The sequence below is a fragment of the Orussus abietinus genome, unplaced genomic scaffold, assembly GCF_000612105.2.
Source record: "Orussus abietinus isolate OABI.00-Male unplaced genomic scaffold, Oabi_2.0 scaffold3, whole genome shotgun sequence".
NCBI classification, from domain to species: Eukaryota; Metazoa; Arthropoda; class Insecta; order Hymenoptera; family Orussidae; genus Orussus; species Orussus abietinus.
Window position 1 is genome coordinate 2920149 of NW_019395984.1, and position 144179 is coordinate 3064327.

The 144179-nt window shown below is 51.9% G+C and overlaps 1 protein-coding gene across 1 annotated transcript; it reads left to right on the top strand.

Annotated features, from left to right (window-relative positions):
* Nucleotides 1-20947: 20947 nt before the first annotated feature.
* On the top strand, nucleotides 20948-99844 carry LOC105699176 (discoidin domain-containing receptor 2). The gene is made up of 10 exons (XM_012423976.1): nucleotides 20948-21258; nucleotides 50884-50977; nucleotides 74668-74780; nucleotides 82212-82317; nucleotides 85313-85544; nucleotides 91114-91566; nucleotides 93525-93732; nucleotides 94331-94885; nucleotides 95087-95184; nucleotides 95319-99844. Exons 3-10 carry the CDS (start codon nucleotides 74687-74689, stop codon nucleotides 95484-95486), a joined length of 1914 nt encoding a protein of 637 aa, XP_012279399.1. The 5' UTR covers nucleotides 20948-21258; nucleotides 50884-50977; nucleotides 74668-74686; the 3' UTR covers nucleotides 95487-99844.
* The last annotated feature ends 44335 nt before the right edge of the window (nucleotides 99845-144179 follow it).

Sequence of the window (144179 nt, forward strand, 5' to 3'; positions counted from 1 at the left end):
CGAGAGGAGACAGAGTGCCAACCAGCGGCGGCGCTGAACCGCCGGAAATTACATTTCACCGTGGTATAGTAATAACGCCGCGTCGAGATAGTGGCTGTCGGTTTTCCACGGGGTGGCGAACCCGTCGACGAAGGGAAGAGCGAGGTCCGGGTGACGAAGGGCGGCCCAGAGGCGAAAGAACGAATTTCGGATGACACCGAGCTGGACCACTTCATCATCCGTTGGACCCTGCGCGATATCGATACGCTCCCTGTGGATCGCATCGTTCGGATCCCACGGGACCATTCATAACCCGATCCACGGTTTACACCCCGCGATATGAATGGACTTAGTATCCGAAGAGCGGTCCACAGGTGAGCACGTGATAAATTTCGGTTATTAATTATGGCTACCATTTGTTGCGTGGGTGCATCGGACGAGCTGTCGGTCTTGTCCGAAATTTCGGAGACGAAGAGGAAGAGCTATCTTGGATTTTTATCCGGAACTGTGGTTTTTTTTTTTATGGGGAATTTCTTGCAAGGAAAAATTCACGGCGACCGCCGTCGAGCTTCCTGCCGAGCGAAGTTTAGGGTTAAGTGAAACCGTATCGCCACCGAAAGAGGAACGTTTCGAAGGGCGTTAGGAGCCACCCTCGGCGGTTGTTTCGAGCGAGGGTGGTTTAAAATTTAATGGCGGTCGTGTTATCGATTCCAGGGAACACGGTACTGGTCTTAAGGAAATTTCAAGTGTTGCCGCGGAATTTTAGGGCTTTCAAGGGAGGTTTCGCACTTTGTAGGGCACTTGGTACTTTTTACAGCCCCGGGCCGAGTAGCCGTATATTTTCCCAAGGAATATACATCTCGGTTACGGCCTCGATAAGTTTATACCCCCTGTCGGCGGTCAAGCTTTAAACGGATCATTGGATCGGGGCTGGATTCGCGCTTTGGAGTTCAACCCCTAACAGGGTTCTCGAAGTTATCCAGTCTGGACCCCAAGATCCATCGATGGCTCCGACGTTGGGTCTAAATTTATCATCGGGATCCGTCTGGCCGTGTACAAGTTCCCCTATCAATTCCTAAGTTACCGTCTAAGGTGGACTCGAGTTTGCAAACGTTGATGCATCCTTAACTCCGCTCTCGACCGAATCCCACCGAGGGGTCCTTCGTTAGGCGCGAAGGATCGACCAAGAAACCAGAAAATGGGGGAATAACAGCGAATCGAGGGCCGAATTAGAGAGGAACAGCGATATTACATCTCGGATATGAATCACTGTCAAATCCAGGGTAATCGAGGGCCACCCTGGCAGCTGGCGATATTAATTCCTCCGCGAGGCGGGCCAAGACGTGCCGCGAAAAGAGCTTCGCGCGTTTCTGACTTTTAACCTCCGCCTGCTCCTTTTTATTTCCCTCTTTCCTTTTCTTTTTGACTCCCGGCTGGACCACCTCGGCCTCCAGGCAATTTCTCTCCCTCCTTCTCGCTCCTCTTCCTGGGACATCCCTCTTTCGTTCTCGCTCGAGCCCTCTCACTTTCTTCCTCCCTGGCTTTAAGTGCAAGGGGTCCCCGACTCGCGATGGGAAATTCTTGCCACGAGCCACGGCTTCCCCTCCCCCCTCACCCTTTCCGCCGGGACGTCAATCAAAAATAAAAAGTTCATTTCATATTGCCAACTTTCCCCCGGAGTCCTCGAGCCCCTTAGAGTCGACCCTCTGATCGGTTTACGACTCGCCGCTCTCATTTCCATCCGGCCTGCGAAAAGTTACGCGCGCCTGAAAAATCCCATTTTACCTGGAAATAACAATTCCATATTAACGCAAATGGCAATCCGACGTTCCCTGAAGTTACTTTTCCTTTGATAATTTGATGTACCAACTCAACGTATACAATTTCCTGAACCACCGAAATTAACGTTCGCGATCCCCGCGGCATCTCGCGATGAGGTGAGATTCTCAGAATGAATCACGAAATCATTTCTCACGGAAATTTTGTACCGATGTAAAAGACCACGCGTGCAGTTTTTTTCGAAATCCTCGAAATTAGAATCTGCAATTTCCAAGATCCACATCCACAGCGTCTCGCGTCAGGGTCAGGACGCGCGGAGCCGCCGAGGGTCGTTGGGTCGGATTTTATGGAAATATTTTTCCCTCGACGAGACAGCGAACACCGAGATATCCTGCGCGAGCATAAAGGATGGTCCCGGAACGGTTGGAACTTGTCCAAGTTGAACAGGGTCGGCGTTGTACGCCAGTAGCGTCGGGCAATGGGCCGTGCTAATCGCTCTACTCGGAGCCCTTTTGTCCCCGCTCCTCCTCGGCGAGTCTTGTCTACAACGAGCGTGCTGCCCTCCGCGTTGCCACCGTGGTAGAATCCCGTCCCACTACCCTCGCCCTCTGAAATTGAGCTCGTTCTCGGGCCCGTTCAACTTCCCTCGCCTTCCCGGCACTCATATTAGAAGTCGCTCGCGTTGAAATTCAAGCCGGACCTCCGGCGAGCCGCTTTTAAAGCGACTGCACTCCGCGCGAAATCGAATTGAAATTCCGCGTACACCCGTGCCAAGTGCCCGACGATTCGATATTGTCTCCGGACCGGGAAGCCGAAAAATCTCACCATATCCGGTGCGCCTCGAAAATATTCTCGCGGGGAGGGAACCGAAAAAAATCGAAGACTTATAAATAAATAAGATACTAATGGCGAAAAGAGAACCAGCTTAGGACTTCCGACTTCATGGGGCGATCCTGCGTTATTCCGGACTACTTAACCCAAAACGATGAGATAAACCTCGTGTTTTTCGCATTTCCGGAGAGGATCACCGAGAGAGAACCGCGGCCGAATCTGCCATCGGGTCCAGGATTGCGAGATCAAGTGGACCCAGGCGTATCGATGCCGATAAAACTGGCCTTTAATGGAGTAAATTGAATGGAGAGAGGGCCGGTATCGATTCCCGCGGAGTCTTTGATCTCGAAGAGGTTCGGGGGGTCAAACTCCAGAGCCCATTATCCGCAAGCCCGGATTCGCGCCAAGGAGGCTGGATGAGCAGGGAGCCAGGAGTCGGGAGCCGGGTCCTGGAAGTCTGGACCCAGCATCTGGGATGCCGGGAAGCCGACTCTTAGTCAAAGGGAATATCTTCGGCACGCGGATCTTAAAGCGTCTCCTATCTCTTGTATTTCGGCGCTGATGGGGACGAGGAGGGTACAGGGGTGCTCGACGAGGCGGTTCCTAGCTGGTTCCTAGTTCGCAGACGAGAAGCCGGCTCCAGCTTCGAGTTTCCAGCTCCCAGCGCCAAGCTCGACGCTCGATCCTCCCTCCGTCTCGACGCCTCGTTCCGTCTCGACGTCTCCCGATGAGCTTTCGAGTGCGAAGCTTCGGTCGGTCCAAAGATTAGTGCCGTTTAGCTCGAGTGGAGACGACGACGTCCTCCTACCAAACGACGCCATTGTGCTGCCGGCAAGACGGGGGGCCTTTGATTTCGACATTGTGCCGAGGCGCGACTCGCGACTTTAACGCCGATCCGGGGAAGGGCTGCGCGAAATAACGCATGCGCCTAATGTCAAAGTCGGAACTACCACTCGGAGGGGTAATTACAGGCTCGATGGGAGAGAAACCATCCCTAGGGATCTGGGAGCTGCAAACGTGCGCGCAGCTTCCCCGATCTTCCGCTGGTTTCCCATCTAGGGAAGAAAAAGCACCAAGCGTTGCTCAAAGGCACTCGGATTCATCTCGTGAATACCGTACTTTGCATTAAATCACACGTGCGTTTAAGTTCAATTTAAGTATGACTTTTTTTTTATGCAGAGTCGAAGCGAATGCTTCGGGTTTGAGTACTGAAAATCCTGGAAAATTGTTTCCCGGGGGATATAAGGAGTCAGAATTTGGATCGATCGAGGATCTGGGGATTCTGGGGAATTATTACCACACCGGTGGTCGGCGAGTTTAAGTGGAAATACCTTCGACCTGAAATACCTTCGCCCTCGGAGCTCCCCCGCGCAATTAGTGGTTCATCGCCCAGGCGAAGAGGCGGTTCGTAATTATATCCTTTAAAATATCGCAGTTAAATTGAAAAGTCCTTTCCTTCGTTATTTTGGATGCCGAGACGCGTGAGCGGGGGCAGGGACTTGATTTATAAAAGGTCGCCCTCCTCTGGGTACCGATTTGCTAACCACTAATTACCTACCCCGCGAAGACGTCGTAAAGTCCGCGTAAAAGTTCATTCTAAATCATATACCTGTGGGAGGGGAAATACTTAATTTGATCGATGGTCCTTCGATCCTTCTAATTGATTTCCGGGATGTGTCGACTCCGCCCCCGTTGCTTGCGACCCTCGCATTAAACCCGAAGAGTCTCTTTAATAGCCTCGAATGTATCCACCCGACGAGTTGGATTCAACAAAAATATTGAAAATAATTCGTATAAAAATGCACGTCTTCGAGAATGAACGAACAAATGAAATTTCCTAGAAAATTCGGCAAAATCCATGGCCGAAACCCCGAAATTATCTTTTAGCAATTAAATCCCCCCGGGATATATTTACGTGATTAATATCCACTTGATTGATGATCTCTCGTTCCTTCTAATCGATCCTCAAGATGCTGCGTCCAGGACCTCCGCGTCCGGCAGATTAATTACCGCACGGTTCATGAAGGATCCTGAACGGATTAATGGATTCGAGAATTTCGGAGGGGTGCTCGGAGACTTTGTAAAATTCCGGTATGACTCGGGGGAGGGGGGAAACTTATTAATTGCGAGTTATCGTGTGCCGATTGTACCGTAAAACCGGCGGATCGGGGAAAAGTTCCTCCTGGGAGATAACCACGTAGCCCGAGTTAGCCGGGAAGTTTTTAATCTCGTTAAAAGTACGTTTCCGGGTACCTTTCATCGATTCCGAAGGCATCCCGGCTGCGAAAGTTGGCCTGGAATGAAATATAGAGCGCCTCGTTAAGGGCGTCAAAGAAATTAATAGATCCTGGCCGGGTGGAAATTTTCGAAAATTTTAAGGACCCCTCGGGTCCTGCGAGAATTCCAGAGGCTGGATCAAGGGCTCGTTAAGGTTTAAAGATCTCCCACCAATCCGTTGCCGATCGGGGGTCAGAGAAGATCAATTATGCCTGGCTAACGATTACCCCCGAGTGGCGGCTCGCAACGATGGCGTTAATTCTCATCTGTTTGTCCTAACCGAAGTAGTTACCGAAGTTTGACGAGATGCCCGAACTTCGGGAATCCTAACGAGATTCCGCCCGGTTAAGGACCTCACTGAAAAGTTCGAGTAGTTCCAGGCCCTGAAACTACTCGTTGTTTTACGACCTCGAAGAAAATCGTCCGGGAGCAACCGATGACGTCCGAAGATCCATGCGATAGTCCTCAGCGTCCTGGCTGTCAACTCTTTAATTAGGACTCCGAACTTATTTCCCAACCTAATATTATCTAAAACAGAACATTGAAGAAACACCAAGAAGTCGCCAGATTCTCTGAAGTGGCCCACCTAAGGCTGAAAGGCCCGCCGGGTCCGTTTTGTTCCCTTCGGAGGCACCTCTACCTGTTGGCCTTCTCCTAAATGGCGACGATACGTCACCGAAAATTCGCTCCGTATCTTCGGCCACCATCGCGGCGACATGACACCTGCTACCCGTTGCCATAACTTCGTCTGAAGTCGCGCCGACAGATCCCTCGGATGTAATCTCACGCGACCGTAGTTAACGCGGGTAGAAGAACGACCTGAAAGGTACAAAATTGCTGGGAAATCGTTCCCTTCGGAGCTGATGGAGGAACTCTGGATAGGTATAGAGCTCCGAATTTCCCGACCCTAAATCACTGCCTCGATCGGTTCTTTCTAAATTAATTCCCCAGTCTCTAAAATAGGAGTCTAAACGTCAGCCATTTTAAAATCCATCCCTTTTAAAAATGTACCTTGGGTAATATTGAAAAATTCAACGGGGTAATTTCTTTCCAACCGACTGGATGCATTATTCGACATGTCATTCCAATTACGTTGAAAGTCTCGGAGCATGACAACGGCGACACCCCCAAGCCTCAGGGCTCGTCCCTCGTCGGACATTCCCGGTCTATCGATTAAATAATAACTGCATTATTAACTCGGCACAAAAGTTGCGGACTGTAGCATAATGTGCGTCGGCATGCGAGGCGATGTTATCGCGCACGCACAAACCTAATCACAGTTGTGGAAATAGGTTCGCGGGGGGTGAAGGCCCCAAAAACCGAGTAGCCTAAACGCAGGGGAATGCGTGTCTCAGGGTACATCGATTACACGGGACGCTTATCAGCCGGCCCGATAAAGACCTCCCCATTTCCCAATTCCCTGAAAAGGAAAACCCCAGCAACGCCGAGCAGTAATTTAAATTCGGAATTAATTCGAATTTCTCGCAGGTAAAATGACGGATCAGGCGCGGATTTCCCCTCGACCTGAGGGGAACGTTTCATTATTTTCTTTGTACTTCCGCACGTTATACCGCGTTTGCGATTGCGTGCCGCATTATTCTTTATTCCAAGCCCGGTACCTAGGCTCCCGTATATTTTTGACGGCTCGGCGGTCGATTTTCCAGACGTAGCGTGGGTGGCAGATCGTTATATCGGCGGTCCTGGAAAGAAACGAGCTTACCGGGTCCGTGAAAGCGAGGGGGCTGGGGAAAAGGGAAATTTCGACGGCGACCACCTGAGTCCCCTCGCCGACCATGCTAATTCCCACAGACGGCTCTTTAAGCCCCTCCACCGCGAACGCGCCACCGGTTAGTCCGGAATATCCTTTGACGAGGCCCTGTTGGACCGGATGGAACAATTACCGTTTAATTGACTTTCCAATCACTATTTACATTTTCACTCCTCGGGGAAAACTGCATAAATTAAAAGGGAGGGTGGAGAAAAATCGCCCCCGAGGCGCTGCACCCTGGCAGGGGTGCATGCCTCGACTGTCGATAATTTGGTGAACTCTAATTAGAACGCAGCCCCGAACCCCGAGGAATTCCTCCGGCTTGCCTTATTATTTAAGACTTGTCTCTCGAAACTGCTCGTCTCGGGCTTAACTATGCAGAGGGGCTAATAGAGCCGACTTCCACATTAAATCCTCAGCACGAGGAAAGCGCAAGCTATGCATAAAGCTCGGCCCAGCTCGGCGAAGATCGAGATGCAATTACTGGGGGGTGGAGAACAACCCTGCAACTTGGGAGCGGCCTGACACTTGTCGAGATCACACGCCGGATTAAAGCTGTACCTTTGCATGCATTAATTCTGCATATTCAACGACTGGATGCAGTTTCGATTTTTAGGGGTGTGATATTCCCTTGAAATTTATATAGTAGATTTATGATACACCTTTAGGGGTGCTTCGGGGACGTGGTGCCAGTTTTCTCGGACATTTAATTCTGGTTCAAGGGTGGCGGTCGAGATTCGCGCTCGAGGTTGGTGCATCGCGATGCATCGGCGCGATGCACTCGAGCCTCGCACCGATAAGGCTCGTCCTCCGGTCCGGGGACCATAACTCGGGCTCTGAACTCGAAGATAGATTCTTCGCGCATAACTCGGGCCTCCCTCAAAGGTGCCGATGCGCCGGTAAGGCCGGGATCGTTTTTCCCGGCGCGGCCGATAAAATGATCGGCGCCTCCGCGAGCGGCGCGCGAGGCCCTCGAGAGGGGCATCAAAGCGCCTATAATTGGACGTCAGGTTGCGAGGGTCTATATTTAGGGCGACGCCTTTCTACGAGGACCTTAGGGGGAGGCCGGACCTCTTAACGTCACGAGACCCGCGAATTATTGCGCCATTCCGGTCACTTAGGGGGCGACCGGCCCTTATTAAGCACACCTAAGGCCGACCTCTTCGAGGTGCACCGATAGGTGCCGAAACCCGGGAGTAACCTCGAAGAACGATCGCGACCTCCATCGATCGTACCACCACCCTCGACAGCGTCCTTGTCCTCTTTCTCGTCCCTTCTTCTCCTCTACCTACCCCTAGGGTCCTCGATGCGTAAGGAATCCCCTAAAAGGCGGGAAAAATTGGGGGAGGAAAAATGGTCCCCAGCTCGCGGGGTCGCGGCTCGTCCAATTAGCGCGACTCGTTCAGACGGCGGGAGTTCGCGGTTTCTCGCGATTGCATTTTTTTCCCGCCCCCCCGCAAATTGGCCGAGCTGAATAAGCCCCGCGGAATCCCGGGAAACCGCCGGCTCGAGCCCTCGGGAGCCCCATTGAAACGGGAACGCTTCGGGATAATGCCGATTTGAAGGGGGTGGATTAAACAAATTAGGAGATTGTACGTTTAGATATCTGGAAAAAGAGAAATTATTTTCGCGACTTTTACGCGCAGGAACGGGGGGTCCGAATTCTCGGGAAAGGGTTAAGGGTTGAAAAAGAAGTCAGACCTCGTAGAAAGGACGTTTCCCGCCATGGAAGCACGTTTTCCGAGGGATGAATGGATTTCGGGAGTCCTGGCCGGGATCCAGGGCCTGTGTGTCGGGGAGCTTGAAAGGAGGAGACCCACCCCTTTGGTCGTGAGATTTTGGGGCTGTCACTCCGTGGACCATGGGAGATGGGGTTGCAAGGGGTAGATGGAGGCCCAGGATTACGGGAGTCACAACGCCGGCATAAACACAGCTTGCCGGCTCTCATTCGTCGCTGACGAGGGGCGAGACGGGCCCATTGGCCGAGATTAGGCCGATGGCAGATTTCGAAAAAGCAACCCTTGACAGCTTAATGCCGAGATCGGAATCTAAACCAGCCATTTAGGACGCATCGTCGAGCCCGAATACCCGCCGAGCCGATTTTCCTTCCATCGCTTTTCTTCGCCATTCGGGGATTTTCCCCCGGCCCTGCTCCCCTTTGGCCATTGTGCACCGATGCACTTTCCTCCGGTAACCCCGTTGCGATTTTCAACCCCTCCGGGGGCCCTCGCCTCTCTCAGATTTTATGAGAACCCCGAAACCAGAATGCGCTTCGCAAATCTGACTCGATTAACTCGAGAGTTCGAATCCAGATTTTCCATTTTGAAAAATCCGCCGGATCAACTGGAAAAATTCGGATCTCGTGTGGTTCGTCTAGAAGGATTTGCGGAGACTTTAGAGGGGCATTCGTTCCCTCTGGGTATTACTTTGTTCCTTTTATTTCTAGTTATTTTATTTAGATCGACTCCCTGGAGGTTTCGCCACCTCCCTGGGAGGAAAATCGAGGGATATCTGCTTTCCATTTTTCTTCTTTCTCTCTTTTTACGTGGCGGAGCATGTATTTGCATATTCGCCTTAATGTCCCCCGGATCCTCTTAGGAAACTCGCCGACGTCCTGGTCTTCTGCAAATGGAGGGCATCCGAGCGAAGTGTTCGGCCGGTCTCCGGGGACCTGACGGAGGCGAAATGTTCGGGGGTGGATCCGCCCAGGGACACGGGGGTGGGTTTGTATACCCCAGAACGGGATATAGGAAATACAAGACCGTCGATCTCCCAGCGGGGGCAAATCCTTCGGGCTTACCGGTGTAAGCTCCTCCTGCCGACTTCGGGCTGTCCCTTTTGCGCTGCCATCTTCTCCCGAACAGGGAAATATAGAACCTCGCAAAAAGGGACCGAACTGCGAAAAGACCTGGAAGAGGTCCTGCAGACCTTGCAAAAAGGGAAAAATGTCACGCAAATTACTGCGACGTTTAAAAAATGGATTAATCGATTGTTTGTTACGTCTAGGGGAAGTTCTTCGGCTCGAGCGTCGGCCTGGACTCGGTGGCGCCTTTCTTTATCTTTTTTTTTTTCCTGGCGACGTCAAAGGATCGGCTTCTTCGGGACATCAAAGACAGGCCGTGGCCTTCGGTCTCGTCGCCGGGAAGAATTTCGGCTCCGGCCCACAATAGCGACACGAAAAGTCGCGTGTTCCGTCCCGATAACTTCGAATGGTCTGACTCACGACTCGACCACCGCGCTCGAAGGCGTTTCACAATGTTTCGGGCTTGCCCACCGAGCTTTTCCTGCGATAAGATGGCCTAATATTGACACGCCGTCAGTATTTACTGGAAACGTGGGTAGATTAGGCGAGGCGGGTACATATTTGTACGGACTTGAAATGGGTGATCGCTCTGCCCCGGGGACGATGTGCTCCGAGAATTGTGCTCCTCGCCGATGGACTCGATTCGCCGTGATAGCGCTATCATCCCTAAAAAAAATAGTTTTGGAGTAGAGATTACATGAAGCGGCAAGATATAGGCTTTGCAAATTTTTTCGCAAATTTTTCTTAAGAGCGAGGTGGCGGCGCGACGACGGCCATCAAACACCGGCGACAGGCCGATCGTTCACCCCGAAGAAGCAGAAAAATGGCGGCCCTGAGTCGGGTTTTAACAAAAACGCGGCTTTTAATGAGAATTAAGTCTAACGAACTAGAGTCGCGGATAAATTTTTCAAAGCCACCCCCGGGCGGGGTTAACGCCCAACGGGGTGGAGAGTCGCATGGTCCTCGAGCCTCGTCACCGGAAGCGTTCGCCATTAGCGGGCACGCAATTAGCGCCCGTTATACGCGTTTCCGTGACTCGACGTCGCCGTCGACGTCGTAATCCGACGTCCGTGAAACCACGTTACCGTGGGCACCTCCTAAACGGCAAAGACCGAGTCCAAGGGGAGCGCCTTTCTCCGAAAAACGGCGATTACGGCGTCGCGACGCCCAGCGGTGCCGGCCGAAAGAACACCCCCGTGGAGGGACAAAGTGGCTACAATCAACCCCGGAATGAAAACAAGGCGGCGTATTTTTTATCCCTCGAAAGGACCTTTGAAGTCTGAAATCCCGAAGTCCTGGAATCTCGGCAGTGCCAGCGGACGCCGGGGTTATTATTTTCCGTGGGGGTGGAGCGAAGTGAAAAGGGTGGTTTTTCAATACCCTCGTAGGGTTTCCTTTTTTACGGAGGTGGGAGGTGAGTGCCGGGGAAATATCGCGCAACTTCAAGGGCCAAGGTGTCGATAATCGGAATCAGTTCCAGAGAGCCTGACGGCCGCGGGACCAGTTAAGGCGCGGTGTTAAGGGACAAAATTAAAGGGCTCTCGAGCATTTTGCGCATTCGAGGGCTCTTGCGTGCAGACCGACGATATTCCAACGCGAACGCAACTGCAATCTCCCGATGCAGACCGGTACTTTCGTCTTGTACGAATGCGGAGCACGGCAAACGCAGCGCCGTTTACGGCTCCGAGTGAACGAGGTGGAACCTTCCCTTCGATTTCGCGGTTCTTATTTCTTCTGGGGTGACAAGTGCCTGGAGGGTTTCTTGGGCCGGAAGAAAAGAACGAGGTCCTTCCAGAAGGACTCCAACTCATTCTCCTCCCGCTCGTTTGTATATATACCCACGCGAATTTACAAATAAATTCCACGGGCAACTTGGGAATTTTTTTACACAGTTATAATTAATAATTGCGGAAGGGAGTTCGAAAATGTTTACAGTGGGTGAGCTAGGGAGCTGGGGAGCGGAAAGGTGGAAGTGAAATTCCTGGATACGGAGCTCAAAGGGATTCCTCTGGCAGTCCTCGCAGGGTGGCCGAGAAGGAGCCTGGAATGCTGGCCGGAAGTTCCCCGACTACGAAATGACATTATGCACAGACCACGAGGCCGCGATTATGAGAACTCCGAGGATGACCCTCGTCTTGAACCGAAATTAAAATGATCCTGATCGCCATTGAAACGTTTCTGGGAACCGTCGACTAGAATCCTGGAGGAGCGGCAGGACTCGAAACCGGCGAGACGAAAAATATTTATGGGCTCGTTCTGAACGGCGACGGAGTTCCTCTGGGCGAGTCTCCCAAGGAGTGTTTACCGAAAACGCGGAAGAGCGGGAAGAAGGAGGAAGCAAAATTCCGGGACCCGGCTCCAGGTTCCCCTCTCTACCACGTGGTCCCCGAGGGAAGCTGGAACGCGGAACGGAAGTTCCCGACTCGGCTTTGCGTGTGTTCGCCCCGACGCACGCACGTGGGTGAATGCGGCGTAACACACGCCGCCATAATATAACGTTTCCATTTAATATCTTTACGAGGGCCCGGCGAAAATGATGAGGTTTCCTGTTTTTAATAATGCACCCGGGCGCACCTAAGCCCCGTAACTCTTCGGCGTCGCCGGGCGTCGGCGTCCCCTCGCTCCCTTCTTACGTGGTAGCGGTGGGCCATTGCGCACATTTTTTTTTAACCCTCTCCTTTCTCCTACAACTTCCCATAAGTGCCAAAAATATGCATTTCTCCTCCAGTCATATAAATACAATTTCAAACACAGCGGAGGAATTTCTTCCTGAATTTTTTCTCCGCGGTACCGCGTTCTCCACGCGCCGCCATCTTGGAGAACCGTCGACCTCGGTTTCTTTGACTTGTAAGCGACATTTGTTACGGGTTTTCAAGTATTCCAAGTATTCTAGGGTTTCCGGAATTTTTATCAGGATATTGGAGGGGATCGGAAGTTTGTGACGAAGGGTTCTTGGTGTTTCTTCCAGAACTGTACCGCAGAGTTGGCTGGCGTTTCTCACGGGCTCCCCCGAGGAAAGGGCGCGGGATTAAAGTCGAACGATGAAATTTTCACGGCCAATATCCAGCCAAGCCCGACATCCGCCGGCACTTCGGATTGTTCTTCGGCGGCGAGTTCAAGCCAAGGCACAATGCCATTGTTACGGGCCGCCATAATGACGGCGGCATTATAAATGAACGTCTGCAACTAATTTGGGCCCAGGCGGAACGCCACTTTGCCGCTTTGCCGGCTCCGCTTGCGTTTCTGGGCTCCCTCTGATCGACCGACAGGCCTGGGCTACGGCTTTTCCGGTCTCCGTTTCCGGAATTTCCCAGGCTCGGAAAAGAAGGCGCAAAAAAAAACACAAGGACCCACGACTAGGAAGCGATCCGTACTTTGGGACTCTGGAAATTGGATACAGGGCGGTGCTCCGAACGACGCACTGCAACAGGAGGCAGGAATTATTCGAGGAGTCCTGCTGCCGGCAATTATCCTGGAAAAATTGAAAACGATTCGGAATTTATTATTCCAGGAGGCCAGATGGCGCGCAGAGGAAAGGAAAGCGGTTTTAAGGGCTCAAGGAGGTTTAACTTGGGGTCCTGGACCATCAGGCTGGATATGAGGATTCAGCCCCAGGACTATCCGGATTTTAATCCTGGAGTCTCGGGTCTTCATTTCGAGGGTGTCGAGCTTCGTGTTTTGGGTTTCGGCCAGGATTTCGCGCAAATACAATACACAGGACGGCAAATATTGGAGGTCCTTGTATACTGGAGGAAAGGGAATTTCTGCAGGACGCTCTTCGGGGTTCAGGATCGCCGGAGGAGTTTGACCGACTGCTCTTCCGGGTTACTCTGCTAGCAAAGGACGGCAAGAAGGTTCCTTTCTCCTTTACGTCTTATTCTCCTCCTCAAGCTCGGTCGTCCTCTCCCTTTCTTGCCGGAGTCTTCGCTGGACCTCCTCGTTTTTTCCTCTTTTCCCTCTCTTTTCTGTCTCGCGCGAAAGTCGAGTTAACACCACTCGACTGCCGGAATCGACCTCGGAGGAAAAAGGAACGGGACGAGAGCGGGAATATCGGGTCCGGATTGAGGGAAGCGCGATTCCTTCGGGATAGGAGGGCGTCTGCAGGATTTCTTCTCTTCCGGGACTTCTGGTACAGGGATTTCGGGGAGGGAGAAAACATCGGCTTCCTTGTTCTTGACACCCCTGGGCGTGGACTTGGATGTTGAAAACCGAGAATCAAGTGTCACCGTAATTGGTGCATCCGGGTGACACGTGGTTGCGCCTCTCCGATGCATCCGGACGCTGCAACAAAAAGTAGAAAATCTCTATGAAAATTGAATTTCGTGAAGAATTAATTTGGGGTGAAATTAAATTCAGAATATCCTTCTTTTAGTTTTTAAGTGCTAGTTCGACGTGAGAGGGTAACCAAAAAATAATCACGGGATGATTACGAAGATCGCTCCCGACATCTTTGGGATCCCGATACCCCTTATCACCTCGTGAGTGTTCCTGGCAGATCCGCCCTCTCGTGAAAAATCATCCCCCGTGCCGGGGGTGTAATTACTCGACGCGTTTCTTCGGCCCTTCCTGAAGGGCTCGCCTCGCTCTTCGTGGCGCGATGGCGCACCTCGATGTACATCTGGGAAATCGAAAGGTGTTTTCGCGTTATTAATCTTCCGCCGAAGACGCGACGTGAAATATGGTCCCGACCTCCGGGCTGGGTCTCGCCGATCGGGCCGATTCGATCTGTACCAATCGCGGACGCATTGTGTTACACGCCAAGGGAGGAGGAATGCCTAGGAGGAACGCGATTTTGCAGCCAGTATCCTGCCATGTACCATGACCTGCCCCACGTACCCGGCATGCCTCCTCCATGTCCTCATATCAGCGTCCCATGCTCGAAGAAAGATAATCCAAAATCCGACATCCCAGAAAATAGTCGCCAGAAATTCAACATTAATTGTTACAAAATATGAAATTATCCAAGATATTTAGCAATTTTTCCTTCCTCGATACCTATGACCGCCACGGATTGAGCGTTAATTATCGTGAATGAAAAAATTAACCAATGCGTATTTAGGAGTTAATTCTTCTCCGAGAGCCCTTTTTCGCGGCGTATTTCGAGGCGAAGAACCCCCGCGGATAAAAGCAAAAATGGAGAAAATTTCTCTGGAGACGGATTCTCCGGCACAAATCGATAAACCTCAACTATTTCCCCAGGCGAGGTATTCCCCGGAGCGAATACTTTGTTTATCCGGAACGCGGCCTATAGAATTTTAATTAAGCCCCCGTAAGCCGCGACGGCGGATGCTGGAGGGGCATCCTGTCGGAAATCCGGGAAGGGATGAAAGACGGGATCCACGCATCGGCGTGTCGGGAACTCTTCCACCCCCGAGGGGGTGCAACGGGCACGTGAAAAAATGCACCCTGCAATAAAAGCATAAATGCCCTAAGCGCGCCGGTAAGCTCGGTACCGGCAACGTGAAATATCGCAGTACACGAAGATTTTCAAATTCCGTGGGTTTCGCCGTCCCACGTATGCCGTTCGAGGCATTCCTCTCTCCCCCCGGGAAAAATATCATAATACAAGAACGTCGACGTTTCGCGTTTTGTTCATTTCACAGCGGCGTGCGCCGAACCCCTCGGATTTCTCCGGAAAAATTCCGGAAAAAAAATCGGCGTTCCCGAGGTATGAAACGTCACATGCGCCGCTAAAATGGAATGCCCTTTATTTAAATTCCCCCCTTTTATACATTTCTCGTCGGCCATTTTTTCTAGGAGTTAAGTCCTGAATTTAATTTTATTTCGCTGTTTGTTCCACCTTCGCGCGGATCCCGACATCAGATTCGTCGTGTCACGTAGAGTGTGCAAAATGTGACGAGTAAATTTTTAATTTTATTCTTAGGAGATCCAGTTCAGGCGGGGGCGCCCCATCTCGCGAGCCTCGGTATCACTCGTCCTGATAGCGCCATCCATTTGCAGCATCCAGGATCCCCTCTTAGACGACACCTCGGGGGTGAGACGCTCCCCCCTCGACATCCCTTAGGTCGCGGCATTAAATTCGACGTGTCGCGTGGAATAAACAAAAGAGAATCCCGAGACGTGGGTGATCCAAGAGAGGGCCGGGGGACACGGGCTTACGCGTGGAGTGGCATGCGGTATCCGTCAGGGCATTCAAATATACAGAGTGGTATTATTTATGGGCCGAGGGGCACCCCGACGAGCCTGGGGGATCCTGGGGGTAAAAAACGATTCCCGGGCGCCTTCCCTCCATTCGACGTCCCGGAAAGCCTCGCCCACGGGAGAGGATCCCGCGGTGCCCTCCGTTAGCACCGAGCAAATAAATATGGCCGACCGTTTTAACGACGGCTTCTGACGAGCCGACGGTTTCGGCGGAGATATCAGCCATTGAATCACTTAGGAAAAATATATAAGGTTCGATTACTCGGAAGCTTTCCTTCCTCCTCCGGCCCCTAGTCATCAGTTATCACCCTGGCGATTTTTCTAGCACCACCCCTGGACCCCCTTCCCACTAATTATTTTTTTTTCTCCTTCAAAAGACATCAATTTTCATCTAGATAAATTAAACTCCCTCGCTAACCCGTGATTTCTCCCAGGGGAATTTTTCGCGCCAAGTGCACGGGGTGCTGCCTCGGCTTTCGGGGAAAGCCTTCTCCCACGGCTTCGCTTAAGCTTGGAATTTACGCACCCAAAGTGCAAGTATCTCGTCGGGAGTACTTAGTCCTCCCGAAAATGTGGCCGAACGAAGGGGCCATCGATTCGCTGTCGGTCGTGGAAATTTCAATAAGCCAATCGGGGTAATGGATTGGCGCACGCACGTGCGTCTTCTGTACCGCGTCGGAAGTGCGCATTGTCGGGGAGTCCGCCGTCTAGGGATCTTCTGGATCCATGGGGAAGTCTCCCCGACGGGGATACTGCGGAATCGAGAAATCCTCACGTGACGGCACGTGGAATTGCCGGGGCCATTATGGCAGAGAGGCGGAATAAGCGGCCGAATAAAGCCTCCTATTTCCCGCGGCGTGTCAATTGTAACGCGCGATATTGGGCCGCCAGTATTATCCCGACTTCTATAGATAGCTTATCGACGGAGACGAGAGCCGCCTCGAGAGATACTCCCTTTATCAGCCATAAATTGTTTCCCGGATTTCGTTGTATCTATCTCGAGCTGGATTACGGGCACCGCCTTGCACATATAACACGTGCATCCGGGATTACGGAAATTTCTTGAACTCACTCCTACTCATCTAAGATGTGTCATCGAACAAAAACTCATCCGCTATTATCCTGCCTGATTATTAAAAATTACATAACTCTTGATAATACGTCGGAAAAGTTGGGTTATTGCCCTGAGAAAAAAAAAATTCTTTGAACCAAAGAAATATTTGGTTAAATTAAATTAAATTGTCATAATTCCGAATTAACGATGCATCCAATTTATTGGAATCTATTTGAGTGAATTTATTCTTTGAACTGTCAAAATATATTCTTTGGTACTAGTCAAAGAAATGTTTCCTTGGGTCGGTGGCATTTCATTCTCAGGATATGCATCTATATTTTTTTTGTGGGGAGGGAGGGGTATTGAACCTTATCAAACGTTTCCACGGCATGCCGAGGAATTCCCGAGTTCCGTCCTCGGCCAAGTCCATCAATCTGGCAATGCTTCGAAAGCTGCAGAAGTACAACGACAACTCTGTGCAGATGCAACTCGAGGTACCGGTGCAACTTCTGGCATCGACGTAGGCCGGGATAGTAATGGGTCGAGGGTCCATACTCGATGGCGCACTTCTATTTGCATACGAAACGAGACGAAACGCCGAGCTGCAGTTTCCCACAGATAGAGGAAGACAGGGAGGGCCGGGGGCGGGGAGAAAGAGGGAACGACAGAGAGCGAGAGAGACGATCCGTCGCTAACGAGCCGACGTCACTGAATAACCCATATCTATATTTTACGAGGAGTCGTACTAACGGGGGTACGATCGTTTTCTTCCATTTCGTCCTTTTTAATTTTCGTCCTCCCTCATTTTTTTCCCCCTGCCGTACTTTCCTCCAAATCCGAGGGCCGCGTAACTTACGCGGAATCTCGGTAGACGGCGATGCCAAGATACACCCACGCGTACCAATCTCTCGGAAATAAAATCCCAGCCTGAGAATGAAGAGGGGTTCCGACCTGTTATGACCGAGAGGGTATCGGGACGTGCTCCTTTTTTATCCCCAAGCGGATATTTCGAGCTCCAGTCCCAAAAAGGGATCTTTATTGGACAAATCTTCCGGCCGCTTTAAATAAGGATCTCCGCGGTCGAGAGGAGTTCGATGGGGTGCATCGGATCGTCGCTGAGATGCATAAAATTAAAAAATCCAAAATGGGACGTTTTTCGGCACAAGTCGGACCGTCAGTTCCTACGTATTTATTTAAAATGTTTAAATCTCCTTTCATTTTGATAATTAATATCGGTAATATAGGGTGGCGGGAGTAGTCGATCTCGTTCAATGTGTTGCTTTCATCGCAGGTTTCGTCAGCTCCAGAACGAGAAATAGTTACACCCATTTGCTGTAACAAATGAGGGTTCGTAAGGGCACTCTTCGGCTCTCTCTTCAGGGCTTTAAACGAGCCCAGGATGGACGACGTGCGAAGGAAGTCCGGCATGTCGATGACCATAGACACGGTCACCACGTGAACTTCCCATGGCTAGACCCCTCCAAATGTGCCCGTCTTCCCCGGGGCCCGTAAGATTTACGGCCACCATAAAGCAGGAGAAAAAAAAGCATTACATCAACTCCACGGGGTTCCAGGGCCAGTTTTATTTCCGTCGTTACATTCGCCCGGTGCACAACCGAAATGTACTCCGGGCAACAAATCTCATTTTGCTTTTGCAACGTCAACCGTTCCCTGGAGTCATCGCGACTGCATCGCGATAAACATCCAAATCGCGACTTCCTGTTCACCGAAAGTTATCATTTCGATGTGGAAATAATTTCCAAGCAAACGTTCATTTCTCTCAGCCCCATGGAATTCTCATGTCGGGCGGCGATCGGAAATATCCTCGGAATGTCCTTCCTCCGGGAGGTCCCTTTAAACAGTCGAAGTTGTAAGACCGTCATGTTCGAGGCGTCGGATAAAAAAATGCAGAAATGCAAGTAACTGCATACCTCTTACTCGGTATACTCGGTACGACGTAGGTGCAGGTCTCTCGTGCAGTCACGCAACAATGTCGCGAAGTGGCGCCTATAGCGGCGTTAACTAGTGATTTCTTGGTAATGCCAGAAAAAGAAAGGAAGTACGGATGCATTCGTTAAAAATCCGGAATAATAGCCCCGGGGAAGCAATCTTTCCCCGTGGAGAACGCGGTTCTCCACGCGGCTCGTAACGACCCGATCGGTGTAAACGGCGTTAACGGGCGACGCCTCGCGAGCCGTTGGGCTGGCTCGTCCGGTGATTTTTTGCCGTTAATGAAGCTGTCCCGCCCGGCTGCGAAACGGCCCGGCATTAGCGAAACGCGCGGTGGCTCAAGACGTACCTCGAGTTTGCGCGACAGCGCAATTACAATAAAGTGCCGCCGCGACGGCGTTGCGTACCCGGCGAGCCGTCACCCACCTCGAGGTAGGTGCACCGGGTCGCACCGACGGGTTAAATTAAATCCGGCTAATGTAACCCCCGGGTGCATTAGACCTCCGGAGTTGGTACCAACCTCTCTCCGGGGGGCTGAGGAACTCTACCGTGCCGGTGGTACCAGGTTTATGCCAGTGCTGCAGAAGTGGTACCAAAGTGGTACTCCTGGTATCACCGCCGGTACCGAGGTTAAATCGACGCTGAGGAGTTGGTACCAAAGGTAGAATATTGACACCGGTACGGTAGAAGTGATCGATTTCTTCATGAATTCTTCCAGAAAAAATTTTGCCCACGGAAATTCCGTAGAGTATCGGCATCGATTCTGCAGAAATGTTGGATTTCTTAGCGAATTATTGCAAGATACATTTTTTCCGCGGAAGTTCTGGTACACGTTGGACCGATGGTAGTGGTACCGAGAACGGATATGTATCGCATCTACCCTGCAGTAGCAGGGTACCAATCTTGAAATGGCAGGGTCATTGCTGCACCGGTGTTACCAATACCATTGCGGTCTGTAGTATCGTTACCACCACTATGACGCAAAGCCCCTCCAGCGGGAGAAGTTAACCGTCGACGTCGACGAAAGAAACGAACCTGCGGGGACCAGCTGGAGCGCCCGGGATTCGCGGCGAATCGCTTTCGTCACGGCGCCGCCATCTTCCCGGTCCAGCCCATGAGGACAAAGAGGGAACCGGGACGCCTCGGGACACGAGCTTGGAGGGAGCGAAAAGGTCGCTGGGACCTTTGTCGGAATCGTAGCTCTCGGGTCGCTGGGCCATTTTGCGGGCCCCACGACCCGGACTAGTCCGCCGATCACGAGAATGTCATCGCCGTCATCGGCAACGTTTCGTCTGCAAAGTATCCAAATACCGAATTTCGGTTCAGGTTCCTAACCTGCCTCTCTTCCCCAGGATCTTATCCCGGGTACCTCGTAAACGAGGCTCGAGGGTTCGTGATCTTAACCCGTGGGCTCATGCCTCGCCGGAAATCCAATTTTGTTCTCAAATTTGTTGGAGGCGACGAAAAATGATCCCACAAAGTGAGGTCGAGCACTGATCGGAATGCCAGTTAAGGGGCCATCTTTCCTCCGCGTCCGAAAATTCTCGATAACTGAATTTTCCGATTTTCCCCGGGAAACCGATAACCGCGGTACCTCCCCCAATTAATCGGGTTCCTTTGGCGAGGTCGACCCCCCGCAAGCAGCGACTCTCTCGTTACCCTCCCCCGCCCCAATTAAAGGTTTAGCGGCGCGTGCCCGGCGTGCTCTCGTTGTGTCGAGGGAGAGGGGAGAAAAGAAGGAACGAGCGAAAATCAATAAAATCCCTGGCGGCGGAGTAAGTCGGCTGCATTCATCGGCCACCCCATTTCTATAACATATTTGCAACCCCCTTGCAACTGCATCCCCTCTGGTCCGCTCCCCTTCTCTCCACGCGGGCATCCCCCCACTCCTCGCCATCACTTGGGGGCATGACGACAATTTATTTTATTTAAAAATTCGAAATCAGCGTTTTGGATAACTCTGACTCATGATCTTCTCTAATTCACAAAAAATGGTGGTTCCCACTCGGAAGCTAACATTTACGAAAGTCCAGAGTTCCGAATCAGGAGGGTTATCTAAAAAGAACAAAAAGTTCATTTAGGCTATGCCTTCGAAATGTCCGAAAACAGTTAATTTTTCGAAGGCGGCCCTCCGAGCAGGGGGTGGACCGCTCATGCGCGAGGTGGACTCGAGCACGGCCGGCGCCGTACTGGGGTGGCGCGCCGACGAGTAGTTGCGGCGGCGGCCGCCAGGCGGCGGCGCGACGAGGGCGCCGCACGCGAGGCCCGACCTTCGCTGGCTTCCTCCGGCCAACCGGCGAGCGGCGCTCGTCAGGCCTGTCAGTTAGTGCCGTGGCGCCGCGACGCTACGTTGTCCCACGCGCTCCTGCGGTCTTCTCGGGTGCTCGCGTGTGCGCCGCCGTGCGTGGTCCTCCCGATAACCGCACAGCGGGAAACTAGCAAGCTATGGCCGATAGGTAGTGACTGATAACCCGCGCGGCCCGACGGGATGCCAAACGCCGGCTCGTAAGAGGCCGCGACCTCTGGTGTGTTCCTCAACAGAATTGAAAAGATTCCTTTCAATTTTTTCAATTCTGTCCTGCATTTCTTTTCTGTGCTTGGTGGTGTTGTGCGCGTGTTCAGGTGGTCCCCAGGAAGGATACCGAGGCGCGAAGGGTCAGTTTCATTTTTTTCTTTTCCTTTGCCCCTACTATTTACACAGATAAGCACGCGCATTTTTGGCGCTTCCGGCCTGCGGCACTTCTCTCCTCGCCGGACCGAGATAACCGCGCCAACTTCCCGCGGCAAGTTCTTATCGATCCGCCCTAACGACTCGAGTTTGCCCGTAACTGTTTAGCAGAGACCCTAGGAAAATGCACACTAGATTTGCAGAGGGACGCTTGTACCGAATTACTGCACAGTTACTGCTGCTGCATTTGCGCTAATTCGGCTCCCCAAGGCCCGTGGATATTTTGCGGTGAATTATTATCCTAACTCCGGGAGACCCGAACGACTCCCCGCGACTCTACTCGCTGCTCGACTCGGCGTCGATCCTTAATATTGTACCATTAATTAAAAATAGAAAGAAAATTTACAAATACGGGTTCCCTGAGTTCTTGAAGAGGCAATCATGGATCCCCTGTCGAGAAAGACTTCTTTTTCAATTTTCGACCCGACTTCATATCCTGTCGTCACCACGCTGGGGCCTTTTCGTCGGTGCCATTTCGCCCCTCGCGGTGTGTGGCACCTCTCATTGTTTATATCGCCATAAAACAGGAAACTGCTCGACACCAAATCATCCTCGCTAAACGGCCTCGCTCGGCAAAGAAACGAGCAAACGGCGGTTTTATAGTGGATTTCGCATTTGACCGTTTCTTTTTTTTCTCCTCGTCCGAGGACCCCCTGCGGCACGTTCTCCAGGTCGCGTCTTCGTGGTCGATTTTATAAACGCACGCGAGTCCGGCGTCGAGGTCTCTCGTTCCATCATCGAAACTACAACTTGTTCGATAAAAGAAAAAAAGAAAAACGCGAGGGAGAATAGAGGGTCTTCCCAGAGGTGGATTTTTCAGTTTCTCTGTATGGGAGCTCGAGTTGGAATTTTTATACTATATACAAGTAGGATTATAAGATATAAACGGGTCTTGGGGTAATGTAAGGACCTAATACCTTGACGGTAGATAGTTTAATTTCTATGTCTAGACCTAAAGCAGATTTTTTGATTAGCATTGGATCTAAATATTAGGACCTAGCAGTAGGACGCGAAGAGTGAAACAGGAGCAAAAGAAGCGTTAAGTTAGGCGGTGAAAATTTCGAGTCGCGGTTGCGTCGGGATTTTTGGCGGAAGTCCCATGAAGAGTCCTTAAGGAGAGGTGCCGAAGAGCACGGCTTTCCCCGGAATGAATCAAGACGAGGCCGATTAATCCGGCTAAGCCCGACCTCGGTTCCCACCTCGACGGGCCTGGAGGACGGGATTAGCGAGTCCTTCCACCCCTAGCCGGGGGCCAGGGGGTTTCAGGGGGTTCCAGGGTGTCGCACGCACGTCTCGTCCGGGAACAAATGAAATTTCGCCCCGGCAAATTGCGTGAAAGCTGCGCCGCAGAAGTCGCCCTCTCCCCCTCGGGCCTGCCGGTCGATTAACGCCGTGGATCCCCAAGATTTGCTAATTTCCCGAAGGGGGGCCGACCGCCCCCAGGGAAGGGTGGAAAAGTCATTCCCCGGGAATCGGCAGTCGGTCCGCGTGTCGACCCGTAAATCCCCGCGATTCCGCAGCGGAATCGCTCCACTCGTGTGTCCCCAGACATCTCGAGACGACTCTTCGCCCCGGAAAGCTCAGAGATCACCGTCTCGGGATTTTCGGGATGCTGATAACTCGCCACGCCTCTTTCAAGCCTCGCCTGGAATACCGATATCCCTTGACCCGGGTTAGAGAGAATGCGATCGTAATGGAAAAGCTGGAAAAATTGCCGAGGCTCAAGGAAAATCCGGGAAAGGCGACGATTGGACTGGGGGGACTAATTTTTTCAAATCGTCGGATAATCCAATTTACCCGCTGATTAATTCCGAGTTTATTCGAATTTGGCGCGTGTATATTTTTCACAATTTTCTGCCACTACAAATCCACGCTTCAATTAAATTTATTTATTTAAATTGCCACGACTAATCGAATCCTTTCATTTTTAATTCTTTCCTATCTTTTTTCTTTTTTTTTAAGTTTAGACCGAGTCATCCGTTAACTCTGGATTTATTTTACACGTACGGGGGCGTGCAGTTAATGCCGACAATAATCAAGGAAGTACTCGGGGGGGGCCCCGCTATTCGCGGCAACAATACGCTAATTCGCGTATCGGTGAATTCATTGCCGGCCGGTCACACCGCGGTCGGTCGAAATAATCGAAATGGTAATGATCGATTTGCATAATTGACGGTGGGGCAATGAAAACGGCGCCGAGTGTCCTCGTGTCGGGGGCCTACGGTTTCATGGGGTCGTTTTCGCGAAAAATGTGTTACGCCTCCGTAAACGCCCGCCTTCGCGGTATTCTTTTTACGAGCCGTGGCGCGAAATTCCCCGACCCCGTTTGATGGCCCAGAAGGAGGGCAGAGCTGTGACACGCGAAACGTCAATGGAGGACGACAGATGCGCGGCTGTAAAGTTGAAGGAAAAAGAAAAAAAAAGCATTTGACCGATCGGCGTGCATCCATCTGCGCCGTCAGACGGTGCAGCGGTGCATATGGGGAGCCATTACGCGACGATGAACCCGGAGGACCGGAAGGATCGATTCTCTTCAAACGATGATAGGCAATGGAGGTTTCGTAAAAAAACATATACAGGAGTAATATTCTCGAAGGATAAAAAAATAGGGGAAAAAAAATGAAGAGCGCAGAAGTGCATCTCTGGGGACACTTGGTCTCGAGGGGGTGAGGAGTTTGCGGTTCCTTAATTCGGCGTTTCGTAAGGCCGTTGCACAGAGGGGCCCGGAAATTACAGGATCCCGAAGAAGGGCCTCTCGCCGAGGTAGACGGCCAGATGCCGGCGGAGGTGAAATTTAAAATGGCCCAGGGTGTCGGCGCACCTGATTGCAGAGCATCCATCTGCGCCGTCAGGAGGTGCAGAAGTGCGCCCTGGGAACCATTACGTGTCGGTAAACACCGAAACGCACCTACCCGTTCCCCGACGCCTGTTGGCGGAGGCCCTTGAATTCGCCCATCGTCACGTTTTCGTACTCTCACATCCTGGCATTCTCATATTATCGGGGTCTCACATTCTCGCGAACGCCGAACGTGGGCAGATAATGGGTTTCTAATTGCCGGCCCAGGGCCAGGGCGAGGACCTGCCACCCCGACGTTGAAAGGAAAAAAAGGGAAATTGGGCCGTAGACGGGCGAAAAATCGACCCTGGAAAGGAAGACTGATGACGAAGAGGAACTCGAAGAGGAACCCGAAGAGCAACTCGAAGAGCAACCCGAAGAGGACCCAATCGACCGTGGAATCCGGCTACACGTGCAACCTGGGTCCAGCTTCTGGCAGAGGACAACGTCCCGTGGACGAATTAGACAGGACCCCATGCAGATGAGACACGACTCCTGGACTTCTACCTCTTCCCTCGGGACGATCCTCGCCCTGAGAAGAGTCGTTTGTCCGATTTTATTGCCCTATCTCGGGCTCAGGACCCGGATTACCGTTCGGCCGGACGGTCTACAAGGGGCGTTGCGATTTGCGCGAGTTATGGCCAATTGTGTGACAAATGTACGGCGTTTGTCATGTAAAGTTGCAGCTGGAGCTCGCCTGTTCTCCTTGTAGAGACTTTGGAAGAACTGCCTCGATCCGAGATCGTCAACTCGGAGTGACGTCGACCTCGAGCTCGCGTTTAACCTGACTAATTCGCGATGTACTCTTCGGGATCGTCACAAAATTTCGATGCAACGAAACGTCAGGTGCTTCGAGTGCCATCGGGCTCGCCCGGGACGGAATTTCGCGGACAAAAGTGTTCCCGTTTTACGGGGTACCGGACGATTAACGACCCGGAATTGTCGCCGGTGAAATTCCGTCCGGATCGGTCGCGCTTTCCGCTGGGAAATGCATTTATGACACGCGTACACCCACGGACGTGGGTGCGATTTGCGGCGTGTCGCTCGTCGGAGTGCTTTTTCAATTCCGCGACTCGCCGGCAACGGGCACAGCTTGAGACCCTCGCCCATCGGGCGACTCCTAAAACCATTAAAGACAATGAACATTACCCCCGGAGACACTCGAGGCACTCTGTACTCTTAGCATGCGGCCTTTAATGACCACTTCGCACCGGGGATCGTTTAAATGCCGGCCGGAGTTCAGCTCCCACGGGGAACCCTAGCTCGTAAAGATCGGCAGGATTTTTAGCCCCGTGACAGACGTAGAAATATCCGAGAGAAGGAGTCCTTGATCCTTAAAAAAAAAAAGTCCCTCAATCCCATACCTCTCTTATTCCAAGCATCCTCCCGTGGAAGATGCTCCTCTCCTAAAATTTTCCCTTATCCGTCACACGACTCGTCATCATCGTAGGAATTTTTGACAATGATGAGCCGAGATTCACTTAAAAAAAAAAAATTCCTCCTCTCAGGGGATATCCTTTTTTTCTAAAAAATTTCGAATTTCCGTCATCCAGGTGAATCGCTTTACTCTCAGCCCTGGTTAACTGACCTGCTCTAACATTTCCAGGATCCCCCTGGAACCACTCTCAAGTCGAATCCGGGGCTAGGGAAGACTTTCTTCGGGCTCGAAGAAAGCCGTCGATCCGAGAGCCGGATCGCGCGATTCCCCGGCCATTTGTCAAGCTCGTTAATGCGACGGGGTGCCTAAGTTTACGCGTACTTTAATGCCCGCTCAGCTCGAATTGATTCAATGGCGTATTAAAGCGATCATAAATTCGAACGGCTTTGCCCGTGGGTCGCCGCGGGATCGGGTTAGGTGTGCGAGTAGCTCTTTTATAAGACCAGCGATTCCTCCTCTTCCTCGGGGAACGACTTCGACGTGTCTCGAACTCGACTTCCCATGCATTCCTGTTAAAGGATCCGCGAACCTGGCGATAAAAGGGGAGGCGAACGGACGCCATTAAGCCGCGTCCCATGGGACGTCCCAGGCTTAGGGACGTATCTTCGCGTTTTCGAAATATATTTTACACTTCCCGAATATCGCTACTTGTGCTCGTTATCCTCATCCTCCCTGCCCCCTCCCGAGGGGGGGACATGTCTTAGGCGGGGGCCCGTAACTGTGATTTTTACGGTTCGACATAAATTTCCCGCTTTAGGGGCGGATTATTTGAGGAAACGTTTCCTGCGCGGCTGATTTATGCCGGAGGTGCGGACGACCTGGCGGAACGCGTTTTCTCGGGGTCCCTTGTAACGCCGAATTTTATATGTCTTTCATTCCTGATCTGCGTATTGTTTTTCTTTTTTTTTTTTTAATTAATTAATCCAGAATTGTAAAACTGGGGGCGGCGGGGTGCGTAAAAATCTTGACGACCTCGCGACTACTTCCAATGTCCCTTCGGAGGGCTCGTTGCGAACGGGCCTTTCCGTTCATAACCCGTTGTAAATACTCGTATGCTAATCGCCGACGTCGCGGCGGAAATTTACTATTCCCTCTGCAGGCTCTCTCGGTCGGTGATCTTCTATATCATCGCCGTCCCCGTTTCTCTGTCTCGTTGGCTAAAGTAAATTTACTTAGAAAAGTACCGACGGGAACGCCTTTGCGGAGGTATTTTTGGCCGCGGGATCGCAGGGCTTTTGGTTTTGCGATAAACTCCCCGAGAGCGACGTATCTTGAAATTGATTAGTGAACGCGAATTTTTTTTTTTTTTTGAGTCATTTCTAGTAGAAGCACTTTGTCCGCCGTTATTGCGTATTACGCGCAATAACGGGCCGATTAGTACCGACGCAACCGCGGCTTATCGTGCCAGTGATAGAGCCCACGTCCCAGAAAAAGTGCAACGATACGCGCGAAAACGCAGTATCCGGCGGCAACGCTCGCGGTTGTTATTAAGTGCGTCCGTTTAACGAGTAATAAACGGGACGTTAAATTAAATCAAATCCCCGGGCGGGTCGCTCGATAAGCGAGACTTCGCCGCGACTTTTTCTCACCGCGGCCGAATCGCCCCCGGTGAAATATGTCCGGCCGTTTAACGTCACATTTAACTACTATGTCGCAGGTGTGTACCTTTTTCATTACATTGCACCGACTCGTAACGACTCGTATCCCGCGCCGCGCCAAAGCCAATTCTCGAGACCGACACCTGCGGCGTTTAACGCGGCCCGGCCGTTTACAACGACCGTTCGAAAGGGATTCCCTCGTTGCGACGAACATCCTTTATGGGAAGTATTTTTTCCGCAATCGTTAGGAAGACCTCGGAACCGGCGAATATCGGAACCGGCATCATAAAGGAGAACTCATCGGCGTTACTTTGGTATCGCCTTAACGGAGGGCGCGTTGCAAGGCCCCTTAAACCGTTGTGTTCCTTAAACGGACGCAAGGATTCGTTAGCAGAGACGAAACGCGGGGGAAAGAGGGAGAGGGAAAAACTCCTCGTCGGAGAGGAAGGTCGCGGATTTAACACCTGAGGTGTTCGGCGTAAACGTTCGGCCGTTTAACGGCGCGCCTTCTCGGGAGGTTCTCTTCCGTTACAGGGGCGGCAGGGTACGGTGTTTTGTCCGGTGCATGCCCAGCGTTAACGAGCACGCTCGATAAGTTACTTCTGCAGGTTCGATCGTACGTGGGGCGAGACGCCGCGGATACGGGAAGGAACGGAAGGAGGGAAGAGAAGCGGCCTTAAAGGCGGCGGAGAGCGACTTATAATTTCCGCGGGGAGCGCTGAATTTATAGAGCCGGCTCGGCAGGTTACGGGCACGGACTAAACGCGCGGCCATAAACTGCAATCAATTGCACGAAAGTCGTCGAACGACGCCAACGGGGCCAGAAGCTGCTCCGAGGGACCGCGGAAAGGAGCTGCGAAGTGCAGCGCGCGGAGTCGCCGACGGCGACGGTAGACGTCCGCTCCGAAAGACACGAAATGAGGGTAAAAATGAAATTGGAATCGAGAGCGACCGCGAGAAATGGAAAAACCAGCCCCTACCCCGAAGGCCACCGGAGAGGGGTAGGTTATGAAAAAAATTGCGGAGTTATTAAAACGCGATATACCAATTCGCGGGGGCCACCGTAGGTCGATATATAAACCTCGAGAGTCGTTCCCGTAGTAACCTCATGGGTGAACCCCATGAGGCCGGCGGCGGTAAAACATATCCAGCGGTAATTGTCCAGGTCCTCCCCGTTTTCCAGGGCGCTTCCAACCCCCCGCACTCGGTCGGTCTGCGGTCGGCTGGAATAATCTTCCGGCCACGAAGAAATTGTTACCCTTTAATGCATGCGCCTGTCCTTTGTGCCTTTTGAGGATTCCTCTGTGGTCGTCGCGGCGCATAGAAAAACATGAAAGCGAACGGACGGCCGGACATGCACGCGCGTGCCAAGGGGACGACGCCGACGGGGTTGTTGTCGCGACCGAGGAGGGAGAGGGTGGCCCGAGGGTTGCGAATGCGGACGCGGGATTGTAAAGTACCGGACAGGGCCTTCGACCGGTGAAAGAGGGATGAACTCCTATCGGGGGAGGGGTGTCAACCATGGGGTGGACGCACTTTTCCAGTATTCGAGTAAACTCAAAGCTACCCTTGGACTGCACTTTAAATTTTTCCTGCCTCCACCCTGTTACTTTGAGAATTCTTTTATTTTTTTTTAATCCTTGGCTAATTTTACCATCAATCTCGGGACATCGACATCGATGCATATTCTCCATTCCGGGGGAGAAAGAGACGGCGGGGGTGTCGCGTGTCCTCGTAGGTGCAAAGTCGACCGGGTGGGGGGATTCACCCTCCTCTTTCCCGGTCCACTGGGGACCAACGGGGCAGGGTCCACAGGGGGTGGGTGGAGGGTGAGAGCGCGATGCACCGACCCGGAGAGGAGGGACGCAAACGGTGGACAAGGGTGCGCGTCCGTTTCTCCGGGAGACGGGGGTGGATTCCCCCTCACCCCTCCCGGATTACGGACACAAGGAACCGCGTCGCTCTCATTCCGTATTCCATTTCGCCGGAGAGGGTATTCTCTTTGGCCAGGGCTCATCAGCCATTGTGTCCGTCTGCTTTTCCACCCCCTCCAACCCTACCGGAGACCGACCCCTAATTATTCCCCCGGCGACTTTGGCCGGCATTTTTCAGAGTTCACGCGCAAAACACTAATTGACCGACCGCTGGCTAACGATTCCGACCTCTTCCCCCCGCCGGCCACGCGACCCCCTCGCTCCCCCTGCGGAACCTGCAATTTGACTAATTGGCCCACGTCGGTACTCGCGGGCCCGCGTAATCCGGATGCATTCTCGATACGTACCCCTCGTTATCGGGACGCGGTCGCCCGCTGGACCGCCGATCTTACAAAAAGGAGATGTTGGACAAAAGGAGATGAAGGGCGAAATTAGACGAATAGAATTTAGGGGAATTTATCATTGACCGTCGATCTTATGAGAAGGAATATTAAAAAATATATATAAAAATTGAGAATGAGAAATTGGACATGGAGTTTAGGGAGAGTTGGTATTATTTCTAGGAGAGGTACTGCCTCCCCTGGCGATGTAAACCCGAAGAGCAGAGACTCGTGACCTCACTCGCTCTCGTAAACCGCATAGTCCGATTCTTACGTCAGGTCTTATTTTTCCCCGGGGACGTCATCGAGCCGATGGAGAACCGGAGTGCCGTTCTCCGTTCTCCATTCTCCGACTCTGGAGATGAGCAAGATGGACGAGACGAATTCCTTCCACGGGATGCTGGGGAGGTTGGAACTTGGATGAGCGATGACCTCCCAGGGATGAACCTCGTTTTACTCGACCTCGGCCCTCGCTGGTTCCCTTTTCTACGAAGTGTTCGGCGTCCTTTCGAAGAATCTCCTCGAGGTGTCGAGGCCCTTTGGTCGAGGTCGGCCATTTTCGAGCCGTTATGGACCGTGGAGGCGGCCTTTTCAATGCCGGAGCGTTCCCTCGCCTCGAAATATCGCCGGGAAATATGATTTCCGTCGCGATACTTCAACCCGCCGCGTTAATGGGGAGAGAAGAAGAAGAAAAAAAAGGGGGAACTTGTCATCCATCCTATTTCGAAACGTCAAGCAAGGGCGCTAGAGAAGATTGGTGCAGCGCAGGGCGCAGTCAATGGCCCGGAGGACGTCTTGACGGACCTTTACTTAACCGGCATTATTTCCCCTCGGAAAGGGCTGCGGAAATACCTCCAGGAAGGTTCCCTCCTCTCCGCCGTCTGTAGGAAAAAAAAAAAATCTCGAGACGACGCCGCGATTCCCGAGCAAGGGACTCCATTTCTACGCACGACCGAGCGTACCGACGGGATATTAATTTCGGGTATTAAGAATTATTTATCATCCCGACAAACGCGTAAGGCTGTTACCTTGGCTCTCGAGATACTTACACCACCGATGCCGAATTTTATTCCGACCAATCTGGGGCATTAACAATTTTTTTTTTTTTTCATGCAAATCGAGGGGATCAAGAGTCGGGCGACTTCTGTTTCGGCCATTTTTTCCGGTGTTTAAGGGACCGGTGTATTAAGGTCCCCGACTTAAGTGGCCCATCCTGTGTATCACGAACAGCGACATAATTATTGTATCGCGGTAAGGAAGCGTCAATTTATTAAACGTTCTCTTACCGCTCGAGGTACGACCGAGCTCGATTTTTCGGTCCATATTGTCTGCTAGGAAATGAACGATTTTTTTTTACCCACGTTGTAGCCCCAAATCGTCTCTAAAGGGTGGCGCGTTCTGGACGATGTAATCGAGCCACGCGCAGAATCTCGATACAGCGTTACAAAGGGCGGTATGGAGGCTTTATAAAATAGATTCCAAATCCCGAGTAGTCGAGTCGTTTGTTTGTTATTTAATAGGGTTTACAAGTCGGTCCAATTATATCGAGAAAGCCGCGGCCGTTTCGTTCTCTCCAATAAACCCGAGCAGTAACGGCGCGTTAACAGCTGTTACTATGAAGGCACATATTACCGAGATAAATTGTCTTTGATGGGCACTAAATTAGCGTTTATTCATTCGAATACGCGCCGGTACGTCCGAATCAACTACCTGTCCGACTGGGCAGATGTTCGAGGCCGAGTCGCGTTATAAAAGGACACGCGTTAAAAAATTATGCGCGTTGTATCGAGTTGCGTTATAAAAGGACGCGGGTTATATCGAGTCCCAGTTGCGATATCTACAGCCGTTAAATCGTTACCAGGAGTGTCCCGGGTTCCCGAAGGATTTAATTAATCCCAGGATGGAGCCAGAGTCGGTCTCGCCTCGGACGTCTTTTCTTTGCGCGGGCCGGAAGTTCCGGGCGACGTCGTTTTTCCGGCCCTGTAGGGAGTTTAAATCACGGCGTCGCAGGAGACAAATCATAGGCGAGACTTTACGAGGGTGTCCTTATAAAAAGATACAGTTATGGCGTCTGGGATTCATTTATAACCCGATCCAATTATCGGCCAGCGTCGCGTTTACGGCCCCGTGGACTCCTCCTACGGGGGTCGGGCATGAAGAGGATACTTTATACGCCCTATCGTCCTTATATCGGGCCACAATTAACGCCGATCGTTTACAAGCCGGCCACGTGACCGGTCGCGTGGACGCCCTGTTAATCCCGTTTAACGGCGAGCTCCTTCTCGAGGAGAAGAACCGGACGTCTCGGCGTTGTCGCGTATTTACTCGATGTAACCGGGGACAAAAAGTTAATGCCCGAGGCCGCCACTTGGGTTACATTTAATAAGGACGTCGATCGATCCTCCGTACACGGTCATCCGTTATAACGCGCCCGTGGACGTCTGTATTAAAATGCAACCGCTCGTCGTTGCGGGGCCCAACGGGAGATAAATCACTCGTCCTCCTCGTTGACTCTTCTCCGTGACGAAGGGAACGGTTAAATAATTAACAGCCGACGAGGAAACGGAATTAATTATTCGCCTTTAACGCGGGACCAGATTTCGGGTGACAGGCCGAGACGGATTCTCGATCGGGGGACTTCTTTTTAACGCGATGCTATCGAGACCCCTGCCGGTCGCCTTTCGTTACGCTCGTTATTTCCGTTTTCTTTTTCCCCCTTTTCTCTATTCTCCTCGCCTCTTTTCTTTCATCTCCCTCGGGGGAGGGGAAAGAGACGAAATATCGATCCCCACCGGCTGGCAATGATGGAGATCTCGAGAGAATCGATTTCATGCGAGTCTCGCCGATCGGCGGACATCTTTATTAAAACTCCGTTTAACGGGGACCGGTAACCCGAGAACGATCGCGGTTAGACGGATGACGTTTCGTTGCGGCTCGAGGAGGGACTTCCTGAGGGATTCCTCCGGTGATCCCTGACCCCTCCCGGGATACTAAAAACTGATTAACGCCGGGCGTTGCGATGTCGAAATAAGAAATTAACGGCCACGAGTTGCTCGAGACAGAGCCTCCTTCGACGGGCCTTCAGGAATTCGCCGGTCGCCCCGCGCTATCTTTATTAATGTCTTCGTTAATATTCCTCTTAGCCGGAAATTATAAGTGGCAGTTGATCGTTAACGATCTAAAGTTACTTCGGGAGACGTTTCATCTCGCAGAGTTATGAGGACTCCTTCGTTAGGAGGAAAGAGGGACGGAGACTGGAGGGTCTCTTCGGGGACGAGGAAATATGCGGAGTAAATTACGCTAAAAAATCACCGGGCCGCCAGTTAACGACTTTTTCGGGCCGCCTCGATTTCTACGTTGATGCGGACGTCCTGAGATTTATCCCCATCTAAGTGGAGAGTCCATCGACGGGAGAGGAATCGTTCCAGGGATTCGGAAGTCGGAAGCATTGACCGACCTCGGTCGCTCGTTTCCTCCCCGGGGCGAAAAACTAACGACCAATCTTGGTTACGAGGATCGATATACGTCTTCCTGGTTAGATTAGACCAGATCGGTCTCCTTCGGGAACGCCGAGCCAGGGCGTAAATGAAAATCTCGAAGTGCATCGATCTAAACGACAAGTAGTGGCCGTTAAGTCCGGACTAACGGCGGCCCCTCTTCGAGTAGCTCTTCGAGGAGCTCTTCGGGTATCTCTCCAGCCTGGAAGAGAGTCCCTTAATTCCATTTTCCATTAATCAGAAAAATATTAGACCTCCCCGTTCGACGTAATTCCGTTAATTTCCTCGAGTTTCCTCAGGCTTCGGATTCCGAGTTCCGATATCCACTCGGAATTGGCATTTCCTCGCGATTTGGTCCAGACGGTTCCAGGAGGAGAAATTCCCGGCCGAGCGGGAGCCGCAAGGAGTCTCCTCTCCGAAGATGGCGAGCCGGCATATAACGAGGGCAGCGAGAATGAAAATCGAGGTCTCGGAGGGAATATCGACCTGGCCGTCGAATAGAGCCCGTTAAACGCCGAGGGGGAGAGGAGGCGGAGGTCCTTGTTCAAACAATAAGTCCGAATGGAAGTTAGATCGTTGGCTGGAAATCGCCCTGGGCCTTTCTTCCAGACTCGTAATATCCTTGACTCTCGTTCGTTTTATATATACGGATCTATGTACGTCTCTGTGTGTAAATACGTGTCTTCGTATCTGTATGAATGTATATATGGATATATATATAGAGGGTCGGAGCGAGCGATCTTACACTTCAGCAGGAGCTCGCGTAGCCGGTCCTTTTTCGCAGGACCCTCCCAGCTTTAATCTCTTTAACCGTTCCTTCTCTCGATCTCTCGTGCGCTTTCCGGCTCCCCCTCGTCCACCCCTGGAAAAGGGGAAACGGCCACCATTGTGAGGAGCGAGCTCAGACGCCCCGTCGACTTTTCGAGGAGCTCCGACCAGAAAATGACAAGTCGCTGCCTCCTCGCCGGACACCGTGAAAGAGTCATGCTTTTTCCGGGTCGCTCGCTTTTGTTCCTCTTTCAACCTCCGGCCAGAGGAGATACTTGTTAGGTGCATTGAATCCGCCCAAGCTTTCCGAGAGCGATCCGACCGAGAGGTTCGTTACCGCCATATTGCGCCGTGAAAGGGGACCGCTGAATCCCGCGACGCCAGACAGGTTCCGCGTCGTTTTCCGCCCGAATGGCCCACCCCACGTGAAAACGCCTCGAATAAAAGTTGTTTGCCCTCAGGTTGGGAGCAACTTTCGTTGATAACACTTTTCCATCCCGCGCGTGGTTAAGGCGCGAGTCCGCATTGTTTCGCGAGGGGCGACGCGACGCCTGCCCAGAAGGAAGGAGCGCGCCTCGGTCGGTGTCCTTTTTATTACCATTTACGATGTCCTGCTAGGGCAGCGCTCTCCGAATTAGGAGGCTGCCACGTTCTTTAACGGCTCTGGCAACGTCGAACTGGGTTAAAGATTAATAATTCAGGTTTCTCGCCCGGAATGCGAGGGGCGCCATTGGGCTTTATGCTAGGTCTTTATACGTGGAGAAGGACACTCTCCGTCGTGTCCTTTTATAAGGACGGTGCATAAATATCCGGTTTATTACTCGACCGTTAAATATCTTTGTCAACGATTTAAACATTTTTTTTACGGTTTTAGACCCCCTCGGAGCGTCCGCCATTTTGGTCCCTATTCTTTGCGCGCGCCTTTTCGCGGAGGATCTTCCTCTTTGAATTTCTCTTAAAGCGGGGATTTATCAAGTTCTTCCTTTCTCTTTTTTCCCTCCACTTTTAATAAGCACTCCTTTCGGTCCTCATCAACCGGAGGAACTTTAATCGAATTACCGCCGATCTCTCCCGGAGTCCCGGCGTCCCCTCGGCAGACGTCCCGGAACTTCCTGGACGTAACTGCACTTGACAGTTGCAACTGCAACGATCCGCCCCAGACGACCACTGTGTCCGATCTCTGACGGGATCATCTTCGTAATTCGCGATGGCTCTGGCCCCGTGTAATTCAGTTAGAAGTTTCGTGCACCTCGTTCCCTGTCCCGACTCTCCGGCGTTCGAGCCAGAGATATCGGCTCTCTGGCCATTTTGCATATGCAGTTAGTTACCACTTTCCGGATCCAGTGACCATTTTCCAGACGCGAGCGATCCACTTAATAATAATTTTTTTTTTCCTCCCTCCGCGAAACCGCCGAATTAAAAATCGCCACTCGGCGGAGAAGAATTATTAATTAAACCCGGAAATATTTCTCGGTGTTCAGTACCCGTCTCATGAGTTTCTCGGGAATTTCGAAATCCGCTTGCAATCGGCAGCGAGACTTAATTCCCCTATAAATAAATCCCATAAATATGGGCCACCACGGACACCTGTACCGATTATGATACGCGCTCGTTATTACCTCGCCGGCGTTCGATAGCGGCCATAAAATCGCAGGTTTATTGTAAAGTAAGTCTCATTCCCGCAAATAAGAGCCACGGGTGCATGACGGACTTTGGCCGTTTAAGCAACGGAGGTTAATGCGATTCCGGATCAGAGTGGGCGGTGCAGGTCGTTCGTTTCGCGTTTCGACGTTGATACGGTGCAAGGAAAAGTTGACGATTAGGGCTGCTCGGTGAATTGCCACTCGTGGGGGGCAAAACTTTAATCGACCTCGAAGGGAAGCTGCGAATTAGGGAGCTTTTTCGGGCCCTGCAAGGGGGTACCATAGCCAATCCATGTGGAACACGCTCGCCGGAAGTTGGAGGCCCGATCGAGAGCGAGGTAATCATCCGGAACATGGACCGAGGTAATAATCCCGGTGTTCGGCCCCTCTCTGCGGGATCTGACCCCGGAAGAGCTTTCGAGTGGCCCGGCCGACGCGATTCATGGGCCCGGTAGGGATGCTGCAGCTTGAGTCACTCGTAGAAAAAAGAAAAGGAATTACGCATTACGCCCCCCTGGCATAACAACGGAAATTTAAATCCCCGGTTCTATTCAGCATCCCAGGGGGATTAGTGCCCCCGAAGAGGCACCCATCCTGTATAATCAACGGGAAGTGAGATGACAAAAAAATCGAAATATTAAGCAGATTACATAAGACCCACGCCCTAATATGTCCTTACGATATTCATATTATTTCTAGATTGCAACGATAATAAATATTTCTATATTTCATCTTAGACCCAGCGGTCATCCCTGATATCCCGAGCCCCTCTTCCGGGTGGACCATCCCCCGGTTCCCTATCCTTCTAGGACGCGATCCAGGGGGGTTGACGTTTGACGTCTCGCGTTTGACACGCGCTTGACAATGGAAACGGGGAAAGTGGCCACGCGAGCTTCCCTCCCCCGAAAAGTCAGAGGGATAACGTCGCCACTCTCGCGTGGCTCTCAATAGAATTTCGATGCGACAATGGCGGCGACCTCGGGCCGGCTTCACCCCCCCTGGCACCTCCACGGGGGATGAAGCTATGGGGTTCCAGCTCAGCTGGCGCGCATTATGCCCGCCCCGCTGCCTCATTCGATGTCTCCACAGGGTATGGGGGGTTGTGCCCGCCATGCCTACGGTTTAAGCTCGCTTATTAATTCCCGACGTGCCGCGAGCTCTCTCGCGGATCGCGAGAGGAGGGCCGGAAGCTGGGAGATCTCAGCCTCCCCCACGTCTTCATCTCCTCTCGACTCGTCATCCCCATCTCGGCGCGCTGCAGCCCTTTCACCCTCTTCACCCCCGTATCGACGTGTCCGATGTTTCATTTCCGAGATCTCACAACCGCATGCTTTTTATTTACTTCTATTCCTTCCCCCTGCCCATTTTTCATTTCTTTTTTTTTTTTAATGAAGTCCTCTCCTTTGTCCCCTCCGCCCGGCCTGTCTGCCTTTTTTAATGACTCCTGTTCCTTGCTCCACTCCCCTTTGTTTCGCCCCGTTCTACCCATCCACGTTGCCTCTTCCTTTTGCTTCGTTTCGTCCGTTTCTTCCCCCCCTCCCGTTGACCCCACCGACTCCGGGCGTTTTATTCTCATCTTTATCCGGGGCACGTTGCGAGATGTACCGGGGGATTCCGATCCGTGACTCTAGGCAATCGAGCGAAACGCTCGAAAGAGACCGTGATTCGAGATCGTCGACCCGAACGATTCCTCGTCGATTAGTTCGCGTTCGATCGCTTCCCAAGACGAGGTCCCCTCCCTTCCCCCTTGGCCCCTTGTTCCGGAATCGGCGGGACGGCCAATGGGAACGGCAGGAACGGAACGACCAGATTCCTATCGGCCATCCCGGCCGATGCATTATTGGTAACTGCATTAATGGCGACGTTTCATGGGCCGCCCAGACGCGGCAGCGCCGATAACGATGCTTACCGAGGAATCGATGGTTCTTAAAAATATTTAAGCCACCTCCATTCCCCCTGGGAAGAAAAAGAAAAAAAGAAACACGGCGGTGCTCCGTCCTCGTCGCTCGCGCGAGTCATCCGCGGTGCATTCGATCAAATGACGGGTCCTAATGGGAGGGGTCGTCGTTTAAATTCGGGCCAACGTCCTCGGCGTTAAAAAAAAGGTCGCCATTGTAGCGGAAACGTCGTGATAAAAAGTCGCGGCAAAAAGGGCAGTCCTTTTATTACGGTTGACACTTGGCGAATTCATCCATCCAGGGCGGATCGGGCCCTTTGGAGCGTGTCCGGAGTCGCTCCTGATTCCGACAGGGTCCTGCGGGAAGGGAGGTCCTTTGCCGCGATCCGGACCCAGGTGACACCTCCCAACAATGACGATATCCGTCACGGTACGTCGAGATCGTCGACGGCGCGTCGACTTCCCCTCGGGGGAGGCGCTCGCCTCTGCGCCCTATCGGCCTGCACCGATCGCAGCTGCAGCTGCAGCCAGCGCCCTGCACCGGCACGTGGCCTCGGAATCGGCAACGCTTAAGATTTGATTTGCTAATGAGCACGCTCGGCGCCGAGTCTTTGCCGGAAGTTAACGCCGACTCTGGATGCCTGAGAAGGTGCTCCAAGACAGTGGAGTTAACCTCCTTGCCTTCCACGGTTTTCCACGTCGTTCACCGTCGTCGGGTGAAAAGTACTGATCGAAAAAAAAAAAAAAACATTTCTCTGGGTCGACGGAAATTTTTATGATTTTTCTCCTTCGATTTGGCATGGACACCACGAGGTGCTCGGGATGCAGCGGAGCTGCAGCTCCTTCTGGCGGTATCCTGCCTTCGTATGTACGCATTTTTCGGGACGGATTCCGCATTCCCGGCCATTTGGCGGTATTTATCGCGGGGGTGTAGTCCGCGGTTTCCGTGAGATTCGTAATTCTGACGGGATCCGGATAACGGGAGAGACCGGTGGTAAATTGATAGACCACCCCGATGGAGCCGCCCTGTATCGGCAATGTGTCTATAAACGCGGCGTTCCCCCGTTCCTCTTCGGATAGGTGGCACGTTGAACAGGAGACAAATGTTCCTCCAGGAACAGCGGCTCTCCCGCCGCGGGGAGGACGAGGAGGAGGAGGAGGAACGGAATCGCTACCGACCCCGGGCACCAGCTGTCCCATTTAATAGAGCAATAAAGACGTGAATGGAGCGTTGATTTATGCGACTCCTATTATTAACAGTCGAGGCTTAAGCCGGGTTTACGCGAGGGAATACGCCCCCCTCCCCTCCGGAGCACCGAGCCCCCCTTTCCATCGGGCCCCGATTTCTTCCTCGACGCTCCCTTCGTAATAACGATTCTCCAGGGTACACCCGGATCGGGTCTTTAACGAGACTGGAACACCCTGGAGGACGCGCGTCTTCGATGGGTCTTAAACGCCTCTAGACGGCTCGGAACTGGTCCGAGGGTGGCTTTTTACTTCCAGGAGCGGGAACACCCTCTGGAGAACGGTCCTCGACTTTAACAGCCGAGGCGAAATTCTGGGAACAAATTAATTAAGCTGTCGTATTTTCTATTTGGCGGATAATTCCACCGTGTTTCTTCATTTTGCTCCGGGAAAAAGTGGCCAAACGAGGGATATACCGATGATAATTAAGTTAATAATTCATTGATCTGCCGAGGCATGACGCACGGTACCAGATACTGTACGTCAATGCGTCATGACATCTCAACAACCTGAAAATCTATTTCTGGGAACCGGGTCTTCTCCATTTGCGGCAGTCCTAAATCGCGTCATCGAGATAGGAGGTGCACTTTGGTGCAATCTCGGCGTTGAAGAGCGAACGTCCGTTCTGCGATTCGCGGGGGGCTTGGCTTTTGGAAGGGAAAGGGGAGGGCATTTCGCCCGGAATACACTTGCTCTCTCTCCTTATATCTTAAGAGAGAAATGTCGATCGACTGGCCAGCTCGCATACTGCAGTCGCCATTATCGTCGAACGAGCTCTGGCGCCACTTCGATGATCGAGGCTCGCGACTCGACTGCACTCGAGTGGGCAGCCGTGGCGTAGCGTGGAGTAGCGTCGAGTCGCTGAGCCTACGTCACTTGGCACGTTCGATGACCGATAGCCACGCATTTACGCAGACACGGGGCGACCTCGATTAAGGATATAAGTCACTTGCCTTCCACGCATCGCCAGGCGCGGCACGTCACGCCTTTAATGTGCTACCAGCGAATGAGCAGCAAACGAGTGCGCTACCAGCCAACGTGCAAGGGAATGTGCTATCACACGATATCGGAGAAGACCCCGTCACTAAACCTGGGACCAAAAAATTCCCTATCAAAGGACGTGCATCGAACAATTGCACTATCGGCGAGTGCACCACTGGGGAGCTCGGTACCAGAAAACCCGCTATCGGCGAAACGGGCTACTGGAAGGTTGGCACTGCGTTATAAAACGGGGTAAGAAATGCAGTAAGTAACCAGTTGGGGCGTTATCAGCTTGGAGTATGCAATCACCAACCTCGTGCTACCGACGAGCGAGCCGATCCCTCGGACGCTGCGACTAATGGGATCGCTCGCACTGGGGGGCGCCGGGTCGATGCTCCGGGAATTCTTGGATGATCGGTCAATAGGTCGAATCGATACCCGATCGGCTCGGGCAAGATCTTGTTAGTCGCGCCGATGAGCTTACGTAAGCGGGGAGGTATCGGTAGCAGCTCCCCGACTTGCTCTCGTTGCACCCGTTGCACCGTTCAATGCGCCAATTTCGAACCTCCGCTCGATCCATTGGCTCTCCTCTCCTCGAAATTATGTCCATAAAAAAAATCTCAAATATTAATTCCCCTTCGAATGCCGGGAATTTTAGCCAATTAGCCAATTTCTCCTCCATCGTGACTTCCCCGGATTTAAAGTCATCCGTAAAAATTCCTGCTCATTAAACCTCGCTCCTCCCCTCAAACTCCGTAATATGTCTGATAAATTGATACACACACTCGGGACGTAAATCGATTGGGGCATAAATCGTCTCATCGAGGATGCGCGATGCGGCGATATGATTTAATATGCACGCGAATGTGTGCGCGGGTGCGCGATGGGCTCGAGCCCGGGCCCGATGACAAAGAAACAATCCCGAGGCAGAAAATCGTGGCGACGCGAAGACACGAATAACGAGTGGAAGGGTCACGAGTGGGAGTGGGATCGTGGGCCATTGTCGGGTATCCCTGGTTAACAAAGGCCGGGGTCTCTCCCTCGGGACGGGAAAGAATTGTCCGAACGGTAGCCAGAAGTCGGGCCCTTTGATCCGCGGCGTTACGGAGCCAAAAATGTCATCGCCAGGCCCACACGTGGCCGAGCCTTCGATTCACTTCCCGGTCGGAGGAAGGAAATCCTACGGGAGCCATCTTGCCGGCCCGAAGCGGGTTTATTCTTACGCTCGAATTATATAATACCCCATTAATTTCGGGGCTTTCGTTTGCGCAGCTGAGGGCTCGATATTACCGCCCCAAGGTACGCGAAAGCCACGCAACGGTGAGCCCGAAAGGGCCGCATTAAAAGGAGACACTGCTGTCGAGATTCCGCCATTATTGCCGAAGGGTGAAATTATTTAAACCCCGTGGCAACCCTGACTTCGATTCTACCTACCATATAGAATCCCGAGCGACGTATCGCTCCACTCCTTCCGGGGATTTCTTACGTTAGAGGGTTGTCTTTAGAAAGTTTATATCATTTTAAGGGGTGGCTTCTTTATCGTTTTTTTCCCCTACTTCTTCTTTTTTAGAGTGTTCGTTGGTTAAAGCTCTGCCGTTATGGGGGCCGCGTTGTCGAAAAGGTTTAACGGGCTGTCCATTTTTAGGGGTGGGCTTGCTCAGTTGCGGGGTGGGTGCATTGTCCAAGGGGAAGGTGCAGGTTTAAAGGCACATCGCTTTAAGGGACGCATCTCGAGTCGCTCGTCAATCCACGCCCGGAGTCATTGAAATGCATTAGGGTTAAAGCTCGAGGAAGTCTGGAGGGGGAGCGACAGGGGGAGAAAAAGCACGTTCGATATTACGGACTCGAAAAGCCATCGCGGGCCGCGATAACCCGTATTTATGGGGCTGAAAACTTCCCCTATTTACTCCGGCATTATGAGCTTTCTTATAAAAAGGGACGGAGGAAAAAGAAAAGGGAGGGGGATCCGTTATAAGGACGCGAACAATGGCTGCAGTCGCGGTAACCAGGAGTCCTCGAATGTCCCGATACAGGAATACCGTGCAATTCCACCGTTTCCCCATAGAATCGGATTTTTCGCGAAATCCCGATAACTGCTCGTTTATTTACGAGACGCACGTCTAAGTGCTGCCGAGTCGAGGAATTAAATTCGGAATGCAAGTACTTTGCAAAGTGCAGTCGCGTAAGCGACTGTCCTCTGACGATTCGGATCACGTATCGGCCACGTTTCCTGGGGGGCACCTGCCCCTTCCCTCCCCTCATCCTGCAAGATTTTTCTGTAATCGCGTTACACACGTACACACGTACGTGTAACTTCGGGCACGTGCCAGCCGTTATGACTTCCTTCGCCAAACGAAATTTAATTTACAACGACCCCCGTCCCGGCGACCCTCCGATTTCACTCCCTCGTTTCAGCCCCCTGGTATAAATCTCGGAATTACGATATTTCTCCGGAGGATATTTGATTTAATGCACTTTGGTGTAACGCCTCTCGCGCTAGCTGTTAGGACTTTACGCCTCTTGGAGAGAGACATTTTTCCCGGGGATTAAATAATCTCAGCCGTCGCTTCCGCATTTCCCGGAGGAGGCTGATTTAATGCACTTTCGGTGCATCCGATGCAGTTTTTCGTTGACACCCCCGGGAACGATTCCGGGAATTTCCGCATCCTGGGACCCTCGATTTCGCGATTGAACGGAAGGACTTTTCACTCTCGGAAAATTCTGAAGGAATTTATATATATTAAGGATATGTCGGGTGGTTTGATGCTTCCGTGGATTTTTGTAGATGTTTACTAACTCTTGACTCCTCGTGGGAAATTTTTGTAACCGGATGCTAACGGCTGCGGTGCATCGGAACCGATGCTACGGATTTCAGACCAGTGCACTCGCGGGATCCTTCGGCAGGGTTTTTAATATCTTTTTTTCGAGAGAGGGTATTTTGAGAGACGGTCGATCCCATGGTTTCCATAGTCGATCGAGTCTCGTTTACAATCCGAGTCCCTCGGGAACCCGGCTTACCCGTGGGAATGGGGAGATTTGTAAACAGTTCCTCCTTTTTGCTCCAGAAACGCCACACGTGGCTGAGCGACGTATGGTGGTTGATCGTGCACTCGACACGATAATCACTTAAGAGAGATGTTAATCGTGATAGGCAAACACCCGAGTCATCTAGACAAACATTTTCCCCTGGGGAATAAAAAAAAAAAATATTTCCATGTTTTACCGTAAAGTCCGAAATAATTACCGCACCCCCGAGCTGTCAATTAATTGTCGCTCCCTTGATTACGCCGCGCCAAGGGCGATCCTTTTATTTTTATACATTTTGTACATGAGCAATGCCTGTAGACACCAGATTTTCTGAATGTCAGATCCATCTCTTCTCGTGGGAATTTATCCCCTGAATCGACAAGTGCCTTTCTCAGCTTGAAATGCACCGGATGTGCATCTCTCGCCGCGAGTCTCCGGATGCAACAAGTTCATTCCGTTCGGTCGCACTGATACTCTTGAAAATCGGTGCCCCCGCTCCCATTACTCCTCGGCAATGTCTGTTTCGAAGATCCCCCATAAACCTGGCCATACCGGGCTTATATCCGCGTAATATCGCCAGATTACGCTTATACCGCGCGTACAATAAGAGCAGAAGTGAGATTCAAATGCGAACGGCTCCTGCGCCGGCCATGTTCCCTCATGGTAATTCGACGACATTGACGGTCGTTATACGGAGAAATAAACGAGAGAGGAAGGAAAAGTCGGAGGACTTCGCATCGAGGCCGGGCATCGGGAGATTATAGCCTCGCGGTCGGGCGAAAGATCGATTTCCAATAATCAGAAACCGAACACCCGACGACGGACGAGTCCGCGCAGCTGGACTGTGAAGGAACAAAAGGACGACAAGGACCGAGGACGAAGGACGGGAAACGAGGACAACGGCTCGAGAGACGGAGGATGTACGGAGAGAAACTCTCGTTGATTTTTTTCAACCGAGTCCTTTCATCCGTCCATGGGGAAGTGGGACTGTAATTAAAAACCGTAAAATCTATAAAATCTGATAAACATTCCAGGGAGAACAAGAATGAGGGAAGACATTTCATACAAGCGAAATGATACTTTGAATGGTACCGAAGAAAAGATTTTGTTAATTCGAAGAATAATTATTTGGCTCGAATGAATTTTCTTATTCTTTTTCGATGTTTCGATATTGGAAGATTGAAATTCGGAAGGAGATTCACCACTGTCGTTTAGCTGGAAATTGAATTTTATGGACGATTAAAAAAGGCGCTTATCACTCGAGGGTGATCGCTCTATCGGTCACGGATGATTTGGTGACCCATTTAAGGGCGATAACGCTTTTTCCTCTCGAAGCCTGCTCGCGGGTTATCGGAAGGCTGATATCAAGCGTCGCTGATAGTCGATAAACCTCGGCCTGATACTCGACCTCGTATTTGGGGCAGTTCGTGATGGAGTCATCGTTGTCATCGTCGTCATCCCTCGAATATCTCGCCCCTTTTACGAAGTTTCCGGAGCCCCAACCGGGAGTCTCGGAACCTGGAGATAATTCGAAAAAGTGTCACGGGGGACCAAGTTCCCGGCATCCGGGGCGGCTAGGGCGGAGATCAAAGCCGAAGGAGCCGCTGCCGGAGCGAGACCCAGAAAAGTTAAGGACGTCGTCGGTTATTCCGGAGGCGCCGGGCAATAAGTCGAAATTGCGTCTTCGGCCTGTCGACGCCTCTTCCTCGGGCCTCCTTCCGTAATTCTCCTTTCTCTCCTCCTCCTCCTTTCGCCCCCGCACTTCCTCTTCCCGTATCATAGACTGCGGGGATATCCTCCGGTTATTAGTCCCGTCGCGGCCGATGATTAATGCCGGGCAGAGTTCGGAAAATTGGCCTCGCCGGTGACAAAAAGCGGAGGATAAATGCGCCTCACGTGCCCCGACGACGTGCGTACGGGTGCTGATGAAACCCGTGGGAGGTGCCGACGGGAAAGGAGTCGGATAGAGAGGCCACCCTGAAGAGCCCCACCGAGAGGCAGGAAGAGTCGTGAGCAAAATCGGTCCTGGTCTTCTAGCCTCGGCCTTGCATTGTTTTAAGCATTTGTTCATCGCTGAAAAATGTTCAGCACTACAAGACGCACTTCCACCTGCGATTTTATTGAACCGAAATCGATCATCTCAGAAATTTTTCTGTGAAAATTAGAGGAGAGTCTTAGGGCCATGGGGGATGAAAAGTGCTGCTCGGTCTTCTAGGAACGCTCAAAGCGGGCCATGGGATGTTTGAAAATCAAGGAAGTCGTAATTCAGACAAGGTCTGGGAATCGATTCCGCGTGTGGGTCGCGTCTCTCTCTTTCTCGAACGCGCCTTGTTGCGCGTCGAGCCGCGAGGCGCGTTTCTCGCGGTATTTATGCGGCCGCACGGGTCCAGACGTAAGTGCAGTTTCCAATTTCACCGCCGACACCGGACGGTTTCTCCGGCCGGCTGTACGGCGACAGCTCCCCGGGGAAACGGGATAAATCATTCGATATCGACTTACCTCGGACACGCTTACTCCCCATTGGCCGATTCTTTCATTCCGCAACGGCATCCTTCGGCCGCGAAATGAATCCACTTTCGCGGCGAAGAAAGAATGCCCAAGGATGGCCTCTCCTCCTATATCACTATTCTCAGTGAAACGTACACTTAATTTTTTGCGCGTTTAATAGAAAAACTCCTGGAATCAAAAAATCGGTGGGAAATTGTCCATGGGGAGTGGAAGCACTTTGCGGGCAAGAATAATCCGGGAGATTTATTAGAAATAATTCACTGCGACGTTAATAATAACACTTTGTACAGTACTTTCATACCGCGAGGCCGTTCTACGGTTAAACTTGAGGTTAGGAATTCTTTTCGGGATTTTCCGGAGGAGCGTCCCAGTTTCTGGCGGGTCCTTCGGGAATTTGCTGCCAAATCCGACGTGCCATTTCGCGGATTTTAGGAGGGACGTCGTAGATCGCGCCGGTTCCCCCGGGAGGGAAGGAGGAACATCTTGAAATATCACTCGGGTCGCAGTTCCTGCGGGATTTATAATGTCGTCGCCTCGCTTCCGCGAGTGCCGCGAGCTAGGCGAACCTTTCCCTACTCCCGGTTCCCTTATTTCCTGCCGCGATAAGGTGTCCCCACGGAGTAGTATAAAAATGCGAAGTCGTCCCCGAAACCGGAAACTCAAGACCATAATCGATGGCTCTTCGAGATTCATCGCGGGAAAAATTGAAATAAACTCGAGACGCCTAGCCGTCCTATGGAGAAAAATCCTACCTCCACTTTGGATTAATGTATAAATCTCAAATATGTTATGTGGGTACTTGAATTAATTTTTATAGACAAGCTGGTTTGATTTCACGCGTGATATAAAATTCTCGGTTCCCTCGGTTTCTTCGGTATCGATTTACGATCCGATTCCGATACTTCTCCCCATTTTATCGACGCACTCTCGGTGCGTTTGTTAGGGGCATGGAAGCGCTGGGCTTTCCGTGCGTATCCTCCGTATACGCGGTACCGTGATATAAGAGGAAAGTTCAACAATCGTCTCTGCACATTTACGTCCTTTTTGCGAGGTCGCCGAAGGAGGCGGCTCAATAAAGAAGACGCGTCTCCAGGAGTGCGGAAAGAAGCGACGAGACGAAGGAAGGGGAAGGCCCGAAGAGGAAGTCGAAGAGTGCAGTGATAACTTCCACGGTCGATCTTCAAAAGTTTATCTTCCTCGCCCAACCTGTAGCGTGTCCCTCCGCTATTTGCGATTTATATTTCCACCAGTCCCGATGACAAACGCACCTCCATTTCTGCACACGCTCTTCCGCATTTCTGCACAAGACTGAGGGGCCGAGAAATCTGGAAGACGTGCATCGTAAAAATTCCCTCGGGGTGGATTCTCTATCCAGGGCACGATTCTTGGCGTAGTATTTCTGGAGCACTCGTCGTCGATGATTATTAATGGCAATCGATTGAATTAAAATTTCTACCTATCGAGTGGACTCGCACATGTGATAATGGCGGTCTGCGGGGACGCGCAAATTCCCACTGATAAGTGAACCACGGAGTGTCCCCCGAGGTGCATGTAATCCGCGAAAATGTATCGACACGAGATATCGACGAATTTCGGTAATACCAGACGCGCTTAATTGAAATTTTTAACGCGATGTTTAGAATTTGTATTTTATTATTTCTTTTCTGGGAGTTTATGAGGTGACCCACGTTTCAGGAGTTGAAGGCTAAAGCATTCGTTCGTTCTTCCCCAGGCTCCATATCCTGGAGTGTCTCATCATTATTGTCTTCCTTTATTGAAGAATCTCTTTACTATCCCGTTCATAAAGTACCACGCGATATTGAACTTTTGAACGTGCCATGCATCCCCATAACCACGTCTTCGACCGGAGGCGCCGTCGCCTAGACGTTGTCGAAGACGTCGTCAGGTACCGTAATATCGCATGTAGCGGTTATTCTATTTTCCTTCCGCAGTGGATAAATATAAACAGGAGAACCGAGCTTCGTTTCCGGTTACCCAGGGTCGTCAGGAAATCTCTTAATTTCCCTCGGCGATAAAAGACACGCAATATCGGGCTTCGGGGTGCCAGGTTGTCCTAACTGCAGCCACCCCCGAAACGACACGTGTCAGGGGGATGTTTCCCTGTACGACGGAAAACGCAAGACGCGTCTAACGAAAACGTATCGGTCCCGGATAAGCGGGATTTCTCATATGAGACCTTCCGGGGAGATGACACGGCGGACGGTGTCTTGCGGAATCCGCGACGCGTAAGTTACGGCTCGCTTGCGCGATCCCACGCGTAATTGGCTCGTAGGGGGATAACGAGGATCTCGGTAGTCTTTCTTGTCGAGGCGAAACGAGCCTTAATAATTCACCGCGATATATGGCGGCCTGACGATACCGCAGGTCGCCGAGGGGAATCGCCGTCCATTTTTTGGACGTTTCCGACCCGCGCAGGGCGAGGATCCAAATCCCGCCAGAACCACGGATCTTTTTTTTTCTCTCAAAATAATTAACTCACCATTTTTTTTTTCATTCGGTGAAATGGGTGGAATGAAGCTTTTGCGATGATTGGAATTTATTTAGCGAGAGGAACGACGTCGAGCGAATTTTCTTCGGGCTCGTGAGAGAAAACGCGAGAGGTACCAGAGGCTGTCCATCTGGGCCTGGAGAACGGACACTTGAACTTAGCTCGGAGCTTGGCTTCAAGTGTTTGAAGTAATCAACTTGACTCGATGAGTGACTGGACACTCGACTGGGCGAAACGGAACGAGTCCCATAATAAAGAACCGAGGCCCATGGAGTGACTTCTTGGTCTTCAGGGCGCACACGCAGCGAGCTTTTTCCCCTTCGATCAACGAGTCATATGGGAAAATTGGCGAAGAGGACCGGTACCAGAGAACTCCGAAAAAGTCGATCTTGGACGTTTTAATCGCGTACAGAGTTTTTCGATGGAGGTCTTTTTCAATCACCGGCGGAACCCCGAGTGACCCTCCGGTCCCATAACTTTCGGATGTAGCTGTTAGTATGCAAAAGAGGGTAACCGAAGAGGACGTCGAGGCGAGGAGGAAAGGAGGAACGAGTTTCGTGGGCGTAAGTTTCGTGGCCCTAAACGGCGGCAGTGCGTAAGGACCGTTTATGCCCATCTGCCGCCCTAACGAGACGTAATTGAAATCTCTCTACACACGTAAACCGCATGTACGGTGCGTACAGTGCTCTTCCTCCCCCCGACCCCGTTTTCTCACGTCGCCTCACAATTGGCTCCATTTATTCCATTCCGGCGCGGTTTCGCCACCGGCAAAGCGCCAGCGGACGCCATCTTAAAATGCCCGTCCAAAACATCCTCTCGTGATAAATCTCGAAAATCTCTTCCCCTTAAGTTCCATCATTTTTCAGGAAACTTCCGTTTAGAAATCAAGCATGCCCGCGGCTTAAACGAATCCTCGTCTGAAATTAGTTATAAATACGCTGTACTTTTATTTCGATTATTTCCGGGGCCATTTATTATCCTGGAAAAAAATTTCAACAATGGAGGCCTTACCTCGCATATATATATATATTTGGGTGAGTTCAATAGCAGGTCGAACGGGCTTCGAAATTTATGTCGGTTCTCGAATTTCGAGGGTGAAACGAGGCCGTTCAATTTGAAGAAAAGCTAGCCGGTCTTGTATCACCCGGGACCAGTCGAGGATAGGCCTTCGGGCCGATTATCGATTATCGAAACTCCCGTGGATCTCCCAATAATTGCCTTCCGAGGCGCGCGTCGACATGTTTCTCGTACGCGCGTTTCGAGGTCTCGATAAATCGAGTCATCGATCATCTCCGATCGCCCTCGAAAGGAATGCCCCGGGCGCGGCTGATAAATGATAAACCGGTAAACGGGTCGATCGCACCTGAACAGGTAGCCGGGAGGAGATACGACGCCATCGAGCAATTTTTCCCGACTCGTTAACGTTCACGCTCTAAACATTGTCGAGAACAAGACCAAAGCGAGGAGACCCGACATCCTATGTAAAACGCCCATGACGACCCGAAGACGTACTCGAAGATGTACTCGAAGATGTACTCAAAGGCACCCGAAGAGCTCATTTCTCGCGCGCAGCATCTCCACCCTGTCCGATTACGCCGATATCCCAGAACGAATCGAGTCGCGCATAAATTTCCTCCTTTTGCAACAAAGTCCTTTGAAGTCCGAAGTGTCCGCTTAATTAAATCGGGGAATATTCCCAACCGGGGAAAAATCGTAAATATTCCGGTGACGGGCGAGGCCGGCAAAAAGGAAACGAGACGAGACGTTTCATTTGCCGAGCGTCCGGGACTTCAAACGAGTTATAAATCTCCGATGTTGATTTTGGACGCTGCACGCCCTTTGAAACGTCGATTTTGATTGGTTTATGCGTCCTGAGTGCGGCGCAATTTTTTTTAACAATTTTATTTCGACCATCGCGTCGGTCGGGCACGAGTCGAGGTTGTTGTAATTCATGTAAATTGATATAAATATGAGATATTAACAGGCGACACGGGGAGTTATTAACTCGGTTTCGGGGGAGTTTTTCGGACTTGGTTAAGTGGATTTCCGGGCTTATCGGGGAAAGGACGACTGATTAGCCTCCGAAGGAAGCAGCAGCAATTTCGCGCCCTGGCCGGCCCCTTCGTCCTGGAGATAGCTATGACAACGAGATAGGGACTGGGAGGGGTTTACGTGGCAGACGAGAGTAATTACATCCAGAGTTGCGCAGTAGTTCTGGGGACTTTCTCGAGATCTCGCGTTCCGCGCTCATCCCGCTTCATTTCTGCAACTATTTCGCCTGCTTTCGGCCTTTTTCTCTTCGGAACTTCGGAACTGTAAAAGTTCCCGGGGAACATTCCTCCCTCCCACGGAGGAATTATTCGCGGTCGGAGGACTCTCTACCCTGGTTTAAAAAATTTTAAATATACCCTTCGAATGATATGGAAATTAATTTGACCTTAATCGTGGCTCCATTCACGAGAAGAGTCCTTAAGGTGTATGAGAGTGTCATATATATACATGTACCGAGAAGTAAAAATGTTTATAAAATTTTTTTCCAAATTGGGTGAATCCGAATAATTTGTTAGAATATACATTTTTTAATACTATATAAATATTTTCACGTTTTGATATAGATAGAATGATTTTTTATATCAAATTAATGTAGCTAGAGGAGGACATGTATACTTGATGATACGAGACATTTAGGATACCTCCGGAACGTGGATCTAAGGACATCCCCTTAACGAAGCGAACCTATCAACCGTACCTTATCGAACCTCTATTAAGGGTACCGCAACCCATCAAGGAGAAACCCTTAACGAAAGGCGAAAATCGGCCCGATAAATCCTGGGAAATAATTTGTAGCTTTTATCAGCCTGGAAACGGCTGTCGGCAGGATTTAATTAAAATCTCTCCTCGGAGGCGGCTTAATTGACGCGCCGCGAGGACGCGTTCGGTAATCGAGCGACGCCGCGTCGAAAGACAGGCGGATCGATGTCGTCGATCGTGTCGCTAATTTTTCGCGTAAACGACGAACCGAGCCGACCAATTACGAGCTACGATCGGCCAATACCTGCTTTGCAATTTCTCTCAACTCTTATGGGATTCGCCAAGTCGCTAATTATGCGCGCAATTAGCGCAATTATCTGCGCCCGACTTCCGCGCGATAGCGTCGCGACGCCGCGACCTAGCGCCTTATCGGCCTCGCCTATCGCGCGACCGTACCGCTCGTCACCTGGGAAACTCTCGCGCGCTCCCGATTTAACGTGGAAAATTAGCGCTAATTCTGGATAATTTTTGTCATTGCAGATCCGGGGCATCTTCGCACAGGGTAGTAGAAACTGGGAGGTCCAAGTAGGACTTGGACACGTCGTGGATGCCTGTATTCGTCCAGAGATTCCCGGTGAGTGATAAACACTTGGATATATATTTTAATATTTTTTTATAAGAAGTTATGGTGATTTATGGGGAGGTATCTGCACCTGGGGGTTTTCAGAAATCCTTGTGTGTATTTCTTTATGCCCTTTTTATAGGTATAAGGAGTCGCGTTAGGACTGATTGCGAGGGAACGGAAATAGTGTTCCCACAGGATGGGGATTTTTATCAGAGTGCGCGCATCCGTTCCCCAGTCACAGTGAGAAGCTCTCACGCGTTTTTCTGGTGACTTGAGCGAAAACTCTACAAAGGCTGCCCAAGCCGTCCTGAGGCCATCTTTGTTCGGGCTTGACAAACCGCGATTGTGTGTCCATGGGATATTCTACCCTGGACTCGAGCGTTCTCTCGAGTCATGGGGATTCCGAGAGTTTACCAACTTGCCGGAAGGCACACCGGTGTCTTTGTTCGGAAGAGGTTCGGGCCTCCTTCGGCGAACACTAAACTGTGCACTTGTTACGTGATGTGTATACACTTTGGGAGCAGAGTAACTCCTCTGTTTCGAGAAGTTTAGTTTGACTCAGGAAAAATTGAGGGCACAAACTTCCTCATCACCCCCATAAAATTAATTTCACTCCTATATATATATTCTTCCCTTCTGTAATTATTGAAATTTTTCAAAACGAATATCCAGCTCTACCGCACCTTCGTCCTTACAATTTCGAGATCTAAGTAATAACGATTTTCCTGGAATAGATTTTTCCCTAGTAATTTAAGTAATGTAAAAATGTTAGTCCCGGGGTCGTCTTGGAATTGCATCGCCGTTTCCTCGAAAGGGAGGCAGAAAATTGGTGAAGAAAATGGGAAGCGAGGCGGACTTAATTGGGGGTTCCTGGGCGTGGACTAGGACCACCCGAAACGGATCCTCCACGGAGGAAGGACATTCCAGGTTCCTTAGAGGCTCTCCCGGTCGTTCCCGACATCTGTTGCTTCCCGCTCTCCGGGCCGCAACGAGACATTTGCATAATTATAATCTCGGCACGCCGACGCGGCTTGGCCGGAGAAAAACACGCAGCGGTTTTCCGCTCCCTCCGCAGGGTCGGTTCGAAAAATGATGAACACCGCAGCACGGCCGCAAACAACCCCTCCGGTCCAAGGGAGGTTTTTTCCCCGAAGGAGCGGATTATTCCCCTAGTATAATTTTCCCCCCCACCAATAAGTCCTCGACATACGATTCACCCTCCCCATATCGATGACCAAGGTCCTCCAATATTTCCACAATATTTTTTTCCAAACTCAGGTGTATACATATATTTTTTTAACACCATTGGAGGCGCCATTAAGGCGTCGCGACGAGGAGGGGAAAATCAAGAGGCGAGACGAAGCGGAGGTGAAAAGAAAAATTGAGGCGGGTACCGAATCCCTTAAGACCGGCGGAAAATCCCCCGATTCTCGGTCCTCCTCCCTCAGGAGGGATCGCCTTCGATCCCTCTTCCTTCTCCCGAGGGGCGAGGGGTGGCTCCTCGCGGGAAACCCTGGCCCGAGGTCAGCCCGAAATAATGAAGGCTCGGATGCGTTCTGACAGCGGGACTAACCCCTGTCTCGAGGCGAAAATGCCTTCATTTTTATTTATTCCTTTCTTTCCTCTCCCCCTCCCGCCCTCCTCGTCCACCTGACAGCCTAAAACCACGCCGGATGGCTCAAAGCCCCTCTCGGACCCGCGACGAGAAATTTCATCGCTTGAGCCCGGCTCCTTTAATCCCATTCGTCAGGGACGCCAACTTTGGGACCCTCGATTTATTCCCCTCTTTTAGTCGTCACTCGCGCTTCTTCAACCCCTTCGCACCTCTTCGTTAACGCGATTCCTCCTCCCCTCCGGCTGTCCCTGATGCGACTCCTGGAAAGGGAGATCACTCGCGTGGGGTAACCAGGTGGAGGGATAGAAATTCCGTAAAATTTAACGCCAAGAATTCTCTCCATCCTCCTGGGCCAACTTTTTGCAGTTTTCGAGGGTGCAGAATGTGCCGGGGAATCCGTAGATGAGAGGAAAGTTGGGGCAGGAGGGGGAAATAAAATAGAAGTCGGAGCAATACGCAGCCCGGAGGAGGGAAATGGCGATGAACGGGGAAAGGGATCTTTCTCGAGTCTTAAGGGATTTCGGAGGAGAAATAATTTCGCTTTTCTTCCCGGCCTCATCTCGCACCCCTGTTGTGTAGTCGGTTAGGCAGTCGGCGAGCCCCGACAATGGCGGTGATTCCTATCTATCGGACTCTCCTCTCCTCGCTCTGTTCATTTCTTACGTCTATCGGGTGTCAAAGGATGCGTGCAGAATGGACTGGAAAGCCGGGCAGGATCCATTATCGATTCGACGGGTCCAGGGGGTGCTGACGAGAAAGGGAGTCAGGAATGCCAATCCCATGGCGGAAGGGTGAACAAGAATGGGAAGGGGAAAGAAACAGAGCGAGTATCGGACGAACTCATCTTTTGGATCTCGACTGCTTATTTAGATGAAGAAACGGGATAAAAGTAACGTAATTCAGGGAGCTTGCAAAATCGGATTTTGTTTTAACAAAGAGGTCTCGTGAATCGGATCACCTGAATTTTAATGAGTCTTGTCCTTCGTATAATTAACATTTGAAATTTCATGGATGTCTGAACGAGGCTCGGACACGTGTCTGCTTACTTTGCTCTGGATTAACCTGTATAAAGCTCGTTAAAATCCCCGATCGACGTGACCGTTCCTTGTAACTTGAAGAGCGGAATGGGAACTGTCGGGGCCGAGGAAATGGTCCAACAGTGGCCACGATAAAATGGGAGCACGAACCTGTGGTTACCTCCAGGGGAACAGGAGTCGGGCTGTCATGTAGAGCACACACGTGGTAATTAACACACGGGTACGCTCGCGTGAAAGGTAACTGCGGCATAAACCGCGGCGAGGATTTAACGTTTAAGAATGTTACTTGCTCGGTCTAACTTTACGACGGAGCCTGGAAAAGTGCGATAGAAAGCTCGGTGGCGGGCACCCGGTCATTGTTGGCGCTGGTACCTAGACCTAGGCTTCCGGAAAATCGAGATTTCCACCTCCTAGAAAATTTGAACCCTGTCAAATATTTTGCCAATATTTGCCCTCGCGATTTATGAATCCTCTCCAAACTCTAGAATACCGGATTCGTTGCCGACGAGTCCCTGGAAGTGGTACCAGCTCTCCATCGCAGTTGGGGTGCGCTAATTGATAGTGGCGGACGGTTTATCAGGGGCGGTCCGACAAAAGGAAAGCATCGTGTAAATAGGGTTTAATTGAGGTACCAGGGATATTTGCTCGTCCACTGCAGTCCGCCCGGCAGATGGCGACGCGTGCCTCGTGGAGAGTCGTTTGCCCTCCAGGACGACTCCGGGCGAAGGAGGGGACCGTCGAGGCGCAGAAAGAGAGTGCTAGATTTCCCCGTAGACGCAATAAAAATAGGGGTTACGCTCGCGGAGTCGCCGCCGGGTCTAACAAACGATTCGTAGGGACCTCCGACCCCGGCCGGCATCAGCATATATTGGATTATGTAGATATGCCACCGCGGAGGGTACTATCTCCGGCTGCGCGCCGCGCCGTGTGCACTGTCTCACCGAGAGCCCGGCCGCATCCCCCGACTCGAAAAATATTTGCATTCAACTAGTAGCGCCCCGTTCGGTCACCCCCGGCCACTCTTCGACCCCTGGGGGAATCCCTCCACCCTTACGACACGCGACGCGGTTTGCGCCGAGAGGCGACGTAATAGCCTCGGACAGGTCCTTTGCGGTGACCCAAGGATCGTGGCTCCGAAAATGCCCCGATTGTTCCTTAGGAGTGATAACCGACTAGAAATAGCGACGTGTGAACTCGGTCTTGGCTTTGAAGTCCTGGTCTCGCAGAAAGTGCAACCAGGATTTTCCTTCTTACCCCGAAGAGTATCTACGACCTCCACTCTGGTGCCTTTTATCTCCCACATTTTGTCCACTTAAATTACACCGTTCACTAGTCAAGGGGGTGCTCTCTGACCTTCCCACCCAGGGAAATGATCCCCTCGAGAAGAGGCAAGAGGTACTCGGGGGTCTTTTCGACGTCCACCACGTTTAGATTTCTCCCACCCCCGCGTTGTCTCCGCGTTTACTTGCATACCAACACCGGCGTTAAGTGTGAACACAATTACCGGGGTAGCCACCGTAGGTGGCGTCGAAGTAACACGTATCAAAAAAGGAGCGAAGAAGAGAGAAGGTGGAGGGGCGCTCGACCGGAGGCGGCTCTAATGAGCGAGGCGCGACCGGCAACCTCGGGGACGCTTGCAAAGCAGCCTTTACGTGCAAACGCGTTCATCTTCGGCCATTGATCGTAATCTCCCGCTAACGAGCTTACCACCGGCTGTGAAAATCCCTCCCTCTCGCTCCTGGACCTCTTTCTTCCCCTCGCGCTTCCCTGGAAAGAGAAGTTCGCGGCGTGGTGCACCTTCCGAGAGGATAATTGGATCGGGGATCACGCGTGCACCGGTACCTGGATGCTGCAGAGATCGGGTACCTGGTGTCGGGATCGTTTGCGCCACTTAAGAGTTTCTCCTTTTGCGGAATCCGCACGGGAAACGATTTTTCCGCCGGCGAGATGAATCCGTAGGTACACCCAGGATGCAGACGCATTCGGGATATGTGGGATGCAGGATGCTGGATTGCATCTCCTCGTCGACGTTGTAATTACAAGGTCTTCCTTTATGATTTTTCTGCCGGTCTAACTCCAATTATAAGTGAAGCGTTTATAAAATTCCTTCCGAGAGAGGGAGGGAGGGAGGAAAAATATTTTACCAGAGTTCAAAGAGGTCGAGTATGCGATGCGAAGAGTTTAGATGATGCGTTATGGGGATTTTTGTTAAATTTGGGTGGATTTGATTTTTTAAACTACGTCGTGTATGGATAATCGATGCTCTGGGGTTCTGGGATTATCCTGGTCCTACAGAGGGAGCGAATTTACAGGAGGGTTTACACGTGAAATCTTAAGGGCTGCCCGCTACACAATGTCGTCTGCGCCGGAGAGAGGCGAGCTCCGGGGGTGTGGTAGTTAATTTCCTCTGTCCAAACAGCACTAATCCCGGGTGACATAAGCCAACTGACGGGCCGCTCTATGTGGGATGCATTTCCGTGGGCGAGGGCGGGAGGGATCCCGGATCCCGGATCCTGGAGCCTGGAGTGCTCGGAAGCCAGTGTCCCGCACCCTGAAGAGCTGCCACTGGCAGCTATCCGGGAATACGCGCGTCCCGAGGGAGATATCCCCACGTATTCGTTAACCCCTTTTCCGGGATTCGGGTGTCTTCCTCCGGGATACCCCGACCACTTTTCACCCTTCCTATCCCAGGTGACGGGATTCAAGTGGCGAATTTAAACGCCCATCCGCTACTTTACGAAAAACGATTCGCGGCGTCTGTCTCGCGTCCATGAAAATGCACTTCCTAGATTCTATCGTTTTCTTGTTAATTACTTGCGGAGGATATTTGGTAGTTTAATATTTACAGGGCTCGTGACTCGGATGACGAATTCATTGAAGGGGCACTTCCTAAAATTAGATCGTAATTTTCTGACTAAGTACTCGGGGTGAGTATTTTTTTCGGGGGTCTGTGTAGGGTCCAGCGAGACTCTCAGGTGACGCTCCATTCCATTTCGGATCATCGCGAGAGTATTTGGTTAGGACCACGCCAGGTCATTGTTGCTTAATTGTCGACTGACGAAGGCCACGTTGGTCTCTCCTCCCCATGACGCAGCTTCCAGGAAGACCCAAATGCCGCACTATCCGCCTCCTCGGAAAGTATTTACTTTGCTAACGAGTGGCGGCCTCTTCGAGAGGGACCCTCGAGCAGGAGCCAGAGAAGAAGAGACGAGACAATTGGAAAGTTAGGAAGAAGGAATCGAAAGTAGGTAGAGGCATCAGCTGCGAGATGTTGCGGAGCATCGACCAGCTGGCGAGTCGTTTGGTCGCCTCCCGAAATACCCAAATATCCAAATTTTAAATATCCCTCGAAAGAGATCCCTTAAAATAATCGTTTTCACCCGAATCTCTTATTTATCCCGCCATCCCTTCCCACGATTTACCCGCAGAATGCCCAGGAGAGGGGAAAATCTCGCAATCCGAATTCCGCCGAGGAGGCGCTCTTCGCACCCCTCTCGAGGCCGCGCAGACGCGTCTTGGACGTCTCCGGAGTCGCAGACGAATCCTCTCGAGCGGCCGGAAAGAAAAGGATCGGCCAGAGGGAGGATCCTCTCGGAACTTTGAAGACGGCAGAAGGAGCGAGAGAGATCCTCCGGGAGAGAATTTAAATTACACGCCGGCCCTCTCGGCGGCTCCGGAGTCTGGGAGGAGATGGACCACGCCGGTGAAAATCACGAAATTTCCGCAGGCATCCTACCCTCCGCTAATCCGAAATACTTGAGGTTCCGCCGCCCTCTTGCCGCTCTTCTTCGGCTCGGCAGCGACGTCGAGAGGAAGGAACACCCCTGGGGTGGGGCTTGGTTAATTAATTCCTTAATCATAAAACTTTCGCGACGGGGTGTATTTAAATTTCGCGACTGTCCGTCATTATCAGCGGCTTGACCGGGGCGGCCGATTCCGCGGGATGGCTCGACCGCCAGACAATTGGGCTACCTCGTAAAATTTTAGATGCTACAATATTCTACTTATCAGTCCCTGGAGACATAGGACCCCTGATAAGGCAACTCCACGAGTCGATATCGACCGCTCGTATCAGGGATTTATCGATGACGCGATTGGGAAACACCGATGGGTGTTCACCAGCTGACTCCCGGAAGACCTCGATTTCTGCCCCGAATGTTCCTGCTAATCAATTTTGCCGAAGAGTGGCACTTTGCCTAAAAATTGCCGAATATTTTGTATGGAGTCAAGGGGATTTAATTCCGTGATATCTCATGGCGTTAACAGCGAGTTCGTTTCTCTGGGTCCTTGGAGCAGAACCGTGGAACAGGTTCCTGGCACGACCGCTCGTGTGAGCTTTGGTACTCAATTAGTCCGACTCGATGCCGAGCTGTAATCCTTATCTGCCCTGCGAGAAAAGTGTCAAGTACCACATGCACATAATCTGCATATAATTAAATATCGCGCGGCCCATCACCGGGGACCGCTTTCGCTTTCTGGTTCCGGCTGGACTGGAACCATGGTGCGGTGCCCCATGGCTGGTCCAGCTGGTCGGAGGTGCATATGGTTAAACATGGACCTCCAGCTAGATCCGTGCATCCAATTATCTTGACCTCGAGCTCTGCAATCGGCATAATCGCTCTACGAGGACATCCTAATTCATCGGGAACGATGACGGGCGGGACGGCACCTCGTCAAGGTGGCTTCTCGATCGGCCACGTCTCGTACGGTTTCTGGTCGAGGGTTCAGTCCGTAGCATCCGCTTTGTTATCCAATTAGTCCAACCATACAGTCGAGGTGTAATCCTGGGCTAATCCCACCAAAGTGTCGGGCATCGCGTGCACACCGTCCATGGTTATTCGTGCCAATTCCCCGAGCTGGTGGAGGGTTTCGTTTCGTGTACTTCTTGAAGAGATCGGGAGGTGAAGGACGTGGACGCGGCTGGCTGCACTTTTGCCCCGGTTGGGTCGTCAGGTGCATCGGCTGCAGGCGAAGCGAGACGCCTTGCACATTGGAGGTACCTCGGTGGATCAAGTGAGGATGAACCCGAAGAAGCGAGATCCAGGTACCGAGGCCTGATACCTTGAAGACTGGGGTTTTCATAGCTCGGAACGTGGAGGTTAGAAGAGATTAGAGAGGAAAGAGGATGCAGAGGAATCTTGGGATCCATTTAAGGGACCCTGGATCAATGATAAGAAGGATTTCGTGCCGAAGAGCGCTTCACCTGGCTGGATTCCAATCGAAGGTGAGAGACGCTCCTCTGGCCAGGTTGCACCTGGTCGACGAAGAGGCGAAGCGAAATGCATTACACGCATCGAGCATGCACCAGCTCGGGTGAAGGTGAACCCGAAGAGTAGGTGGAAGGGAGAAGATCTCTCGGAGGTGGCACGGACTTTCGCCGTCCTCTTCTCGTTCATCTTCGAAGAAGCCACTCCGCAGACCTCGGGAATCGCCAGACCCATCTCGAACTGGACAGGGATACGAAGGCGCAAAAGGAGAAACAAAGCGCCCATCTAGAAAAAAAAATAAAAAAAATAAAAATCGATGCGGAAGGACCATCTCTAAGAATTTCATCCTGGATCGATCTCGAAGATTCAACATGCTTATGGTTATCATCGGTTTCGCGTGGATTTTATATGGTATCAGGGACAGAGTGCAAGGTTCTGGAAGGTTTTCGGTCGACTTCGGCGGAAGCTTCGGCACTCGAGCACCCTGAAGACCCCAGGAAGGCAGGAAAGTGTGCACCAGACAGAAGGAACGACATTCGCTCATGCGAATGAGCGCGAATGAGATTGCACCCCTGCACCCTCCGGCGTGCCACCGCCAATTGTTGCAGCGATCCTCTTCCTCTCCGCCGCTGGTGGTCCCATTGTGTTTCCATTGTGCTTCCCTCTTCGTCGGGCGCTAACGTTGCATTTTTATCGCGCCGCCGGGGAGGATCCCTGGCCCTTGCATAACGAGGATGCCGTCGTAATATCCGGATACTCGTTTGCCAGCGACGCCGGCGCCGGCGCGTTTAACGGGCGCATCGACAATGCGTTTGCGGTCGCCATTTTGGAATCGAATTAAGGAGCCAAATGTCTCGATTTAACCTCGCACCCCGTGAAAGAAGCTGCCCCTCTCTTCGTGGAGACGGAAAAAGGGAAAAGTATCTCGGGGGACTTTTCACTATTTATACCCACTATGCCCCGAAAACGCAATCCGCTTGGCGACGCTCCACGCGATGCAATTACGCGGGGAATCCGCGGCATGCAGCAATGCAAGGGGTACAAAGAAGAGGGGACGACAGGGGACCTGGTTCCCGTGTTCCAAAACAACTCCTTCCTGCCTCCGAATTCCGATGAAACGGGCGTAAAAAAATTCTAGGTTGCTTATCGAAGGTTTTAAAGGTGATATGAGAGGATCATTTGGTTCTTGGGATTGGGAGAAATTCGACTTGGCGACGTCGAAAGGGACGCTCTTTCTCGGCTGTCGAAAAGCCGGCAGAGTCGCTTTCTTCGGAGAGATCGATGCCCGATAAATCGGCGCTGGATCTCCCATCGGGGGCGCTTTAAAGCCCGTCTCGAAAGCCAAACTCGATTAGCTCGGCTGCCAATCGAGAGGCAGGCCGACGGCATTGTTCGCCATAGAAATTGAAAAGAACGAAGGGTGGCCCAAGGAGAGGGGAGGATGCTCGCTCCAATTCGATACCGGGTCTCGTTTGCATCCTCGTAAATGAACGCGAGCGCCACGCCCCTGCCGGCCGGCGAAAGAACTGCTACTTTTACATCTTATTTTCCCATTTCTCGCCTGCAGGGAGACTACGCCACTTTCTTTCGGGATCATACTTCCACCCCGACTGGGGATCGCTCCTTTAATTGCCGAAGCAGTAATTAACGGGAGAGCGTAAATAGACGGGGGCGCTCAAAGCGGGAAATTAATAAGACCCACGAGGATTCGTAGGCGGACCTTTCGGGTGGCATTTTAGCGAGGCGACGGGGAAGCTGGGAAAATCTAAAAAGGAGAGGACAAAAAGGCGCGCCGCGAATTTAAATATTAATTTAATAATTTCCAATTTGGCGCGCGCCAAACTGGGGAAGCGGTGAAAAATTCAGGGAAATCCCGCTCGGCTCCTACGACGGTTAATCAACGTTTCTCGCGATATTCGGAAAACGCCCTGGTCGTATAAAAAATTCCATTACCGCCTGTGCAATGCTATCGTTAAAAATGAATCATCCGCGTTAATGGACCGCGGACAGGAAGCGGGTTAAACGGGCCTCTGTGGGCATATTGTACAGCCCGATGATGAAGATTCCGCCGAGCGAATAAACAGTCGAATATCGGGGAGCCATTGGGAATATAACGTGTCCCGAACACGTTCGGACTCTTGCAAATTGATCGAATGCTCTCCACGAGAAAGCCCCTCTGCGAAATCGAGGGAACGCGCCGACCCAAATTTCGCTCCCCGACGCGGCCCAAAAATGCGAGCAATTTGAAAAATCTAAATGTAACGAGAATTCAAAACAATGGACACCTGAAAATCATTTCGGATCGTCCGGGGAAATGCGCACCGAATATCGAAATTGCGATTTCATCGGAATTAAACACGCGCCGAATGTCGAAATCGCGATTTCTTCGGAATTAAATGTACACCGAATTTCGAAGTCATATCCTCGTAGGATTTAAACGAGACGGGAAGATAATTTATAATTTCGAGCAGACCCGAATATTATACCGGTCGAACGGTGTCGGGATAATGGAACGAGAGTAATAATTCAAAATTTGGCGGAGATCCGAAAATTATTCCCGGTCATCGAAGCAACGATGTGCGCGTAACGATGACGAACGCACGGATGGTGATACCAGGAGGGGGACCGGGTCCCGCGGGAGTGATAGGGATATGTGGAGCAAAAGAGGCAAGCCGGTATACTTGTTACCGGGGCACTTTAATAAATCCTCTTACCCGTGAAGAAAGACCGGAGAAAGGGGACCCCGCCGTCCTAATAAGAATACCAATCGCAGTAAAGCAGGATTTGCATTTGATAAGCATCGCGAAAAAGCGCGGCGTAGGACCGTTCCCTCGGGATAAACGAGGTCGGGTCTAGGGATTGCGTATCGGGCATGGCTTGGCCTACGCGGCTCTTTTGCTCGCTCGAAATATCCCGTTTATTATGGCGTGTCCACTTCCCCGTCGCCGGTTCCGGGGACGCATAACTATGATAAAATCGAATCAAGCCGCGGATTTCGCGTGGGTAACTTCCCGGAGTGCGAGGACTTTTCCCCAGGAGTCGCGCAAATCAGACCCTTCAACTTCCCGACGAGTCCTTGCCTTTAATGGGACCCCATATTGTCTCCGGCAGGACCTCCGTCATGTTTCGCAACCTCGAGGGGGACGATTTACGCGCGACCTCGTTACTTCGTTAATTACTGTGCTTTATCTGTAGACTTCTCGAGTCCAGCGGATCAGCTGATCAGCTGATCGCACTTAGTCTCAAGAAAAATCGTGAAAAATTCGGGAAAAAAAATATTACGTTGATTTTAGTCATTCTTGGCGGGGAAGTTTATCACGTTTGGGGGACCAAGAATTTTTTAGATTTTTCGGGGATGGTTGAAGTTGCTCCTTCGTGGTCAAGGGTCATGAGGGGAGATCGGAAGACCGCTTCCAAGGCCAGGAAGTGGTACTCGCGGTTCTGTTCCCTGGACATTTCTTTCCCCACGAGATCCTGAAGAAACCACGAGGTTGAGGCACTCCTTTTCGCTAATAGCATGCACGCGACCATCCGGACCACACGTGCGCAATAATGGGTAGCCCGTGTGGGCGTGTGGTGCTCTCTGTGCCGGTATTGCTGGTGCCACGAGCTCATTCCGGCTCCTCCTTGTTACTCGGAACGTTCCATCTGCTCCTTGTTACGGCGCCGCCATTAATTAGCCGTTTCAGGCTCGAAAATGCGCCCCCGAAGAGCGCCGAGCAACTTTTCTGACCGACTTTTCGAGGGACCGGCCGTTTAACTCCGAGAAAAAAGAAAGAAGGGAGAGAGAGAGAGAGAGAGAGAGGAACCCGTCCTGCCAAATTTGTAACTCAATACGACGTCGAGTATTAATGAAGATGCATGGCCAGCCTGGACCCGCTGCAAGGCATGCACTCGAGATGCAGCGAGATGGCGATCCGCGAAGTCGAAGAGGGACGAGCGGAGATCGAAGAGTCCGACTTTATCAAAAAATCTTATCAAATCCCTCGGTCGAATCGACGTAGAATATTAATGAACCCGGTTCCTGGGCCCGACTCGAGATCGGGGATGAGCCCCCTAAGTAGAGGCTCCCATAAAAAAGGCACTGCCGAAGAGGATGCTGAAGACGTCAGCTGGCGGTCGACCTCCATCGGGCTGTCGGAGATAAAAATGTAATTAAGGTTCGACGAGGGAGGCATCTCCTGTCCGGGACTGACCCTGAGGAACCCGGGATGTCACCTGTTCCGATGGGTGTCGGTTCCGGATGGAACCTTCGATCTCAAGGGAGTTCTTAAGGTTTTTAAGAGGCCTTCCAAGGCCGCTACCAAATTCCCATAAAAACTAAAGGAACGATATATACTTTCAGTTCTCTGGACGATCGACCTTCCTTCAGGTCCATCCAACAATCAGAGATAAAAATGAAGAACCTGAAGAGTCACCTATCTTGACGTATCCTTTTTCCTTTCCGACATGACCTTCCCTTTATTTTCTCTGCTGCCTCGATTTTACCTTCGAACGAGACTATATTCACCGGAAGGGCGCTACCAAATTCCAGTCAAAAAAAAAAGAGGAAAAGTATATCGGGGGAATATCGGAGCCCTTGGCTATCAGTTCGTTTGGGGGTTGCCGTAAGCTGCCGCAAAATTGATTCCCCGACCAGGCGAGTCCCCGGGCCTGCATCGCCATTTTCCCCCGTGCTCCTCTCGCATTTATGACCGGCCGGTTTTCATTCCCGTAACCCGGGGGTCCAGGTTCGGCTCGGGCATGCCAGAAATGTAAATACCGGCCAGCCAATCAGACTGATTGGTCCCATTCGACCGGATGCCCGTCATTCACGGCGAACGGCCGGGAACCCGCTGGAACCCGCTGGAACCCACGGGAACCCGAGTCCTGGACGCCGAGGAGAGCCTCGCTCGAATCGCTCCTGTATTGTTCGACGAGTGCACATCCCGCTTCTGCATAGGCTGCACGTCGGTGCAGATGCATCTCGCAGCATCCCGAATGACGAGGGGCCGATCATCTCCGGCAGGAGCGCCGCTCCAGGGAACGCGGCCCTCCCTAGGGAACGATCCTCGTCCCTGTCCCGGCAAAGACCGACTTCGATCCGTCCCGGACGCATCGTAAGATGCATTAGCTGCATTCCAGCTCCCTGACGCACTCTGCGATCTGCCGCACCTAATGGACCGGGTCTATTGTCCGGCCGCATCGCTTCGTGCGAGGCGAATGGACCGGACTTCGCCTTTCATCTCGGAGATTTTTTCCTGACGCGGCCGAAGGCGCCTATATTTCTCCAGAATTTCCTTGCTTTTCTTTTAGTGTCCTGAGAGCCGGAGGAATTATTTCGGTTGGCCATTTATACGCATTTCGTCGTCTCGTGCAGTCCCTTGCACAAGTGTACTTCACTCGGAACTCTGTCGAGTTTCTTCGCGAATTCACAATTTTTATCCCTTTTCATTTGAGGTGAAGATGCCACAGGGATTATAGATCACCCAAATTGGATCCGACTCCCAGCCCTTCGGCCCTGGAATCCAGGAACCGTTCGCAATCCGCTCCACTTCGGCGCGCTCCGAGGTACGCAAAGGCGATATCTTCTATTTGGTGAAATAACGGCCGGGTAAAAGGGGATGTTTACAAGAGCCGTCGAGGAGAGAAAGAGACAGAGAAAGGGGAGAGTCCGTGGAAAGAAAGTAATGACGCCACTCGAGAAGATGAAGCGAAACTGCGGAACCTTTCGCCCGGATCTGGGGGTCCCGCCTCCGAAGAGGGATCCCAGGGTGGGTCGACCTACGACCCCCACCCACCACCCCCTGGCGCTTCCTTCCTCCCTTTACTGCAGTCGTTCCGCACCGACATGGTTACGGTTCTAATCTGGTTTAACTTGTTTGCCAGCCCTCGATACCGCCCGGCGATGCAATCCGGCCAGATTTTATCGCCCGGCGGCGTTACCCCCGTGTAAATCTGACTTTAAATTTATTAGCGCGGTAAATATAGCCGGGGGGGACACGGGAAGGAGACAAAACGAAGGAAGAGGACCGCCGAGACCTCCTCTCTCCTCGTGCCGGCATTTATAACGTGCGACCAATGTCGAGCGTTTTTACCCCCGGCCAAAAACGCGACTCCATAAACGCGAGAAGGATCGCGGCAGCTGCCTCTTCTTCGGGGCACGCCACTCTTCGGGGACCGGCATTAGGATTCCCCGACTTCCGAGGGATAACGAGGCAGCTTCGTCGAGAGGCGGGACTCCGCACTCCTTTTTCTGGCCCCCGGTCAGTCCTGCCCTCTTCGTTTCGACGCGTGTTTCGGAGGGCTCGAGTTTCCTCCGGATTCCCAGCGTTTTTCCTCAGGGAATTCTGCGAGACCTTTTCCCAGGATCTACCGTGAAATTCCCGGAAAACGTTGCCTTGTCTGCTCTCGCGATTCCTTATTAGTCTGCGAGGACGCTCTTCGGCGACTGATCCATCCCGTAATCGACGTGTCTTCACGGTGCAGAAAAAAAAAAAGAGATTAAAAGCAAAATGTAAACTTTGTTAAATGGCGGGTGGGTAGATGAAGTCCAAAACCTAGGTTTGGCGATCTTTAAGCGACTCCACGTGGAAGTAGTTCCAGTTTTGGTGGACGCTTCGTGGAAGTCTGAGCACGACATCCTCGACATCCACTTCCAGGCCATTTGTCTGCAGCAGTACACCTCAGGGTCTGATACTCGGCCTGCGTACACCCCGGGGTACTCGTTGGGGCAATCAGCGGGCATAAATCGCGAGTTTCTTGGACGGAATCCCATTTCGCGACTCGGTGTAGCTATTTCGCGCGGCGGGGTGTCACCAGTTGCTGGTCCCGCGGGATTTCTCCTTTTGCGAGGAAATCCCGCGTCGCGTTTACACCGGGCCGAGTGTCATCGAGTCGGTACAAACATTTTCCCGACCATCGCGATTACCAGAGTAACGAAACTCCTTAAACATCGACATTACATTGGCGAGTATTTTCGGGAGTCTCGCGAAATTTTCTCCCGCGAGAGGAAATTTTCTCCAGCGATCCAAGCTGAACATCCGGCCAGGTTTGCGGAGGAAACGCAAGGGGAAGGCGGAAAGGCCATCCGGAGAGACTTTCCTAAGAGGTCCCCGTTGTTGCAGCGGACCCAGAAGAGATCCACCAGGGATCCCTTCCTTCAAAGCAAGCTGTTTTCTTAGGCACTTGGGGCTCTTCAAAAATTCCTAAATATTTACTCTCTTCCTCTTTCTCTCTCTCTCTCTCTCCCTCCTTCGCTCTCCAGGAGACCCGTTCGTTTACTCAACGGTTTATACAACGCTCAATTTACAACGAAGGACTTTACAAGCATCCAGGTCTTCGAGGGTGGATTAGGCGCTCTCGAGAGTGCCCGAGCACCTCTCCTGGAGGATGTCGCACTTCGAGAGCCTCTTCCTGTCCCTTTTGCCGAAGATATCCTGACGAAGCTCCGAAATATCCTGGAAAGCTTGACAGAGAAAAAAGAAATATGAAAAATTAAGAGACATCAGGACCCCACCTTGGATCATCTGTCATCTGCTTTGCAGGATTTTCCAGAAAAGTGCAACGAATAATCCACGATTACGAAAACAGAAGGCAACTCGAGATTCGGAGTGTTCCGGGATATCATACCGGATCGTCCGGTGACGGAACGATTTTTTCCTCCGGTTGAGGAAGAGATCCTGATTAAGGAATCCGCACTTTCCGCGAGTTCGGGGGATCAGTGCCTGGCTCGCCTTTTCCTGGCTTTCCCTGACTCTCGGGCCATTTATCCCGGGGGAGTATCGGGAACCGCCTTTACAGTCATCGATCCCGATGAATGATAAGGCCGACAGGGGATGCGGAAACGCAGGGCGGGCACTTCGGGATCTCCGGCGTTTCGCGTTTTCGAGATGAGGAGCCATTGAAAAGCGCAGGCGTGCCGGAGGTGGAGGCTCGCCAGGCAATCTTCCCCGGAGAGCGATATTACGATCGGGCTTAGCGATTCTTTCTCGATTTTCTCCTTTTTTTTTGTTCCTCTCTCCCGCCCCTTATTTTTGAGCTCCTTTCAGGCGTACCAATGCAAAAGCATTCCCTTGTTCGAACTTCCCGTCCCACAGGGTCCCTCCCGATCCGCCCTCTCCTCTTCCCGGCTTTCCTGCCGTATCGAGGCATCGCAAGCCGCACTTTCCACCGTCTGAAAGGTTTGACGGAAACTTTACCCCTCCGACCTCCCCGATGCTGAATGCTGGTCTGCATTAAACATGGATAAACGATTTATGGACCGAGAGGTCCTAATAAAATGGAACCTCCCGCGAAACGCCGATCGGTCGAGTTCTGGGAAAATTATCGAGCGATATTCCAAAGGAACAGTAAAATAGGACCATTTTTACAGGAATCCTTTTTTTTCTCCATATCCAGTACACCGGGGAGAAGAAAAATTTCATTAAACCAGAGAAATATTTCTTTAAATAGTTCCTTGAATTTTGTTAAGGAATAATTATTTCACTCGAAGAAATTGGATCGTTTCTTCGGAATTATTACTATATTTGAGACGAATATTCATTCAGTTAACGAAATACTTCTTTGGTTGAATGAATTTTTTTTCTCCGTGTAGGGGTTCTTTATGTCGAATTTCGATGTTTGATCTGCTCGAGTTATCTCGAATATCTCCCTTATTGGGTTTGTTATTTACTAATAATTAATCGGTCCCATTCGGAGCGAGGACGAGAGCGCTCTTCCTCCGCTCCGTTTCTCCTCGTCCTATCGGCTTTGTCATCGCTTCGGCTAATAACTCCGGCACATCGCGATAGGCCGCCATAGACGTCCGATCGTTGCCCCCCTCCTCGGCAAATAATCGATTAAAACCCGAACGTTCGATCCGCCATAAACGAGCGGCTCTCCGCGCCGCAAAAAAAGGCCCGGCCGATCCTCTCCTGCTCTTTTATTTCTCTGTTTATCTCCTTCCGCCTTTTTTTCCATCGCGGAGGTGGCTTCGACGGGGCTCCTTTTAATTCCAACAGGTGCTCCTCGGGACCCCCTTAACGGTTTTCGAAAGTATATATGAACGATCGCGATCGGGATTGCTAGTTAGCCTCGACAAAGGAACGCTCGACGGAGACGGGACGAACAATAGAGGAAAGAAGTCGCTATTCCTGGCGAGCGGGACAAGAGAAAGGGAACGGAGAAAGCTGAAATGTCCTCGACAGGAAAGAATTGCGAAGAACTGAAAGGGGGGACATAAGTCAGATTTCCTAAGAAAAAAAAAAAAAAAATTAAGTGCACGTCTATATCAGAAAATAGGGACGCGTTCGGGAGAGTCCATTTTTTTGTATTCACTTTTCGGGAGGGGATCGTTTTATCTCGAGGGCAAAATTCCGGACAGAATGAAATCGAGCGGGTCTAATTTTACAAGCAGTCGATATTCTGTCGGAGGATCCGAAATTCAATCGAGCGCCTCTTTACGATCGGCCTGGACGTGATATCACCGGTGGCCCGATTAAATCGGTAGGGCGCGATTCCGCTCCCGAGGGAATCGCCCGGCACCATTACCTTCGGCCGTTTCCGTTTCCGGCGGAGCAATATTCCGACCAGCGTGGATTTCGATCGCCCCCGTTCCTCCTTTGCCTAATCGAACCTCCCAGGGGTCGCCGGACTTTCCTGGAGTCCCGTGAAAATAGAAGAAAAAAATTACTCTCGGAATGGATTCAAGATTCGGGACTCAAGATAGAGAGTGGAAGCGCGAGAGGAGGTGGAGGGATCGTTTACTCCATTTTTTTTCCACCTAATCGAACCTCCCCGGATCCTTTTTCGCATGTCACTGAACGTTCCATTTTCTTTTAACTTCCTCTATATATATTTTTTTTTAAGGAAACAGGGGAAAAGTAGTGACTGATGGAGTGGAGTAGGAGAAAATAATTCCTGAAACGGATCCTGGGTTCAGTCGGGGAGGTAGGAGGAGGACAAAGGAGGTGGAAGGTGCCTTCCACTCCACTGGGAGGTCCTGGGGGCCCGGGAGTTGAAAATACCAGAAGCCTCCGTGCGTGGACTGGAAGAAAAGGAAGGCTTCGGGATCCGAATGTCCTCCATGAAAATTTCAATCGGGGGACGCCTTTCCTCCAGGACGCGCCGGAGGTGGGAAAGGACGAGGTCTAAGTGTGTCTCCGGACCCTCCGGCTCGGCCGAATGAAATAGAATATGGAATATGTCCTTTCGCCTCGTCCTCTCGACCCGAGGACTCCCAGGACTCGGTCCGTGGTCACGCGATACCTCCGGGATGCGTCCTCGCCGTTTTATTCCCTCTCCTCGACTTCCTTCGCGAAGTGCTCCAGGAAATTGGAGGGAAAAAATCCGGGACTTTGTCCCGCGTTCCGCGGCCAGAGCGGAAATGAAAAGGGATCGACGGTATTGTCGGGAGAATGGAGCACGGGTCCTTGGTCCTTTTGTGCAGTCGGTATCGAGCCGGAGACGGAATGTTTACGGTAATGCCGTAAGTAATCCCTGCGTTTCCTGGTCGTCTCCTCGAGGACTCGAGAGAAATTTCAATACCGAGAGAGAGAAAGATCCACCGGCTGCAACTTTGTAATCTACCGCAGCCTCCGGCCCTCCTAACCAATCCTGATAATTCCAACGTCGACGTCTGACACCGATTACTCCACCTCGGCTTTTGCCTTTTCCCGCTAACGAGCGGCCAACCTGCCGTTCTCCGCGTTACCGCGAACCAGAAACTCGTGCCCGGTACCTATAGCGCCGTAAGTCATGCACTTACGGCCACTTATCGGGAATTAACCTCCCGCTTGTCCGGGAATAATTGATAATTCCGGGATCCGTAATTTCGATGCAAGCTACCGACACCCATCGCCCAAAACCAACAACTTGGAGCCGAAGGACCGAAACTTCGCTCGTCTGATCTCTTCGGGAATTACCTACGTCTACAGGAACCTTTTCATGGGCTTTGGAGTGAAATTGGAGCAAGTGCCAATTTTTGGGAATTTTTGGGAATTTTGGAGGTACGTTCCAGGTGGAGGTCCGCGATTTAGGGTACCAAGGTGATGGAGGCGACTTTATGGAAATCCTACTCGGTCCCAAGGAGATCGAGGAGGAGGACGAGGTCGGCAGGACCCGAAGTGGCCGTTCAACCCCCTGGGGGTAGAAGAGAGACCGACCGGGAACAGGCTGAGCCCTCGAGACCTGCTTCCCTCTATCGGCCTTCCCTCTTGGTCTGGTCCCAGCCCCAGGCTAGCTGCATAATTCATGGTCCGGCTACGTCGACCCGGTCCCTAGTCACCTCCTGGGGCCATCCTTTTCTCACCACCTTCCCGACTTGCATCGCGTGCATTCTGCGTCACCGGCGCTCCCTCGGGCAGACCTGGGGTGCATCCCGGGATGCGCGGAATGTAGAGCGAATTTTCGGATGAGTAACGACGAGCCCGAAGATGCGAGGTCCGCTCGTAAAGCACCGTTCCAGGGTTCGGAAACGGACCGGTTGGACGCGGAACGACGGCTTTACGAGGACCCTTGATCCCGGGGAGGTCGTCTAGGGAATAGGGAGATAGGGACCTGGATGCAACCCGGTCGCCTGGTAGAGGGTCCCTGAATTATTCCCGCTGATCATTGGTACCAACTCGGCGTAATGGGCCATCGCTTGCAATCGATGAGACTCTCAAGACTGTCCGGCAGGTCCTATTCCCGCAGTCGAAGACGCAAGTTGGTGACCAACGGGGGAAAAGGAGGTTCATCCAGAAGTTGGCGAAAGTTCCTGCGAACGGCAGTTCGCCCGGAGACTCCGAAATCGCGATCGTAAACCATCCTTCCCGACCGGCTGGGAGGGAACATCTTTACGAGAGTCCCGACCATCGATCCTTAGATACACTTTCCGCGATAGAGGCCAGAGTACACGGTCGTTACCTTTTTTAGGGCAAGGTCCCTAACTCACTCCATACCCGAGCTAACTAGAGTCCGATGCGCGTATCCACCTAGAATGGAGTCGACCTAAACCTTCTCCCGGTCCAATCTCAAAACCCCAAATTCAAGGTACCACGTCCAAGTACTCGATATCCTATGATTCGAGAACTGGAAGGTCCCGATATTTCAGGATTTGGAGGATAAAAGGACTCCCCGATATCAGGATGCAAATTGGCCCCGGCGAAACGGATCGCCGGCGTCGTCCCGCGACAAATACAAAAGCGGAGGGTAGAAAGTGCCCCCCAATATGGACTGTCCGCGGCGGGGCTGAAAATTAATATGGAAAATTCCTTTGACACGCGACACCGCCTCTCTGCTCGTCCTCGTGGTCGGCGGGCTCGTTCTTGGTCGCTTTATTTTTCCCGGGTCTCTTTCCGCGGCCGCATAACGAGGACCGGGGAACGAACTCGTCGTTAAGGGATAAACGGTCCGGAATCGCGAGTCGTGGTCAAAGCGAGACTGCCTTCGCAATTAGTCCCGGCTCTCGTTCTCCTTTGCCCTTCGTTCGGCTCCGAATTCGGCACGAAAGGGGACTCCGAAAACGGGATCCAGGATCCCTCCCGCGACTCGTGAGGTCTCCCACGGAGAGAGTCGGGCATAATTCTCCGCTCGCGTGTTCGATCCGCGGATGGGAATCGACCGACCGGGAAATGCGAGCCACGGCTCCCATAAAGCATTCCGTGAATATTAAATCTTCGGCCTCTAGGCACTTATCGATTCGTGGATGCGCCGCGTCGATGCAGGCGGCCATCTTGCGGCCGACCCGACTTCGATCCGATCGGAGGCGCCTCCACCGAGACCGAGAACCCGCGGTGCGGAGCACTTCCTCAAACGTTTATTATTAACCGGTGAAATCCTCTCATTTCCTAAGCTTGGTACATTCTTTAGAGAAAAAAAAAATTACATACCATCTCATTCTCTCTTTCTATCTCTACTTCATGCGTTATGCGATCGGGAGATCCGATTAAGAATCCTTCGAAATTATTTTTCCTCCTTTTTTCAAAGGACGCATCCTCGCTTTCGAGGTTTTTAATTTTCTTTTTCAAAGAAGACGACAACTGCTGGTTTTATTTTTCGCTGCACCAGGTTATACGGTGATCCTGTCGAGAAGTTTCAGGTCGAGCGACCGCAGGACCAAACCAGAGGTCCTTTGAACCCATTTACTATTTTTTTTCTCTTTTCTTTTCAAAGGCCGCATCCCGATGCACTTTCGGCGCACCTTGCATCGACGTGTTTGAAATTCGATCAAGGTGTCCTTCGAATCGATCCCGGCCGGGATCGTTAAGTGTATATCGCGATCGCGTTTCCCGATCTTCCAGAGGGACGATCGGCGATCCCGATTACGAGGCGTCGATCGATCGATCGATCGCCGTCGATCGTAACGATCGTCGCGCCTCGTCCATCAAGGGGGAGTGCCGATTACTACCATTACGCCCTCGTTCGATCTCGTGGTCCCTTCCTCTCCGTTTTACGGGCATTCCTCGCCGTCTGTCCCTCCTTCTCCGGTGGGGCCTTCGCATAACGGCTCTCGTTTTCGTCGATTTTCCATATCGCGGCAAGTACTTGACAAGTTTGCGAGGTGCGATAAAGGCGGCCGCGAAGATACGCACACTTCGGGCCCATCGGGAACCCGTTTGCCTGGTTTTTCTGGCGACTCCCTTTTTTCGGCTCTTTTCCTCCTCGAACCCATCCTCGCGACACTCCCGGCACTCCGCAATCTCCGTCGTAAAAGCGTGCCCTGTAATTTCGCCCCTCCGCTGGAAAAAGGACGCCCTGCCGACGCTCCTTGCGCGGCGCCGCCTCGGAAGTGATCCTCGATCTTTCCTGACTTGTCATTACGAGGCGTTCATCGAGTGTACCTATCGGCCGCAATTAGCCCTCGGGATGAACTGCGCAAAAAATTGAAAAATAAAAGCCTGATCACCTGTAACCTCGCTTTCGAGTCCCTTCACAAAGCGGCGAGTTGGTGGGTTCTATGTCTAAACACATGGGCAAGATGTATAAAATTTTGAAAATTCAAGGCAGGGTTTAGTAACACCGTGAATTTTGGATTCACGGTTTATTTATGGTTTGGAGGTGGATACAGTGGAGTGGATGATTGATTTTAATTTGGGCTTGATGGAGAAGTGGGATAAGGGAAAGATGTCGGGCGTATCTCGGCGCTCGTTCTCTGGCTGCCTTTCCGAAAGAGCCGAACTCGGCAGACAATTTTAACTCGAACCCATTAATCTTGGTTTCCCACGCGTAATTCTCCCGGCGCGTTGTTTTGCGAGTGTTGGGTGGCCGCTCTAAATCCGCCATCTTTAAAAAGCGAGGAGGAGAGACCCGGAGGAATACCGGCGACATGAGTCGCGGGGGTCCCCGTAAATCCCCGGTTTCGTGTAGCACGTCAAAGTGATCCTTAGCCTCCGCATGCGGAATCGCGGCCGCACCTGCTCCGCGAAGGAGCGCGCGGCCCCGCAGCTGCGGATGCTGGGAGCGACGAACGCTGGACCGAACCCTGGTCCCCAGGATCTCTCTTTGAAGTTCCGCAGCTGCAAGAGGGCGTAACCGTGCGCGGAATCCGCGGACTCTTCCCAGAAAAATTCGAACATTGTTTAAAAACGTGGAAGCGCGCCGGGGGTTCCTTGAAATCCAGACTTTCCGCCCTAAGCGATATCGTTGACGAGCATCTCCAGGTGCCTTCGTCTTTGAAGTCCCTCAGCACCTGACTTAACCTAACTTCTCCCCGTAAAATTCCCGGAAACTCGGATTTCCCTTTCTTCTCATCCCATTGACGTCGCTGATGGGGTCAGGAGCACTTCCAGCAGATCTTCCCGTCATTATAGCCACTTTGCGCCGTCATCGTCCAGCGCAATCCCTGGAAGCCGATTTTTCCCCTTCGTCGTCATCCAGCGATATCGCTCATGGGGAACATCTCCAGCAGGTCCCGCTGTCTTTGAAGTCCCTCGGCAGCATCCTAGCACAGCGCATCAGCAGCAAAAGGGCGACGGCGGCTCCGCGATCGTTTTACGATTCCGTCGACGTCGTCGACGTCGCCGCCCCGAGCCGGGCCGGGGCCGCGAAATAATGAGACGCGGCTTGGTTCCCACCACTCAAAGATAAACATCAGCGTTCAGGCTGGTAGTCAAAGAAACTCCCGTTAATTAGCCAAAAAGAGAGCCGGCCTCCTCCCGGTCCCGGGCGTCTTCCCCGTTTTTTCCCCGGCGTGTTCCAGGGACGCGCACATCGGCATAAAGCACGGCACCACTCCCTGTTCCCTCCTCGTTTATCCGTCCGTGCAGCTCGCGCGACTCCGCGACCATGGGGACCACGGGGGACCATGGGGAACCATGGGGAAGAGGGTCTCCTCCCAGCGCGCCGACATTCCCCGGGACCAGGGTTCTCCAACGTCCGATCCTAATCTCGATAATGACGCGTAATGGCTGCCGGCGTGAATGTGCCTCTTTGTCCGATGGCTCCCGGTGGTGGATGCACACCATCCGAGACCACCTCGAGTCCGCCATCGGCGACTCGCGCCATTTGACCCCCGCGAAAAATACGAGGAAACCCTCCGGGAACCCCTTGGCTCCATCTTTCCACTTAAGTCCAGTTTTTCAGGGCCCAAGACGCGGCCTAAGTGCCGCCGTTCCCGCTCCGAGGCCATGAGCGGCCACCATTCATCACTCGCGCTTTCGCTGAAGCGGCGGACCTTGGTCCGACTAATGGGGACTAGGTGCCGGGGCGATCGGGATCTCTTCGAGAACTCCTAGACGGATTCTTTGACACTCCCCGATGAGACGTAGAACCGGGGGAAGGGGACTCGAATGCGGAGCAAAGTCGGGCTCTGGTGGACGGAACCTTCGCGCCTTCGAACTATAAGAAAATGGGGTTCCAGTGGACGGAATTCTCACGTGTGCCTTTTTTCCATGGTTTCAGACGCGGTTATGGGAGCTCGATGACCAGCGCCGCCCGGACCACCATGGACTACCTGCGGACGTTCCTCTACCTCCTCATCTTCCGCTTCTGCGGCGGACACGCGTTAGACATATGTAAGTAGACTAGCATGTGAGAATCGCTAATTTCGGAGCCGCGACGCGGATAAAAAACCGCGGCCGATGCCTGGCGGCCGCACAATGCCGGGATTGTTGGGGCGCGATAATCGTAATCTCGGCCGCTCCACTTCTCGGTAACTCTTTTTCGTCCACCGACATTATCGTCGCTCGCTCTCTGTATGCGCTCCGGATGATAACGGGTCGCTCGTCGACGACCCCCTCTGTAGGTACCGACACCGGCGCGCCCAGAGACAAAGCTCAATGGAGGGAAATGAAATAACTTCGCGACTACTTTCCTTTATACCGTTCACCGGCTTTACATTAGCCAGACTTTCCGAGGGCAATGGCGGGCCTAGTGGACTGAAAAATTCCATTAGGCGAACTTCGAACGGGAACTTATCCGCTCCCGCTAAGACTCCATATTGGACGGGAAATGTAATGGGGGTTTTCATCAACGTCCCGGCATTCGATAAATCTCATCAATTATCCGGCTCCCGAATTTGGGTAGTCGGGTCTTTTTACTGCGATTAATCGATGGCATCGGTTCTTATCGCTTATCACTTTTTCGGGGTTCGAAATGGGAGGTGAGGTATTACTCAACAACTGACGAGCAAATGCAAGACCAGGACTAAGACCGTCATGGTTTTAGGGTCTTGGTCTTGCAAAAATTGCTCATCGCTACATCCGACACCCAAAATCCATTTCCGGGCGTCAACTAGTCAACGAGATCCGAAGATGTGACCTCACCCTTATCACGGAAGGGTGAAGCCACCCCCCTGGTACAAGTGTACGTCAATATGGCGAGTCGTGATTCACCATAGGCGGAGTTCGGCGAGGAAAAGTCGGCCCCGTCTCTTCGGCTCCATCAGCATCCCTCGATCCCGGATCCCGGGGAGGAGTTCCCAGGCGTCGGGACTTCTCCCTTTCGTTTCCATTCCATTGATTCCCCAGACTAGGGGGTTCCTCGGTGTCAGGTAAACAGGGAAAAGTACGGGGGACGGGGGCGCCGAGGAAACTCGCAAACCTTCCGCGGGGACACTTCCCGAGTTAGGGGCGTCCCGAGGGACTTCTCCGGATTCCTGGGGAAATTCATTTGGCAGGTGGCCGCCGACTTGGGATGCCGAAACTTTCGAATCTCCCCGCGGGTCCTTATCGGCGGTCTTCGCGGTTCTTTCGCGCTTTTCCTCTCTCTTTGTCTCTTTGTCTCGACAGTGACGAGTAAATTCGGTCTTGATCTAAATCTCCCGAAATTCAGGCTCAGGACCGTGAAACCAAGATCAAATTTGCTCATCACCGGGGCTGCAAAGAATAAAAGATCAAGATATCGGTGACTGGACCGTGCTAGACTGCACAACCAAGACCGAATTTCCTCGTCACCGAGTACCGATTTCGACTCGGTCCCTGCATAGGCTTGCGATTATTGCCGGTAATGAAACGGAGAGCACTGCACCGCAGACGCGCCTGATAGTCCACGAAATTACGTAAATGCACGCGTGAGTGCTTTGCGTAATTACTACTCGGTACACGCAAAGGGGAGCCGGCTTCTGCCGAGAGATTGGCGACGACTCGTGCGTGCGTCCACAATGGCGGGCCCCATAGCTGTCCCCATGGGCGAGGATTTTGAAAACGATCGAGCCCCGATGTTGCGACCAGACAAAAGACATCGTCGAAACGGAAAAGCAGATTTTATCCCAGCGAATCGGGACGCGGGGTGGCGCTTTGTTTGCTCTCATCGACACTCCGCAATCCCGACGCTCTCGGTCCCATCGCTCTCTTCCGACCGCCTGCTCCTTAATTTGAATTCCGGGAGGAATTAATTCAAGTTGTTTATGAAACGGGAATGGCGAGCTCACGCGTGGAACGGTGCGGTGCACATACCGCGCGTACCGCATGTACCGAGCGTACGATCGCGCGCGGAATTTTCGCCCGATTAATGCACGTCCCGCCGATGACTTGGATGAGTCTATCGGATGAACCGTAGGAAATTAATTTCTCCGCGTCCCCGGGTCCTAGATAATTTAATAGCGGACAAATAACCGTGGTTTGAGGTATGCCAAGTGATTCGCCGAGGCAGAGACCATTAGACGGTGATAATTAATGGTAACTCACCCAGGGGACAATTTTCCCGAAATTCTCCCCCACGACGCGCCGCTCAGGAACGTAATTTAAATTCCCGGACAAATTGGTCCAAGATATTGTTAACGAAACGGGGGCCGCTACTGCGAATTCATACGCGGTATCCCGCGGAATGACGTGCACGCACGCGTGACTGCTTTGCATAATTACCGACCGGGTGCGCGCAGCAGGAAGACCGCCTTTCAGTGCCAGTTGACAATCCGAACGCCCACGACTGCGTGTCGCAGTTGGTACCTGGACTGCACTTAGAAATTGCCCTCGACGAGGAGTTATCAACGAGCTATCCCAAGGAAACGTTAAAAATCCAGAGGCTAGAGCGACAAATCGAGGTGTGCGCACCTAGACTACCCCTGGAGTCATGTTTAGAGTGTTTCGGATGCTTCCCTTGGAACTGCATCTTCGTCGATCCCGAAGTAATCCATTTCTCGCCCCACGTCCGAGGACGGGGCACTTTCCCAATGATTTAGCCCCAATTGCGACAATTGCCAGCCCCGAAACCCCGGAATAATAAATCTCGCCGCGAGCTGGGGATCCTAATTCCGACATTAGCGAGCAAGTGCAGCGGTGGATGCGGTATCGGAGATATAAATAGCGCCGTTAAAAGTCGGAGCACGAGATGCCCCCCGCGGCGAGCGAACTTGTACATTGAACCGCGTTGGTAAATTCGCGGTCGTGTAAGGGCTGCCGGGGTGGAGGGACGCCGGGCGTCGGCAGGGCGGGGAGGGGAGCAGTTAAAGCGTGCATAAATTGCAATGTTAATGTTGCCGGCGATACATAAACATGGTGTACGTTGGTCGGATTGCGGTCTGGCGCTATGTGTGCCGGCCCCGCCGCGTGCCCGTCTAACCTAACCTATCGGATCCTATCCCGAGTCCTATCCAGGAACGTCCCGAGCTATCCGAGTCGGCCTAGCTTCGAAACCCGAATCGTCTAACCTAATCGGACCCTATCCTGTACCCTATCCAGTCCTCTTCTAAGCTATCACTGATAACAATTCATCGAACCTTAGTCTCCCCTGAATAGTCAAATAAATTGCATGCAACGTTCATGCGGAATTGCGACACTTTAATTGACTTAATTCGAGTGAAATTCTTCGGTCGTGTTTAAAGAAATATTTCTCCAGTTCGATTGAGTTTTTTCTTTATCATTCGGTGGTAGAAGGCCTGATATCGAGTAATCTATAATTTATCCCCGTCTAACCTAATCTAAACCGATTCCTGAAACACGCGCACGCGCGGCTTGAGACTTGGAGGGTGCGTGGAATTGCGCGGACGTTCCGCGCCGAATGGCCGGACGGACGCAGCTGCGCCCGTTCCGCGCACACGAGCGCGATTCCGCGTGTGCGGAATAGCGGGGGCGCGCGCCCGCCTGCGGTTCGACGGCATCGCCGTTATGAAGCGCTCGCGTTATGCCATTGTCACCCCTCCGCACCCCCGTGGCTGCTCCCGAGCGGCATATCCAATTATGTGGCTCCATTAGGGCAACCGAGCTACCGAAATTATCGTTTCGCTCCGGCCGCTCGATGTGATAACGCGATAACGATCGAGTTTTAAAAGGGTCTTCCGGATCCTCGCTGAGATCGCACCCCGATTTTTCTCCAAGTTGACGCCCGAGTGGCTACTTATCGGACCGCATATTCTCACCCCCGTTATCAAGTGCTCGCGTCGTGTCGTTATCGAGTCGTTACGTCGTCACGCGGGTTGCGGAGCGGCACATCCAATTATGCGGCTCCATTAGGCGACCGAAGTGCCGGAATTATCCTTTCATTCCGACCACTCGGCGCGATAGCGCAACAACGGGCCGTTTAACGCGGCCACGAAAGCGGTCGCATATCGAAGGCGTCTTGCGTTTTCAGTCCGAGCCCAGTTGACGTTTTCGTTCACGTTTTCCATCGGATGCGAAATTTCTCAGACCAGCGGAAATGCTTTCGGAAGGAAGTACCGAGGTCTTCTCCATCTACGATATTCTAATTCCTCGGAAATTAACGGCGAGATACGGATAACCCGACACTGTACTCCCCATTGTCGGGCCACCCAGAGTGGACCGCCAACCCTCAACCCCATCGACTCCGAAATTTCTCAGACCAGTCGAAATGCTTTTGGACCCATTTCCCGGGAAGAGTGGGAGATCGGGTGACGAGAGTCCGACGCGGCGTCACTTCTGGACCGACGCCGACGTCTCCGTCAATTCCCTTGCCATGCAGGGGGGCGGGGTGCGGGAAAGCAAACAGCCGAGCCGCAACATGATTCTCCGGCGATGCGTGCGATGTACTCCCGGGGTCGCACGCACACGCGTGACCCCGCGTTCCGTGCGTCGGGGGCGTGTTTGCCCCTCGCCCCCGTCTGCACGCAACTCGAGACGGCGATTTCGACGGCTGGCGGGAATCGGTGCGTGGCGGGGAGGGGGAGGTCCCGAAGGAAAGCAGGGATCGAAAGGGGCCGCGTAAAAGTAGCACTTCCGCCCGGCCAGCCGTCGCGGCGCCCCGGGCCGACGCATGCGTCCCGAAGCGCCGCCGCAATCGCGCGATCTAACTCGTGCGAGTTTGCAATTCTTTTCCGCACGTCCGGCCGACTGGCGACGGAAAACGATCGCGCGATTAGGTGCCACGTGGAGTAACAATTCCTATTCGACAAGATTCGTTAAGCTATTTTATTCCTACTGTTTTTTTTTTTTTTTCTTTTGCTTATTACATCGTGATAAAGTTGGGTTGCACGTGATGACAGATTTTTTATTGCGGGTTCGCGTTAAATATTTTTAATACGATCGGGAAGTCGCACGACCCGTCGATTAATTCTCGTCCTCAGGGGGGCGACACTAATTGAGTTGAATGGGCCGGGGGGAAAATTGAAAAAGCGCCCAGGATTTGGCGCAAGCCTAAGGGAGTCGTGATTTACGCGCTAATGTTAGCCGTAATAAGGTGCGCCGGTGAAGGCAGGATGTTTTTCACTAAAGACCCGCCGGTAATTAATTTACATTCACGGCCACCGACGGGGAAAGCGTTCAGAGGTAGAGTCCAGGTTGGAAGATGCAGAGCTTGCAAAGCTCGTCGAAGAGAGGCTGCAGGAGGGAGGGAGAGAAAGAGAGGGCGAACGCGACGCCCTCTTCCTCTCCAGAGTCATTAATAATAATCACAAAATAACAAAAGAAGGGAGGCGGGAGATTAAATATACCGCGCGGAATATCTCGCGATGAGGATTTATGCCGCACCAGAGAGCCGCGATTTCTCGCACCCTACTTCCGTTGACATTCGATCCGCGATTTCCGGCGACCGGATGCAAGCATTCCCCTCCGGCACGAATTCAACATCCTCAGGGATTTGATTCCAAGGGGAAAAAAAAATCCCTTCCAGGAAGGAGGGCTGAGGGATAAATCAGAATCCGCGGGGGAGGAATAAATTCCGGGAAGCTTAATTGGGTCTAACGGAATTACAGAGAAATTTCCCACCCCGTTGAAAGGGTTGGACACCTTGCGGGAAATTATTTCCGCGCGTTTCTCGGCTCCGTTCGAGGAGGCGGGAGAAGTTCCCCGGGCTCCTAAATGGCGTCCGGTCCCCGCAGGACTTCCTCGCCATTTCGCGGGAAAAAGTCCCGAGGAGGGCCGCAAAAAGCCCTAACGATTTCCCGGAGGCCCCCTACCCCGTCTGCGAGGGAGTCGCGCCGGAACTTCCGGCGCCGCCTTGCGGAGGAGTCCTGCAGGGCCGCCGGGAGTTTTCCCGTTCCCCGCCTCCCGGCGATGCTCGCAGGTCGGGTTCGATCCCGTATTTATAGACATCCTGGAAAAGGAGCGGGCAAGAAGCGGAGTAACTTATGCGACATTCGCCCGCCCCGGCCACTCGTTCCACGTCCATAACTCTCGGGGAGTGACAGCCACCGAGAACGGAAGGGTGTGCGCCTTCCGAGCACCTCCGACCCAGGGAAATTGAATGCCTCTCGGCCGACCTTCGACCTGGCCTCAACCTCCTCCGATAACCCCGCTTTCCTTTGACTTTCCCTAACCACCGACACCTGGGCCTCGATTTTCTAGGACGAGAGGGAAATCGAGCATTTCCGCCGGGTCAAACGGGCGCCAGCGCCTCCCTCGGGTCTCCAGGATGGAAATCACCCCCAGGGATTAAAACTCCCCCTCTTCCCCGCCGGATCACCTGCCACTTCCTTCGAGAAACCCCGCGAAAATGGAGCATCTGGCCGGGGATCCTTCCTCCCCCTCGATTTTCTCGAACGAGAGGGAAAACAACGGTCCCCTCCCCTGGAGGGGACGCTCCAAGGGATGGAAATTTCCCCGCGATTAAAAGTCCACCCTACCCGCGGGGCGAAATTGGATTTCCGACGGTCATCGGACGCTTTTGAGTCCTCGGATACGGCAGGAAATTCCTTGAGCGATTTCCAATTACTCCACCTTTCGATTGCCACCCTCGATTTGATCATTTTCAGGGATGTTACCGAGTTGCCCGATTTTATCGCTCTCACTTTTCGACGAGTCCTGGGACGTGCTACCTGTTATCGCTTAAGGGGGCCTTTGGTACCGGCTGGGGACCCTGCAGGATTTTTCCAGGACCCTGGATCCTTGTCCTAGGCCCGTCTTTCATTACGCTCGTTTACTTCACGCTGCGCGGGTTACTGGCGGCCGGTCGTCCCTTAACTCGAGCGGCGTCGTTAAATTTGCAAGCCGCTCGACCGACCATCCGTATTACTAAATCACCGCCACGGCACCGAGGGCGTAAACAAACAGGGGTGCAACCGCGAGAGCACTTGCATCTCTCGCTGCGAACGACTATAAAGATCCCCCGGGCTACGGCGATGCTCGCCGATTTATTATTTACGGCCATCGGTCACGGTAGAGCACGTCCCGAAAGGAACACGAAGGTTCCCCGCCGTCGTCGGGAGACTCCGACGTCGCCTCGTCAGGAATGAAAAGGGACCCCTAAAATCCGCGTAATATACCGCCAAGGCTCCCCCGCGGACGGATAAAGTGCCCAGCAATTTAGAATCCCAAATTGCGGACGCGGAGGACGTTGTTCCGCCGATCGTAAAGTGGACTCGAAAAGCACCTCGTCAAATGAACCTCCGTGACCGTGACGAACGTCTTACTCGAGTGTTAAGTGTTTTACCGTAATTCCGTAATTACATAATTTCCTTCGACTCGCGTATGCATGTTGATAATAATTCGAAGGAAAATTGCTAACTCGTTGAATTATTTTTCTTCGAGGCTGTCGGTGGGTCCAGACCAGGCCGAGCTCGCTTGGACTTGCAAACCGCGAAACGAATTAATCGACCCTGTTATGTCTATTTTCAGCACAATGTATCGCACCCCTGGGAATGGAGTCTGGCATAATTCCGGACGCCGACATCACCGCGAGCTCGAGCTTCGAAAGCGGAAACGTCGGGCCTCATCGAGGACGGTGAGTATTCCACTTCAAAGGGCACTTCCTGTAATCGAGATACCCAAAAACGCGTCGAAATACCCCGGGACGTGCTTCCCTTCCGGGTCAAAGTTCCATGCCAAAGGCTAACGACGTTTCGATTCCTAACGACGAGGGAGCCTCTCCTCCTTCGTCACGATATTCGACCCTCCTTGATAAATTATTCATAAGCCGAGTATTTAGGTCGCATTTCCAAAATTTCCTGCATTTTCTACATCGGAATGGAATACGGATAACACTTCACTCGGTTCGGGTGATATTCTTAGGTTAGGGTAGGTTAGTTTAAGTCAGGTTTTTACCGCGGGATGCTCGTAATTTATCTCCCGGGCGTTAATAAGGCTCCGGCAGAAGAATTATCCCCGTTTAAGTCATGCAACGAGGAGGACAAAAAATATTTCTCCGCTCAGTCGACGCGTCTTCGGTTTCAGGAAAAGTTCAGTCTCGTCCGTTGTCCCTCGTTAAACCGTTTTCAAGTGCGAGGGGCGTCGTTAGGGGAGCATCGGAGTTTCTGCCCCAGCTGTGGAGTCAACCCTCGTCCATTTTTTTCCTCCTCCAGAAAGAGCGCGATACGTAATCGGGCCGGAGTGAATCACTTCGCAGGGCCGAGGTGGACGATGCCCATTGGTCATTCCGCCGTTTAACGACCCCATCGGGTCCAGGATGGCCGGGGCATAAATCATTCCCTGGCGAGCACTCGCCGTATGCTCGGTTAATTTAAGCTAATTGAAACCCGAATGTGTCCCGAAAAAGGAGATACCGTTTTCCGTAAATACAGCCGCGAGATGGATAAGAGACGGCGCCGTTAACGAGAGAACTCTCGCGTCTCCGACGCCATATTTGGTCTCAATGTTTATTCGTTGCGTTTTCGACGGCAGGTCTTCTTTCTTCGTCCTTTTTGCTCCTCCTCAAAGAGCACGATACCTAATCTTCAGAAAGTGAATCACTCCTCGGGCCAAAGTGGACGTTGGCCACTGGTCGTCGTTTAACGACCCCGGACGGTGCCACGTAAATCACTCTTCCGCGAGCCTACTCGCATGCCTTTAATTCGATCGTACACTGACAATGAGGATTAATGACGCTCCCCAGTCCCGCATTCGAGGACTACTCAATGGGACCTTCCACGAAACCCTTTGGGCCCTACGTGGCCCAATTTCTTCACGGCCCTCCAGGCTTTTCAAGTGTCACGCACAGTTCCCTCGTCACGCGTGGACCGCCCACCTTGAAGCTTCGCTTTCAAACATCCCGAGACTTCGGACTAAACGCGCCGTTTAAAGGTCCCCGATTTATTTGTGGCGATTAACATTGGAGCGTTCCAACGAGACGATCGGTCACCACTTCGAGGGTCTCAGGAAATGGGTCCCAGAGTCCAGGTGTTCTCCAGGTATCGAGGGGTCGCGATACCGCATCCGAGTCCTGATAGGGACACCAGGGAACGATGTTTCCCGATCCTCCTATAGACACAAGGTGAACCACCTAGAGGTGGTGCTTATCACTAGGGTGTAGCGATGAGAAAATTCGGAGCTTTCCTATCATGGATTTGGTCTTGGTCTTGCATTTTCTCATGACCAGTACCCAGGACCGGCGAGCCTGCGAAGCCGAGCAGGGAATCGGATCATCCGAATGCTCCCTCTCTCCGGTCCAGACGGAGAGGCTGGAAACGCCTCTCGGTGGTGATTGCCCAAGACCGGAAGTGGCCGCAGCCGTCACTCGGAGGCAATTTCCAGGGTGCCACCGTGACGCACCCGTTCCGCTCTTTTTCGGCCCAAAGAGGGACCGGAGGTACAGTCGGTCTCTGCTTCGCCAAAGTCTCGGCCGTCTCCTTGCGGGCATAATCGAGCTCTCCGGAGATTTATCGGCGGGCCAGCCTCTTCGGAATGTCTTTGATGCGGACTGTATCAAAGTGGCAGCCAGTTTGAGCTCTCTTAATGGGCTATGAGTTATGGGTCTCGCGTTAGAGCTCCTCGCGCGTTATTCACGCACACGGAGAGGAATCGTTTTATTGCCGAGCCGGCACCTACGAGACCCTGCAGAGACCTAGACGGGGACCAAGAACGGGCCTTCCAGCGGACACAAACGCGCGTTTCGCCTTCAAAGAGGCCACCACTGTCGGCTAAATTTCCGACACTTCACAGAGCCGCTGCACCGTGCTCCTCCTTTTTCCAAGGGGACATTTTTGTCGCGCGGACGCGAATATTTCCCCCCGATATAGGACTCGGGTCGTTTGACACTTTTTCCTCGCACTCTTAAACGCTCCAATTTTCGGGCTGGTGCTCCCTCGGCCCGTAAACTAACGGGGTTTGATTTCACGGTGGACTTTTGTCATACCTTTTTCGTAACGGTCGGTATAATGAATGTACTCGGACCGGTGAACGGCGGAAGCCGGGGCGGCTCGGGGCGATTCGTATTTCTGCATTTCATGGCCCCGACGGAGCCTCGTTTTCGATTCCAAAGAGGCAGATGAGGAGAAACGGAGGACCGAATACAATGAACCTCGGATCTTCGTCCCCGGCTGCGAGCCGAGTCGGGTGGCTTCATCTTTAATTCATGTCATCCGGCCCTTCGTCCCGGATCGACGAATTATATTTTCACCTGGCGTTCCCTCCGGTAATGTGGCGATTCCGCGCGTTGCCGAAGTCCATTACGGGATTACACTCGGCTTTCTCGTAATAGGAAATAGGCTCCCTCTGTTCTACCTAGGTACGGTCATTAAATAATAAACGAGGTGGCGTAACTTCGTTATCCTGGCCATCGTCATCAGTGCCAGGGGTACCCGAGGAGTAGCGACGTGACGAGTTGGACAGCTTATCAGTTTACTCGAATTAAAGAAAAAAAAAAAAAAAATACCAACTCGAGTTTGGACTCTATTCAATTGATCCGCGTAGCATATATTTCCACGTTTCCACCCGTTCTGGCCAAGAAACGTTATCACGCGTGTCATAATCAGCCCGGTCCCTAATTTTTTAATTTTTTCCAGACTTCGCCAGGAAAGTCACGGAGGTGCCTGGTGCCCCAAACAGCAGATCACGACCGATCCTAGGGAGTGGCTGGAGGTTGATCTCCACACCGTGCACATGATCACAGCTACCGGTACCCAGGGTCGATTTGGGAACGGCCAGGGTGTGGAATTCACCGAGGCCTATTTTCTGGAGTACTGGAGACCCAACATCAGGAACTGGGTCCGCTACCAAGACGTACGAGGACAACAGGTAAGCCGACCTCTCCATGGTAGCCATCAAAGTGGATCTCAATGGGAACCTGAAGTCCCAGCTCCATCCTTGGTTGGACATGCCTCCTTCCCGAAGACGTTGATATACGCGAGCCGTAAAGGCACCTTTCTACAGAAATTCCCACGACACGCGTATTCGTTAGACCTGACCTCAGTTTTATGCCCCGGGTGTTATTATCCAAGTTTAACGAGTAATGGAGAAAGTCCTTAAATGAGGATCGGTGGAGCTCGACCGGTGATGGTGAAATTGATGGTGAAATTAGCGTCGGTTTGAAATTGGCGTTTAGAAGCATCGCGTCGGTTGGAAGTAGCCACTCCTGGGGCAAGGATCGTGCGATCTCTTGATCGTATTGCGTACTAATGACGCATTGAACTATGAGTAACGAAGAGCTGCGTACGACGACCAGCGACTCGGAGACGTCGGGCAGGTCATTCCTTCTCCCACTTATTTCATAATAAATGTGCATTTCAACCAGGAGTATACATGAATAACGAGGTGGCGGGACAAACGGAAGGCCCGAGAAATGATTGGAGCCTTTGAATAACAAGATTTGGCGACGAGTCTGGGGAAAGATGGCGTGTGGGACATTTGAATAAGAGGCGGCGATAAAAATGGGTGGGACTAGGGAATTCTTCCCCATTGTCGGTGGTCGGCGATTTTATTCCGCTCTTAAGAGGAACCAGAACGATTGCTACCATTTCGCGGGTGGAGGGCGAGGATGAGTGCACCAAGGGAACATTTGGATGATCAATGGGAACCCTGGTCCTATTTGTCTGATGGTAGGGCCCCGGTCGACGATTTCGCTATAAGGGATGGAGCGGTTTAGAGCGATTCCGAACATCTTGAGAAAGTCGATGGCGGATCCATCTTCGATGAAGGGGAACCATTCAGGGTCGGAAGGGACGTGGAATCGATCGACGACCCGTGGCCTCCTTGTCAGAATTCGTGCGTGGTCCCTCCACCCCGTGGGGTCGGGGGGTGCTGGGGGTGGAAATAGAGGCTTCGTCAAAAAAGCCTCCTGCGAGGCGGCGGGGCTTCCTTCGAGTCAGAATAGAAGGGAAAGGTGGCTGGCAGCTTATTTGTATAGGAGGTCGGATCAATAAAATGAGGGAAGGTCGTCTCGCGTGCACGCGAGTCAGACTAGGGGGTTTCGCCTTACCTTGCACGCCTGCCAACCCTCACCTGGCCTGGAACACCCCGAAGAACGGCCGAAAAAAATATTCCCAGAAGCCGAGTCGAAAAAGGGCCATCCGCGCAGCCCGAATAAGCCATCGCGAGGTCCTCGTGAGAATCGATCGCTCTCCCCATCCTCCAAAATTTACCCCCGTAAACCGATTTTTCTACATTTTCTTTTTTTCTCAAATTCAATTCCAATTCCAGTCACCCCAAGGATTCTCCCTGGAGTATCGAAATATTTCTTGGGTACTGTTCCAAGAAATATTTCTCTGGCTCGATGTAACATTTTCGTTCCCGGTGCAGTTGCAGTTGTCAGAAAATCCCCGCCCATGAATAAGTATTTAAATCGACCGCGGTGATTACGGGAATTATGGAAATGCGCGTGATTACACGGTTTACGAAATGCCAATCAACCCTTTTAAAGAGCGGGCTGGCTCGGTTTAACGATTCCTCAGAGCCGGCGCGTGGGCGTAAAAGAGGCTGGCACCTCGGTAGGTGTAAGTAGGAAGGTAAAGCTAGGGATTCTCTCCGAAGGACTATAATTAAAGAAAAGGACGGCTCTCGTCTCCTGCGTCCTTATCCTGGCTCGATCTTCCACTAACGACATCCAAGGCTCACCTTCGGGGTCCGAGGCTCGAAGGCGCGAAAAGTGTTAAGCTCCTGGGTATTGGTGGCGATGCGAGTCGGCAACCCAGGGTGGAGGTGGTCCCCCGTGTATTTCGCGTCCCTTCGCAAGTAATACGCACAAACGCACAATGCGCATTAACATAAAACATGGGCGTCGGCCCGATGGACCGCACCTTCTTTCGTGATCAGCGGACGGCGGGAAGAGCGGACAAGGCGCCGTTACTTATTTAATTTACTCGACACCGAGGGCGCCCTGCATTATGCGCCTGCATAAAGGAAAGTGCAGTTTATGGCCCTTTTAAAATTTCGGAACACCGTTTAAAGAGGTTTCGATTTAAGTACGGGTCGAGATATTTAATACTTCGGGGAGAGTGAGAGAAAGATAGCGATTTGCTAATTATTTGAACGGATTCAAAAGTCATTTTGCAGTCTCGTTTATTTATTTTACACGCCTGGCGAGAATGTCGCGTCACGTGCGATCGCGGCCAACTTCTCGAGTCTCGAAACAAGTAATTAAAACCGAGGGTCCACATTCGTCGCACTCGGCCCGCTGGCTGTTAAGGTTTCATTAAAATATTACCCTGGTTGTTAGAGTTTGGCAGGCGAGAGGAGGCCGCGGGAAACTACAACTCATTAATTCCTGTATCCGGTGAAAATGAAAACCGACGAAACGCGAGTCTGGCGTAGCGAGTTGAGATTTGTTTGCCCGGGGGACCCGCGAAAAACGTGGAAACTCGGTAAACTCGTAATTCGCCTAGGATGCCGCAAGTCCTGTCAAGTGCAACGTGCACCCTTAAAAATGATTCGCCATCGATAAAGAAATATCACTGAAATTAGCGAAGCCTAAAAAAATTCCCTCCTCGCAATTGATACTATTAGCGTAGATAGCGTAATTTAGGTTAGACATTAGATAAGAATTTTCCCTCTCGTGTAACATATCTCGTGGATTTTACTAAGCCTCTCTGAGAATTCGAAGGAATTTTCAGTCAGAGAAGTCGCCGGTCCAGCCGGAGGCTGCTGGAAAAATCCTCTCCGATTTAAGGATGGGCGTGGCGTCGCGGCCTCGTTAATTCCCGTATCCAGTGAAAATGAAAACGAGAGGGGAACGTGCCACTGGCGTTTCGAGTTCGGGATTTGTCCGAGCACTCGGCCGAGTGGCGAGAAACAAGGGAGCGCTGTCGCGGCGCGTATAATTTAGGACCAATTATATCGAGCCGTTATAGCCCGTCTAGAGAGTGGCCCGGACATACCCCGTACGTGGAAGTACAAGTCCCGATCCCGCCTGTAAAAGTGCACCAACACGGGTGTCCCCGATGCACCTATGCGCTTACAGGTGCACCCACACGAGATCGACGCTCGAGAGTCGGCGACGCGGAGAGGTTCGCGCGTCGTCGACAGGACTCGCGTAGGAGGGAAGATAAATATTGAGATTGCTGATTTCCTTCTTTTTCCCCCATTTTTTTCCCCCACCCCCAGAGACGTCGTAAATGACTCGAGGAGACGTTACGGCTTCCTCGATCGCCATCTTCCTCGAGGTTGACACCCCCTTCCGCCCTCGAGTCATCTTGGACGGTCTCCTTGATTTATGCGGAAATTGACTCGAGTCACGCTCGGTTTGTAGGGTTTGGGACTGGTTCGAAATTAAAGGAGTCCCTGGAAACGAGACACGTCGATTCCCGATCGGTACCCTCTGATTGGGAATATCGGCCCAGCCCGATCATTTGGGGATGACTGCGGTGCACTTTATTCCCTCGAATTACGCAGTCAATCGGTGATTTACCGCGTTTAAGTCAATTCGCGATAAACGGCCGATTACGCGGTTCCTCGTCCCGATGGGTACCCTTTTTCTTATCAAGGATCGACGAGATTTCTCCTCCCTCCGGTATTAGTGCGGAGTTAGAAGTGGAGTTATATTCGCCGGTGGGATGGGATCGTTCGATTATTTCTCGAGATATCGGCTTAGTTATTTCGGAATTAAAAATAATTAGGGAGTTTCGGCTACCGAGGTATGTGGACACGAGGTAGACTGGCTGGTAGGGAAGGTCCTAGCCATTTTTATTCCCCAATCAAGACTAATGAAGTGCAGGACCGAGTTTCGGGGTCCTCGGCATTCCCGACAGATGTTCCCGTCAGCGTTGGACCTCCTAAAGAAAACGTTTATTGCCTGTCTCCGAATATTTGTAGCCGAAGGCGGATCTTAATGGGCATGTTTAATCTCGTGTAAATTTCCCCCTGAGAATCTCCTATAAAGAAGAGGCCTGACCGCTTACTCAATCGGCATTAGAAGGGGGACCCGACAATCTTTGCAGCTGATCGGTAACGGACATCTCATCGCTTCGTGATAAGATATTTAAGAAAATGGATAAGGAAATATTTAGACCGTCTCCAAGATACTTTCCACTCCAAAAAATCTCCTGACTTCATTTCCAAGCCTTAGGGAACCCTCCGGATCCTTAAATCGCGAACAAGGAAGGAAACATCAAAGGGAACCCTGTCCATCCCAAAACATCCACCGTCATCCTCAGAACCCAGTTTATAGCCCCAAGCTCAGTCCACTGACTGTTAATTTCCAGCGTCTGTATTTTCTAACCCTTTCCTCGTCAATTTTCCACCTAGCTGTATGTTCCACCTGCAGAGTCAGGAAGAGGAGCCATCAGCAGGCTCATCGAGTGGGGCCGAGGTTGGTCGATCATTCCCTCGATACGACATTCCACGGGAGCCTCGCTAGATCCAGGATCTCCCGATTTATCGGCAGGACGGATCGACGAAATTCCTCGAAGGTGTCGAATAGAAAGTCCTCTCCCTCGGAATTCTCGGGGTCTTATTCCCTCGTCCTCTAATAAGCCACCGTGACGACGTATAAGACCGAGCCTTCCTACCCACCTAGGGAGTCCACGTCGGCGAGTCGTGTTCTCACAACTTAGCCGGTGCAGCGTGACCGAGATCTGGAACGATCGTGATCTAGCGATCGATTCCCGCACACACGCCGGGGTGAATTCTCACGTGGCCCGATGGCGGACGCTCCCTCGAAAAAGGCGAAACACACCGGCGTGTGTGTCCGTGCCCGTAGGAGCGACTCCTCGCGTGTCCTCACGCGACATCATTAACGCCACTGGCTGACGGGATTTTATTTATTGCTCCTGCCGACGGGGACCACCGTGAAATCCTGGGCCCGATCCTCCAGGACGAACGGCGAACACTGCAGAGCGGGCCACACACTCGTGAACTGGAGATGGTTTCTCTTAGATCATTAGAAATAGTGAAAATCATTGTGAAATCCGTGCGGATCGAGGAAACTAAAGCTGCAGGGAAAGTCTGGCCGTGCATTAATGGGAAACGGTCTCACGTAGATCTGCCGGGATCGGGCGGAATTTTTTTGCCGGCAATCTACGCGCGGAAGTTACCCTCCTGACGTATCCCACGCATCTACGAAGAGGGAGCCACAGGGAATCCCAAGTAGGCCTCACGCTTAGGCCGAACTGCAGATCGCACGTGTCGATGTGGTCGCGGATCTTAGGACACCCAACCCCGATCCGATTCCTGGTGACCTTTCCCAGGAGCAGACTGGAAGAACTAAGCTAAACCTACTTGCAAAAGAAATCCAAGTCCTGGGACCGTCGATCCCTATCATGTGTCACCATCCCAAAAATCCCACATCCTAGCCCTCTTTGATCGTGGTCCACACATCAGGAACCCGATTTTTTGCCAGGTCCCCGTCTTCACGTCGTGCCGTTTCTTGTTTCAGGTGATCAAGGGCAATTCGAACACGTACCTAGAGTCGAAGCACGACCTGGAGCCCCCCATCTGGGCCAGCAAGATCCGCTTCCTCCCATACAGCTACCATCGGCGAACGGTCTGCATGCGTGTGGAGCTATACGGCTGCCCGTGGAACGACGGCATCGTGTCCTACTCGATGCCCCAGGGTGACAAACGCGGCAACCGGGAGTTCTTCGACGCCACCTATGACGGCTACTGGGACGGGGAGCTGCAACAGGGTCTGGGCCAGCTCACGGACGGCAGGACCGGTCCGGACAACTTCAAACTGGGCCATTACGACGAACGAGGCCAAGGTTGGGTGGGCTGGAGGAACGACAGCAGGTCGGGTCATCCCCTGGAGATCAAGTTTGAGTTCGACCACGTCAGGGAGTTCTCCGCGGTGCACATCTACTGTAACAATCAGTTCACCAAAGACGTGCAGGTGAGGACTCGGTGCACCTGCAGGGGCTTATTACACCCACGCATCTATTTCCACTTAAAACGTGGACCTTGAAGAATGGTCCCAAAGGGGCGCCAAGTATGGCAAAAGGGCAGAGGAAGTTTGACAAACTGGTGCAATCTTCCTCCCAATCGTGGAGTTCCTCTTCAGGGTCCCAGATGATTGATCTTCCAGGTTCCAAGTGGGCTCGTTAATTTTCCAGAGCTCCGAGTAAATTCCAAGTTGAAACGAGAAGTGCAGCTGGGTTGTATCTCCCGTTGGCAGGTCTTGCAGGACTTTTTCCTATTTTTTCTCGAGAGGGGGGATCGATACCACCGGGACGAGTCCGAGAGAGATCCATCCTCGGAGTGGTCCCGCAGTCCCAGCTCCCTCGGAGGGGCGAAGTGGCTCGGAAAGTTTGGGGGAAATCCGTGGAATCTTTTATCCGAGAGGGAGTAGGTATCCGGAGTCCACTTCGCCACGCCCAGGCGATGGCGGGATCGATTTTGCAGTTGCATAATTTCGAGAGGACCTCGGGGGGAGGAACGGCCGCCGAGGAGTGACGCTGTCGGAAAAGTTCTGATTTTCCCTGGCCTCCTCCACCCCACCCGTCCTCGTTCACGGGTGATTTGCGGGAGGAAAATTGGCGGGTCTTCGCTCGCCCTAGGGGGTCTACTGCCTTGAAGAAGAAGACCCCGGGGGTGGGTTCTCCACCACCTGCGCCAAAACTACCCCAAAACTCGACCGGAAAGAAACAACCGAGAATCATCGGACTCGAAGACTCGAGTGAACCAAAGAGTCCCTGGAGAACTAGGTGGCGAATTTTTGGAGGGGGAACCACCCCGTTGGGATTTTGGGGAAATACCACACGGGGTTTGGTGAAAGAAGCTGGGGAAAAATCTCCAGCATCCAGTTCTCGCGTCCGGGTTTCGTTTCCTACCAACTGGGGTGGGAGGTGTGCGCGACAATGCGCGACGCTTATCCGCGGGGGGTTCCCGGGGGCTAGGGGTCCAGAGGGCAGGGTGAAAATTTTCCGGGGCATTCTACATTTCATAATGGCTCGCGAAACACGAGGTGGTATCAAGATTTATTTGAATGGAGCGCCTCATTACCCGGCTCCGCAATTGTATGGCCGAGCGGCCGGGTAGCCAAGAGGGGTTGCTCGCTGTCTCTCTCTCTTTCTCTCTCTCCCCCCTCACAATGGCGGCGCGCTGAAACGAGCACGAGGAGGCTGAGTGCCGGGGCCAGAACGAGAGAAGGCGACCGGCAAATACGCGTATTCGGATACAATACCGACAGAGTCTCGGGACCAACCCCCAGGAGCTGCACCCCCGCGAGAGTCTCCCGCGACCTCTCCTCTTCCCTCCATTAACGAGAGGAGGGTCGTGCACCCTTGTACAGATAGAACACGTTGCTGAAAGACTGTCGACTTCAAAGCTTCCGTGGCCTTGCCAGCCCTTGCAGCTTCGAAAATCATTAGGATTCACCCTGCACCCTTAGATACCTGGTGCTCTGAAGAACACCCCATTGGATACGGGGATGAGCGAAATCGGTCTTGGAGTCATAACATTGGAGTCTTTCTCTTGAAAGTCGATGTTCCTCCTTTCGCAAAAAAGACCACGGCCCAATTTACTCATCACCGTCCAGGTACCAAGACGCGTATTCTAGAGGGCCATCCTGAAGAGCTCGACTTAGCTGGTCCCGCTTCTTTGAAGATCATCTGGGAATTCATTAGGAACCTTCCTCCTTCGGGAAGGGTTAGCTCCCAATCTCTGTTCCACGATCTACGTACCCACATCCGTCAGATAGTCCCGGGTTCTCTTCGGCAGCGGGGAATTTGCATTTCGAGAATGCCCTTTGGAACTCGTTAAAGATGGGTGCTGGAGATGATTATCGAAATCGTCGAGGCGGTGCCTGCCGGGCGCAAGGTGGATCTCTTCAGCTTCTCCTCGTGTTCGCAGGTGTTTTCCGTGGTCAACATCCTCTTCAGCGTTGGCGGACGGTACTACACGGGAGACCCCATCGTATATTCCTACGTGGAGGACAGGATCTTCGAAACCTCCCGGAACGTCACCATCAAGCTTCATCATCGCATCGGGAAGTTCGTCAAGCTCAGGTTCTCCTTCGCCTCCAGGTGGATCATGATCAGCGAGATCACCTTCGATTCCGGTAAGTGTAGATCTGGATCCAACTTGATTTGGGGGAAACAGCTGATCGGCGATCTTCCCGTTCGTTGCACCGAATCGACGCTCCCCAAAGTGAGCCCTCTCTGTACGTGTATCTGGAATGCGCGTAAAGGGTATCGGTGCATCGGCGATTGCAATTGCGATCCGACATTGCAATCCCGGGGAGGCATCGCGGCGATATTGCTGAGCTGACAAGGTAACTCTGCCACGTGCTTCCGAAATTAAATTCCACGGTTGTGGGCCACTTTTTCGGGACCCAAATGCAGTTCTTACGGTGCAGATGCACAGTCTTTTGATCCATATCCGGATCAGAACCTTTTTTATAGACTGCATATTTACGTTGTTAAGTTTGAAACTTTTCGGTACACCCAGTTCTGAGACCTCTTTGACATGGCTTTCGTATCACCTTAAACTAGATTTTTTAGACTTCTCTTCTCCTTGAAAATGTCTCCCCATTATTCCTGAGGAAGTTGAATTAAAAAGTAAAAATTCATTCCGGCTCCATTCTGAGACGTCCACCAGGACCCGGAGTGTCCCATTTCCGGGCACGCCATCAACACCCACGTTCCTTCTCGTTGCAGACGTTGCCCACGGGAACTTCACCCCGGAAGTCCCACCATCAACGGAGGCGCCTCGTCTTCGAGATCGAAATTCTGCCCGGGACACGCCGCTCCAGGCGGAGGTCCCCGTGTCAACGGCGAAACAGGACGACCCAACCTACATGGCGGTGATAATCGGAGTCCTGACCGCCGTGATCCTGCTCCTGGCAGTGGCGATCTTCCTGATAGTGTCTCGTCACCGGCAGCGAAAAAATTTCGCGAGTCCCCTGAGCGCGAAAAATTCGATTCCCACGGGGAACCATCAGCACTTGTCTCCAGAATCTGCCTATGGGACCACCGAGAAGGACCCTTCTCTGATGACCTACAGGGTGGAGGAACTCGACGACCGCTACACCGGGGCCAAGCTGACCACTCTACCTCGCGATCTGAACGATCGACTCCTGGGGGACGTCCGGCTGGACGAGTACCAGGAACCCTTCCACGACAAGTACAGAGAACCTTCGCATGCCGCCTACTATGGATACAGTACCGTGGTCATCGATAATAAGGACCTACATGACAATATCGAGCAGTCGGGTAGGTACAAGGTCCTCCTAGGATGTCCTGATTCTAGGGTCTGGTTTGCGAGTCCAAATTTTGGATGGGGAATGAAAAATCTTTCAGGCAGAAGAATCATTGAATTTTTAACTGGAAATCCCATCAGCTGATCTGGGAATTTTCCAATCAATCGGTCTTGGGTCGAGAATGCGTTTGCAGGGTCTTCTCTTCTGCTTGCAGATGCAACTTATGACTACGCCGTGCCCATGCCAGTGCCTAGTGTAAGCAGCGACCAGGATAGCGTCTTCTCCAAGTCCTCGTCCAGAGGAAGTGCAAAGGTGGGTGGATGAATTTTACTTAATCTCCAGGAATCCGTCCCACTTGCGTTTCATTCCCACGCGGACATCTCGACGAGTCCTTTCAGCTTGTCCTAGACAGGACCTTGTCTAACGAACCCACGCGGGTGCTTCAGGCGTGCTTGCAGAGCTTTTTTCCACCACCTCCACCGCCCATGAGTGCACCTCCTGTGAGAGGATCCAGCAACCTGACTTATTCGAGTCCTCCGAGTCCTGAGCCCATCTGCGAACGGGAACGTCGAGGGAGCAAACGCCGGGAACACTCTCTGCACAGATATGCGTAAAGAGGGAGCAGAGTCCTGTGCCATTGCCCGCGGGACCTGGTCCTGGAGCCAGAATGTTCCCACAGGACGGAGGATCCGAGTGACGAAAGGAAGGGTAAGCTGATATCCTCCGCGCCGACTCGTCTTGTCACGAGTTATCACAAGGAGGTCCCAAAATTCGTCTGGACTCCTTCGAGGTCCTGTCAGGATCAGTCTCGCTTCTCCTTCCGAGGAGGACCCGAAGAGAACCGAGGAACACAAATCGGCATATCAGTTAGCGAAACGTCCGGTCCAGCTAGCGTCGAGCTCCCGGAAAATCGAAATCGCGAAAAGTCGGAGCTTTTCTCGGAATTTATCCTTTTACCTTGAAAAGAAATTAACTTTCAAGGACATGCGAACCCTAAAAAATAACCCTTCGCTAATAAAAACTCAAACACTAAGTAATGGTGAAATTTCATTGAAAAATCGACAGATCGCGTTGTTTAATCATTTTTGGAGAATTCAAAGGTTGAGATGCTTGGACGAAATTCGGGGGAAAGCTCTGGACGTGGATTTTTCCTAGTTTCGGTCTGCGCTTTATTTTCGGAGGTCCCTCTGCGAAGGGAGCCGCGCGAAGGATCGATCGGGGTCGGCGAGGACGAAAAAGGGGAAAATCAGGGAAAAGTCGAGGAAGAGGGAGACGGGCGTTCTCTCGGCCTCGTCGATCGTCAACCAACAAGACTGACATCGAGTAAATATTAAATGAAGTCCCCGGAAGGATAAATTCGAGCGCCGAGGACTGGGACGTGAAAGAGGAGACGCGCCTGGGCCGTCTATTATTTATTGCACAGCGCCACTAACGAATTTCCCTATTCGGTTTTTATTATCCTCCCTTCCTATCGTTTCCTCGTTTTCTGTTTTTCTTTTTTTTATTATTTATAGTTAGGTCGATATGCACACGCGTCGCATAAGGACGAGATAAGGCGAGAGGCGCGCACACGTGTAGATACGTCACATAAGCCTGTACACATAACCTAACTTTATTTCTCTATATGCGTGTATATTTCCACCGACATCGCCTTCATGCAACGAGGAAATCGAATATAATTCGTAAAGAATCGACAATACAGGGATGAGACTACAATAATTCGAGCGGAGGGCGTAGAAATCGGGACTAAGAGGCAGGGACAGGGGGGGGATTAATTGAATATTAATTCGACTATCTGTACGATATTACGCGAGTACCATTGTGATAAGCAGGAGGGGGGGAGATAAACGAGGTTACCGCGCTCTATTTAAACTCTATATTAATCCTATTTAACGCGGGTCGGGCTCGTAAGGACGACCCCCCGCGAAGACTGGGCTCGCAACACTGTCACTGTCACTGTCACTGTCGCTGTCGTCGGGATGACGACTTTAGCTTTTAAACAAACGGACTTTCGGTATGCACGCCGTCGATGCCGCCGATTTAGCTTGTAAGGATGACCAGAGAGACAACCGACGCCTTGTAATCGGAGATCGATATCGAGCCCTAATCGAGAATTTTGCACAATAGTCGCGGTTCACCGAATTATTTTGAAATAAGTACCATTTGGTATGTCGAGTAATTGCGCGGGTTAAACACGGAAATTTGCACTTTTATACACTTTTACAGGATAAAGGCAGGCCGACCCCGAAAAGGGCGCACCTGATATAAAATGCGTAATTTCATTTTCCAAGGTACATGTCGCACACCTTTCGCGTATATTTATACGACTCAATGCACAACTAGCGCACCTCGGCCCTGGGTATGGTAAATGTAAATCCCCATCTCTGATTACAGTGCGACGGTTCGCGACTCCTCGATAAGCCGCGTCGTTCTCGCGAGGTCGGATCGCCGCTCCTCTTCGGGTAATAAATATATCGACGCAATAAAGGAGAGGGCCCGTCCCGGGTTTCTCGGAGGGCCCGGGAGGTTTTACAATAATTCCGAGGCAATAAACTCGAAAAATGACGAGACAGCTCGGAAGGCCGCGCCGCGGTTTTTCGCGGGACTGTCGTCGTCCTCCCATCGGTTATCGCCTCGTCAAAAGCGGAGAAGCGGAAATACCGAAGGCATATTTAATTTTCTCCCGAGAGATGAGGTCCCCAAAAATCGCCTGAAAAAAATACCGACCTCTCAATCAATAATTCCGCAATAAAATCGAAACCGCGATTTCCTAGGGGAAAAAAAAAATCAGGGCGATAGGAACGACAGAGGAAATGTTTCTTCCGGACGAGGCTTAATGATGTCACTTGTAGAATTATTAGATACCGAAATGACTCGCGGATCTCCAGTTCTCGGCCGATTCGTGCACCCTAGCTTCGAGGTCACTTCATACTCGATGTACACCGGCGTCGCAACGCGCGTATAATTACACCCCTAAGAGCGATCGCGGCGCGCAGAGTAAGTCCCTAAAGATTTACGATTAAGGGATAAATCTTGGCCGGGTTCGCTCTCTCGCGTCCACGCCGAAAAGATATACGCCATGACGGGAAGGGCGTAAAAGGAGGACGGGAAGGGAGTTTTCCCGCCCGGAGGAAAATCCTGGAGAAAATGCCCGCGCACATCCGTCCGCGTAAATCATGCTCGCTGGACCGCGGATGCTGCGTTTTGACTTGGAGAAATATGGCCGCGAGTCCGCCGGCTGAAGGGAATTCGCATCTTTTATTCAGCAGTGTGCGTACGTACTTATGTACGAGCAGCTGCGAGGAGGGGGAGAAAAAACGAGGGGGCCACCGCGAGGCAAGGGAGGAACCCGCGTTATCGACTCGCCGATGCACCGACGTGCATCTCGGCCTGTCACGTGGGTGCCCGATGATGAAGTTCCGTGCATTATCAAGAGCCAGAGTCGCTGGCATTGACCAAGGGCTCTTATCGATCGAGACATGTAAAAAGCAACGATCGATCACCCGTAATTGTCGTGATATCTCTATAATTATCGGTGAAAATGCTGATAAAGAATCCCGCGAGGTCGTCGAATATATGCACTTGGTGATTTCCGAGCGACGTTGCGGGGGGTCTCGGAAAATGCTTGCGCTGCTTAGCGGGTGTCTAATCAGGTGCACCTTATGCACTTCCGCTTCCGCATAGGAGGCGACACCGAGAGGTGCAACGTCGCCGCGAAGGCGCGATATGCATAATCAGGGCGACTTGGTCACTGATTGCGCGATTCTGGTTCCATGACTCTCGTTTCTCGAGGCGAGAGTCGACACGGTGTTCCGGGAATCGATCGTCATGGGGAATGGTAATAATAACCATAGGTCACGTGGTCGCTGGTGCAAGGGACCGAAGTGCATCCATATGCACCCGACATTCCGGCGCAAATTCGAATTTCGTGAAATTCCAGCTCGCCCAAATTTTTCATATGCGTGGATCGCTCGAAAAAAGAACGGATGTAAAAAAGCCATGAAAAAAGTCACCTCACTCGAGAAACACCATAAAACCCGATCGAGCTCCAATTTCACGGCAATTGAAAACCCAGAAGACAATCTCAAGTCGATTAAACTCCTCAGCGACAATTCGATTTTATTCTTCTAGTGTTTTATATCGCGATTCCATTACACGGTACGACAAGCGCACTATCTTAACACCTCGGCACACAATGCGAGAAGGAAATAGAAAGTTTCGTCAAAACGGAACCGACGAAAGAAGTTTCCCCGTGTCGCAGACGCACCTGCGAGCGGACCCTTAACAATTAATAATTAACGTTAAGCGACTCGTGGCAGTCTCCGGACGAGCGAGGCTCGTTACGGGGATGTTTAATTGCGGAGTATTTAATTTAGATCGATATTGGGTCGCGCATGTGGAGGAAAAAAAATAAATGAGAAAAAGAAAAGAAAAATATGGCGACCCGATCGCGAGTACGGCACCGGCCTAACAAACTGTAGTATTCGTCGACGTCCCGTCAACGTCCCGTCAACGTCCCGTCGACGTTCCGTCGACGTCCCGGGCCCGAGGTATTACCACGTATTATTTTTCACACTGTACATAACGATGTAATTTATGTAATGTTACATTGCGCGCATTCGCGCCCGGGATCCAACGTGGGACGATCGCGGCGGGTTGTACATAATTGTATGATAATGCGAGAGGGGGGGCAGCGGGGGTGCCGCCATGTGTAATTACGCAGTGTGTACCGGATGCATATTTGATATTTGTGTGCCTGTATTCCTTTTGTATGCTGTACCGAGAATAGCGGAAAGAAAAAGAGGGCGCGCGCGCACGTCCGTGTCTATTTAGGGAAATCATTATATTACGAGGAGCTGCGCCGCACGGGCGTGCGCGTGCGCGGCAGCGGATTATATATATAGGAGAAAATACGAGTATCAGTACTGTACACATCAAATTATTTGTCCGAGCGATGGAAAATAAACTTTTAGCGAACTGAAGCTGTAACGAGGTCTCTGCTCAATTTCGCGACCCCTCCGACCCTCCCCAAAGCGCTCGATTATTATTATCATAGTTTTTTTGACAATTGCAGAACCATTACCCCTTTATGGAAGACCGGTCGAAATTCAAGGTAAGATTTTCCCGGATGTTTCCGTGTTTGTAGCCGGATCGTTAACGCTTCGCTGTTCGGAGGTCACCCCGAAGAGTGGGGAAGAGGAGAGGAAGAGGATGTTGAACAACCAACGGGCTCGTCGTTATTCGTTGCGATTGGTTCGGCGAATTCGAGCCTCTCTCGAAACGTTTGTCTCCTGAACCGAGCGCGCCGTCTTTCCACGTCGTTAAACGGCGCGACGCGTTATGGGAGTGCGTGAAAAGAATGGGAGGAACAAGGGGAAATATCGGAAGGAGTAGGACGAGGAAATGCCGGAATAAAGGACGGCAAAGAGTCCCTCTCTCCTTCCGTTTCCCCGGCAAATTAAAAAGAAACTCGCGGAAAACTGCGCCTTTCCTCGTCGGCGCTTGCGAGTCATTAAAACGCCGCCGCCATGCCGGGCTATTAGAATGACAAATAACGTAGTTGACGCTGCCAAATGAGTGCGACGAGACGGGGGAAGAGGGTAGTTCACTTCGCGAGACTGGCTGCTCGACCTAACCTCTTCTCTCGCCTTGCTCCTCTGCGCCATCAGTCACTCCGGAAGCCCCGCGGCCGCCATCTTGGAGAACCCGTCTTTTCAGGGCTGCAGGAAACAGGGAGCTCTTGATAGTTTATGGTTAATCCGTTACCAATTAATTGTCTCCCTCCTCTTATTACATGAAATTAGTACGCGTCGTGATTAGAGCTGGGAAAAATTGCACTCTTTCGAGTGGCCGATAAGACCAGCAGGAACGTTGACAATCCGCCGGCGCTCCGATGACATTGCGTGACACAAGTCATCGTCTGATTGCGGCTTACGGACAATGCCGGGTAATGTTGCGCATTGTTGCGCAATGCCATTGCGACGTTACACAATTGCAGTATCCGTCCGCACCGCGGCCGGCGATAAGACCGGCTCGGCGGCAAATTGCGAGCAATTTGCGAGCATTTTGCTATCCGAGATGACGGTCGAATTATTTCGACGTCGAAGTGCGCGTCAATAGGAGAGATCATTTGCAATGATGGATAATTGGCTGCTGGTCTCGGTCGCACCCCTTTATAGATCATTCTCTAAGTCGTCGTTATCTTTGATACCGATTTTCTCAATTACTGTTCCAAAATCCTTTTTACCAGCTGCAAAAGACTGCGCCTCCAATCCGCGATACCCCCTTTCGAAATTAGCCGATTCGGGGCATTACACCCCCTAATTTAACCGCTCCCCAGAACTTCCCCTCGCCGTGGGAATACCAGCTAACGCTCTTACGATGGTCCAAGTTTAATTTCACTTGCCCCGAAGTTGGCCGAACTTCTAATAAACCGTCATTATTCACGAGCATCAAATTAGTGCCGAATTAATGTTCGAGCGCGTCCTGCCGAAACTTGCGATCGTTCCCCCTTCGGACAAATTCCTGCGCAATATTCCGAAATTCCAAAAATTCCTGACGTTCCGTAGGAAATCTCTGAGTCCTAAGGGAATTACCAAGACTTTGGTGGGACTGTTTCCAGCGTCTACTAATCTACTTCTTCGACGAGGAAAGAAAACAAACCACCAGGAAAGTAGTCATCCATAAGGGGGTTAATCGAAAGAATTCCCGAAATTCACTGAAAATCCCATAATTCTCGAAATTCACTGCGTTTCGAGGTCCTGCAGTACTTCAATGGAGCCATTCCTTAGAAGTCCTTCCAACATCCGGTGCAAAAAAATCCAGTCCAAGGGGCTCTCTTTTGTGCCTCGTCAGCTGCTGCGCTGTTCCGCGCTGGCGCCGATTATCACCCCGATATGGGGCGGCAGGGTTAGGGTTAAGGATCTCCCGAATTCGAAGGGGGGCCATGGTGCCCAAAGTCGACCAAAGTGCCAGACGTTACGGCGGAACTTTCGCCGACCGGATGCGTGCTCCCGGGGGTGCGTCGCCAATTGCGCCCGGTACGAATTCCGTGCAGATCCCGAGGGTGGAGGCGCCACTTCGGGGAAGCGATCGCATTCAACCGAAGGGAAGGTCTTATGGGGGCAGGGAAAATATCGCTCGTTTCTTAGAAATACAGCACGCGCCGTCGACGCGAGGGGGCTGCTTCTGGATCCAGGACTAATGAGCCGGGAAGAAAGGACGCCCTGATTCGGGATTCGGGAGAGGCTCCAAGTGCGCGGGGCGAATCCTCCATCGAGTGCCCATAAAAACCCCGACACCTCCACAAGCGTCTCGATTCAACCACCATACGATCCCCATTCACTGCAGCTCCGAAAAATCCACTCCAGAAAATACCACCCTATTCTTAATCAAGTAATATTTTCTGTCATAAATCGATAGGGCAGTATTAAACGAAGGGACGTCATTAACGAGATATAACACGAAGGAACATTTAAAGCCGAGATTGATGCGATTTGAGGATCTCGTGGCGGCGCGTAATTGACGATCCCATTGGCTCGATTTAGCCGCGCATCGGGGGCGTAAAAAATCGGCGATTTTCCGAAGGGGACGCCAGGCGTCATTTAGTCCGTCGGCGTCGGCGCGTGCCACGTCAGACGTACGTCTCGAAGACAAATTCCTCTTCCCGTCGCGGTCCCGACGAGGTCGACGGATCGTTAAGGCCGCGCTTCGGCCTCCCCTTTCCGAGCGCCTCGAGTTGCGGGGGCGTGTTTCGCGATTTATTTTTACGCCCGAGATGCGCAGCTGTAATTGCTTCAGGAAGTCACTACTCAGCGAGCATGCCCGCTATTTTGAATATTCCCGCGGGACCCGGTGCACCAGGAGCACCGTTTAGGTCTGGACCGAGCGCAAAAAATCGCACCCCGACAGCTGGCCGCTCATAAGTTCCGCGACTCCTCAGGGGCGAAGGCACCCTTTGGATCTCGGTCGCGATCAGCTGGATTTACGCCGTGATTATCGCCTCTTCAGGGTCTGCCTCTCTGATCTTTCGGGCCCCGTTAATTGTCCGGGATCAAGGATTCGCCGCCTTGAACTTGGCGAACGCTCTTCTCGTCGACTCAACTCGGTGCAAACGACCCACTTCGTCATTCCTGGCGTGCCGACCAAAACACTACGAGCCTCTATTTTTCCTTTTTATGGAAATGAGAAAATGTAAATGTGAATTTATTTCCCCTTGTCGAGCTCCAGGGTTCGCGGACCCTGAAGAGCTAAGAAGGGTCCCCGGGGCAACACGAGTGACCGTCTAATGAAATAAACGTCTCCTCGAGCAGTGTTTGGACAATCGCTCGGTAATTGACTCGTCGTGGGGGTCGAGGGGGGTATCTATTGGCTCCGTCTCTTTTTCGACATGTAAATAGGGGAGCAGCTGTCAGAAACAACGACGCCTTTCCGCGGGTTGCCTGGCAACGAGTGTTGCAGGGTTTGTCAGGCGTTTACGAGCGAGTGCCAAGCCGACGAAATTGGCTCGCTCCTCTCCGTTTTGTTCCGTTCTTCAGGCACTTCGAGTTCCGTCGAGGAGCCTGAAGAGAGCCGTCGAGTGCCACGAAATGACGTGCCACCGGGCCAGCTGGCTGGCTAAATTATTCGCCAGTCATTGGCCATCCTTTTAATCGGCCAATTGACGTTGTCAATTTTAACCCGTCCCATGATGGACGCTGAAGACTTTCAAGAATTTCCGGGAATTTGTCGCGGCGATTTTAATCCTGCCTTGGCATCCTGCGACGAGGCTCGATAAAGGATCTCCTAGGACTAGCGACTCGCGTTTCGAATTCCCACCTCGAGGATGTGTCGACATCCTCGCCGGCGGACACGTAGCGGGAAATCGCGTAGACGCGCCGACGTCGACGCAGCATCCGGTGTCGCGGCGGTCTCCGCGAATATCCGCACGCGGAACAATGTGGAGACGGTCATTGCCGAATTACTATTCATAGCGCGAAGTGAGAGGAAGGTCCGGGATGTAGGTGACGGGCAAGATGTCGAGAAGGACTGGGCCGTTGAGAAAGATCTGCATTTCGAGTCGAGCCCTCCACCCTGACTCCGTCTTCTGGCAAACATCAGGAAATGAGTTTTACCGTCGTTAAAATAAAATCAACAAACCTACCATCCCTTTAAATAATCAATAACACTCGTGCATGAATTTCCATATCCTGATTATACTCTGAAATTAATCGATCTCGGAATTTTCGCGACTCGGAGAGATGCATCCGCGAGATGGTTGAAACGTTTGAAATTCTGGACCCTGGCCTCCCTTCCTGGTATTTTTCGGGAGGCAAAGGGGTGGACGATGGAAGACCCGCCGGAGAATAACGCCCTTTACGGACCATCGAACTTTATATGCGAGAACCTGGGGATAAATCGTGGGAATTACTAAATGTGGAGGGTTTAACGCCCTCCGACTCTGTCCCGCCGGTTTAACGCCCGCCCCAATTTCCTCGCGAATCGTGATTGCGAGTTGCGGCCGATATAAAAATTTTATATCCACGAGGAATGGCTTCTAGGTGCGAGTCCGTTGGGACAATTTGTCGATGGGACGAGGAGACACTTCGATGTGTGGACCGATCGACGGCTTTGAGATATTGCGCGGTATCGAGAAGAGACGTGGCTCACGACATCGACACGGGTGCGATGTCGGTGTTCATGTAAAACACATCGTACATGAAATTCCGGAAATTGGGAGGAGACCCCGAAGAAAGGGTTCCCAAAAAAAAATCGAAAATTCATGGATCATTGTAGGAGCACCGATGACCATCGAAGAAATCCATAATTAATCGTTTATAATTTTCTTTTCTCATAGGTTCTGTGAGGATTTTTTATGCGTTAATGTTTTGTTACGTTTATAGTAATTAATTGGAAGTGACATTTTCCCGGTGTACAAGTTTTAGGCCGGGGAGCGAAGGGGGCTTGTAAGCAGGGCTTACGAGCTTGTAGCAAAACTCGAGCACTTTATGTATCCTGTAAATTATCCACTTTACGAAGGAAAAGTGATGACTCGGGGCATAACGCAGGAGTAATAACTGTTCGTTTGATAGAATACGATTCGTCGTGACGGACGCATTCCAGAGATCGCTGTAAACGTCCTGCCGCAGCGGAAAGGTCCAACAAAAGGACACGCGGAATGATTTCCGCGAAATCCGAGGTTTCGTACGCACGACCGAATGCCGAGCGTTCTCCAACATGGCGCCTCCGGACTCTACTTTCACGTGCATTACCGCACTAAAGTGCGATATTCATTCCACCGCCGACAGCTCCGGTCGGGAATAAATTCACCGCTCTCATAACGCGTAAACATTTTAGGAAAATTCGCCGACAACGACCACGACGCTTCCCAAAACGCGTTCGACTCGTTTCCGCGGCGAACTTATAAAAAGCATTTTGCCAAAGAGCTCTCCGCGCAATCCGGAGATAAATGATGCACGGTAATTCGGGCACTCTGCGAAATGCATTAAATTATTTGCTCGGATTGTTCGAGCCGCTTTATGATTTTACGCGGATTAGAGGGGACCGGACGTGGGGTTCTCATGATCCGTCAAAGCGATTCGGCATTATTCAATGAAACGCGATATCAAGGGAGGATTACGACGATGGATCATGGGAAGTCTAAATTGATCGTTGCAATTTTTCAACAAATCGATCAACAAATTTTTCCCCTCCCCAGCGTCGCAATCTTTCCGAAGCCTTGAGTTCCCACAGGTCGGAGTACCTTCTCTATTTATTAAGTAATAAATTATTTCCAGCCCACCCCCATTTCTTCTCGGGTTTACGTAATTTCCTACGACTCGGTTAAGCACGTTCTGTACAGAAAGTAACCGAATAAAGGCAGCCATGGTTCACCCTCCTTTGTAAACCCGTGTACACCCTGGAGGGTTAACAAAAGTCAGTCCTAGTTAGTCTGGGGCGGTCGTAAACTCGCGTGGACTTCTCGAAGGTTCATTAATGGTTCCGACGACGCACGATAAGGTTATCGGTGGATCGAGGTCGGCGATAAATCATCCCCGGTCGGACATGTGCAAACACATGCCCCGGCATTCGGCGACGGGAGGATTTACACGGAGGGCGCGAAACCCATAAAACTATCGTTACTATGAAGAGCGCCCCAAGAGGGAGCGAGCGATGCCGAAAAGGGGCGGAGAAAGAGAGTAGGAGACGTCGAGGAAGTTTAAGGCCGACCCTGAAGAAGGTCACCTCGACCTGGTCTCCGATGAGTCCGTAAACTTTTCACTCGAGATCCAGAGACCTCCAGGTCGCCGAAATGTCTTTGGGTTAATAGCTCCCCTTGAGGTCGGCCTCTTCCTTGATTTACGAGAACCGAACCCTGAAATCATAACGCAAAAACTACCGGCGGATTTTTTTTTGTATAGGATAGACCATCTGAAACCAGTCACTTCGACTAGTCTCGATAGATCCAGTGTTAATAAAAAGAATAACCCCAAAGTCGGGGGAAAATTAATTTAAAGAAAATTAAATACCGCTACTTTTACTCCATCTAAAGCAGCTCTCGAAAGGGATGGGAATTTTTACCGGAAACTGCGGATTTGTGGAGGAATTTCCGGGTACCTTGGAATCGTTGCTTCCTCTTCAGCATTTCCCTACGACTTTCTAGGTCCCCATCTTTTCCTGGGCCGTAAAATATGCGCTCGCCCACCGCTGGGAGCTCGAGAAAGAAGTGGGCGCCGCGTTCCACTTACTCGCATAATGCATACATTTTCGCGGTGTTTCCGAGTAAATATTGAAATATTTCCTCGGGGGAAGTCAGGGGAGGAGACGGAAGACGCGGCTGCAGCTGCGAGGAACCTCTAGAAACTCTAAATAAAGCCGAAGATCAAAGACAGGTCTGGGAAAAAAAATCTTCGGAACGCGTCTTGTCCGATGCCAACTCAGTTGTCACTTTACGGTGTCGCGAGTGATGAGAATAAAATTGCGAGCTTCAATATTTAAGCCCCCATGAGACTATGGCCGTCGATCCCCCCTAAAAAATGAAAGAAAAAATTCTAGGAGTATCTTGAAATTTATGCAGCAACCGTACATCTCGCGATCGGCATCTTTCGATGCTTTTGAATTAATTTCAACTCTCCACTCTAAAGACGTACTCGAAGAGGAGTCTTGACGAAACCCCTGGCGGTGGAATTACTCGTCGGGGCGGATTTGGGCTCTGCCAATTTCCCGAGATGCCATCGAAGACGTCATATCGTCTTCGGGTATTGGCCTAAGTGTTTCGGGTCGGGTCTAACTTTTCGAGTACACAGACGAGCCGGGATCCCTCCCCTCGAATCCGCCCATGATCTAATTTGCAGTCCCCTGCTCGACTTCGGGCGATTTGGGAGAGCCCTCCGTGACCAAGACTGACAATTTGAACCAGGATCCCTTCTTCGGGCAGTCGGGTCCTCCCTCATCGACAAATTGGCTCTATGTGGGAGAATAAAACTCCAAAGACCTCGGAGCCAATATTCGAGGTCGGGCGTGCCGGACGTGCGGGAACGCCAGGATTGAAAAAGGAAGTCCAAGTTCCACGTCGGACTCGCACTCACCCTCTTTCGACCCTCTGGACGACAAGTTTCTTTTATTCGAGGGCGAGAGGAAAAACAACGAGCGTCGTCGCTCGATCCGAGGCGATTGGCGGCGTTCTCCAATATGGCGGCGTTCTCCACCGCGACACCGCGTAAGAAGCGGGTCGCAGAAAATTAATACTCTCGACATCGAGTGGTATAGAAAATCGTGGGAAATCGTAAGGTTCCTCTACGAGTACTCCCCATTATAGTTTATTTAATTAATAGGGACGTTTATAGTCGAGGTTTACTGGCGGAAACAGGGTGTCTCCCAGCGGCGGAAGAGCGACGCTTTCCCGCACGAGTCGGTGAACGGCCGGGGTGTAATAAAGATATTCTAAAAATTATACATTCCGACATTAGGAGCAGACTTTACTGCCGATGCGAGGCCGTCCTCGAGCACACGCTCGTCCAGGATCGGGCGTATCTCGCTCGCGCGTTTCAGCCCGGCTCCGCCCGCCTTGTAGGCTCCCCTTGTTTTACAACCCGGCGAGTTTAATGTTCGCATGAAACTTTTAATTGCCCGACTTGCGTTACAAATTACCAACAGATGGCCGGCCGTTTATGCGCCGCGCTTCCCTATAAGAGCAGATCGCCGTGCAGCGCCTATCGAACGGGGCAGCAGGGGGTGACGCGTGAACGGTCTCCAGCGCGACTGCGAAAAGCAAAATTCAAGATCTTGGACCAGTGAAATTTATCAAAGGAATTTCTCATTTATGGAAATATACATTTGGTTGTATGGAAACATGTAAGTTAGGGCTAAATTGGGAACCCTGAATTTTTCGGGGAATTTCCTTTAGGTTTAAGACGCAAGGAGACGCCAGTTCGAACAAGAGCAGGACATCGGAGGATGTCCTGTCGGGAAATTGTCAAAGCAGACTCCCAAGGATGCAACTGGTGCCTTGTAGGGTCTCAAAGTGTCCCCGGCAACCCGACACCGGACGAGGCGACCCTTCTGGCGCCCCAGGATCCTAGAACAGGACCAGGACTCGTGCAAGGATCTCGCCTGCCGAGTTATCGTCGCGAATCCATAAATCCCCAGGAGCCGCGGGAGGGAGTGCTCGGCAGGGGGTCGGCGCTGTTTTTAGCGTTGACATCCGACATTTGACACGCAGAGCGTCCCGAGGACGCGAAGACGGAGAGCCGAACAAGGACGAAGAGAGAGGGTAGACGTCCATGCCGATTTACGAGAGATCCTGGGGGAGAGGGACATCGAAGTCGACGGGTGGCCACGCCGATCCTCTCGCGTCCTGCCCGCCCTGCTGGGGGTCCTGTTGGACCAAGACGTCCTGCAGGACGCGCCAGGACGCCGGCAGGACGTCGTAGTATCCAAGACGCGGCGCCGAAGGGTGGACTCGACACCCCTTCCCGACACCCTCCCGATAACCCCATAAATTGGTGCAACTCCCCAGGAGCGAAATACCTAGTCCTTGTAACCCAAATGACAGGACTCCGATAAAGGACTACGCCCCAAATTCGGTAATAATTCCTCCCGACGTTTTTCCACCAGGCCCATATATTCCGGCAACGTGGAAGATAGAATCTAATTTCTTCAGCCCCGAATTCATGAATCCTGAAACAAGGACCTGAAGGAATATCCTTCTAGGGCGACTTCGAGCTATCTGGCGCGGCCGTAAATTATCCCTGGGAATCGAATCCTGGGATCCGGGGAACATTGCGGGAGGTTTAATAAGTCTTTATAGAGTTTCGATGACAGGACTCCGGGACAAGGACACGCGGCAGGAGGTAAGCGCCGCCAGGCGTTCTCCAGGACCTCGGAACCAGGTACCGTCGTAAATCGGGAATCGCTGCGGGGGAGGCGTATTCTAATTCGCGTGGGCTCGATAGGACGAGAATTGTGTAAGATGAGAAAAAGGAAAAAGGAGAAGAGGGAGAAACCTGGCTCTTCGGCGAATTTATACGCAGGGCAATTAAGCGAGGTGCTCTCTTCAGGGCGGTCATGTTTAGGCCCACGAGGACATGTCGCAAACCCGAGGACGACTCGCCTGGAGAATTTTACAACGTTAATTACATCCCAGGGCCCGTGTCGTTAATTCGCCGAGGATTTTCGAGGAGCGTGCTCTCCCGACCCCCCTGAAGAGGTCGGAAGGACGAGAGAGGTTCTATTCGACGTCTCCCCGCGAAGGACGAGCTAACGTGGAAATCGACATGGGAGATCATCGACGTCTCTCCTCGTCCCTCCATCATCGAGACGGATCGAGGGCGACACGAGACACTCGGATGCCGCGATAAATTCAGCTAATTTCCCCCATAGACTTGCCCGAGTACCTAATTCCCCCGGGACCCGGGTTCTCCAGAAATCCCGACTGACGTCAGCGATTTTATATCGCCGCTATTACCTGGGAACATCGTCCCTTCTTACTCGGATTGCTTATTTTAAGGAATGGCCCTGCTCCCCTGGGAGGCGCCTTCGGCAGCCTTGAATTTCAGACCCTCTTAATACCGGTCCATTATGGGGTAATTGAATTGCATCTCGCGGGCACTCTTCGTCATCTCTAAACTATAAAACCAACACGTATTCCAGTTCTCGAGTTAATTCTTAAAGATTCAGGTAATATATCTCCGTCCTCGTAATCATGCCTTGGGTTATTAATTTTTATTTCGAGGCGGCCCTAATTTTTCATTTATTCTTACGACTTTTTCTTCTCTCAGCTTAATGCCGGTAACGAGCGGACTCGAGTACCGTCGACATTGGGTAAACGAAAGACATCGGGCGTGAACGTGGGAAGAGCGTCTCGACGACGTCTAACCTCGGTCGAGGAGCGCCGGGACGCGGGACGTCGGCGTCGGGGACATTTTATTCCGCGCACGAGCGACGTCGTAAAGTACATCCTGCCGGTGTCTTCGAAAGCAATTGCGCTCGCTGCGACGGCTCAACTTCAATATGGCGTTACACACCGGGTCTCTTCTTCCGCGTGCGCCGTCTCCGGTATTCCGCGCGCGTACGAGCGAGAAACGTTTCCGCGGAACACTTCGGCGACTCGCGACGCGAGTTTTCCTGCTTCTCTTCCGCGTGGCGGACCCTCGGGGTGCGATTACACCTCGGGTCTGCTTCGAAAAAAAGAGAAAAATTCTCGAGGGATGATACGCTCGGTCTTGCCGATTTCCGACACGGTGTTTAAAGATAAACTGTTAACCTCGTATCGGTTATCAGTTATCGGTTGCTATCGAGAAGCTCCTATTTCTGGTCCTCTCGTTTCTACAATTTTTCAAGGTGCGATTGCCTTTCAAAGAATAGGGGAAAAAAAAATAGAAACAATTTCTCGGATTCTGGCACAGGTATCGAGGAGGAGGCCGGGGCAAAGTGCTAATCAACGTCGCCTTATCAGCCATAAGTTCGGCTTGCGAGTCCCGCTAGGCCATCGAACCTTTACGACGTTTTCAGTGCAACGTGTGCGATGGGGAGGCTCGTGATAAATTATTCTTATCCAACGCGTCGGTGATACGTTCATCGAGATATAGATTCATGGACGTCCGTCGGATCTAAGACGCGGGGCTCGATTTTTTCCACGCTCGGATATTCCTCCTGCATATCGCGAATTAATTCCACCTAGACGGAGGGCGAGTGCACGTGCATTTTCCATTATCCTGAGATATGAGCCTTTTTTCGGGAATTAAATAGATAATCCCACGCTCTCTCCCGCAGCTGCGCTGCAGCTCCAGGTAATGGCGATCATTTCTTGCGTCGTTCCTCGAATAGACATTGCCATCTGCCAGAAGAAGCCTCACGGGACGCGTTTACATTGTATTCGAATTTCACCCACCGAAAACATCGGTGCACTCCGGCTTTACTGCTTTGCAAATTGCATTTCTTGTCGCTGGCTCGTCAAGTGGGAGTACCCCGGGATTGCCGCTCGACGAGGCGCGATTTAACGCTACGAGACCGTCAAAATAAAATCCCCCCATATCACAGGATATTCATCCCCTCGATCATGAAATATCTGGAATTCTTATCGGCACGGATTTTTTTCTTCCGCAATTTTTCCCAAAGAAATGCGCTTAAATGCGCGGAAGCGCGGAGCATCCCTCGGCATCCTCCTCGAGTTCGTCGGCGTTTCTCCATCTGCGAACCGGAAGTGCTGGGCCCTTCCTAGGAAAGGTAACCATGATTCTAGGTGTCTGCATGTATATACGCATGTCGAGGACCGTGCATACAGGCGCATGGCCGGTAAAGGAGGCAGCTTCCGCCTACGAGTCCTCCTTTATTTAGAACCGGGCGCCCGGGCCCGAGGTAAATTGCATCCTCAATTTTTAATAAAGCCCAGAAGGTAGAGGGCTTTGTTGAATGTCGGTATAAAGTGAACTTCGACGGCCGAGGAAGTCAAGCGGCGTCGTCGTCGGCGGTGCGGAGAGGAAGAGCGAACGAGAGGGAGCGATAGGCTCGGCTTCGAGAGGGATAGAGAAGGAGTCGAAAGGTAGATCCTTTCTTCGTTTCATTGTAAATGCCCAGCTCGGGACGTTCGCTGTTCGCAGCGCCGACTTATCCTTATGTAAACGTATATACGCGTACATATCCGAGTCTGTATGCACGTCTTTAAGGGTATGTACATAAGCGTGCATATACATCCTATATAAATTTACATACACACGTATACAGGGAGAACCGGCCGCCATTGCTGCAATATTGATTGCTAAGGTCAAAGCGTAACGACAGCCTCGTCTAAAGTATTCCTGCCCCTCTGGTCTCCGTTCTGGGGTTTTTCTCGGGGTTTTCTCGCAATCGCGGATACGCGCAGCCTCCCTAGCGCGGTCCAGCGCCCGGGAAAGAAGATCCACCCTTAAATAATTCATCCGACCGAGGCCTCCTCTCCTCGCGAATATTATCCGGTGGTCGCGACGAGTGAATTACTTTTTAATGTCGCCCTTTCCTCGCCCCGGTGTGCGACCCTTAATTGAAAGTACACGGGGTTTATGGGGAACCGCCCCACCGTGAAGGAAAAACGATCCTCCCCCTGACGCGGCGCTTTGTACGACTTTTGCGCGCGTTTTGATTTAAAGGAGAATTCCTCACGGGAGAGGGTAGGAGGGGGTGGAATCCCTCCTCGAGGCGTCCTTCGGCTTTACTTCTCGCATTTTTTCCGGGCTCAATGAACGGTTAAATTCCAGAAATTCAACCCCTCGTCCCGTGGAGCTCGATATCGAACACCTCCGATTGCGAGGGACGCACGCGTCGGTTCACACGGAAGTTTTCCCGAATTCTCGAAGCGTTTATGCGCAATCAGCATACCGTGAAGCGAGAGGGATCCTTTCTCCAGGACCCCTTTACAGGACCCCCGGGTCCTGACTCGAGGAGAGGCGCATTTACATGGATGTATTCATTTTTCCTCCGAGGGAAAATTCAGAGTACTCGAGTGGAGGTCTTCCAAAAATTTGCACGGTGCCTCGTACGACCTCAAAATGGCGAGTGAAATACCGCAAAAGAGGGCGAGTAATAATGGCTTATTGGTATAGGGCCACGTGGGGTCAAGGACCTTTTTTCATAAGGATCCGGAAATTCGAATCGATGAGAAATTTCACCCTCCACGGATTCGCGTGGATTCTTTACGTTTCCTCGATGTCGAAAATTCGCGTCGACGTCTTCTAAAAATTTGCGCGTTTTGTAGAATGCGGAATTTAAATGGACCTGGAAGAGGACGCGTAATGATGGGTTACGAGGAGGGAGGACAAGGGATTACCCTAAGTCATGTCCCTGGGGAGGAAAAAAGGAGAAGAGGAGTCCCATCAAAAAGTTCGGAATTATCCGCAAAGAAAACTTTACGGGGGGTGCGGAAACATTCCGCGACTCTTGTTTACGGGTCGCGCGTCATTGGCCGCCCTGCGTACCGTCGCGTATAAATCTCCAATAAAACTGCCATTACGTCCCTGTTTATCCTGCGATTCCTGCGGATTTTATTCCAAAATATACGGAAGTCTGCGTGGGCTAGGCTGGCACGAGGGGAGGCTCGACGTGCAAGGGGTAGGATCCAGAACGCAAGGGATGGTCCGGGGGAAAAGAGTGTACGGGGGGTGCTCCTTATTGTTTTGCGACCCAGCCAATAAATATCCTTCAGGACTGTATCCTTTATCGTCCCTGCATTTCCGGTTTCCAAATCGATCGGGCCAAGGAAGAGCAAAATAACGCACTTCAAAAAGAAACGCAGAAAAACGAACCGTCACCACCCCCGCCAATTTCTCGGATAAATTCCCGGAGGTCCTCCGCTCCCAAAAATTGGATATCCTTCACCTCTGGATCATTTATTCTGGGCACGTGATAAAAAGAAAAAAAATAATAAGCCGAATGACATGGGATTTTCGAGTGATTAATTATTTTACCACCCACCCGCCGTACGTACATGTACCGTGTTCCACGGTGCCACTTTTGTGTCCCCGTGACTCAGCCCGTGAGAATCTCTCCGAACTGACTAATTCTCGATTGAGAGATTCCGTGACGTCCCTGGATTTTCATTTTCGGTTGGAACGAGCTCCTGGACGGGTTCCCGTTCCGAGGTGGGAATAGAGGTAGTCGGGGCGGGACCGTTGAATTTAAAGACCCCTTAGAAGGGGGTCCAGGGCCAAGGGAACGTCGGGGTGCTAGGGCCTCTTGTTAGGGGATTTCATTCTTAAAAATCGGCCGCCACTTATGCCGGCAGGTGGCCCCTGGCATCAAATCAGACGTGTTACATTAACTGAATTTAAATTGCTTCGCCGCCGCCGGCGTCTCTCCGGATTACCATAATTTATGCGCCCCCTCTTCTCTGCCCCTTGAGAAGCCGCTCCTCTGGTCGCCACTCTTTACCGGTGGCCGTTCCGCCGCGGAATGGCCGCGCCGGCTCGCGCGGGAGACCGCTTTATTAGAAATCCAAATCGACCGCCACTCGCCGACGCAAAACTTCGCCGAGTGGGAAGAAATCACTCATTGACTGACGAAGCGATGAAGTAGTCGCGGAGAGAGACAGAAAAACATTCTCGGGGCGTTTTTTACCCTCTTTCTCGTGTTGGAATGCAAAGTGTCCTGCGAACTGCAGTGGTAATGTCGGAAAGAGGAACCCTGCATAAAGGATTTCCTTCCCAGGAGTCACCGGGGTGAAAGGCAATTTCCTTCTCGCGCAGACATTTTCTAAGAAAACAAAATGCAGGAGGAATGCCTGCGGTTGCAGGATGCACTCCGAGAGATGAAACGTGGGGATATTGGAACGCCTTTGATTTTAATCGTGCCTGAAAAAGAACGCCTCGAAACTGCCTCGAATAAAATGAATCTAAGGGCTCGTAAAAGGGAGGATGGTATGCTTAATTTAGGAATGAAAACTGGCGACGTTAATTAGCCGGGGAAAGGCCATGTGAAATTCTGCAAGCGCTATTTTCCCGATGAGGCTGACAGGATTTGGCAGGTACAAGGGATTTCCTTTTCCGCAATCGCGCGGATTTCCGGCGAGCGAAAATATTTTCAAGGGAAACAAGATGGCGGCGGGATGCGCGGCTTCCGGGTTTATCGTTCCGCGGTGAACTCCGGAGTTCCGCTGCGTTTAAGCCGCGGAGACACCGTAACCTGCTTACGAGAACCGCAACACGGCGGCTAATACAGTGGGAAAACAGTAATTCATCGGATAACCGCGACGATGGGCGAAGGAGAGACGGATTAGCGAGAACCCACGGGTTACCGTATAAACATGAAGTTAACGAGGTCTTCGGAGAACCGCCATTTAGCCTCCTCCGAACTGGAAATTAAATGGCCAGACTGCGCGAGTCATGTTATCATACGGCTCCACGGGATTTGATTTGACTACGTGAGTCACCGAGTGAATCTATCTCGAGACTAATATCGCTTAAGGTGATACGAAAGTGGCATTTAAGAGGTCAATCGTTCGTGAAAGTATTCTCCGAACTGAGTGTACAGATTTGTTTCGAATTTCACCACATGAATAAGGAGACCCTAAATTAGGTCCTGAAACTCGCGAAATTTCATTTTTTAGAAAAAATTTTGAAAATATCTGTAAAGAAATTTTACACGAGAGTTCGGTGGACCAGGGCGGTCGAAAATGTCGGGTTTGTCAGGATAACGAGCGGAGGGATTTTATCCGGGAATTTGAAGGAGGATGAAACAGGATAACCCGGAGCCAGGCCCCGGGGTTTAGGATCCAGGGGTGCAGCCTTCCGGCACAGGGGTGCTTTTGCAAGGCAACCACCTCGCCGTGCTCGCGGATTTGGGGTGGAAAGTAGAGGTTTCTCCACGGCTCTAACAACAAACTCCCACTCGTCGTTATCACGCGTTCCTTCCCCCGGAGGCCATTCCTATTTGTCCTCCTGAGAGCGAAACCGTGTCGCAGCTTCCGGCCGGCACGCGAGACCCACCGGGCCGGAAGTGAAAGAAGAGGAAGAGATCAACCTGGCGGCGGAGGAAAAATTCCGGAGAGGATAAATGAACCCCGGAGGAATGCATGATTAATAGCGATCCGCGGAGACAACGGGACCGACACCCCTTCCCACGTTTTCCTGGAGAAAAAAATTAATTGCAAACGCTACGCCCCTAAAAGTCGAGAGGAGAAAAAAAAATGAAAAACCAGGTAATGCATGCAAATTAAATTTTTGTCCGAATTTCACGAACCGCCAGGTCGTGTATTTTGGAGGATACTTCGTCTAGAGCTTTTTCTTTTCGTTTTCTTTTTTTTTATTTTCTGATGGGGAGGCACAAAGAGGTACCTGACGAACATCCCGAAGACAGTGGAGACTGATCCTGGAACCGGTGGAGAGTGAAAAAAGGACTCTATCGGTGTCCATTAAGAGATGGCGAGGCAAACTACGCGGATTAAGCGGAGATACCAGCGGGAAGAGATTAAAGGACGAAATCTCGGGACGAGAGTCCTCGTCAACGGGAATCGAAAGCTCGGCCGGGACGGCGCGATCCGCAATCGCGACACGGACGAGGATTACTCGATTGAATAATTCATTGTCGTCGGTGTTCGTCAAAGAGCTCCCCGATAGAGTCTTCCTCGTCTTCCACTTCTTCCTCCGAGCGGTCGCTTCCTCCTATTCCCTCATTTTCTCTATTTTCCCCCGACGACTCTCGCTAACCAACGACTCCTGAGGACGAAACCCAGTCTTCCTGATTTTGCGATTAATATCCATCATTACCAATTTTTGTCACGATGGGAAATCTTACCCAAGTAGTTCCCTCGAGATTGCAAGCCATCCATATAAATATAAGTGCCGGTGTTATCCATGACGACTCATCGACAGCAAAATCAGCTCTCCCGATATCGTCGGACATTAATTAGATTATTTTAATCAAACTAAAACGACACTTTCCCTGCACGAGGTAATATCGCGTGGTTGCAGGCAGCCCACGTGGCTCATCCTCGACGAGTCATCGCCGGCGAAACTCAAAGGAGCCGACACTTTATCCTTTTCGGCGAGATAACGAAAGGAGCCCGTCAATATTCATAGGAGGACCCGCCCGCGCCATCTCCGTCCCCGCCACCTACGTCATAATAATATGGTAAATAGGTCTCATCACTTTCGGGTTTACGAGCCGCGAAGTACTAGCGCCTTACAGTGACATGATTACATTTTACGATGGCGCGTGATGGCGCGGAGGATGTCGCGCAAGCTGAAGAGAGAGGGAAGAAGGGCTCCAAGGATCCCCGTGGAGAGAGGAGGACGGGAAGAGGATCCTTCTTACGACAGGATCGCCACCGCTCCTCGCCAAGGAGACTTCCATCCTGCAGTAATGCACTTGGCGCGAAAGTCGCTCGATGGCTCTCAACGACTCGCAAATAGCAGGCTACAACGCCGCATTTACTTACGGCCGTGTTTAACGCGGCGCAAACTTGTTTTAGAGCTAATTTCACGTTGATGTCTTCATTTTAGCCTGCTCAAGTCACAATGTCGTAGGCGGAGACGTAAAACCGCGTTATGGCCCGTGATGCCATTTGGAACCGCGCTTCGCGGTCGAGCGGAGAAGCCGATTCTGTTCGCGCCGACTCCGTTGGTGGGGTTTACAAGTTAAGTATATCGGTGTTCGTCAAGCTCGTATATAAGTAAGATCGAGGCATGGGAGATGAAACCCCTTCAGCTGATTTTTAATGAGAAAATATAAATTCTGGGTCCAAAATATCGGTCGAGTTGCCGGATTTTGACAGCGGTCCGATGCACAGATCAAACGATGCTTCGAGTACAGCAAGGGGTATCTTCTCGCATTTTAATTATGCGTCCTCATGGTTTTCCAAGGGAGATCTACACGACGTCTTCGTTTAACTCCGAGGACACATTTTCGCCTACAAATGGCCCGCGTTATTGCTCGTGATGCCATTTGGATCCTCGCTTCGAGCGAAGCCGATTCCGTTCGGCCCTCTTCACCTCCAGGAGCTATCTCCATATATCGGTGCTTATTCTGCGTGCACATCGAAGACGGAGCACTTACTTCGGACCCAAGACAAGGAGATTCATCCTCCGATACCGGAATATCACCCGTAGTCGCCGGATTTTGGCACCACTTCGCTCCATCCATCAAGCATCGTCGCGCACGTAATAAAAGGTTCCTCCGCTCGCTTTAAATATGCATTACTCAGCGGGCTGGTATTCCACGTAAGAGTGATTTACTCGAGATGTATGCGCATATTCTCGGGGATGTAGCATCCTTAATTGCACGTATCTGTCATCGAGCGGCTCAGCTTGGAATTGATGCAGCCGACGAGGTCGTCGATTAAGTCAACACTCGGAAACGATCGGCGGAGTCTAGGAATCGCGTCGGAAACGCGTTCGGCGAATCGAAGCCATCCGATAAATTAACATTCCGAAACAAGTGAGTGCCCCATCCGGATATTCGGTGTAATTAGCGCACTCGAGTACGCGTTCCTTCCCCCGGTACCGATATGAGAAAGCCGAGTCTCCTTAATCTCACGATCGGACACCTAATTATTTAAAGGGCTAAAAAGACCTCCTCGAGACATTCTCGGGAGAAATTACGGCCTCGCCGTTTCTCGCGATATTTCCCCGCAGCCTCCGCTCGCCGGTCCATTCCGCCCGTAGCAATTACCCTCGTCCAGGTAACCGTAATCTCCGGCGTACGAGGCCGAGATGATAAAAAATTCCGTACGTGTCTGAATTCCCGATCCGCCGATGCGTCTCCGATCGATCGGAGATATTCATTTCCGAGATGGAATCTCTCCCTCTCATGACGCCGAGGAGATTTACATGGACATTAAGTCGGCGAACGGATACGGGCTCCGCGTCGGCGCGGAACGGCCGCGTGCGATTTCTTCCCGGGATTTATTGCCGGTAGTCCGATCGCCACCAGCACCGAGCCGCAGTTGCAGATGCACCCGCAGTTGCAGCCGGTAATTCACTCGATACACCCCTATGACTCATCGAGGGCCTCAGATGGCCGCGTGGCGAGTCTCGACATTTCCGCCATTACGTGGCCGATGCGGCAGATATTGCCCCCTGCGGAGGGGAGACAAGGAAAAAACGAAAGGTACATTACACACCCCCACGCATGCAAATCCTGCACACGAGGCCACTTGCGGCATGAAATTCGACCCTCTAATAGCGCGTCCACGAGTTACCCTGCAATGGCTATTCAGGGATACTGAAGAGGGGGTTTAAAAATTGTAAAAAAAAAAAAATAAAGAAAGAGGATTCTTATTTTCAGAATGGGAGCCTTCAAGTGAACGCCGAGGGGTGTCCGGCATGAGAAGGGTGGAATCCCTGAGGAGCGGTCTGGATATTTGCGAGTTTACATTGTTTCGCGGCAGCGAGTCGGCCGGGACTCTCGTCTGGAATCCGCGAGGGGAGCCTTCTCTCTCTCTCTCTCCAGGTCTAAACAATATACCCGGGAACGTCTCTTACTCGACGTTATTGGGATTAGGGTGGGAGTATCCGCGGGTTTCGGGACGCCTGGAGGAGTGAGAGAGGCCGGGACATCTGTTGCGCCTCCGTGAGCAGCATTTACATAATCGCCAGCCTGCCGCCCGCCATTCCTCCGTTTCGAGTGGCAGTCTCTATTATGGCTGCACCGACAGTGTCTATCCACCATGGTGGATCCCCGCCCCAAAGATTCGACCAATGGTCCCCAGGACCTTACAACTTCCTGGGGGCCCTGCAATAAAACGGAGTTTCGAATTTACATCCAAAGCATTTCACCCCCAACCAAATCGCGACTTGCGACTTGCGATATATAATACATGAATTTCTTGGCAATTGTGGAAATTTTCGATTTTCCACGGGGACGTAATCGGTGTCGACGGACGAGGAGGGTGAAATTGGGGAGGTCGATCTTGGGGGTTCTGAGGGGAGGTGGGAAGCGTCAGGGGGTGGTCCCGGACTTGGGGGTTGCATCTTCGCATAATGTACGGTATAACAATGGGGGTTCTTTCGGCACCCCCGAGGACGTTACGGCATCGCGCCCTGGGCGAGAGAATCCACCATGGGATGGGGGTGATATGATTTGCATGTCGTAGAACCTCGCGAAGAGACGAAGTCACCCCTTCGCGAGCTAAGGCGTACCCCGTTGATCCTTCCACTTTCAACCTCCGACCTTCGACCCTCTATGGGGGTTGAGTGACGGGAGTCTGCATACGTAACAAGCGCTATCCGCATTAAATTCGTCTACCCTCGACCCCTTATGGCTAATGTAGACACATTAATTAGAAACGTCTTCAGGGTTCCCTCGGAAAGCAGGAAGACGTAACCCTTCCTCGGTAGTCCCTCTAATTAGCGGTGAACCTCGTAAAAAGTTCTCCCCCCATTACGGAATTTTCTGTGGATGATCATGCCGCCGAGTATCCGAAGAGTTCACCCTGGTTTCCTTGCATCTCTGGAGAAGTCCTCGCAATTGATTCCCTGAGGAAGTGGAGGAGTAAAAATGGACTCCTCGCGATTGGCAGTTAGCCCCATGACGAAGTGCCCCCTTTCGCTCGCCATGGAGAAGTCGAGCCCTCTCTCGCGAAACGGCCGCGATATAACGGAATTTACGAAGAGTGCGAGTCGTTCCGGAAGGGACTCTTCGCCATCTTCTGAGGGCTAATGAATGACTACGTTCGATCGGTCCGAATGGGGTGGAGAAAGAGTCGCTGGCTCTTATGGGGCTCGGCTTCACCGGATTCAGCGTTCGCCGATTACGGGGGTGGATGTATACGTATATACCCGGGTGCACGTACACGCATACACGGGACACCCCGTAGCTGGCTCCTCCAGCTTGATGACAAACGCGTAAACATGGACGTACGTGTCCTAAACATATGTCTCCTGTGAATTGAACGCCCCAGGCGAGCAAGAGAGGCCCAGCCAAAATGGATGGTGCTGAACTGCGAGTGGAGGCGCCGAACAATTACCTCCTAAAAGGGGTGAGAACAGCTGAGCACTTAAAGGGAGAGATCGGTAACACTTTTCTATCTCATCTTCAAATATTTCCTTTTTCACTATGCTAGTCTTGAAGGTGTTCTTCAAGTATCCACCCGAAATCTGAACAGAGTTCACGTGATGTGCAAAAATTAAAAAGAGGTGGCGGCAAGGGAGGGAATCTCCTTGATTAAATCCACGACCAGGTCCCAATTGCAGGTGGCACCATACCTTGGAGTGTCGATCCAGGTTACGGAATAAGAGAACGATGGCGGGCGTGTTTTATGGCTTTTAAAGTCGCCAGGTTCAGCACTTGCCAATGTGCCTCGTCGATAAGGATAATATCATTACAGTCCCTGGGCGGCAATATGGCCGCTCCGCAGGCGAGGACATCGTCGCGTGATGGGCGCATATAAAACTAGTGCAATGCATAATTGCACCCGGCGCCCAGCGGATCAGATGGGCTGCTTCGTGGGGAGGGTTTATCCGGGTTGAAATAATTTTTTTTTCTAACCGGTGGTTTCGATTTCCCGGAGTGCCAGGTGAGATGGCAGCGATAGACGAGGTCCTATCGGCCCTGGGAGCCAATTTACCTGGCAATTTGTCGTGCAACGAGGAGACCACTCCACGTGGTCGTGGAAACTTATGATCAGCAACGCGAGGTAGGCTGAAATATCCACTTGCCAAGTTTTCAAGTTTGCGGCGGGCAGAACTTCATGCCCTCCACCCCCTCGACAGGGGTGGTATAGGTATACCTCAGGTTCCCGTCTACAGATTAGACGTGCTTATTAAGGCTGCTATTGCTTTTACGTGGCGAAGTTTCAATGAGTCAGAGATTATGTTGGAGAGGGAAAGACAGGGCCGGAGGGACAGAGAGGGACGAAGGGAGGCCCGATATTACCCCAGGCAGTGATACGCAATACCGCAGCCTCTGCCTTGGAACAATGGGGCGATTAAAGCTCCGACGACCCGGAAGTACATCGTCTGGTGATAACCCCCGAAATCCCCCTAAATTATCCGGGTCACCCTGCGAACCAGAGGAAACGCCATTTACCGATCTGTGGATGGAAATGAACAGTTTCTCGAAATGAGATCGCGTTACTCATTGACTATCCAAACTCTTCGTAAAAACTACCCCGAAATATTTTAAATCCAATTAAACATTTCCTATTAATTCACGTAATCCAAGGAATAGGTCAAACCGTATAATCGCGAACGATAATATTTTTCGATCTAGAAAAATTATTTTTCTTTAAACGTAACGAAAATTATTCATAGTATTTATGATTTAATCCAAATTATTATATTAATCCGGGTAATCGAGGGAATAGGACGGTGAGGGTGATAAGGTGACAAAGTCGGAGGAATGGGAGTAGGTTGCGGTCGATGACAGGGGTCTCGTTATCAGCCTATCAGGGCCTTGGGGGGTTCCGATAACGCGGACTCGTCCTCAAGGGAGACCGTAAGAGGCCCATTATCAGTAACGCGGGCGCACAAGAAAGTTATTTATGCAGTAATAATCTTATTTGCCAAATAGGGGCAGCACAATGGACGCGGGTTTCCGCGAAGTGAAATCCAGAGGCGTGCGACTGCAAGGAGAGGAGTCCGACAAACAACGCTAACGGACCCGGCGTTTCCGGTGTAGCCAAGAGGAAACGCGATAAGGGCCGGGATAGGACGCGATAGGCAAATATACGCGGCTACAACGGACAAGCGAATCGCGAGTGGAGGCGCTATTAAGCCAAGGAGGAAGCGGAGGATCCGGTCGCCTCTCTGTAAATCATTATCGGTATCGGTCAGGACATCTCCAAGTTTTGGGTAAATCCTGTATATTATTTAAATGAACTGCATATCAGTGAATTTAATCAAGATTAACGATTAAGATTGCGACCTATCTCGCGCGTCTTATCGACGTCTTTCGGATCGCTATCTCCATAATCGGGGACTCTTAAGTGCTCGAGGTTTCCCTCGCCAAGATGTCCTCTCTAAGTGCAGTTGCGGCGGGACCTCGCAACGTTCGCATAATTTAATCGGTAACCCGTGGGTTCGCAGGGAACTACAGACGCCGGTCCCGCGTTTACGTGTCACGATCGGCCGATACCGCCGGACTTTTATGCCCGACGCGAACGCATTTCGACGGGACCATCGTCGGGCATGGAGACCGACGTATTAAATTACGTCGGTCGCACTGGACGCGCGCCGCGCGAACCGCTAATGGAATACCCTGGTCCCCGTGGGCGGTCATATTGTCGAAATTCCAAAAAGTTAAAAATCCCGCCATGCCATAGCGAAATTGCTCGTTAACGGAGCCGGCGATCCCGGCCCCGTCACGTGCCGGCCCTCGACTTTTCGGCCCGGCGAATCTCTCCCGGCGAATTAACCGACTAACCCGACCTATGGGGTTTAGCCAAAGGACCACATGGAAGAATCGGCGAGGTAACCAACGTGCACTTCACGGTTCCCTTCCTAATTCGGGCACTTCGCCGAGGGTAAGAGCCATTAGGGAGCACGAGCGTGAAGAAAGGGCTGGAGCTACTCGAAGAGGGAGTCAAGGAACCCGGCCAATTCCTAGTACCTAGTAAAACCTTGTAATTTGTCGTCGAGGATTAGAACAAGGGGGGTTTAAATTAGCGACTCGCTGAAATAACGAGAATTTCTCGAAAAGTGGCGAAAAAAAAATTTTTTCTTTCATATAATCCTTCCTAGGGATTCGGCAGGACGAGGCGAGGTGAGTCATCCTGTACGAGTCCTGGAGCGAGGTCCATCTCGCGGCAGCGGTGGATGGACCACCAGGATTCGGAATTTCGGAGTTCTAAACAAATAGTGAAACGGGGTTGCGCGAGGGGTGGGTTACCGAGGTTCCGGCCGAGCCAACCCTCGAGGACGCAGCCGGCGATGGCGACCTCGGCAAAGGAACAATTAGGGATAACTAATTAACGGCGAATTCCTCGATAGTCGCGGGCCTCGAATTCGGGGCTGTTTGCTCGACTTAAGTAATTGTAGCGGCGAACTGGCGGAATGCAAGGGCCGCGTTCCCCGGAGCTGCGCGAATCCTGGGAAAGGGAGGCACACGTATGTTCCGGGGCCGAGGTGCACACCGACGAGGAAGGTGTGGGGGGGGCGACGGAAACGGGCGAAAACACCCGCGAGTCTCGTGCGAGCATCTAGCTTGGATATATGGCGGCACCCACGGGGGAGGCCATTATTCGCATTCCTTCGGAGGGCCCTAAATTATCATCGCCTAACGATCGCGACCGAGAAATTGTGGGCCAACCGCCGAGCCCCGGGACGAGGGGAAAATCCAGGACCTCCTAGAGGATGTGTTCAATATCCGAAACAATGCACCGTCGATGCCACGTGGGTGGGTGGTGGGTGGATGGCGCATGATGCGCGCGTTTGACAATCTCCAAGTGTCTTGGCACGCGCCCAAGGCTGATATTGCGTCCGAGGGTACTTATAGGTAGCCATTGTCCAGTTCGCTGGAAGTCGCTGTAAATTCAGGGGTCCCCAGATGCTGGACCAAATCCCCTTGGACCCGTGTTTTGCAGCAGGGTGCATTCTAGATGTCGAGGGTATAGCCTGGATCCCTCAAGGGGTGTTCCCATCCTTGGATAGTGCACTTCAATTTGGCGCCCTCGCAAAACGCGTCGAGATCTTGATCCCACGTCTTAAGATTAAGCCTTAAACTCCGGAATCCCTCATTCTTCTTTTTTCTTTTTTTCGCGATACCTTCCCACCGAGCAGAGGGTCTCGACAAATGCCCGCGGCCTTTGATGTGCACTTCCTCCAGGGCGAGGAAACATCTTAATCCGGCGTCGGTGCCTCGAGCAGAAGAGTATCACAGGACCTGCAGGGATCCATCTCAGGGCTCGCTTTTTCCATCGCCTTGTCCTTTAACCCCCGTCCCTAACCCGGCTCCAACCTACTTTATCCCTGTCCAGGACTTCCGAGTCTCACCGAGCATAATCCAATTTGTGCTTCCCCCTGTTCCCGGGGAAGGGATGCGCGTCACTTTCAGCAACGTGCCCCGACTGCCCGATGAAATGACAATATTGTTTTTCTATCTTGCGGGAATAAAACGCTACCGTTAAGCTCCACGTCATTCCGGATCCTGGGGATCCTGCTGAGATGCAGCGGAAGGGCCAGACGTGACGCCACGACGAAGGACGGACCACGGGAAAGTGACTCATGGATATGACCAAGCAGACGCGATCTCACGTCCACGTCTTGTGGAATTCGGATGGGTCCCTTGCCCTAAGTCTGGTGGCCTCGACTTCGGCAATACCGGGATCCTGAAATGGAGGTGGAAGGGTGGAAACTCAATGGAACGGCGATATAAAAGGGTAGCATCGCCGTTCGCGCGGCCATCCCGGCCAGAGTCCACCGGTCATTGCGCAGTCTATAAAATTTGCTCCACGACGAAAGACGTTACCGTTCTCCCTACCTTCCTCCCATCCCTGAAGTCCCTCGGGAGATAAGGTGGCCCGCTCTTTCTGGACATCAATAGAATTCCCATTTGGAGGCGGCCTAAGGTACTTCTAACGGAGAATAAACCTTGAAAAGCAATGGCGAGGTTGATCCAGTTCCCACGCGCACCTGGAGACCCTCTTTTCCTCGCCTCCCTTTGGCAAGGAATAAAGTTAATCGCCCGTGTCATCAACGGGAGTGACTTCTGATGGTCGATACTTAGTCCGGAAGTGGAGGAGCTGCGAAAAGGCGTTGCGAATGGAGACCGTATGAAGATACTTCGTGGGGGGCAAAACAAGGGCCAGAAGAAGAAAGACCAACCCGCGGATAAAAAGCGAGGCGAAAGGAAGGAGGTGATCGAGTAGTCCTGTTAGGAGGAGGATCCGGTAGCCTCTGGTTTTCGCTTCTCTCTTGCTCCCATCCTTTCTCTATCTTTCTCTTTCCCGACTCCCAACCAGAGGGACACAAAGAACGTGTTGCACGGTTACGAGCATACGGCGTCCACCTTCGTTTCCTCTGCGCCTCGGCCGCCCATTAGCTCGATTCGATCGAGGGTCCCCGGCTCCACGACTTTATTTCCCTGTTACGCACCCAGTGCGTGAACCACGGGGACGTGTGCGTATTTATGCTCCTCCTTACGTGCGTCTATTGTGTTTCCACGTCTACCGTATACAACGTCCTCGTGCACAAAGGGTGCATGAATCGCACTTACACCTCAAGACTAGAATAAATAGATAAATGAAATACCTGTAACGACAGCTCTCCTATTGAACCGAATGGACAACGATTGAAAATACACAATTAATTAGTAATATTAAACCTTACATAGTAAAGTAAATTACTTTACATACGAAAAATCGGAGCGGACTTGTGGGGCGAGTCGATAGAAATGTAAATGAAATTATTGTTTGGTTATTAAATTTAGTGCGGGGAAATATCGGGGGTACGATCTCGATTTAAGGTGGCGAGTTTTCCGGCGAATTTCTTTCGGGCTATCCAACCATTTTCAGGGGAAAGAGAGGTTAGGTCACCGATCGCCCCAGAAGTGGTTCGGGGTTGGCGCCCTCTTCGCCTCCCTTTAACTCTATTAACGGCTCGCCGTGACGAGGAGGGTGGGTTCCGAAAACCCTGCCGCGTCCGCAGTTGTGTCGGAGAATCCTCTCCTTGGCTTTCGATCGGAAAGAGTGTCTCCTCCTGATCCTCCTCGAGTTTCCTCGGATCGATGTCCGAGGGGTGGGTAACGATTTCTCCCCTGAAGGGTGCGCCGCGTGGCGAGCGTCGTGGCGCCATCTCTCAGCGCCACTGTGAACCCGGAAACTAATGGCCACCCCAAGATTCGACTCGATGGGAAACACTTTGCGAAATCACGTTCCCACCCTTACCAGGTAACGAAAAGGAACTCCACCTAAAAGTAATCGAAACATTTTGCGCTCTTCCAGGAGTCGATACGATTAACCCAGAATATAGGAATAACATAAGAATTACAACCCGGGTGATGATAGAAGCCGTTCAGGGGTGAATATCCTGACCTCTCAGGAGTCAGAAGTGTGGAATCCACCAGGGGTAAAAAATGTATTTCTCCCCGTTAGCTCACCGGTTCGCCATGGGGCTGGAATATTTGGCTTTAACGAGAGAATTCGGAGAAGGAACCCACGGTAAGAGGCTTCCGAAGGAGTCCTCGAGGAAGTGGCATCGACTTCGTTTCCTCGTTAGCGATAGAAAAACACGTCGCGACGTAAATCGCAAGGGTGGCACAGGCAAGGGGAATGGATTTTTCCTTTCGAGGCTCGCCAGCCGTAAATAAACGAAACCCACGGGGGATGATGAAAGTCGAGTGGTGGGAAGGAACGCTCAGGGTGGCTCCAGTCGGTTCTGTTTCGGATCTCCTAAATACCAATTAGAGATGGAAACTTCCCCTTTCATGTTGATTCCACCGTGGCCCGAAGTTATCCCGAAGTTCGCATTGTTCCCTGCTTTCGGGAACGCAGGACGACGAAATGGCTCCCAGGGAACATCCGGCCCCATCCGAGTCGAAGACGTCATGCCTGAAGACGGGGATGGCCATAATGGTAAAACGGGTTAGCAGGCCTACGAGCCCCTTGTGCAAAATCCCCTGCACCCCATATTCACGGTTGGCATGAGGAACTTATGCGTTCATATATATATACAAGACGCACACAGTGACGTCCAACTTCGCAATTCCGACCGCGCTATGTCGATAGGAAATTGTTGGCCCAGGTCACGCATCGGCACCGAGTAATGGAAACAACGAGTCGAAACGAAACAATGTCAAGGGGGTGGATGCGCCCCCGGGCTTGGAACTAGGGCGTGCCGAAAGGTGAGCCTTCCGTTCCGAAATTAACTTCGCCATTATGAGACGTGGCGAAGTTTTCCTACCGAGGTTTCGACGCATTGAGCGATCGTTATTGTTCGGGACAATCGATGGTGGGGACCATTCATGGGTACCTCTCTTGCTGTCTATGGTGCGGGTACATTTAGGACTTCCGAGGGCTGAACTTTGTAGTTCGACTGCTGGGGACAGTTAAAGGGGAGACCCGCCGAGACAAAGAGGAGAAAAGATGAGATTTATCATTGGGGGTTGCCTTGGGGTCTCTCCTGATGTTCATCTCGCACGAGAGATCTTCCTCGACTCACTCTCGAGGGACTCGCTGATTTGTTCTCGAAGAGGTGATTTGTTGCCCCCTGGTTTTCATATACAAGTTGCAATTGATATGACGTTTCCTATTTTTTATCAGGACCATCGGTTAGGAGGGAGAACGAGAGGGAATGTAAATTCTTTAAATTCGGCCCCCGCCCTGCGAATGGAATTAAATCGTTTTACGGTCTTCGAGAGGGGAGAACCAACCCCTTCATTGCCGCTGGCGGGTTGCACCACAGACCCATGGGGTCCGAAGATAAATGTAACGAACAATGTAGCTGCGACCGGGTGCCGTTTAAGCGGAACCGGAACTTCATTACTGCGATCCATCAGATTCTTTTCGACCCCAGCCTCCCTTTCAACCCCTTCGCGGATCTTAATTAAAGAGTCTCATCGTCCGGCTTAATCACTGGTCCAACACCCTATGGGGAGAACATCTCCAGCTCGAATTGGCATCAGCCTTCGGTTCCACAAAGATGTCTCCCTACCCCATGGAAAAACCAAATTACAATCCCGCTTAAATCCTACCCCTCTCGAGATTCCCTTGAAATTCCCTCCACCCCCTAATAACGTAACCCTGCAAGAAAGAAAACAAAAGAAGAAAATAAGCGAACGAGTCGTACACTCGTAAACATCGGTTTCCCTCGGATATGTGGAAACGATAAAAATTTACGCGAAAATCAATACGCCGCGCCGCGCAAGTAATACACCCTACTTGCCGGGGTAATGCGCATAGTGCATTACTCGGCGGACATGATTACCCCTTGCCCTGCCGAGTAAATGCTCGAGAGGAAAAAAAATTCAGGGTAGTAAATTCAGGGTCTTTCAATTTCCTCCGAGGTCCAACTCTAGCCGAGGACCCTGGGAACCGGAAGAAAGGGTGCCTTAATTCCGGGTCTAAATTCATGCGAAATAATTCTTTCTGTTCTTCGCTCCTTTCCTCCCGCCGAAAAAGCGCTTTTCGAGTGTTTGGATAAAGGGAAGTGGACAGTAATTCCGGGCCGCCTGGCTGCTTCCGTTTTCCCGGCGCACTCGGGGGAGGATTTTCGCCCGTAGCTTGCAGCCCTCTGGCCTCTGACCTTGTTGCACTTGTGCAGCCCGAGTCGTGGGACAGGAGCCACGTGTCAGTGTCGCCCTTTACTCGCGCTAGGACCCGGGAAATTTACGCGAGCTCGGTCTGCCCGCCCTTTTCTTCGCCACCCCAAGAGTCGCGTCACCCTCGCGTTAAGCTCTCCTCGTCCGTCGCCGTTTCCCCAGAAGGTATCGGCTTCTCTCTCGCACCCGGGGCGCGCGGCCTCGCGCCCTCTCTCTCGCACTCATTGCCCGCACTGACTCCCGCATCCCTGGCCCCGACGAGCGCGTATTTCATTTGGCAGTGCTTTCTTTAATGGACGTTCTTAATAATATATCAATCCCGTTTATGACCACCGCGGCGATATTGGATGTTATTGAATTCCTAAGCCCCAGTCTTCGGCGATAATAATGCCACCCCGGGTCGCGTGCTCGGGGGTGGTTTTTAAAACGCTTCTTACTCCAGATCCCGTTCACCGGTGCCATTTGGTACCGCTCGCTGCGAATGGAACAACATGGCTCCCGCTGATCATTTTCCACGACTGGACGGGACACAGGGAAATGGGACTCGCGATCGGGTGGTTATGGGCTTTTATTCGGGGACCTCCCCCGGCGGTCCCCCTTTTCGCTGCCCCCGATCCCTGAATATTCATCCCCGTTATGGGTGGCATCTTGGAGCCCACCACCCCCGGAAGGCGGCTTTTTACTCGCGGAATAACACGATAATTAGATTCCAGAGGAGAGTTTAACGGGCGAGGAAAAACTTCGGGAACCACCCCCGAGCCCCCTCCGGGGGCCGATTTGACGATGAATAAGAGGCGAGGAAACGAAGGAGAAACTCGTCGGGGGAATTACCATTTCAAATGCGACAATCGAATTAGCCGCGTTCATCATCGGCGCGGTAACAAGATTTTGTTTGTCGCCTTACACCACCCCCCGGGAATTATTCCGCCTTGCGGCAATCCCGCTAATGTGGCCGAAACCCTGAAGAGTTCTTGCGGCCTCCCCGTTAGGTCGTGGTCCAACATCTTTGGGAGAGTACAACATGGTCTCCGACATCTTCGATAGGGTCACTCATACCCAAGTCGACATTTCGACGCTGATAAGATGCTCTCCTAACAAGGGTTACCCGGGACCAATTTTTCCCGGCCGGTTGAACTCCGTCTCGTTAAGGATAATTGGTAAAGCCTCAAAGAGGTGTTGAAACTCCCGGTGGGCAAATAAGTACGAGTAGCTCAACTTACTCGCGCCGCACGAAAGTGACATTTAAGGCCGCACTTAGCTCCGTCCGGGAGTATAGGTAGATCCGCCGATAAAGAGGGTCGTGCAATCGGCAGGAAAGAAGCGGGGCGGGGAAAGGGCGAGGGCACGTTTTCATTATTGTCTCTGGGACCTTCCCTGGAACCACTAGCTGTCGGATCTTATCTCGGCCGGATTCATTGCCCGGCAGAGCCGAACCGAACCGTCTATTAGGAAACTGGTCCCGACCGCGCACGACTTCCTCCTCCTAGTTATACCCGGTGAACTTTCGAACTTGTTCGAGCCTCCCGTGTAAACCGGCGGAACCGGAACCAGCAACCGGGACCAGGGTCGAACCAGCCGGAAGCTCCCCACTCGCATCTCCAAGGTAAACCGTGGACCGTCCGAGAATTAATTGGTCAACTCGGAAGTCCCGCTCCGTATGCACCTCGCGGATGCACCTCCACCCCAGAAGATGGCTAACTCTCTGATTCTCGATTCGTCACCCCCTCTCCCCTCATCTCACATTTTCCCCTAAATTCTTCGAAATTTCTCCGAAGTACCAAAATTCGACAATGTCGGATCGGTCGGATTGACCGAATCACCGGGAAACGGCGGTGATTCCGATTTTCGGGAATTAATGTTGGTTCTCCCTTTGCACTCGTTTTTTACGTTCTTCCTGATTTTTGGAAGGTATTAAACTTTGTAAATTTAGGCTTTACGAGATTTCAGGGGAAATAGAGGTGTTAGGGTCTCTCGGTTCGGGGGAACGCGCGGCCGGCGAAAGAGTCGGGCAACGCCCGACAAAGCACGCACTGGGGAAGTGTTTTTCTAGTTTTCGGGGCCGGCGACGATTAGCCCGACGCCGACGCAGGGCGTCGCTTGCTGGCCGGGCTGGCGCCTGGCGTAACGAGCGTCCTCGCAAAAAGAGCTGCCCGTGAGAGAGAGGGAGCGGGACCGGTATACCCGATGTGTCTGCCATTGCGGCCGGGTGTCATTCATCATCGACGCTCGCGATCCGTCATTAAGGTGTCCATTATGGCCGAGACAGTCGCGGCTCGGCCGCGGCGGAACCGCAAAGAGACCCTGAATGCACCGCTCTTTTACACTCGCGAGCCTGACAACCGCACGAGCGTGCCCAGGATTAATGACCAGACCTCTGACCCGGCTTCATATTGAAAGACAAATGTCTACTCGTCGCTAAACACCGGTACATAAACAGGAGAGTGTCATATTCCGTGCACACACCCTCCTCTTGCAGCGACCCTGAAAATCCCCCTTTCAGGGAAGTGCAGTTGCACCTGGGTCCCGACTCACCTGGATCGATCGCATCCTTCGCGAAATCAACCGAAAGCGAAAGGGAGGGTTTACAGAAAAATCCTGGAAACAATTATTTCATATTTTAATTTTATCGTTTAGTCGGTGTATCTTAGCGTCTTATGTTTTGCACCAAGTGTGGGAATTAATATCAAGTGGAGTGCGAAGCTTGCGGGTTGGGGATTATTTTTTAGGAGGACGAGCGGAGATCGCCGTGTCCTGGCACGGTGGACACGACGGATTCGTTCTGTCGGTAGGTCCTGGCACCCTCCCTAGGGATTACCACTGTTTCCTTAAGGCGGCCAGCGCCGCCCGGGCAATTTGTATTCCGGATAAACCGTTATTGATGCCCCCGATATTTCCTAGTCCTGTAAAATGGATGCCGCCCCGAAGGACTACTTTATTTTGGATACGACCAGCCGAAGGGACAGCTGGCGAAACTTTAACACGGGCTTTCACTACCCTATCGGCCAACCGAGGGCCATAGAGCCGGCAAATGGCGGCCAATGTCACCTCCTTCACCGTTAGCCGAGCCATTTTTTAACTGATGGCCCCCGAAAAGAGCCATTCTCGATAAGAAATAATGCACCAAGTGCATTAAGCTTCATTGGGCACAGAAAACTACCCCCGACTGCGCAACAGCTGGCAACGAACTCCCCGACACATGACTGAATTCAATTATGCATCTACCAGGAAGAATTTCACCGTGAACCGAATTTGACCGACGCTTCGACTGTCGGAATTGTTTAACAAAATTCCCCCCACCCGCACCTGAAATTATTTTTCAGAATTTTATTTTCGACCCCAGAGGGTTTTCTTCGAGTTTTGGTAAAGAAAAAAAAAATGTATGTGTACAGGGTTTCCAGGAGGACGACCACTTGACTGGGAAGACTTTAAGCCAGAACCCATAGTTTTCCGTCGAAGGGTGCCCGCAAGCGAATCCATGGGGCGAGATATTGGATTACACAGATTTTCAATTACGAACGACAAAGCGCCGGGGCCTCCTTAAAAAGAGGACCAAGAGTCGCGTGGCTATCTTGAAAAATTCATGAGTTTCGATTTTAAGCTCGGGCGTGAGAAAATGGAGCTCTTCTCAAAGAAGAGACAGCAAAATGTCGATTACGACGATTAGATAGAGAGGAGTATTTTTTTTTTTACTTTTTCGACCTCTCGACATTTTCCGCGATTAAGCCGGAATTGCGGTAATTATTCTGTACCGATAATTTCCCCGGTATTTATTCCCGCCCTCCAGGGACTCGGGGCGGGATTGCAACGACCCAATTTTCCGACCGCGATGGATAAGTTACGAGAGGTGCACCGACCCAACCCCGGTGCCAAAGCTCGGTCCGACTTTTTTCCGAAAAATGTCGACCGATCGATGGGAGATAAAACCGTGTTACCCGTGGGCGAGAACCCAATGCACACGGGCGGCCCTAAAGTTGCGCCGGGCTTCGTTACCCCTGCGGTTTCCTCGTTACCCGAGGGGTGGCAGCACCTACCAATGCAACCCCCGCATTAGGGGAACTCAATACTTCCCTAGATTTAGTTGGCGAACCTAGTTACCGAACTCTACTTCTCTAAATGCCTGTTATCGTCAACACCGCCGATTGCAATGCGCAAACCGTTCACCCCCGATTCAATTTCCCTTGCGAACGTCATGCGCGATCCACGAGCACCTCCTTGACCCGATGACAGTATTAAAAATAATAAAAGTAAATTAATTTCCATCATTCAGGACTAGAGATAACTTTTAACAATATCAAATTGAATTTTCATTCAATTTCCACCGCGTACGTCGGGAGTGAACACCCCTACGAGTGCCCTCCTAAATCGAATTGTATTAAAAAATGAAAATCGATAGATTTATTAGAGACTCGAGAGAATTTTTGGGGGATTCCATTTTTTCTTAATATCCAGGAGAATTGTCGCCTACTTTCTCGAGGAATATTAAGGGGAACACGTCGCAGAGTCAGGGGGTACAAATGACGGTCCACCGGATCCTCTCAAACAGACCGGAAACCCGAGAAGCCAGTACAGGGATCTCTAGTTCGATCCGAAAGAGCCGGACTTCCGGAAGCGCCGACGATGACGTTAAAGTGCATCCAGCCCGGCAGTCAATTTGCCGAGTATCGTCTTACCCGCGATTTTAAGTTGGAGATAAAACTGTAGAATTTCTGTCGCGTCCCCCGCGGTTGAAAGAAATTCCCCCTGTTCGACCACGCAGAGGGTGGGTATAGAAAAGTGGACGGCAGCCGGAAACTTCGTCGGGCCGTTCCTCTCGAAACGTAAGGCGACACCCTTAAAAGTGAGTAATGTAGATCCTCTCGCGAAAGTCGAGAAGGCATTATAACGCCAACCTCCAGGGGGTGAGTTTCGAGTCGACCATTGGCCCCTAACCTGCCCTTAAAATGCGTCTAAAGTGGGGTTAACTCTAAAACGTGTGCATCTCTAAAGTTTACTATTAACACCCACCACCTTAAAAAAAATGTAAATATCCTTGAATAATTATTTCCCTCCGTATCTGAGATCCGACAAATGTTCAAGTACCCACTGTAATTTGAATTACCATTGTTTAGTGTTGGGGGGAATTTTGTATCTATTACATGCATCTTCCGGTGCAACAAGTATTTCCCCGAGTTCGTCTTTCGACGGGCTTAAGATTCAGCGGGGTCGTTTGGTCGTGGAATCGCCGTCCGGGACGCGGGACCGCGGTAAGTGCAATTATGCTAATCAAATCAAGGTGGTAAGACGCTCGAGGAGCCGCAGAGGGGTGAGAGGTTAATGAGAGGCTACGTCCTGGAGTGACTGGAGTGCCAGCATTAGTTGAGGCTAACCTCAAGTTCTGAACCCCGGAGGACGCTAAGACCCTTCCCCGCCCCTGAATCCATAATAATCCAGGACATGCTGACCTACTGATGTCGCCGTCACTTCCAAGACTCGATCCGGAAGTCGCTTCAAAGGCGGCTCCACCCTTAATTTCCGTAAAACCGTGGTATTTCAATAAAATAGAAAAAAAAAAAAATACCAAGCAACACACATCCGCCTCTTCTTCCCAGTCTCGCGCATTTTCATTTTCTCATCAACAAAAATTCTCTGAAAACATCCCTTCCCAGGGCACTACCCACCGGTTAACATCGCAGAGGGTGAAGTCGCGGGAGTGTACCCTGGATCGATCGGGCCTACAGAAAGTGAACGTCCCAATTCCGGGCTGCGGACGAACCTTGAAAAGTAGGAAGGCAGTCTGTGGGTCAGAAAGGCAATAAAACCTAGAAGAGAGGTTCGAGTGGCAATATGGAGTTGGGCTAGCGAGGCGAAACAAACGAAACCGCGTGTAGTACTCGCGAGAGGAAAGGTGGTAGAACCGCGAGGCAATAAAAGATCCAAAGCTCGAGGTAGGGGGTTGGGTTCATCCGGTGCGCGGTCCAGGGATGGGAAATTAAATATTAATTCCATGGGATGGAACAGGAAGAGAGAATCGCGACCCCGACCGCGTATGCCGTCCCTTCCGGTTCGGTACCGCAGCCTCTTCCTCAGCTTCTTCGCCACTTTCCGGAGCTGCATCCAAAAATCAGGAACCCGGTGGGAGCGGAATTTAATTAACGCTTCCCGGAGGCTTTCGTTAACGATTTCATCCCGCGATGGCCCTCCTCGAGGATCCCGTCGGTACGCATTGTCGTCGAAGAACCACCCCGGAAGCGCGTGGTCCAGGAGGTGTCCAGGGGGGGTCGCTAATCCCAGGGTGCTTTGTAACGGAATCTCGGGGAATCCGGGTAAGCCGGGGAATTAGCCGGGAATAAAGATCCCTTAATCCGTTCTTAATAATCCGGTGTACGTAATTAATCTCGTTTCGCCGATTACGGAGGGAAAGTGGCATCGATCTCGCGCGGGAAGGTGCCGAGAGGAGCATCGCGGGGGGTGGGAACGGGTGTCGCCCCTGTCGGGAGACGCAACCCTCCTCCCAAATGAACCGGCAACCCTATCAATAACGGAAATACAAAAGTTCGATTTACGCGGCTGGCCCGGGCCGGGTGTCGCTCGCCGCGCGTCCGAAGGGGGTTGATAGGCCGGCCATGATTTACGGGACGCCTCTCTTTTTCCGCCCCTCGTTGCCCGCCTCCCTTTATGCGCGTCCCACGGCCCGGCGAGCAGAACACTTGGCTAATATCCCATCAATGTTTCATAGATCGTGAGATACGACCGTGAGAGTGAAAATATGTACGGGCCCGAGTTCCGTTGATAGCCGGACCCACCTGCCCAACGGCCCATGGGATTTCGCGGTGATGCATGGCCGCCATCTTGAAACCGACCCTAAGGGCCCGTCCATTTAGTCGCCGTTAAATCGCAGGAAGAATCTCAATGTCGCCTAACGCTTTGTATTTAATTAATCTTGGTGAGGGCACCCAATTGTAATTAACGACAAAGAACGACATCTTGCCTTCGATCCTTCGTTCATGCGCAGCCACCGTTTCTGCATAAGGATCTCGTCGAGTTAACGTTTTGCATTTAATTATCCTTGTTAAAAACTACTTAATAGTCGAAGGTACCCGTTTACGTGCCGATTTCGAAGAGAATTAAACATTTCAAGGTCCTGGCAGCATCCCGAGGCGTCCGGGACCCGGTCCAGGTCGGTAAAGAAAGGATAGAGACCCGACACCTGTATTTACGCGGTGCCTTCCCGACTTTTCGCCTCGGGCCCCGAGAGGGTTCTCCACCGGGATTGAAAATAAATTTCTCCGAAGGCCTAACTCGTACAAATAGCTCCGCGCTGGTTTTTAACGGCGCCCCGCCGACCAGGAGGCCGACGGGGATACGGGACCGTTTAATCACGTCGAAGAACATCGGCGCAGGTTGCGTCCGACCTCGAATCCTGCTAACCAGGTACCGACATTCGTTCTGACATTTACCCTCGAAATTTAATGGATCCTTTTGAATTATTTCAGGTTTCGAAACTACAACGACAAGGCCGCCGAAAGACGCGGTCCTATTTAATCACGCTGGAGAGCATCCGTATCTACGGTCCGTCCTCTTCCTCGACATATTCATTTCAAATTCTACTTTTTACATTTTTATGCATTCTTTCGCATAAATAATATTTCAGGCACCCTGATACGCGATCGTTCGATTCCATTAAATTAATCTTCAATATTTAACTTAAATTCCCTCGAGCGGAATCGCGGAAACGTTACGTCGAAATTCGCGACGTAGGTGCGACGGTACCACGAACGATGACCGGGAAATATCGCGAAACTGTTAAAACTATTAAAACGGCGAAAACTGGTAAAACTAACCGGACGTGTGTAGCGAAAAAGGTAGCCCGACGACCACAGGACCTCGGCGGGTCGAAAATTCACCGGCGTCCGGATAAAATGATTAAAGCACGTAATCGCCCCGTCCTCGTCCCAGTGGACGTGTTTCGGAATACATTTCCCCGGTGGCGGGGTTGTTTTACTATTTTTATCGTTATTACCGTTGTTTCGGCCTCCCCGAGGCGTCGCGTCGGTTGCATTCGCGCGAATATCTGCAGTTGCACCCTCCCGCAACGTTTTCCCTCTCCCACCCTGCAACAAGCTCTCCCCAGAATGTGTCGAGCTAAGGTAAACGTCGCCGACAGAACGTAAAAGGAAAGAACCCGAGCAAAAGATTCTGTAACCCGGGATAAAGTGGTCCCGAAGTTCCGCCGCAACAGAGGCTGCGAAAATGGAACCGGGGAATAAGATGGGATAATAGATTTAATATGTTAGAATTCTTCCGAATCATCGAAATGACTCCCGAAGTGCATACCATATTTTTCCAGCGATATATAAACGGACAGTGAACAATCTTCCGGGGCGGATAAAAAATTCTCCCTCGAATTCCGAGTTTATGAGGGAGATGGGAATAATGGACAAAACGACGGACGAGGGGAGGTTAATAAATCAATTGTTCTAGTTCGTCGAAATGACTAACAGGGGACGTACGCATTTTTTGCACTGTCAGATAAGGGCTCGTTTTCCGGTGACCCGTGCCGAGAATCGGCTCGCCCTACGCAAAGGGGTGGTGCGTGAGATAATGGCTGCTTATACGTGTACCGTAATTCTGCTCGCGGTGGAACGATAAGGAAATGCCTTTAGTGTCGCGTGTTGGCCCGCTTCAACGTCGGCTTTCTGAATATTTATAAGGGCCCGACGGTGGGAGGGTAGCTGCGCGTGCATTTTCATTTCTGAAACTCGCCGAGCCTGTCAGGGACAGATTACTATGCCGGGTAATAAGTGAAATCATTAATCCACGGTGACTTCCTGGGTGCACGAGGGATCCGGTTCCATTCCGCAGTCGTCATCGGATGGGTCGTTCCGGGACCAGATCAGATAGGCATTCACTCCGGATCATTTTAATACTCGCAGACACGACGCACTCTTCAAGAACGAACAGCTGACCTCGATTCGGTACAGACATCTATCGAAATAATATTTTCCTTCAAAACGAATGGTGCGTTACTTAACCCCCATATATACGTATACACTTACACCCTATGTAAATTTACCATAGACCATTTCTGAATTTCGGGAGGGGAAAGAAGGGTAACCGACCACCGGCCCAGGGTGCACCATGGCCCAGCCTCCATCGGCTGACCACGTCGCACCTTCCCCGGGTCCAGCCAAGGGAGAAAGCACTCGAGGAAACGAATTTCCCGTATTCAATTTCCCGGCGACCTATTTTCTGTGAAAACACAACCCTCGTCCCCGGTAGTCGTCCAAAGCACGATCCCGAAAACCTTAAGCCCCTCCTCAGGCTCTGCCGAGAAAAGTCCGGAGGGAAGGCAAACAGTGTGCGTTTAGCGCCACTCGGGCTTTTAAAAAGGTTCCTCCCGGGACGAACGATAAGGCCGAGTTTGCCGAAAATCACGTACGTCCAGGATCGACGAATCTTTTTCAAACCCCACGAAAAAAAAAAAAAAAAGAAATCCGCTTATGTATCACCACCAGACCCAACGTTTCATATTTATTCCCCCATATTTCCAAATAACCGAGGGAGAGAAACATCTCCGTAATTTAATTTCCCGGGTTTTCCGGTTATCGCCCAAGAGGAGCGTCGACCGTGTACGGTCCAACGCGGTGGAACGATTAAATCCGAAAGAAAGGCTCGTCGACCCTGACGAGCTGCCTTGCGCGGATAAAATGGCCGGCCATTTTGGGGACATTAAATCCTGAGGACCAGAAGACGCGTAGAAAATGTCCATTTAAAAGCGAAAGCGGCCTCGTCGAAGCCGCGGCCGAACATTTCCGCCCACTCCGGGCAATGAATTCCCCCTTGGCACCATGAGAAGCATTAATGCAAAGTGTGATCTCGCCCTCTGGCGTGCCGTTTCGACGATTTTACATTCCCTCGCCATGTCGGCGGACGTATGCACGCACTTATTGTCGATCCGAGAATGCGAGGAGCGTTTTGTGTCGACACCCCGGGCCAATTGCGGCCAGGCCGCCTGTAGGATCGCCATCATTCGTCAGCGTTATTCACGGTCACGGTGCTCCCGTTACGAGGGGGTCGTGGTGTTAAAACACCCCAATACGTCCTCCGAGTGATTAAATTCCGTATGCGAGCGTTGCTCAGGCGTGGGGGTGTCGAGGCACCTCTTGGAAGCGCCCTCGGGCGCAGGGGTGCACCCCGATGCACCCTGGTGCCCTCCGATGCACCATGGTGTCCCTTGATTGGGCGCTTGGAGTGACTCTTGGGGACACTTTCGAGCCACGTGACCTGGCCAATTTCGCGAGCTACGAGCCCCAAGTCGGTCCGACATATTTCTTCGCATCTGACAAAGCGAGTCGAGGATGCCTCGCGGTGCAAGGAGTCCACCATCAGCGCCGCAAATCATCTTGACGAGCCGGCTCGACAATTGCCCGATGAGGCCCATAACGGATGTGTCACGGACTGAATAATCATTATTGCTCCACGTGGTCCGGAGTGCGTGTGACTGACAATAATGGGGAAGGGTGCGCCCTGGCGGACGGAAAATCGGTGTTTTGCAATCGAACGGGGCGTACCCGGGGATCGTGACGGGTCATACATGAATTTATGAAACCGTTCCATGCCCTCGATATGTAATCTCAGGTGACACTCCGGAATCTGATTTGACGCCCGGTGAAATTCTAAACGAGAAAAAATTTTCTCTCCGATTCGACCCTCCGCGATGCATCCCTAATCCGCAATCAGAGGTGCCAAAGAGGGCCTCCACCTGTGTATCCCTACCTTGAGAAGGAAAAATTAACGAAAAGTACTCTCAGGGGACGATTCCGAATTTTATCCGGTGCAAGAAATTTCACCCAGCTAATCACCGCCCGTTATATATCTCCGGGCGAAATAGGTCGCAGGAAATTGAATTACTTAGAGGCGGAAAGGAGAAAAAAATTAATTTCGCTTATCGCGCCCTCGCGAAAGGGTGAAGGTGCGATCACGGTCCCTTGGGGTGGGCCAGCTCGCGTTTTGAATAATTCAATGCCGCCACCTAATTGTGTTTATGCAAATCGAAGGGGTTCGGCCCGATTTCCCGAGGATGCAGCCCGGTGCCTAGATGTAGAGACTAAGCGATATACCGAGAGAAACTGCCGAATCGGGAGCGACGATTTCGAGCCGCCATCTGCAACCCCTTCGGGGAGGAAACAATAAACGGGGGAGGGTCCGACGGTATAACTTCTTCGGGGAGCATATGCACCGGCCACGCACCCCGGTTTATGGACAGGAGATCCCCTCCGATTAAGCCAAACATAACCTCCGAGGGATTATCTAAATTGCTTCGTGAAATAAATTAACGCGCCCCGTCGCTCACGGGCGAATGTCGCATCTTCGGGGGGTGCGAGTCGCGCCGCCGGGGGCGGAACGAAAGGGCGACTTTCCGCCATGCGAAATCGCGTCAATCGGGGGGCCGGGGTTTAAAAACGCAGCCTCGACAAACGGAGGAATTACCGCGGCTCGTTTTTCCCCAGGTAGACGTCGGCCTTTGTTAATTTCCTCGAGTTTTCCCCGGTTTGTTGCACTCGGCCGGGAGAAAAAGGGGCCGCTCAATTCGGCCCGCGTGGCCCGGACGGGCGGAAAAATAATAGGAAAGAACGGCCGGAATTAATCGTCGCGTTGTGGACGGCCGCGTCGCGAGCATAACGCCGAGTTCATAATCCGTGACGCGAGTTCGCCTTGACGAATGGGGAGGCACTTAATGTCGGCAAAACCGCCCCTGTTTTGCGGGACACCGGCCCCTGCGTTGACTTTTTTACGCACGCGGAATGATTGATTTCCGGGGGTCCGAGGAGGTGCCTCGCAAGCGGAAACGTTCTCAAGAACGCTTGCAAGACGAAACCGATCTCGGCCGCGGGCAGGAAAAGAGATCCATTAGAATCGCACAAACCTTTTGATGAATTGTTAATTTGAATCGTCACCTCTATCACCGCTCCACGGTTGACGCTGAAGGCAGCTCCGCTTGCAGGCTCCGATTAAAGTTTGCCCATGGAGTTTTATCCCCTGCAGGCTCCTATCGAACTTATCCCCATTACTCATTCCCACAATGCATTCGTGCCATATTCCGTAATAAACTCATAAGAGGGTGCAATAAATCCGCAGGCCGACCCTGAAGAGAGCAGGCGTCGGTTCACAAGGTGTCGCATTGTCCCGGGGTCGGAGGCAAGGCGGAAAGTGCACATATGCGCGTCCACACATAAATTACGCACCTCTCCCATCGAGTGGCACGGCGCGTATGAAACGCACCGCATTACGGAATTGAACCGACGCCGAAGAGCGGCGTCACGCTTCCGATGGTGCGAAGTTAATGGGGTGGACGAGGGTGCCAAGTAATGCGCCGCCCCTGGACTCGCGTAATTCACTTAAACTTGTGGATCCTGTGTGTCGCACCTTCCCTTTACTTCGCTCGCCATGGTCCATCATGGTCGCCCCATGGACCCTCGGGCCCATCGACGGACCCTGTGGTCGAAATTTCGACCTTTGACGGAATTCGTCGACGACGGAAAGGGCGGTTCGAACAAATTCAATTTCGCGAGAATATTACCGACGAACTAATTCAAGGTGCTCTTGGCTATCCATGGTGGTTCCAGTGATAGCGTTGCATTTTTGCATATTCCTTAAGATGAAGACTACAAGACTGAGATCGATCTCGGTCGTCACCCGACGAGACCGATCGATTGATTTAATTTGGGAATTTTTAATTAGGATTAAAAATTAATTTCAGTCACGATGAGTGTAATCAATTCTCCCGATTTCCCCATTGATTTTGAGATTCGGTGGAATTTCAGGTCTCGGGCTCTCCTGCAGGTTCTGGACCCACCTCGAGGATGCATTCCGCGGGGTCCTTCTGTTTCGGGGCGGTCGCGCAAATCGGCAAACACGGAAAGCATTTTAGGGCGACGTCACGGCCGGAAGATCTCCGAGTAGTAGTTAGCCGCGTCCGCTGGGTGTTCCGGGAGGGCGCCACGGTCCGGCGCCCTGCGATTCCGCGGCGGAAAATAAGGGAACGGAGGAGAGTCCAGGGCCTGCCTTCTTCGGACACGAGGTGCAGTCCATGGCACGCGCTATTACACGTAAATGTACTTACACCAACCGCAATTACTCCCTTATCCATAACCGCTGATCAATTCCTCCAAAGCATCGCGATCCATTTACACCGGAATCAGCATGCATCCTGGAAATAAAAAGAAGAGCGGTCCGAATAAACTCAAAAAAATGGTCCTGGAATTTTCCTAGAAAATTTGGCGCAACGTATAGAGCTCGATAGTACAGAGTATCCCCCACCCCGCTCCGACACGGGGACCATGGGTACACGCGTGTACACCCGGGCACACTTACGCACGAGGGGTGGTAGATTCGGTGGAAAAAGTAACGGAAGCTGCGGGGCGGACCGCGCGGACAACCAGTCGGCACTCAACGCAATTGCAATTGGGTCCAGCGGAGTTTATTCTAAAAGTGCTTTTTCCTCTCGTCCAGCCGCGCGTCCCGCACCCCCCGCAAAGCCACCCCATTGAACCGAATAAGTGATATCGTTAACACCCGCCGACGTGTTACTTTACGCGCCCTGACTTTTATTATACGACCGTGCCGTAAGCCCGGCTTTTTCGATCTCCATCCAGGACCGAAAGTGCATCTTCCGGTAGAAGAGCAGAAAATAAGAAAAGCCATTCTCCCCCAAAGAAAATTGAAATTAAATCCACCCCGCCACAATTAACGCGAACCCCTCGAAGACTCCCTTCGCTTTTGACTCGAATTCCCGGAGGAGTCAAATTCATAATCGAGATAAATAATTCCCAGGGGATGAAAGGGGTCGTCGGGAAGATCCGAGGAGAGTTCCAGGGCTGCGTGGAAACTCGAAAAACGGGCCTCGATGATTTACGACGGGGTGAGGGGCGCATCCGCGGTGTCTCTCTAATGGCACGTCCATTTGCGCCGTAATCCAGGACGTATTAATATCCTCGCGAGGAGAACACAGGAGACGAGCTGCCGCGAGTGGGAAAGAGACCGGGCGATAGGGCCGCGCGCGGGAGCGAGCGAGACAGAGCGTGAGTCGCGCGAACGGCAGCGGACAAAGCCGCGGAAAGAGGACGGGAGATTAACATTAGCCGGCGGTACTTGTGTGGTTTTAATAGTAAACATTTTACTTAGGCTTAGGCGCCGGAGTAGTGCCGGGTCCTTAGTACCGCGGTCCTTTTAGCGAGGAATAATGTCAGGTATTACGCGACTCCCGCGGGAACTCCCCCCTGCGGCGCGCGCCCCATCCCGAGGGAGGAGAAGAGACGCACGTTAAATTATCGCCGTAATTATACCGTCCGTCATAAAGATAAAAGCATTAACAGGCCGCCGGTACATACGTACTTAGACGAGGGAATTAAACGGGGATTTTCGACTTGTCCGAAATGCTCTTTTGCTTGGCCCGCCTGGAGAGACTCGCCGCTTTAATAAATCACCCCATTCGAGGACATATACATATATTACACGCGCCCATAGGCATGCGTGTATGCATGAAAGGCTTCAAAGAGCCCCGTGAAAAACTGCAAAATGAAGTGAAATTTATTCGTTTGATAGGCCACGCATTATGTGCGTGCCCGGCTGGGACGCAATTGCACTCCGCAGTTGAGCCGATTAGACTCGGTCGAAGGTGCGTTGGAAATTTTCGGTGGACGATTTAATTCTAGATTTTCGGCTTGTTTTTGGAACTCGGAGGATTTTTTCGTACGTGGAAGACCGTCGAACAAGGTTTCTCGAGATACAGGGAATGAGTTTAAGTGGGCTGCTAAATACAAGGGGGTTTCTGCTCGGTCGCCTTTTTCGTTCCCGCGGAATTCGTCGGGGCTGACACGGGGCGGGGGTGGAGGCGGTCGATCTTGTATCCGAGGGGGATGGCAGAAATTTGCGCACTTCGCGAACACGAGTTCTCCTTTTCCCCGGCCCTCGCGGTCGTTCCGGGGGTTTTAGCGGCAAGGCGTAAAAGGAGGACTTCAAACAGTCGCTGCATAATGCATTGCTCGTTCTCCCGTTTCTTTGCAACCCTTCGAATAAAAAGCTTTTTGCCGGCTAACTTTTACCGGCGGCACGCCACGGCACTCGGTGTGCCTAACACGGGGCGGCGTGTATCGTGCGTTTTCCGCACACGTACGTGCACTCGTGTA

Bases quoted from the DNA above. Each gene is read 5' to 3' on its own strand.
- LOC105699176 (XM_012423976.1), top strand. From the start codon at position 74,687: ATGACCAGCGCCGCCCGGACCACCATGGACTACCTGCGGACGTTCCTC. The intron at 74,781-82,211 runs GTAAGTAGACTA...GTCTATTTTCAG, and splicing joins CGGACACGCGTTAGACATAT to CACAATGTATCGCACCCCTG. The intron at 82,318-85,312 runs GTGAGTATTCCA...AATTTTTTCCAG, and splicing joins GTCGGGCCTCATCGAGGACG to ACTTCGCCAGGAAAGTCACG.